The sequence below is a fragment of the Panthera pardus genome, unplaced genomic scaffold (assembly GCF_024362965.1).
Source record: "Panthera pardus isolate Hobbes unplaced genomic scaffold, ASM2436296v1 HiC_scaffold_8, whole genome shotgun sequence".
Lineage (NCBI taxonomy): Eukaryota > Metazoa > Chordata > Mammalia > Carnivora > Felidae > Panthera > Panthera pardus.
The window spans coordinates 6,066,176-6,171,906 of record NW_026527013.1 but is presented as its reverse complement, the minus strand read 5'-3'; the positions used below and the strand labels follow the sequence as shown (position 1 = coordinate 6,171,906).

At 57.4% G+C, this 105,731-nt stretch overlaps 10 protein-coding genes across 15 annotated transcripts; 7 read left to right on the top strand and 3 right to left on the bottom strand.

Moving 5' to 3' along the window:
• Window positions 1-18,179: 18,179 nt before the first annotated feature.
• Window positions 18,180-33,007, top strand: CAMSAP3 (calmodulin regulated spectrin associated protein family member 3). The gene is given in 23 exon segments (XM_053897040.1): window positions 18,180-18,451; window positions 23,905-24,158; window positions 24,493-24,615; window positions 24,695-24,790; window positions 24,958-24,990; window positions 25,878-25,925; window positions 26,177-26,315; window positions 26,921-27,060; window positions 27,145-27,238; window positions 27,311-27,365; window positions 27,507-27,580; window positions 27,832-27,901; window positions 27,998-29,435; window positions 30,699-30,710; window positions 30,712-30,839; window positions 30,920-31,218; window positions 31,695-31,794; window positions 32,052-32,151; window positions 32,153-32,165; window positions 32,256-32,374; window positions 32,474-32,539; window positions 32,541-32,618; window positions 32,620-33,007. Coding segments are annotated over 23 exon segments (3,789 nt in total). The 5' UTR covers window positions 18,180-18,303; the 3' UTR covers window positions 32,782-33,007.
• Window positions 33,008-34,165: 1,158 nt separating this feature from the next.
• Window positions 34,166-48,707, bottom strand: XAB2 (XPA binding protein 2). The gene is made up of 19 exons (XM_019427885.2): window positions 48,590-48,707; window positions 42,448-42,596; window positions 42,013-42,136; window positions 41,578-41,775; window positions 39,994-40,128; window positions 39,732-39,896; window positions 38,741-38,885; window positions 38,312-38,463; window positions 38,110-38,229; window positions 37,825-37,956; window positions 37,598-37,729; window positions 37,388-37,501; window positions 36,303-36,465; window positions 36,022-36,212; window positions 35,754-35,876; window positions 35,493-35,664; window positions 35,110-35,239; window positions 34,349-34,458; window positions 34,166-34,256 (listed from the first exon to the last, which is right to left on the bottom strand). The coding sequence occupies exons 1-19, from the start codon at window positions 48,638-48,640 to the stop codon at window positions 34,195-34,197; spliced, it is 2,568 nt and encodes an 855-aa protein (XP_019283430.1). The 5' UTR covers window positions 48,641-48,707; the 3' UTR covers window positions 34,166-34,194.
• Window positions 44,457-44,934, top strand: LOC109254185 (ATP synthase F(0) complex subunit C2, mitochondrial-like). The gene has a single exon (XM_053897041.1). It carries the CDS (start codon window positions 44,509-44,511, stop codon window positions 44,932-44,934), a length of 426 nt encoding a protein of 141 aa, XP_053753016.1. The 5' UTR covers window positions 44,457-44,508.
• A 164-nt stretch (window positions 48,708-48,871) lies between the features above and the next one.
• On the top strand, window positions 48,872-50,457 carry LOC109254188 (protein PET100 homolog, mitochondrial). Its single transcript, XM_019427892.2, has 4 exons — window positions 48,872-48,977; window positions 49,715-49,801; window positions 49,970-50,002; window positions 50,327-50,457. Exons 1-4 carry the CDS (start codon window positions 48,951-48,953, stop codon window positions 50,408-50,410), a joined length of 231 nt encoding a protein of 76 aa, XP_019283437.1. The 5' UTR covers window positions 48,872-48,950; the 3' UTR covers window positions 50,411-50,457.
• On the bottom strand, window positions 50,449-54,208 carry PCP2 (Purkinje cell protein 2). 4 transcript variants are annotated; one of them, XM_019427887.2, is made up of 6 exons: window positions 53,908-54,208; window positions 52,883-52,986; window positions 52,429-52,451; window positions 52,241-52,355; window positions 51,823-51,947; window positions 50,449-50,641 (listed from the first exon to the last, which is right to left on the bottom strand). In XM_019427887.2, the coding sequence occupies exons 1-6, from the start codon at window positions 54,192-54,194 to the stop codon at window positions 50,522-50,524; spliced, it is 774 nt and encodes a 257-aa protein (XP_019283432.2). In that variant the 5' UTR covers window positions 54,195-54,208; the 3' UTR covers window positions 50,449-50,521. The 4 variants fall into 4 exon arrangements, with proteins under 4 accessions (XP_019283432.2, XP_019283433.1, XP_019283436.1 ...); XM_019427888.2 differs by lacking the exon at window positions 52,429-52,451 and having other exon boundaries at window positions 53,908-54,202; XM_019427891.2 differs by lacking the exon at window positions 52,429-52,451 and having other exon boundaries at window positions 52,241-52,304; window positions 53,908-54,202.
• Window positions 54,209-56,138: 1,930 nt separating this feature from the next.
• Window positions 56,139-64,484, top strand: STXBP2 (syntaxin binding protein 2). 2 transcript variants are annotated; one of them, XM_019427896.2, is made up of 19 exons: window positions 56,139-56,229; window positions 57,462-57,511; window positions 57,779-57,860; window positions 58,368-58,444; window positions 58,595-58,673; window positions 58,756-58,859; window positions 59,261-59,409; window positions 59,599-59,683; window positions 59,773-59,903; window positions 59,991-60,098; window positions 60,414-60,471; window positions 60,610-60,675; window positions 60,787-60,867; window positions 61,203-61,341; window positions 61,866-61,975; window positions 62,904-62,999; window positions 63,660-63,745; window positions 63,860-64,017; window positions 64,342-64,484. In XM_019427896.2, the coding sequence occupies exons 1-19, from the start codon at window positions 56,193-56,195 to the stop codon at window positions 64,425-64,427; spliced, it is 1,782 nt and encodes a 593-aa protein (XP_019283441.2). In that variant the 5' UTR covers window positions 56,139-56,192; the 3' UTR covers window positions 64,428-64,484. The 2 variants fall into 2 exon arrangements, with proteins under 2 accessions (XP_019283441.2, XP_053753230.1); XM_053897255.1 differs by having other exon boundaries at window positions 57,754-57,860.
• Window positions 64,485-76,488: 12,004 nt separating this feature from the next.
• On the top strand, window positions 76,489-78,193 carry RETN (resistin). 2 transcript variants are annotated; one of them, XM_019427897.2, is made up of 4 exons: window positions 76,489-76,658; window positions 76,841-76,965; window positions 77,320-77,397; window positions 77,907-78,193. In XM_019427897.2, the coding sequence occupies exons 1-4, from the start codon at window positions 76,522-76,524 to the stop codon at window positions 78,041-78,043; spliced, it is 477 nt and encodes a 158-aa protein (XP_019283442.2). In that variant the 5' UTR covers window positions 76,489-76,521; the 3' UTR covers window positions 78,044-78,193. The 2 variants fall into 2 exon arrangements, with proteins under 2 accessions (XP_019283442.2, XP_019283443.2); XM_019427898.2 differs by having other exon boundaries at window positions 76,544-76,658; window positions 76,791-76,965.
• Window positions 78,194-83,384: 5,191 nt separating this feature from the next.
• MCEMP1 (mast cell expressed membrane protein 1) lies at window positions 83,385-86,191 on the top strand. Its single transcript, XM_053897708.1, is given in 12 exon segments — window positions 83,385-83,639; window positions 83,944-84,081; window positions 84,616-84,632; window positions 84,634-84,681; window positions 84,683-84,727; window positions 84,729-84,747; window positions 84,975-85,025; window positions 85,104-85,139; window positions 85,142-85,197; window positions 85,199-85,241; window positions 85,522-85,587; window positions 85,708-86,191. Coding segments are annotated over 12 exon segments (645 nt in total). The 5' UTR covers window positions 83,385-83,530; the 3' UTR covers window positions 85,725-86,191.
• A 1,050-nt stretch (window positions 86,192-87,241) lies between these two features.
• On the top strand, window positions 87,242-89,532 carry TRAPPC5 (trafficking protein particle complex subunit 5). The gene is made up of 2 exons (XM_019427906.2): window positions 87,242-87,333; window positions 88,920-89,532. The coding sequence occupies exon 2, from the start codon at window positions 88,932-88,934 to the stop codon at window positions 89,496-89,498; it is 567 nt and encodes a 188-aa protein (XP_019283451.1). The 5' UTR covers window positions 87,242-87,333; window positions 88,920-88,931; the 3' UTR covers window positions 89,499-89,532.
• A 1,997-nt stretch (window positions 89,533-91,529) lies between these two features.
• FCER2 (Fc epsilon receptor II) lies at window positions 91,530-102,249 on the bottom strand. Its single transcript, XM_053897527.1, is given in 12 exon segments — window positions 91,530-94,048; window positions 94,050-94,059; window positions 94,284-94,390; window positions 94,517-94,668; window positions 96,844-96,933; window positions 97,032-97,094; window positions 97,198-97,260; window positions 97,485-97,547; window positions 98,081-98,134; window positions 98,456-98,575; window positions 99,593-99,713; window positions 101,533-102,249. Coding segments are annotated over 11 exon segments (873 nt in total). The 5' UTR covers window positions 99,615-99,713; window positions 101,533-102,249; the 3' UTR covers window positions 91,530-93,919.
• Window positions 102,250-105,731: the final 3,482 nt, after the last annotated feature.

Here is a 105,731-nt window from a genome sequence, read left to right as displayed (position 1 = left end):
TTAGATACTCTGGCTGGGAAATGATACATTTCCACTCACTACTCATTGCTCAGAACAAGTCACATGGCCTTACTCAACCATGAGGGGGCAGGAAAGAACAGCTCTGCTGTGCGCCAAAAAGAGAGAGCATTGGAAATCTTTGGAGAAATCATTCATCACTTAAGAGTTAGTGGGGCTTCCAATGGAGCTTCCTGGGCTGTCCAGACTACTTCTCCCTGGTTCTAGAGATTAAGGCTCAGCTAATGCTAAGAAATCTTGGGGTTCCAGTGAGGGCCTGGGTTCTGGATCAGGAGGTTTACCTGCAGCTCAGGAGCTGACCCAGTGGAGTGGGAGCGGAGGAGACCGATGGAACCAAGCTAACAAGAGGGTTTGCTTTACATGTTTCTGGCCAGCTCTCTGAAAATGGCCACATAGAGGTCAGAACCCCAGGACATCTGGAAAGCTGAGTTAAAGGGTCTCTCCTGTATGGAACGATCTCCTAGGATCTCTCCCTCCCCCAAAATAAAAACAGATGTCTACCACAATCTTGTCCACAGAGGTTCATCTGAGCATTATTCATAATAGCCAATCAGATGCCCACCCACTGATGAACAAATGAACAACCTGTTATACCCACACAATGGAATATTATTTGGCCACAAAAAAGAAGTGAAGTACAGACACATGATACAATGTGGATGAAACCTGGAAACTTCATGCTAAATGAAAGAATGTAGGGGCACCTGGGTGGCTCAGTCGGTTGAGCATCCGACTTGGGCTCAGATCATGATCCACATTTAGCGAGTTCGAGCCCCGCGATGGGCTCACTGCTGTCAGCACAGAGCCCACTTCAGATCCTGTGTCCTCGCTTCTCTCTCTGCCCCTCCCCGACTCGCACCCATGTGCACCTGTGCATGCACACACACACACTCTCTCTCTCAAAAATAAATAAACGTTAAAAAAAGAAAGAATGTATAATGTGATAACTTGATATACCCATACACTGTGAACGGATCCCCCACTGAGTTAATGAACATATCCATCACCTCACATGTTTACCATCCCCCTCTCTGGTGAGTACATTTAAGTTCTACTCTTGGCAAATTTCGGTTGTAAAATACAGTGTTATTAACTATAGTCCTCATATTATATATCAGCTCCTCAGACCTTATTCATCTTAGAACTGAAAATTTGTGCCCTTTTACCAACCTTTCCCTATTTCCCCCCATCTCCCAGCCCTTGGCAACCACTTTTCTCTTCTCTGTTTCTATGAAGTCAACTTCCCCCTCCCCCACCCCAGGTTCCACATGTAAGTGATGCCTTGCAGTATTTGTCTTTCTCTGGCTTATTTTGCTTAGAATAATGCCCTGCCATTTCATTCATGTGGTTACAAATGACAGGATTTCTTTCTTCTTAAAGGACAAATAAAGTGGCTCAGTGGGTTAAGCATCTCACTTCTGTTCAGGTCATGATCTCGCAGTTTGTGAGTTTGAGCTTGAGCCCCGCGTCTGAGCTGACAGCTTGGAGCCTGGAGCCTGCTTCCGATTCTGTGTCTCCCCCTCTCTCTGCTTCTCTCTCTCTCTCTCTCAAAAATAAACATTAAAAAATAAAGGATATATAATATTCCATTGTATATATACACTATATCTTCTTTATCTATTCATCCATCCATGGACACTTGGGTTGTTTCCATACCTTGGACATTGCAAATAATGCTTCAGTGAACATGGGGGGGGGGTGCAGATATCTCTTTGAGATAGTGATTTCATGTTCTTTGGGTAGGTCCCTAGAAGTGGAGTTCCTGGGTCGTAGGGTAGTTTTACTTTTAATTGTTTGAGGCAACTCCATCCTGTTTTCCATAGTGGCTGCATCACTGTACGTTTCCACCAAAGTGCACGAGGATTCCCTCTTCTCCACGTCCTGTGTTGGGAATGTTTTCGCGCTGATAGTGGTGATGGTTGCAGACCTCTATGAATACACTAAAGTCCACTGAATTGCTCACTTTCACCGGGTGAATTGCACGGTGTGTGAATTAGATCCACGGACTCAAGGGAGTGGAAACAGGGACCTGGATTTTCTCGGAGTTGAGGGAGCGTCTGCCCCTTGCCAGCCAGGTAGCTCAGATTTCTCACCTGTGTCTTTTACCTAGTTTTAGTCCCTGACTCAGAGGGTTGCTTTATGATTAGAATAAAATGAAATACAGCTCCACACAAGAGGGGACACATACACACGCACCCTGAACTGTCCTGGATCAGCTTCTTATTTCTCTGCCACCAGGGGGCAATCTTGCTGTGATATTTGGGTGTCGTGCCCCTGGGAGTGAAGACTTCAGGGGCGGGGCTTTCTTCTGCCGGCTGGGGGAGGTTCAGGGTGCAACAGTTGGCTAACTCCTTGCTTCTTTGGCCTTCGTGGTAAACGTTTCCTGGGGAGGGGACGCTTTTTCTCATCATAAAATGACTGCTGGTGTGTTTAAAATAAATTTAAAAAACAAATGAAGCATAAAAATAAAGGTACTATGTGTTCATCAAAATATGAAAGCACATAACCTTTGACCTGGCCACTCTCCATCCGACAAGGGAGCCCATAAACATATGTGCCTAATGATATGTGTGCTCATCACCGCCCAGCTTGCAATGATGCCATTGCCTGTAAAAGTGAAACGTGGCAGACCGTCTCCAAGACTGACCATAGGGGCATAGTTAGGCAAATTAGGGCACGGCATGCTATGGGAACGTTCTGCAGCCATTAAAAAGAATGAGACAGACCTATATTCACCGACATGGAAAAATCCCTGTGTGCCTGCTCCATGGGAAAAGAAAAAGCCACGTAACGTTAACTCTAGGATGATTGCATTGATGTTGGAGAACATGGATGTATACAAGTGTGTCCACGCATTAAACACCCTGAAAATCTCTTCCAAACACTTGACAGTGGCTCCTTCTTATGAAGAAGAGGCAGGGTGAGAGTTTAAGTGGGGGGAGGGTGGATTTCTTTTCTGTTATTTGAGCCTTTTACAGTGAGATTGCGTTGTTTTGTTACTTTTTAAAGCCCCAGAAAATATCTTGTTAAATATTCTTTTAAAGCAGGACCCCCTCCCCCTCTCCCCTGTCCCCCTCCACGGCTGCATAGTTATGTAACCTGGTCTTTCCTGCTGGGCGTTTAGGTTGGTTGCAACTTTTCACACTTTTACAGGAAATTGGGATGAATATCCATGTTGGTTCATCTCTGTGCCTCCGTGATGAACTCTTTATGTCTCTCCCAATTCATCAGTGAAGAAATGAATGAACGAGCACAGATTTATTGTTTCTCTGCTTGTGTTCTTAGAAAAACATCTCAGATGTGGAAATACTTGATCCAAAATATTGGTTTTGTTATAGTTCTTGATGCATTTTGACAAGTTGCCCTGGAGAAAGTAATATACATCCCTGGGAATGGGTGCAAAGTCTTGCCTCCTAGAACACTTGAAAACACCAGGCAGGATTGCAATTTTAGAATATCTATAGATGCAATTGAAAAGAGACTAGCTCACATTCATGTAGTGGTATTATTGTGCCAGGTTCCATTCTAAGTGTTTCACACGGATTTTTTAATTTATTGTGTACAACAATCCTACTTTGCTCTTTGCTTTATTAGTAAACTGAGGCACAGGATGATGGAGTGACTTGGTTGATGGTCTGATTTTTTAAAAAATTTATTTATTTATTCTTGAGAGAGAGAGAGAGAGAGAGCGGGGGTGGGGCGGGGGAGGAGGAGCAGAGAGAGACAGACAGACAGAATCCCAAGCAGGTTCTGTGCTGTCAGGGTGGAGCCTGACATGGGGCTCAAACCCACGAACCTTGAGATGAGCCAAAATCAAAAGTCAGACGCTCAACCGACTGAGCCACCCAGGTGTTCCAATGGTCTTTTAAAAAAATTTTTTTAATGTTTATTTATTTTTGCGACAGAGAGAGACAGAGCATGAGCAGGGGAGGGGCAGAGAGAGAGGGAGACACAGAATCTGAAGCAGGCTCCAGGCTCTGAGCTGTCAGCACAGAGCCTGACACGGGGCTCGAACTCACGAACTGGGAGATCATGACCTGAGCAGAAGTTGGACGCTTAACCGACTGAGCCACCCAGGTGCCCCATTCAATGGTCTGACTTTTTAAATAAGAAGCCCAGGGGCACCTGAGTGGCTCGGTTGGTTAAGTGTCCAACTTTGGCTCAGGTCATGATCTCATGGTTTGTGAGTTCGAGCCCCATGTCGGGCTCTGGGCTGACAGCTCAGAGCCTGGAGCCCGCTTCATATTCTGTGTCTCCCTCTGTCTGCCCCTCTGCTGCTTGCACTGTTTTGTTTTGTTTTGTTTTGAGATTTAAGTAGCCTCTACACTCAACATCTGGCTCGAACTCACATCCCGGAGACTAAGAGTCGCACGCTCCCTCCCCTCCCCCCGTTCCCCTGACTGAGTCAGCCAGGCACCCCTTAACTTTTCTATAAAGGGCCAGTCTTCATTGCTCTGCTCTGCTCTCGTAACTCAAAAGCAGTCAGACAACATGTAAGTCAGTGGGCATGGCTGTGCTCCAGTAGAACTTTATTTATGGACACAGGGAATTTTGAATTGCATATAATTTTCAGGAATTGTCAAATATTCTTCTTTTGATTTTTAAAAATCAATTAAAAGTTTATTGATTTTGAGAGAGAGAGAGAGAGAGAGAGAGACAGTGTGAATGGGGGGGGGGGCACAGAAGGAGAGGAGAGAGAATCCCAAGCAGGCTCCACACTGTCAGCACAGAGCCCAATGTGGGGCTCGGTGTCACAACCCGTGAGATCATGACCTGAGTCAAAATCAAGAGTCGGTCGCTTAATGGACTGAGCCACCCAGGCACCCCGGATTTTAAAAATTATGTTAAAATGTCGGGGGGCGCCTGGGTGGCTCAGTCGGTGAAGCATCCGACTTCAGCGCAGGTCATGATCTCGTGGTTTGTGAGTTCCAGCCCCACATGGGGCCCTCTGCTGTGAACACGGAGCCTGCTTCAGATCCTCTGTCCCCGCCTCTCTCTGCCACTCCCCTGCTCGCATGCGCACTCTCTCCCTCTCTCAAAAATAAACATAAAAAATAATCAAAAAAATAAAAATGATTTTAAAATGTCAAAACCATTCTTAGCTTGCAAGCCATGCAAAAAAAAGCATTGAGTCATACTTTACCACCCCTGTTTTAGATATTTCCTATATACTAAAGATGTTACACCCATCGTCAGTAACACTGCAAATATTTTCATTTATTATTTTAATAAATATTTTAGTAATATTTAATGATAAATTATTTTTAATTTTTAATGTTTATTTTTAAGAGAGAGAAAGAGCATGAGCAGGTGAGGGGCAGAGAGAGAGAGAGAGGGAGACACAGAATCTGAAGCAGGCTCCAGGCTCCGAGCTGTCAGCACAGAGCCTGACGAGGGGCTCGAACTCATGGACCACGAGATTATGACCTGAGCCAAAGTCAGATGCTTAACTAACTGAGACTCCCAGGTGCCCTTATTTTGAGTTACTTTTTATATATGGTGTGAGGTATGGATCTAGGTTTATTTATTTATATATATTTGCATATAGATGCATCGTTGTTTCCATACCATTTGTCAAAAAGACTATCCTTTTCTCATTGAGTTACCTTGACAGCTTTATCAAAATCAATTGATTATATATGTGTGGGTCTATATTTTATGGGCTCTTTATTCCATTGATATATATGTTTACCTTATACCTGTAACTTTATATCTTGATACCAGGTAACTTAAATCCTGCAATTTCATTCTTTTTCTTTTTTTTTTTTATTTTTTAAAAGTTTATTTTGTTCTTAGCAGGCTCTAACTGTCAATGCAGAGCCCTAGTGGGGCTTGAACCCACAAACATGAGATCATGACCTAAGCTGAAGTCAACAGTCTGATGCTTAACCTAGGCGCCCCCTCATTCTTTTTCAAATTGCTTAGGCTGTTCTAGGTCTTTCACAATTCTGTAATTTTAGAATGAGCTCAGTGACCTCTACAAAAAACAAAAACAAAAACAAAACCTTACTGAAATTTTGATTGGGATTGCCTTGAAACTATGGATTATTTTAGGAAGAAATAACATATTACCAGCACTGAATTTTCTAATCCATGAATGTAGTGTATTTCTATGTTTATTTTGGCTTTCTTTGATTTCTCTGAATAATGCTTTCTAGTTTTCAACATAAAGGTCTATGTTAAATTTATCCCTAAGTATTTCATATTTAAATTTCTTTTAATGTTTATTTTTGAGAGAGAGAGAGAGAGAGAGAGACAGAGCATGAGCAGGGGAGGGGCAGAGAGAGAGAGGGAGACACAGAATCTGAAGCAGGCTCCAAGCTGTCAGCACAGAGCCCAATGGGGGACTCAAACTCACAAACTGTGAGATCATGACCTAAGCTGAAGTCAGATGCTTCACTGACTGAGCCACCCAGATGCCACTAAGTATTTCATGTTTTTGATGCTATTGAAAATAGTACTGATTTTTCAAATTTTCATCTTATTATCTATTTTAGTTTGTAGAGATGGAATTCATTTTTTAAATTTTTTTAAACGTTTTTATTATTTTTGAGACAGAGAGAGACAGAGCATGAATGGGGGAGGGTCAGAGGGAGAGGGAGACACAGAATCTGAAACAGGCTCCAGGCTCTGAGCTGTCAGGACAGAGCCCGACGCGGGGCTCGAACTCACAGACCGTGAGATCATGACCTGAGCCGAAGTCGGACGCTTAACCGACTGAGCCACCCAGGCGCCCCTGAGATGGAATTCATTTTTATATATTGACCTTGTATCCTATAACTTTGCTAAACTCACAGTAGGTCTATTCTTTATGATTTTGTCCATTCTTTATGATTTTCTATGTAGATTATTGTATTTTACTTGTTTTCTTTCTTTCTGTTTATGTATCACATTTAACTTTTCTTCCCAATCTGTGCTTTGTTATTTCTTTTCTTGTCTTATTACACTGGCTATGACCTCCAACACAATGTTGAATAGAAGCCATAAGAGCTGACACCTTTGCCTTGTTCCCAGTCTTGGGGCAAAATACCCCAGCATTCACTACTAAATATATTGTTTTGGCTACAAGTTTTCATAGGTACTTTTTAGCCCATAGAGGAAATCTCCTTTTATTCCTGGTTTGCTGAGAGGCGTTTTCAATAGCGGGAATCCGTTTTGATTTTTGTCAAATAAGTTTTCTACATCTGTTAAGATGATGATTCTCATCTGATTTTTTCTTTTCTGATCTCTTGGTATGGCAAATTAGATTGATTTGATTTTCAAATGCTGAATCAACCTTCCATGCCTTAAATAAGCCACCATGTGATCATGATGTGTTTTCCTTTTTATAAGTTGCTGGACTCTATTTGCTAATATTTTGTTAAGGATTGTTTGTGTCAATAGTCATGAAAGATATTGGTCTGTGGTTTTCTTTTATTTTCTTTCTTTCTTTCTTTCTTTCTTTCTTTCTTTCTTTCCTTTTTTCTAAGTAGGCTCCCCACCCAATGTGGAGCCCAATGAAGGGCTTGGGCTCACGATGCTGAGATCAAGACCTGAGTTGAGGTCAGGAGTCAGACACTTAACTGACTGAGCCACTAGGCACCCCATTTTGTTGCTTTCTTTTCTTGTAATGTCCTTATCTGGTTATGGTGCCAAGATAATACTACCCTTCTAGAATGAATTGGGAAATGCACCTTCCTATTTTCTGGAAGAACTTGTGTAGAATCAGTATTATGTCTTTTTTATATTTTTGTAGGATTCACCAATGAAGACATCTGGGCATGGAGTTTTCTTTGTGGGAAGGCTGGTTTTTTTTTAAAGTTTATTTTGAGAGAGAGAGAGAAAGAGAAAATGTGAGCAGGGGAGGGGCAGAGAGAGGGAGAGAATTCCAACCAGGCTCTGCACTCTCAGTGAGGAGCCCGATGTAGGGCTTGATCTCACAAACCATGAGATTGTGACCTGAGCCGAAATCAAGAGCCAAATGCTTAACTGACTGAGCCACCCAGGCACCCCTTCTTTGTAGGAAGGTTTTTAATCATAAATTTTATTTATTTATTTACTTACTTACTTAAAAATCACTCTTCTGACCATCTTTATTATTTTTTTATTTAAAAAATTTTTTGACATTTTTATTTATTTTTGAGAGACAGAGACAGAACATGAGCAGGGGAGGGGCAAAGAGAGAGGGAGACACAGAATCCGAAGCAGGCTCCAGTCTCCGAGCTGTCAGCACAGAGCCTGACACAGAGCTCGAACCCACAAACTGTAAGATCATGACCTGAGCCAAAGTCAGACGCTCAACCGACTGAGCCACCCAGGCGCCCCCCATCTTTATTATTTTTTAATTTTTATGTATTTATTTTTATGGGGAAGGGGCAGAGAGAGAGGGAGATAGAGAATCCCAAGCTCTGCACTGTCAGCGCAGAGCCCCAAGCAGGGCTGGAACTCGAGAACCATGAGATCACGAGCTGAGCGGGAACCAAGAGTTGGACACTTAACCAAGTGAGCCGCCCAGGTGCCCTCCGAATTCCATTTTTAAACAGAGGACTATTTAGGTCATCCATTTCTTCCTAAGTAAGCATCTGCATTTCCAGGAATTTGTCTATGCCATGTAAGTTCTCTGATTTGTTGACATAAAATTGTTCATAAATTTCCTTCACTATCCTTGTAAATGTCTGAGGACCTATAGCAATCTCCCGTCTTTTATTCCACTACATAAGTACTTTTCAAGCCTCTGCTTCTGTCACCTATCCTATCGTCCCATTGGCCAAAATAAGTCACAGGGCTAAGCCCTGACTCAGTGTGGGCGGGGATCCCCTGAATGGGTGGAGACAAGCAGATGTGAACAAATTGGGAGCCATAACTTCAACAGTCTGCCATAGACAAACCTCCTTGCGAAGGTTTTTGCCCCTAAGGAACAGATTTGTTCTTATGACTTGCTTGGCAACTTCGTGTGGCCAGTTTCATGCCCGCACGTTCAACAAGAGTGTTGAACATTCATTAAGACCACCTTGTCGTATGGTGTCCCTGTCTATAATCCAGGCCACATCTCTCTCTCCCAGAGCGCTCACCACAACTGTAATTAAATAATTGTGTCTTTGGCTGTTCTGTGTCTTGTGTTCCCACAGGAACATAAGCTCCATGAGGACAGAGACAGCGTCTGTCTTCATCCAGGATGAATCCCCAGCTCCTGGCACATAGTAGGTGGCTGTATTAATCCACGTATTTGAAATGGAAACCTATCATCTGCAAGTTACCCCGCACATTGGCAATTAGCTTCGTGTCTGGGATATGTAATTTGCTAGGGAGGTTAAGAAAGGAGTCGGGGCCACAGTGACACAGACTCCACAAACAGGAGCTGAGGACCTACTGCGTGCATGATTCTGCCGGAAGAATAGATCTGGAGCCTCTAGTGCTGGAAGGAGCTGTTTTTCTCAGTAGTGAGCTCCCTTCCCACGGAAAGAATCAAAGATAGACTGCACAAGAGGGGACAGAGATGCTGTAGAGGGAGCTTGTTTTAGCATGGGGGGAAGGTTTGGACTAGCCGATGGTTACGGTTCTTTTCCTCTCCAATACCCTGCAATTCCACAGCAGGGATTGACTTGCAGAGAAAGCTAGGCTGTGGCAAAGGCACGCAAAGGGAGGCCTCCCGGAGGGGGAAGGATGGGGTCGTGGGGAAGAATAGCTTTGGGGAGCAGTTGGAGGGTGGTTGGAGACGCAGAGGGGTGGCAGAGGGAAGATTTTAGACGAAGTTTCCACTGCCTCTCATCTTCTTTGACTCTCTCCCTTGTACCTCCCACACACATACCCTTGAATCTGCCTTCCTCAAGGTCGTTGCCGGACTCTCTGTTCCTGTATCTACTGTGAACCCTCCAGCAGGCCCCAAACACCGGGGAACACTCCCACCTTCCAGAAACCCCCACCCTCTGTTTTTCCTCTCCCAGATTCTGTCCTCAGCCTGGGTCTTGTTTTCCACGGGGGTTCAATTTCTGCCTTCCACGCGGACATCCCAGGTCCGGGCCACGATGACTCTTGAGAGCTCCCGAGCCAAAGGGTCTTGGCAGACGGCGGCATCATGGGACCCAAAGTTTATACGTGACTTGTTTTTTTTCCCAGTGTGTCCTTTGCTGTGCCCTCAGGGTTGGCAAGGGCCGGTGGGGCGCAGCAACGAGTTAGGGGGTGCTACGCAAGCTTCATCCGGGTTGAGTCCTCACAGGCTTCACCAATGTCAGAGAAGCAGCCAGAGCCCCCCTTCTGTCTCCACTTCTCCCTCTACCCTCCATCCCCTGCAATCACGTAGGTCTTCATGCTCTATACGTGCAAAGTGATGGCCTCACTCTGCCCAAAGACCGTCTCCTGCCAGAGGGAGAAAAAACAGAGACAAAGCGGACAGAAAATTTCTTCCCATCAACGACGTGCAAAACATAGAAGGCGTTCTAGAGATAATCTGTCTCCCTTGACCTACATCAGTACAGACTGTGTGTGTGTGTGTGTGTGTGTGTGTGTGTGTGTATTATAGACGATTTTAAAAAACAGTTTTGGGGGGAGGGGGGCACCTGGGTGGCTCCGTCGATTAAGCGATCGACTCTTGATTTCGGCTCAGGTCACGATCTCATGGTTTGTGAGGTTGAGCCCCGCATCAGGCTCCTTGCACCGACAGTGTGGAGCCTGCTCAGGACTCTCTCTCTCTCTCCCTCGCTCTCTGCCCCTCCCCCACTCGTGCTGTCTCTGTCTCTCCCTAACTAAAGAAATAAACATAAATGAAAAAATGAATAAAGAAATAAATAAAAATTAAAATCATGTAAAAAAAAAAAAAACAGCTTGAAGTTCATGGCAAAATTGAGCAGAAAATATAGAGTTCCCAGAGAGCCCCTGCCATCACAGAAGCACAGCCTCTCCCAGTATCGACATGAACCTGCACTGAGGTACCGTCATCACCCAGCCTCCATAGTCTATGTCAGGGATCCCTCTTGGTGTCATACATTCTGTGGGTTTTGACAAATGTGTAATGACAGGTGATCGCAATTATAGTCTCCTGGGGAGTATTTTCATTGCCCTGAAACTCCTCTGCGCTCCGGCTTTTCATCCCTCCCGCCCCCACCAACCCCTTGGCAATCACTGATCCTTTTCCTGTCTCCACGGTTTCACCTTTCCCAGAATGCCCTAGAGTTGGGATCAGACCCTCTGGAGCCTTCTCAGATCGGCTTCTTTCACTTAGAACCAAGCATTTAAGACTCTCCCATGGCTTTTTGTGGTGTGAAAGCACATTCTTTTCGAGAGCTGACTGATATTCCAGTGTCCCACTCGAGCGCAGTTTATGTATCTATTTACCCGCTGCGGGACATCTCGGAGCCTCCCAAGTCCCACTGCGTTTTTGTGTGAGAGGAGAGGGGCGGGGAAGGAGCGCAGAGGTTCGTGAACCTGTACACATCATGATGAGCGATGCCCCATGTGCCTAATCAAATGCACAGTGTTCCCCGAGGGGCCACGTCAGAAAAGCAGCCAACGTGATGGTTGCAGGGGATGCAGGTGACGAGAGAGGCGGAGGGAGAAGGGGGCTCTGCTCTTCTGGCCTCACCCCTCGGGGAGCACTGTGCATGGGATTAGGCCCGTGGGGCGTCCCTCATCACGATGTGTACCAGCCCGTGAACTTCCCCTCTCCTCCATGGCCCTCCGGGACCTGAAACTCCACCTGTGCAAGGCGAAACTCCTCACCCTCCCCTCCCTCGCCCAGCCTGGCCCCTCATCTCACGTTCCCATCTCAGCACATGACACCGCCATCTACCCAGTTGCGAAAGGCGGCAGCAATCTGTGCATCTACCCCAAGCCCCTCCCTTCCCCTCTTCGCTTCCAGCCCCCATCGGTCGGCAAGTCCCGTCGCCTCTCTCTCCCAAACACATTCTGAATCTTTCCGTTCTCTCCGGGCCCAGAGCCACACCCTAGGATGGGCCTTCCGAACGAAGCTGCCACAAACCAGCCGGCATCAGCAGGGTTGTTTTGGAGATAGCAGGCCCTTCATGGCAGACCTGGAACTCCCAAACACGCACGGGGCTTTCTGGACCACGTTTCCTGATTTGACTTCGTTGCCTGCGTACGTGCGTGCACGTGCGTGGTTTTCGATGGGAAAGTGATTTGACCTGCTGGGGCAATGTCTGGAGACATTGTTGCTTGTCACGGTCGGAGGGGGCTGCAAGTGACATCCAGTTGTGTAGAGGTCAGGGATGCTGCTGAACACCCTGCAATACACAGGCACCCCCCCCCCCAAGAATAATCTGTCCCCAAAGGTCAACAGCGGTGAGGGTGAGGAACCCCTGTCTAGAACCACTCAAAACCTGCCACAGACCAGGGCCGGTCCCGAGCTGCTGACCACCGTCCAGATGAGAAAGTATAGAAAACAGTAAGTGTAGAGAAGCTTTATAGTAACTTGATAGGGTGATTTTGACCATTGGGTTCATGCTTTGCCTGTCTTTTAAATGTTTTAAAATCAGGCTTTAGAACAGGTTTAAGCAAAATTAAGAAAATAGCACAGTTTCCATAGACGCCCTTCTCCCAGCGCACGTGAGCGCGTGCACACACACACACACACACACACACACACACACGGTTTCCCTTTTTAGTAACATCTTAGACTAGTATGGGACGTTTGTTACAATTAGTGAACGAATTTTGATACATTAGTATCAACTAAAGCACATGCTTTATTCAGATTTCTCCAGCTTTACCAGAATGTACTTTTTGGGGGGTCCAGGATCCCACACGAGATTGAGTTGGCTCTCTTCCTTAGGCTCTTCCTGGCCGGGATGGTCTCTTGAGCTCTCCTCGTCTTTGACGACCTTGACAATCTTGAGGGGTATTGGTCAGGGATCCCAAAGGGTGCCTCTCTGTTGGAATTTTTCCGATCTTTTCCTCACGGTTAGGCTAGGGTTACGGGTTTGGAGAGGGAAGATCACAGAGGCAAAGTGCCATTTTCATTGCATTTTATCACGAGAGGACGTACTGTCCGCCTAATTATGACTGTTGATGGTGGCCTTGATCACCCAGCCAGCAGGTGACGTGGGTGTTTGTCACGAGACTTCTCCACTGAAAACTTACTCTTTTCTCCTCTCTTTCTACAACATCCTTCTTGGAAAGACATCACGCTGTGCAGCTGGACCTCTTTTGGGGGTGCAGCATGTTCATGAACGATTTGGAATTCTGCACATCAAGTTTGCCTCTTGTCCCTCAACCGTTAACGTATTTGATCATTTCTTTGCATCGGTGCGAACTCATGGATATTTACTTTATTCTTGGGGTTATAAGCCAATGTTACATTAATTTCGTTACTCAGATTGCTCCAGCTGTGGCCACTAGGGGCTCTTTCTTTCAGTGGGGCTTCTACGGCCTCTGACATACCCAATCCTTGCAGGTCGTTCCTTGCTTTCTGGCACTATGCATGTGTTTTTCAACGTCATTTTTCTAGAAATTAATTTTCATTGCATTTTATGGATGGGAGGGAGGCGACTCGTTCCTCACTGGAGAGAATTTGAGAAGCACTTCAAAGAAGCTTTCTCTGCACGTCCCCTGCGGTGACCTTCCCTGAGGAGGCCAGGCTTGCACCTGCCCCAGGGCTCTTGCATTTCTCTGAGCCTGGAATGCTTTTCCTACAACTGTTCCTTTTTTTTTTTTTTTACTGTTTATTTATTTTTGAGGGTGGGGGAGGAGCAGAGAAAAAGGGAGACTGAGGATCCAAAGCAGGCTCTGCACTGACGGCAGAGAGCCTGATGCGAGGCTAGAACCCGGATCGGACGCTTAACAGACTAAGCCGCCCACCCACCACAACTATTCCTTTTCATTCTTCCTGTCTCTGTCCATCTGTCCCACCCACAGAGTCGCCTCCCCCTCCCAAGCTGAAGCAGCCCTCACCCCAGCTGCCTTCAGCACTCGCACTCTTGCTTTGTTTTATTATCGTCCCAATATTTTTTCCCCTGCTGAAGTCATCTCTTTGGCGTACTAACAATTGCTTCTAAATGCATGTGTCGGGGGAGCCTGGGTGGCTCAGTCGACTTCGGTTCAGGTCATGATCTCAGTTTGTGAGTTTGAGCCCCGCGTCGGGCTCTGTGCTGACAGCTCAGAGCCTGGAGCCTGTTTCGGATTCTGTGTCTCCCTCTCTCTCTGCCCCCTGCCCTGCTTGCATTCTGCCCCTCTCTCTCTCTTAAAAATAAATAAACTTAGAAAATAATAAAATAAATTATTTATTTATTTATTTATTTATTTATTTATTTATTTATTTTGAGAGACAGAGGAGACAGAACATGAGTTGGGAAGGTGCAGAGAGAGAGGGAGAGAGAGAATTCCAAGCAGGCTACACTGTTAGCACAGAGGTTGACGTGGGGCTCAATCTAATGAACCTCAAGATCATGACCTGAGCCGAAATTAAGAGTCAGTCGCTCAACTGACTGAGCCACCCAGGCGCCCCTGTATTTTTTTTTTTTTTAATTATTTTTAATCTTTATTTTTGAGAGAGAGAGAGACAGAGTGTGAGTGGGGGAGGGGCTCAGAGAGAGGGAGACACAGAATCCGAAGCAGGCTCCAGGCTCTGAGCTGTCAGTACAGAGCCCGACGCGGGGCTCGAACTCATCAGCCGTGAGATCATGACCTGAGCTGAAGTCAGACTCAACCGACTGAGCCCCCCAGGCACCCCTGTTTTGTTTTTGTTTTTGTTTTTTAATGTTATTTTGAAAGACTTCAGAATTGTCTCCCTGAGATCCCTGGATAGGGGGAGTCCGAGAATAATCTCCCTCTACTGAGGCCAAACTTCAGAAAGGCCGCCACGGGACACTGTGTGGGCAGGTAGACAAAATCAGTGGCCACACTTGAATTCCCATCACTATAGTTCACCGTGGGCGAGAGGTACTGAGGGGAGATCCCAACCTTCCTCTGCTCGGAGGCCCCCCAGCCTCGGGCTTCATCCAACCCCATCTGAGGGTGACGAACGATTAGGGAAGGTAGGCCAGCCTCAGAACGGAAAGGCAGCATGGTGGTTCAGTGGGTGAATCCAGGTGCCTTGGGCTCGAAGCCTCCTTCATTCTCGTAGCTGTGTCATTTTGGGGCCCTCGGCCTCAATTTTTCTGTGGGCAAAATGGGTCTAATACTTGTTATGCTCGGGATGTTGTAAGAATTAAATGAGATCGTGCTGGGTATAAAATAGCCTCAAAAACTGTTACCTGTTGACACGATCCCCAAAGTGCACACATATCCAGAATTTTGCGGGTGAGTTTTGGGGGCTTCATACACTTCCCCAAAACCTAGTCCTGAATTCCGACCTATGAACCTTCTAAGTCATCCCCACCTCCAGCTTCATAACCAGAGCCTGTCTGATGAGTTAGGAGGTGTGAGAACCAAAGGAAGCCCCAGGTGAGGGAGGAGGTGGCAGGCAAGGGCTTGGGGAGGGCCGGAGGGGGGTCTGAGGGGAGGAGGCCACCTGCTCACAGGGGAGCCAGTGTGTCTGGAGCTGCGTGGGCCCCAGGAACTGGCCCTCAGGGGCAGGTGGGACCTCGGTTCCAGCCGGCTGTGTGTGGGTGGGGCAGTCTAGCCCAGCCAGGAGTTCCAGTTGGCCCAGTGTGGGGGCTGGGCCTGAGGAGGCCCCTGGCGCCCGAGGGGGGGGCACCGTGCCCAGTTCCTACTCTGACACCAGCAGACTCCCCCAGGCCCTCCAGTCCAGGACAGGCGAGGGCCTGCGGGTTCCCTCCCGGGGCGGGAACCTTGTGCATGTGTGTTTACAGAGCATCCCCAGGAGTGTGTCCCAGCTCGTGTTTGTCCTTGGGGTCCACAGAGGTCATGAGAACCTTCCCAGAAAAGCAAACACGCATGTGAGCCAGCGGGACGTGCCACGCTCATGGGAGTGGCACCCCGTGACGGTGTGCCCTTCCCTTCCCGGGCACCTCCCGCTGCCAGGAGCCCCGGACCCCCCAGCCGTGCCACCGATGGGGAAACCAAGGCGCGGTGGGGAAAGGACGTGTCCAGGTCATTCAGGGGGCTTGGGACAGGAGCTGAGACACGTGCATCGCACATATCAACACCTGCACGAAAACACACACACACTGGCCCCTTTGTGCGCCCACACCCACTCCTGCACGGGCACATCCAGACAGGAGGGCCGACGCCCCAGCTCCCCTCCCTTGGGCACACCCACCCCCTCTCCAGTCACACGCTCTGGACCATGAGACCCATGCCTCAAACACACCTGTGCAATGTATGTTAAGGGGCCCCAGGAATTTCTACAAAGAATAGGCTTTGGGGACCATCTGAGCCTGAGAGGGGGGCTGTCTCAGGAAACTGACTCGCTATTGTGCTTTTTACAGAGTCAAGAGCCCCCCGATTGCTGTGTGTGTATAGGTGTGTGTGTTGAATGAAACTCCCTCTATAGTTGTGAATGCAGAAACTCACATTTACATTCCCTTACATGGGATTCACCCACCCAGCCTCACTTATATATGGCACTCAATTGCATCTAGGTACACACACATACCCTTACACACTCACAGAGCCATTCAAAACCCAACTTCTTGGGGCGCCTGGGTGGCTCAGTCGGTTGAGCGTCTGACTTCAGCTCAGGTCATGATCTCGCGGTCCGTGGGTTCGAGCCCCGCGTCGGGCTCTGTGCTGACGGCTCAGAGCCCGGAGCCCGCTTCGGATTCTGTGTCTCTCCCTCTCTCTGCCCCTCCCATGCTCGTGCTCTCTCAATAATAAATTTTAAAAAATGTGAAAAACCTAACTTATTGCGTGTGCATACCTACACGCACACTACGGTCTTAGATTTGCCACCAGGCGCACATGTACCTGCACGCAAAGAGGGAAGCTCAGATACTCAATTTACGTTCAGAAAACAGATACCCATGTACACTCTGACACACTCATGCTTCCACACAGATCCGTGCAAACGTCCCAAACTTCAAATGTAAACACCAGCTTCACACAAAAACATGCAGAAAGTCATGCGTGTCAACACTCCCGTGAAAAGATAACATACAAACCCAGATACGTATGTGCACTTACTATACACATGTGATCACACCCGGCTATACACACCGCGGATATACAGGTCTGCAGAGACTTAACACACGATTCTGCGTTCAGAATTAGACACAGCTGAGAAGCACGTGGCAGATGTGTTGACACAAAAACACAATGGAATACACAGCAATTAAAAAAATGTTAAATATTTATTTATTTTTGAGAGAGAGAGAGAGAGAGAGACAGAGCACAAGCAGGGGAGGGGCAGAGAGAGAAGGAGACACAGCATCTGAAGCAGGCTCCAGGCTCCGAGCCGTCAGCACAGAGCCCGACGCAGGGCCTGAACTCACAAATCCTGAGATCGTGACCTGAGCCAAAGTCAGAGCTTAACCAACTGAGCCACCCAGGCGCCCTGACACAAGCAAATATTAAACAAATATCCACAAAAAGGGCTCAGACATTTGCAAGTGTCCCCAGTAACTGCCATTAGCCCCATTCATAGATATAAGTAAACACACTCCTGCATAAATACACCTGCTCTCAAACAATTTCTCTCACGTGCTCCTTCATCGACACCGATCACATCCTTATACAAAACATCCTTAGATGCTCACAAACACGTACACTCGCAAATCCACTGACAAAACAAATGCACACGCACACTCACCACCACTATATAATCTGGACACAGACACCTACACCATACGATCCTTGCACACACATGAAAAACACGGACGCACACGCATACACACACACACAGGTGCTGTCACACGCCCACCCAGAGAGCACACGCAGACACCCTCAAATTCGCGCGTTCACCACCCGAATGCGTTCGGAGACGCACACACTGCTACAAACACACACACTCTCTACGCTCCCAACTCGCCATCGGACACAGGTGCAGCCACGCACGGACGCTCACGTTCACATCCAAGCGTACACACTCGGGCCAGCACACACATCCGCAAACAGAGGGTCCCTCGTCCTCCCCAGCGCACGCGCGCACACGCACACGCACACGCACTCCTCCGCAGCCTCCCGCCAACACCGCAGTCCGGGCCCGCCCCACCCGCTGCAGGCGGCCAGGCGAGGCCGGAGGGGGGCGGGGAGGACCGGGTCGGGGTCTGGGCCGGGGGCGGGGCGCACCTGGGCTCCGCCCCGGGGCGGGGCCGACGCTGCGTCGCGAGCGCGAGCGGCCGCACCTGGCTCGGCGGCGGCGGCGGCGGCGGCGGCGGCGGGCCCGGCCCGGGTGCGAGCGCGGCGCAGCCCAGCCCGAGCGAGCGCGGAGCCGGCTCCCGCAGCCCCGGCGCCGCCATGGTGGAGGCGGCGCCCCCCGGGCCCGGGCCGCTGAGGAGGACCTTCCTGGTGCCCGAGATCAAGTCGCTGGACCAGTACGATTTCTCGCGGGCCAAGGCGGCGGCCAGCCTGGCGTGGGTGCTGCGGGCCGCGTTCGGGGGCGCAGGTACCGGGCCGGGGGTGGCAGGGGCGGCAGGTGCGGGGGGCGGGGCGCCGGGCCGCGGAGGCCGGGGCCGTGGGAACAATAGCGCCGGCCGCCGGGTGTGTGTGTGTGTGGGGGGGGGGGCCCGGGCGCGGGCCCCGCCGCGCCGGGCCTCCGGGCTTCCTGCTCGGCCCGGGCGGTGGACTTTGCCCGCCCGGCTGCGGGAGCGCGGTGGGGGTGGGGCCGGCGGCCCAGATCCGCGCCGGGACCCCGGCGTCCGGGAGCCCAGGTGAGCGGGGCGGGGTCTCCCGGGCGGGCCTTGCACGCCCTACCCCCCCTTTACACATTCACATCACGCGCCCCCGAGGACCCCCCCCCCCCCCACCGCCCCGCAGCCGAACCCACACCCCGCGTCAGCCCTCCCTGCGCTGCGGGCGGCGAGGCCAGCTCTGGGAGCCTCTTCTTTCGCCTCCATGGCCCCGGCCAGCGGCTGGCAGCTGTGACTTATTACCCCATTTTGCCTGGGAGCCCAGAAGGGAATTGGCTTGTCCGAGATCGGCGGGGGTGGGGGCGCAGGTGTAAGGCCTTCTCCCACCCGGGGCAGAGCCTCCAGCCCTCCCCTAGGGCCACGTGTGTGGGGAAGTCAGGCCAACCCAAGGGGGAGGGGTGCGGGTGGGTCCCCGGGATTCAAGGGCGCGTGTGGGCAAAGTCAGGGCCCTAGGGCAGCCCCACCACCCAGGCCAGAGCTGGGAGCCAGGGCCTTCTGTGGGGCAGGCGGGGTTAATTAAGGTCTGGGCCTTCCCAGGCGTCCTAAGGGGGACGCCTGCTCTCCCACCCGCCTGGCCACTGGTCTTGGCACCTGCTGAGCACAGCCCATCCCCCCCTCCCCTTCAGTGGCCTTCCCAGATCAACCTGTTCTGGGTGTGGGGCTCGGGGACAGCTGCCCATCTCCTGGGTCCGCCCAAGCCTGTGTCTTTCTCCCAACACCCTCCCATGCAGGGTCCACTCTGGGGCCTGCCTTTCCCTGAGAATCTGCTTGAGGAAGAAAGGGGGCTGGTAGGCAGAGATCTGGGTCTGCCCCAGCCTCTCCTGTCTCGGGTTATGTGGCCTTGGTTAGAAGGCTCGACTTTGGGAATCAGAGTTGGGCTTAAGTCCCAGCTCCACCGGGTTATGGACAAATTATGTCAATTCTCTGAGCGTCTGTTTCCCCTGTGTGTAAGAAGGCATTTATGTTCACTCATTTATCCGTTTCACAAATGTCTGTGGGGCACCCACTAAGTGCCAGGGCAGTGCTCGGGCGGCTGGGATCCCGGCACCTTCCTCACAAGGTTGCTGGACAGCAGACCTCAGATTGGTTCTGGCGCACAGTGCCTGGTAAACAGCTACTCGCTGTCACTGCTGCTGTGACCCGTTGTGGCACTGTTATTAATAACATTAATATTATCATGGAGCAGAAAATGCCGTCCCATTTCATAGAAAGGAAAGGGAGGTCTCCTGAGGAGATGCCCCGACTCACCCAGTCCTGTTCTCCCTGACCCAGCTCCCTGCACTGTGCGATCTCCTCCCCGAGGGTGAGGGTCAGGGTGAGGGTCACATTCAGTCGGCCTCGTACCCACCTTTTCTAAGCAGAGGGGGCTGAGGAAGGTGGGACGCCTGGCCCAGAGGGGGAAGTGGGCCACAGAGCTCTGCTTGATTCACGAACTCTGGGACTTTTTACTGATGCCTGTTGGGTGCCAGGCTGGTGCCGGGACAGAGCGATGGGGGTGGAGTTGGGAAAATGGGGGATGGGACACGAAACCAGATCTCGGCTGCTTAGGGTGATAAGGTCTGTGTTGTAGAGGCGTGCAGTGGGGCTGGGGGAGGAAAGCCCCGAACTCTGCCGGGGAGGGGAGGGGAGGGAAGGGAAAGTTTGAACCTTGAGGGACGCATAGGAGTTTGCCAGGGGGAGACCACATGTGAAAAGGCCTGGGGGTTGGCCCATCAGGGAGTTCTCAGAGAAAAATGTGCGGGGCCCAGTGGTGGGGTGGGGGCCCAGGGAGGGGGGAGATGAGAGAGGCTGGCGGGACAGGGGGCCTCTTGAACTGTGGCCGGGAGGGGGGGGGATGTGAGGGTGCTGGGGAGCCATGGACCGGGTTTGGGGACTGACAAAATGAGATCAGCTATGCAGTTGCCCCCTGGGGAATGGTGGTGGGGGGAGGTGGTTCTGGCAGCCTGGGGCACAGGTGTAAGGAGGCTGGGCACGAGTGCCGGCAGGTGGCCTCTGTGGGACCGAAGCTCAGAGATAAGAAAGGGTGCTATCTCTACCCTAAGAAAGGGTGTCTTAGGGAGACACCACCTAAGTCCCTTACGCCTGAACGTCACTCTGACCCATAGGGAAACTGGGTTCACGTCAGCTCGGATGTTTATTAGCGGTGTGATCCTGGGCGATTTAGCTCTCTGGGCCTTGGTTTTCTCATCTGTGCAGTGGGGATAAGAATAAGCGTCGTGAGGATTACACGAGCGAACGCATACGAGGTGGCCGTGTATGTCAGAGGCGCTGTAGAGCTGTGTGGTCCGGTCTGGTAGCCACGGCCACGCGTGGCCCGTGTTCATCGTGATGTGCTATGAATGTAAAAAACACACAGTGGCTTCTGAAGACTTGATACAAAAAAAAAAAAAAGTGAAATACCTCACTAATAATGTTTTTATGTCAATTGTTGAAATGATAGTATCAGATATATATTGTGTTAAATATATACTAAGGTAATTATCCATTTCTTTTTTTTTTTAGTTTATTTATTTATTTTCGAGAGAGAGAAAGCGCGAGTTGGGGAGGGGCAGAGGGAGAGGGAGAGAATCCCAAGCAGGCCGTGCACTGTGAGCACGGAGCCCGATGCAGGGCTCTTATCCACGAACTGTGAGATCATGATGACCTGAGCCGAAGTCGATCGCTTCATCGACGGAGCCACCCAGATGCCCCCCATTTCTACCTTTTTAATGTGGCTCCTAGAAAGTTTAAAACTACATGTTTGGGTTGGGGCGCCTGGGTGGCTCTGTCGGTTGAGCGTCTGACTTGGGCTCAGGTCATGATCTCGTGGCTCATGAGTTTGAGCATGAGTTTGAGTTGCTGATAGCTCGGAGCCCGGAGCCTGCTTCGGATTCTGTGTCTCCCTCTCTCTCCGCCCCTCCCCTGCTCGTGCTCTGTTTCTCTCTCTCTGTTAAAAATGAATAAACATTAGAAAATAATTTGAAACTACATATGCGGGTCAAATTGTATTTCTGTCGGCCAGCACTATCCGATGGTAAATGATCGATAAACATTTTTAGTAGAGAGCGGTGGCTCTGAACCCCGGGGGTGGTTTTGCCTTCCAGGAGACCTTTGATAGTGTCTAGAGACCTTTTTGGTTGTCACTGCTTGGGAAGGAGGGTGTTACTGGCGTTTTGTGACTAGAGACCAGGGACTCTGCTGACCATCCTGGAGCACCGGACAGCCTACCCCGCCCCCTGTGAGACACAAAGAATTATCCACCTCCAAGTGCCGGCCGTGTTGCGGTATAGAGGCATAGAGGAAGCGCTTGATAAACATGAGCTGTTGGGTAGCCCTAGCTCACGTGTTTTCATCTCGAAGGCCCTGACAAGTCCTGCAGGAAAGAAACTCGTTTAATTTTGCCAGTGGGAGCAGGAAATGAGCAGGGGCTGGGGGGACGGGGAACAGGGTGTGGGTTGGGGAGATGCCAGGAGAATGAAAGCAGAGGACCTTAGGTGTTGGAGGGGAAGGAGGGGGGAGGAGGGATGTTGATTTCTTACCTCCATTTCTCTCCGAGAGAGAAGGAGAAGGTTTGGAGCAAGGTACCGAGCATCATGGGAGATGCCCAGAGGGCAGTGGGACACACGGCCTGGGCTGCAGCAGGTGGCGGTGCTCAGATGGCCACGGAAGCTATCACTGGGCGGGCGGGCTGGCAGGCAGGGGTGGGGGGGTGCACGTATCCACTTACAGGGCTGTTCCGACCGAGCTGTCAGGAACCTGGCATTGAAGGGGCACGAGGGGAAGAGGCCTGGCTTGAGTTGTGGGACAGAGAAAAAGATGGAAAGCGGGGAGATGCCGGGGGAGGAAGGTTTCCGGAACAAGGAGGTGCTGGGCAGAGCGCCCAGGCAAGACACAGCCCACAGCCGTGCGTTGGAGGGCCGCTGCTGGCCTTGGGGAGGCTGGGAGCTGGGAGGGCAGGTTGGGGCGGGGGTCGGGTGGAAGGAGAAGTCTGTTCAGAGAGTGCACACAGCTATCCACAGGGGTGGAGCATTACGTGGGAAGGTCAAGTGTGACTTCAGGGGGCGGGGTGGAGTGAAGGCAAGGAAGCCTGGGTCCTTATAGGTGAGGGCAGGGGGTCTCCGGGGAGCCTGGCTGTGAAGACAGGCGCGTGAGAAAGGCCTGGTGTGTTGTGTGCCGATGTTTTTAAGCGGTAGAAATCTGCCCCCTCCCGTTATTTCAGACACATAGAACCCCAATAGACAAAACAGCTGTTCTGGTTGGAATAAGAGTTAGGGCCTCCCTGAAAGACCCCCACGAGGGCAGGTCCCCTAGGCTGGCCTCAGTCACCTCCTCCTGGACCCTCCCAGAGAATCGTCCTGGTGACTTATTCTGGTCTTTCTGTTCCCCACCCATGGATCCTGCTTGGGGTTCCGTGCCCCCCCCCCATCCCCCCACATGGGGCTTCCTCAAGCCTCTCCCTGCCCTGCCCGTCTCATTCAACGTCTTCAGGGGGTTTGTGGCCGCCTCTGCAAGGTGATCTCACCTCTCTCCAGAGCCCCGGCCCCTCATGCTCCGCTTTTGCTGCCTCACCGCCTGTACCCCCACCTTCCCACTCACACCTGATGGGGCCCTGGACGCTTCCTTGTCCCTGCCCTGCCTCCTCCCTTCAGTCGCCAGGTTCCAACTGTTCACCCCCCTCAGAAGGTCTGCAGTCTGGCCAGCTTTCCGGTTCCCTGGCCCGCCTGCCAGACCCCCGACTCCACAGTTCATCCCACCCCCGCTTCCAAGCTGACAGAGGGTGCGGGGGGGGCTGCTAAAGGCCTGAGTTTGAATCCCAGTGCCGGCACTGGCCAGCTGTGTGGCCTTAGGCAGGTTGCTTTCGTTCTCTGTGCCTCAGTTTCTGGAGTTACCACTTGTGCCCTGGCTGCTGCTTCCTAGGCCTGCAGGGCACCCGGGGAGTTAGGTGGATTAAGGGATCTTGTGGTCGTTGTTGTTCTCCTCGGAGGGCCTGCAAGACCACCGCCCTCCCAACAAGCCCCTGCGCGGGTGGCCTCTCCCCTTCCAGAACTTCCCTTCCCCCACCCCCCAGGCACTGCCTGTCCCACCTCCTGGCCTTTGCCCCTCTGCCTGGAGCCCCTTCCTGTGGCGAACTCCCGCACACCCGCGCCCGGGTCCCCTAGCCTCCCCGTCCTGTGCCGTCCTCTAACGCATGCCTGGGCCCTGACCCGCCGTCACCCCCCTCGCCCCGCAGAGCATGTGCCCTCGGAGCTGTGGGAGCCCTTCTACACCGACCAGTACGCACAGGAGCACGTGAAGCCCCCGGTGACACGGCTGCTGCTCTCGGCCGAGCTCTACTGCCGGGCCTGGCGCCAGGTGCTGCCGCAGCTCGAGACCCCCCCCAGTCCCTCCGCGCTGCTGGCCCTGCTGGCGCGGAGGGGCACGGTGCCCGCGCTGCCCGAGCGTCCCGTGCAGGAGGCCGACTTGAGGCACCAGCCTATCCTCATGGTAGGCCCCGCCCCGGTCCGTCAGGCCCCGCCCACCAGACGCGGCTCCTCCCCCAGGCTCCTCCCACCAGGCCTGGCTCCTCCCCAGAGACGCCACCCTGGTCCTTGAGGACGCGCTTGAGGACAGGGCCCACCAGGAGTGGTTCTTCCCGGACCCCTGTCCTGGCTCCTTCCCCGAAGCCCCACCCACTAACCCCGGCTCATCCCCAAAGCCCCTCCTACTTCAGGCCCCTCCCCACACACCTTGAGGTTCTTCCTCTGGTTCTCCCTCAGAGGCGGCCAGGGGAACCCCCATCCCTCGCTGTGGTCTCACCCTTGAGCCCTTCCCTGCACAGGGAGCCCACCTAGCTGTCATTGACGCCCTCATGGTTGCCTTCGCCTTCGAGTGGACAAAGACACTGCCCGGTCCCTTGGCCCTGGCCAGCTTGGAGCACAAGCTCCTTTTCTGGGTGGACACGGTAGGTGGGGTCAGGCAGGCATGGGCTGGGGGCCGGCATTGCCCAGGGAGCACAGTGCTGACCTCTCCCTGCTCCCCAGACCATCCGGCGGTTGCAGGAGAAGACTGAGCAGGAAGCTGCCCAGAGAGCCTCTCCCGCGGCCCCTGCAGATGGGGTGGCCCCCGCACAGCCCTCGGTGAGACTAGGGCGACGGACGAATGGACGGACACGAGGACGGTCGGAGGGAGGGCTGGGTGGGAGGGGAAGGGCTGCACTGGGGGGGCCGGAGGTGACTCTCTCTCTCTTTCTGCCGTCTCCCCTGTGCCTCTCCCACTGCTCTCCCCTCTGCCTCTCTGGCATCAGTGCCCCACACGCTGGTACTGGAAGCTGGTTCCTGTAAGTGGGGCTGTTCCTCCGCCCCGTCTGCCTGCCTCGCTTGTCGCTTGGTCTGTCTTGTCTGTTCTGCCTGCCTGTCCGCTCCCTCTCCTACCTCCTCCCAGCTGTGAGCAGAGGATATGGGACCCCGGCCCTGGGGGACAGAGGGAACCTCTCCGTAGACCAAGAGAAGAGAAGCGTGTTAACTGAGAAGGCAGATCACTCCCCAGTTACCTGACCGGGGAGGCGGGGGTGGGGGGGGATGGGAGGGAATGAGCCTCTCCTTCCAGTAATCAAGAGGGCAGAGCTTCTGGGCTCGTTCATCTTTGCTGAGGCGGGAGACTTCCGGCACCCCTGAAGGGGGTCCCTAGCCCATCAGGCATGTGGATCCTGACCCCTTAGCCAAGAGGAAGGCCCCCAGACCCAGAAGAAGGTAGAAGAACCTTCCTAAGACTCCACTTTCCCTGCGGACAAGCCCAGCTTGGGTGGGAGGGGGCGTCCATCCCTGAAACACAAGGGGCGAGTGGCCACTGCCAGTGGGGGCTTCGGGTGGACGGAGTCCCACCTCTGCTCACTCTGGAGCCTCCCTCCTTCCACTCTGTGGCCTGGGTTGGGGGCTCCTCTCCTTCTGCCTCCCCGCTTCCTCCGCAACCCCTCCCCGAGCTGGGGCCTGGGTCTTTTGTGGGGGGGGGTGATGATGCCCTGCATGGGAGGCTGGCTGTGTGGGGTCCCTCCAGGCTGGGAGGAGCTGGGGTCCCCAAAGCCGGCCAGAGCGCAGTCAGGGAGCTGGACGGCCAAGGCTCGTGACAGGAGTCAGGGCTCTCTCTCCCCTCCCCTGGAGGTGTGCTTGGGGGCCCAGCAAGTCAGCGCCCCTCCCGCCCCGCTGACGGCTGCTCCTCTCCCCCCAGCACGCAATTGCCTTCTGTTTGAAGGAGTCGGGGAGCAAACCCCCCATGGTAATGTATCCCCCGCCCCGGGGTCCCAGGAGTCCTGCCCCAGCCCTCGCTGCTGGCCTGGCTGCTCGCAGACACTTCCTTTGCCTCTTGCTGCTGCCCTTCCCCTGCTCCAGGCTGGCCCCACTCTGGCTCTGGGACCCCCAGCTTCACGCCCCCTCACGGCGGAAACCCCAGGCCTCCCCACCCAGCCTGCATGACCGCTGCCCCGGGGGCCGGCCTGACCTCTGACCTAACCCGGATCCCACCCACAGATCCGATACCGCAAGGACCGAGCTGTGGCCCGACGCGCCCCCTGCTTTCCAACCGTGACCACCCTCCAGGATCTGGCGAGTGGGGCCGCGCTGGCCGCCACGATCCACTGCTATTGTCCCCAGCTCCTGCGACTCGAGGGTGAGTGAGTGGGCCTGGGCCGCACCTGTCCGTGGGAGCTCGCTCGACACCCAGGCATCTGCCCCAGAGTGCCGCGGTGATTAGGAGTGCAGCTTTCAGAACTTGCGTTTGAACATTTCTTCCCCTCGTTAGCTGTGTGACCTTGCGCAAGTGTCTAAACTTCTCTGTGCTTCATAGAATTCACGCCTGCAGCAGATATTTATAGAATGCAAGCTGTGTGCCAGATCCCGTTTTAGGTGCCGGAGACCCAGGGTGCACAATACGGACATGCTCCTGACCTCAGGCAGCTCACATCCTGGTTGGGAGAGAAAGACAATAACTTCATCCAGAAAAACATTCTGGACGTTAGGTGCTCTGAGGGAGGGCGAGGTAGTTAGGAGAAGCTTTCTGACTTGAGTTCCTGGGGGACGAGTTCTCCCGGCAGCTGGGAATAGTTGCAGAGGCCGAGGAACAGCCCGTTGTAGTATCCGCTTTGTAAAGGGCACCTGGCCTGAGGCCCGGCCCGTAGGAGAGCCTCTGTGCGTGTCGCCTGCTGGGCCCTCGCTTCCCCAGGGCCCCGTCCTCCTCCGCATAGAGCTGGGGACCCAGGTATCCTGTCCCCACAGAGGTGTGCCTCAAGGACCCCATGTCTGTGGCGGACAGCCTCTACAACCTCCAGCTGGTGCAGGATTTCTGTGCCTCCCACCTTCCTCGTGGCTGCCCACTGTCCCTCGAGGACCTGCTGTATGTCCCACCGCCCCTCAAGGTAAGGCCGTCTCGAGGCCTCGTGGGCCGAGGCTGGCGTCCGGGGCCGTGGGTCCCAGTGGCTGACCCCGCCTTCTGCCTCCAGATCAACCTGGTGGTGCTGCTCGCCGAGATGTTCATGTGCTTTGAGGTGCTGAAACCTGATTTCGTGCAGGCTAAGGACCTTCCTGATGGTCATGGTGAGGCCTGGCCCGGGGTGTGGGGCGGGGTAGGGAGGCCAGGCCTGCCTGACCCTCCTCTCTCTGCTGCAGCGGCCTCCCCCCGGGCCACGGAGGCCTCTTCCGCCCAGAACAGCAGTGGCTGCAGGTACGGTTTCCCCATTGGGTGAGTCTCCGTGGCCGTGGCCCTGTGACAGGGCTAGGGGATGCTCTCTGTTCTCGGCTCCTGGGAGAGGTGAGCAGGGGCGGGGCAGGGAGGGGCCCTTGGCTGACGTGCATCTCTTGGCAGTTCTCCTGTCTTCAATTTCCGCCACCCACTCCTGTCACCCGGCGGCTCCCAGTCCCCACTCCGTGGATCCACAGGTGAGGGTAGGGGTACAGCTTGTCACTGGAGACCCCTACGCAGCCACTACCCCGGCTGACTTTGTCTCTCCTCCTGATCCTTCCACTGGGTCCCTCAGGCGCCTGAATGACCCGGTGGTGACACTCACCCCGACAGTGGCCCCCAGCTATCTGTCCACATAATGCCCATCAGTGACACCCCCCGGCAGACCCCACCCAGGGTGCCCAGCGCCGTAGTGGCCACTGAATGACCACTTACCACCCCTCCCCAGGCTCACTGAAGTCCTCCCCGTCCATGTCCCACATGGAGGCCCTCGGCAAGGCCTGGAACCGTCAGCTCAGGTGAGTGCGTCTCAGGGGCCTGGCCGGTGGAGCAGGCTGGGCAGGGGTGGGGCCGGGGCTTGTCCCAGGGGCTGACCCCTCCCTCCTGCCGCCCAGCCGTCCCCTCTCCCAGGCAGTGTCGTTCAGCACCCCCTTTGGCCTGGACAGCGACGTGGATGTCGTCATGGGAGACCCCGTCCTACTCCGCTCGGTCAGCTCAGACAGCCTGGGCCCCCCGCGCCCTGTGCCAGCCCGGACCCCCGTGCAGCCAGCCCCGGAGCCTGGCGACCTGCCTACCATCGAGGAGGCCCTGCAGATCATCCACAGTGCCGAGCCCCGGCTGCTCCCAGATGGGGCTGCCGACGGCAGCTTCTACCTCCACTCCCCCGAGGGGCCCTCCAAACTGCCGCTGGCTTCCTCCTACCCACTCGAGGGGGCCTCCAAAGCACCCGCCTACGTGCCCCACCCCGAGGCCCCCTTGAAACCGTCTCCCTGCACGGTGGCGGAGGTGTCGAAACCGTCGGCCCTATCCGAGGGCTCCCCGAAGGCGGCGGCTTCGTCCCCAGCGGCCAACAACTCCGAAGTGAAGATGACCAGCTTTGCTGAACGCAAGAAGCAGCTGGTGAGGGCTGAGGCCGAGGCAGGGTCCCCGACGGCCACCCCCGCGGCACCAGAGGCCCTGAGCTCCGAGATGAGCGAGCTGGGAGCCCGGCTGGAGGAGAAACGGCGGGCCATAGAGGCTCAGAAGCGACGGATCGAGGCCATCTTTGCCAAGCACCGCCAGCGACTGGGCAAGAGCGCTTTCCTGCAGGTGCAGCCTCGGGAGGCCGGAGGGGAGGCGGAGGCAGAGGCGGAGCCAGGCCCAGTCCCCGGTGGGGAGCGGCCGGCGGGTGAGGGCCAGGGCGAGCCATCCCCGCGGCCCAAGGCAGTGACCTTCTCACCCGAACTGGGCCCAGTGCCCCCCGAGGGGCTGGGGGACTATAACCGGGCGGTCAGCAAGTTAAGCGCCGCGCTGAGCTCACTGCAGCGGGACATGCAGAGGCTCACGGACCAGCAGCAGCGGCTCCTGGCTCCGCCCGAGGCCCCCGGGCCTGCCCCGCCGCCCGCCGCGTGGGTCATCCCTGGTCCCACGGTGGGTCCCAAAGCCGCATCTCCCAGCCCTGCTCGGCGCGCCCCGGCTGCCCGGCGCAGCCCCGGGCCCGGCCCCAGCCCGACACCCCGAAGCCCGAAACACGCACGGCCGGCGGAGCTGCGGCTGGCTCCCCTGACGAGAGTGCTCACGCCTCCCCATGATGTAGACAGCCTCCCCCACCTGCGCAAGTTCTCGCCAAGCCAGGTGCCCGTGCAGACCCGTTCCTCTATCCTCCTGGCGGAGGGGTCGCCTCCAGAGGAGCCCGCGGCCCGGCCTGGCCTCATCGAGATCCCACTGGGCAGCCTGGAAGAGCCCACGGCCGAGGACGAGGGAGACGGGAGCCCCCCTGGTGCTGAGGATTCCTTAGAGGAGGAGGCGTCTTCGGAGGGAGAGCCCCGGGCCGGGCTGGGATTCTTCTACAAGGTGAGTCACCGAAGCAGGTTGGGGAAGGGGCGGGGTGGGTGGGCACAGGGGTGGAGGCGGAGAGCCAGGTGGGAGTGGGCAAGGACAAGGTGGGCGTGGCCAGATGGATAGATGGGTGGGTGGGTGGATAGACAGATGGACTGGGTGGGTGTGGGTGGACAGACGGGTGGGTGACAGACGGACAGGGGCGGGCGGATAAGCAGGGCTGGGGTCTTCCATTTCCTTCTGTCTCCTGCTCTCCTTCACGCTCTGCCCACCTCGGCCCTGCCGGTTCCCCTCCCCGCTCTCCCATGTCTGGTCCCTGTTCCCCATCCTCACGGCACCCCCAGCCTGGCCCGGTGCTCTCACCTGGACACCTGCACCCGCATCTTGAACGGCCTCTGCTGTCCACCCCACCCCTCCATCCTTGGCCATCTTCAACTGAGCAGCCAGAGAGATTTTTTTTTTTTTTTACTATGAACTGGACCTTGTCAATCCCGTTTAAACCCTTCGGTAGCTCCCCTTGCTCTTAGAATAAAAGTCCTTCCGTGGCCTTAGGCTCTGCCCACCTCTGACCCTCCCAGGCCACCCCCCCCACACACACATCCCAGCCACACCGGTCTCCCCATTCCAGGCCTGCTAGGCTTGTTCTAGCCTCAGGGCTTTTGCATTTGCTGTTCCCTCTTGCCTGGGATACTCTCTTTACCTCTCGCCTTCTTGTCATTCTCTCTCCCTGGTCACCTTCTCCAAGAAGCCTTGCTTAGTGTCCCCAGGCTGGGATGGATCCCTCCCTGCCCTGTAGACTGGTAGCTGTTTTGTTTTAATATTTTTTAAGTTTTTCTTTATTTTGAGAGAGAGAAGGGAGAGTGAGGGAGGGGCAGAGAGAGAGAGAGAGAGAGAGAGAGAGAGAATGAATCCCAAGCAGGCTTCCCACTGTCAGTACAAAGCCTGATGCGGGGCTCAAACTCATGAACTGTGAGATCATGACCTGAGCCAGAACCAAGAATCAGATGCTTAACCCCACTGAGCCTCCCAGGTGCCCCAGACTGGTAGCTGCTTCTGATGTATCAGGTCGTCTCCCGCCCTGGGTTAAGTGCTCTGTGCGAACAGCACCCGGGTCCACTCTGGTCCCTGTGCCGCACGTAGAACTCTGCACGAAGCAGGAGCCAAGGGGATGCCCTCAGCCCAATTACAAAATCGGAAGGGTGGGTGAGTGGTTGCCAGGCTGGGTTGATGGACGTACCAGGGGAGGGACGGCCAGCCGGACTCCGAGCCTGCCCCCAGGATGAAGACAAGCCCGGAGGACGAGATGGCCCAAAAGCGGGCCAGCCTGCTGGAACGGCAGCAGCGGCGGGCGGAGGAGGCTCGGCGGCGGAAGCAGTGGCAGGAGGCCGAGAAGGAGCAGCGGAGGGAAGAGGCTGCCCGGTGAGTGGAGTGCTGCCCGGGCCCCCGGCCCCCCGCGAACCCGCGGCCTGTCTGACCGCTTGATAACTCTCGGTCTGCAGGCTGGCCCAGGAGGAGGCGGCCCCGGGCCCTCCAGCCCCCCCAGCTCCTGCAGCGACCCCGGCCCCTGCCGCCAGGGCCCCCGTCGAGGAGGAGGTGGGCCCCAGGAGGGGGGAGTTCACCCGGCTCGAGTATGAACGCCGGGCCCAGCTGAAGCTGATGGACGACCTTGACAAAGTGCTACGGCCACGGGCTGCGGGGACTGGGGGGCCGGGCCGGGGCGGGCGGAGGGGCCCCCGGCCGCGCTCCGGTTGCTGTGACGACTCGGCCCTGGCACGAAGCCCTGCCCGTGGCCTGCTGGGTAAGGAGCCCGTAGGGAGGGGTGGGGCGCAGGGATGGTGCCCGCTCAGTGCCCTTTTCCAGGGCTGTGGAGACCGCCCCCACCCCCGAGTATGTGGCAGAGGGGAGGACTGTGCGTGGGGTGACGGGGGCCTTGCCCATGCCCTTTAGACTTCCAGAGGGGTGTGGGGGCTACAGTGGGGGTAAGGCGTGTTGGGCAGAGCTGGCCCAGAGTTGTCTCCGGGGCTTCGTGGATGAGGCCCCCTCGGGTACGTTCAGGGGCAACAGCTTTCTAGTGGGGGTTTCCCCACAGCCCGCTGGGCACAGCTCCTGCCCCCGTGGGTAGGGGGAGGTCTCAGTTGGAAGGCACAGGGTGAGGGTCTTGGGAAAGGCTGACCCCACGTGCCCTCCACAGCCTACCAGGTAAGGTCCTCCCCCCAGGCATTTGGGGACACCAGGGGCTTTGGGTGGGGATGACTCCGTGCCATCTTCTCCCAGGCTCCCGGCTCAGCAAAGTCTACTCTCAGTCCACCCTGTCACTGTCAACCGTGGCCAACGAGGCCCCCAATAATCTTGGCGTGAAGAGGCCGACGTCTCGGTGAGTTTGGCCAGGGCGGGCAGGTGCCCGCGTCTCAGGTGCCCCAAGTCTGTGTGTTCTCTTCCGCCGAAGGGATTAGAGGACACGTTCGAGGCCGAGTGGGGCTCTGTCCTCTCTGCACTTGAGCAGGGCTCCGGCAGGTGCACCTGCCTCCCGTTGTGCGGTGTTCTGGGCTCGGCCCTTCCCCGGTCCCTCTGTGCGTGGGAAGGCTTCACCCACCACCGAGTGCATCCCCATCCCTTCCTGTCCCCCCACAGGGCTCCATCCCCATCCGGCCTCATGTCCCCGAGCCGCCTGCCTGGTAGCCGGGAACGCGACTGGGAGAACGGGAGCAACGCCTCGTCCCCGGCGTCGGTGCTCCGAGTACACAGGTAGGTGGGGCCGGAGATCGCGAGCGCCCGGCCAGGCCCTGCCTGCCCCCCATCACCCCCGCTGACCACCCTGCCCGCCTCCCACCCCAGGTCCGCGGCTGTACAAGGAGCCCAGCGCCAAGTCCAACAAGTTCATCATCCACAATGCCCTGTCGCACTGCTGCCTCGCGGGCAAGGTAAACGAACCGCAGAAGAACCGCATTCTGGAGGTGAGCCCGTGCCCGGGGCTGGCAGTGGGGGCGGGCGGGCTGGGGCCCTGCCGCCCACCCCCCCCCACCCCCGGTGAACCGCTTCCACCACCCGACCAGGAAATTGAGAAGAGCAAGGCCAATCACTTCCTGATCCTCTTCCGCGATTCGAGCTGCCAGTTCCGGGGCCCTCTACACGTTGTCCGGGGAGACAGAGGAGCTGACGCGGCTGGCCGGCTACGGCCCCCGCACAGTCACGCCCGCCAATGGTCGAGGGCATCTACAAGTACAACTCGGACCGCAAGCGCTTTACCCAGATCCCTGCCAAGACCATGTCCATGAGTGTAGACGCCTTCACCATCCAGGGCCACCTCTGGCAGAGCAAGAAGCCCACCACCCCCAAGAAGGGCAGCAGCACCCCCAAGTAGCCTCGCCCCGCTGGTTCCCAGGGCAGAGGACAGCCTGGAGGACAATCAGTTGGCATTCCTGGGTCTCGTCTGTCCCCAACCTTGTCTGGGTAGGGCTGGAGTCCCTACCCCCTAACTTCTGTCCTGTCCTGCTGTGGGGGCTGAGCTGGGAGGTTCAGGGACTCAGGGCTCAGCTCAGTCCCCTGTCTGTCCTTCCCACCTTCTTGAATAAAATAATTTAGAAAGAGCTCGAGTGCTGGCATCTCCCTGAGGCTGGCTGGGGCGTCCAGTGACCTCTCTGAGGGGGTTTTCCAGCCTCGCCCGCCATGTCCTGCCGCCTCAAGAGCCCTGATGCGGCTCATGCCAAGGCCCCTCGTGGCTGCTTCTTGGCTGCCTCTTGACCAGCCTCTCCCCGTGGCTTCCCCACCCACCGCTCACTGCACTTCCCTCCTCCGTGCAGATGTTACTGGCCTCTTCTGGCACTTGGTCTGTGGCCAGCTGCTAAGCTTGACCTTCTCTCCTCCAGCCGCCTGCCCCCATTTCGGCCTCTGGAAAGGATTCCCGTGTTTCTCTCCTATGAGCCCCACACCCAAGGGTCCAGGTGTGCCCTTGGCATCGCTGGGGATGGCTCGGATGTAGGCCCTAGGCCGTAAGCTCGAGCCTGCCTGAGCTGCTGGTCTGTGTGGCCCAGACACAGGACCGGCTTCCCCAACCCCACCCGACACTGCACAGTTCACCTAATGGCCGCTTCTGTCTCGCTAGCCTCTCTCCATCCCCTTAACTGGCCCCTAGTCCAGGCCACCAACCCGGGCCTCCCCCCCCCCCACCGGTCACCTCCCGCCACCAACCAATCCCCCACAGCCCACATGGCCTGTTCAGAGCACAAATCTGATTATGTCTCTTGATGCTTAAAATCCCTTAATAGTCCAGAGCCCACTAATGGCTTCCCAGAGCTTAGGCCTAAGGACCACGCCCTGGCCCTGGCCCCGGGCTGAGGTCTGGCTCCTGGCTGCTATCCAGGGTGAGAAGTACCTTGACAGGCTCTCAGACCAGTCTTCTGAGGGGAGGTCAGCGCCCTGGCCCAGAATGAAACAATCTGGAGAGGGAAGGCTGTGTATCTCTACCCGCTAATGTGGGAATGGGCCGGGAAGGCCCTCAAGGAGGCCTCAGGCGGCAGAGACGGGCCTCTGAGAACTGGCTCTGCAGCGGGAGGGTGGGGCATGTGCCCTGGCTGGAAGCCCAGCTGCCCCACCTCCCGCACCAGCCAATCTGGGGGCGGGGGGGGGGGGGGGGGTGCCAGGCCCAAGGCCAGGGCACTACCCAGCCGGCAGTCCCCATAGGCACCTGGGCAGCGGGAAGGGTGGGCAGGAAAGAGGCTCAGACCGCGTGTACAAACATAGATTCTATTGGGGGAGGAGGGGTGCAGGGCTGGGGTCAGTCCTCCTTCAGGCTCCCGAACACGGCAGCCGGCACCCTCTGCTGCTCCAACCGCACCTCTGGGAAAGGAGAGAGGCCACGGTCATTCCGGGAGGGGGGGCCCCACCCGCGCCTCCGCGAAAACACCCTGCCCACCTGGCTGGCCCCCTACCGTTGGGTTCCAGATCCATCTCATCCTCGTCCTCGTCCCCCCCTAGCTCGATCTCCTCCGGGTTGGCTTGCTGGGCCAGCTCGGCCAGCTCCTCCCGGGATGCGTCGCTCCTGGGGGTGGGCAGGGGTGAGGGAGGGGGCAGGCAGGGATGAGGGAGGGAGGGAGGGAGGGAGGGACGGGGCAGGCAGGGATGAGGGAGGGAGGGAGGGAGGGACGGGGCAGGCAGGGGGGAGGGAGGGAGGGAGGGACGGGGCAGGCAGGGGGGAGGGAGGGAGGGAGGGAGGGACGGGGCAGGCAGGGGTGAGGGAAGGAGGGACGGGGCAGGCAGGGGTGAGGGAGGGAGGGGGCAGGCAGGGGTGAGGGAGGGAGGGGGCAGCCAGGGGGGAGGGAGGGAGGGAGGGGGCAGCCAGGGGGGAGGGAGGGAGGGAGGGACAGGGCAGGCGGGTGAGGGAGGGAAGGACGGAGGGAAGGACAGAGGGAAGGAGGGACGGGGCAGGCAGGGGTGAGGGAGGGAGGGAGGGGGCAGGCAGGGGGGAGGGAGGCAGGGAGGCGGCAGGCAGGGAGGGGGCAGGCAGGGGGGAGGGAGGGAGGGAGGGACGGGGCAGGCGGGTGAGGGAGGGAAGGAGGGACAGGGCAGGCAGGTGAGGGAGGGAAGGATGGAGGGAAGGACGGAGGGAAGGAGGGACGGGGCAGGCAGGGGTGAGGGAAGGAGGGAGGGGGATGCGTGCCGCTCGGCCTCCCCGCCACCCCTGCCCCCGCACCTCACAAACAGGATCTTGCTCTGGGCCCGCGGGGGCTGGTCCCGCTCGGCCTCGGCCGCCAGCTGCTCTGCCCGCTGCTCTAGCAGCTTCATGTCGTCCATGCCACTCTGCCCGGGGGCGAGGTCGGACACTGGTGGGGGAGCGTGGGGGTCACATACCAGTCAGCCCAGGCCACACCCGCGCCGGCCCCCGCCACAGCCCACAGGCCGCTCTGCTCCTTACCAGGCACCCCACCCCCGTCCGTCCGAGGACCCAGCCCTCGAGGAGTTCCCAGGCTCGGCAGGGGGTGGGGAGGTGGACGCTCAACGCTCTCAGACCAGGAGGTCAAGGGCGGGCAGAGAGCAGGGGCCGGGCCCTTACGGCGGGTGCCCACAGCTGCTCACCGGTGCCCGTGGCGCTGCCCGACACCTTGAGCATCTGCGAGGCCATGAAGTTGACCTGAGTGTTGTACGTGGCCTGCACGCTGCGGCGGATCCGCAGCATCTCCCGGATGGTGTCCTCGTTGCCGTGCCGGACCTCGAAGTCCTTCCACGTCTGCCAGAAAGCCCCGGTGGTCTGCGCGGGGTGGGGCGCACGGGCGTGAGCGGCCGGCTCGGCTGCAGCCTCCGTCACTGCCCGCCTGCCCGCCCGGGCCCACGCCCTACCCGGGGGTCACAGATCTGGGAGCAGAAGCTGTAGATGGCCCGCGCCCGGTCGATCTCGCCGAGCTTGCACTCCATGTCCGCGAACCGCAGGCACATCTCCCGGGCGTGTTCGTCCGACAGCACCTGGGTGGCGGTGGCGAGGAGGGGGCAGGGCATGAGCGGGCTCCCCGTACCCCGGGCCCTCCGGAAGGCTCCCGGAGGTCCCATGCGTGGGGGCACGCTCAGAGCCTCTGGCCACCCCCGTTCCCCGCCCCGCCCCACAGGGCACCTCGATGGCCTTCTGGTAGATGCCGCGGGTGTGGGTGACCCCGTAGATCTCGGCCGCACGCTTGATGTAGATGTTGAACATGTCGTACTGTTGGGCGGGCTCCACGGCCCGGGTGGCGCGCTCGTACACTGCCATGGCGTGCCGGGCCAGGCCCCACTCTTCCTCCAGCTGGGCGTACAGCAGGTACAGTGCTGAGACACGAGGCAGGGGCGGGGGGTGGGGGTCAGAGGCTGGTGCCCGGCCCCAGACAACCCCTCCCCTGCCCGGCCCGGCCGCCTCACTCTTCGCGTATTTGGGAGGGCAGCCGTCCAGCGCCTGTTCGAAGAGGTCCCGCGCCCGCTCCAGCTTGCGGCCCCCGTAGCGGGCAATGAATTTGGTCAGGTAGGTGCTCCAGATGTCAGACACGTTGGGCCACTTGAACAGCGAGATGCCACGCTCGTACGCCTGCCCCGAGAGAGGGTGTCGTGTGTGGGAACCCAGGGCAGGAACACGTGGCGTCCAGCCTGCCAGGAGAGTCCCCACGTCTCCCTCGGGCTGGTCATGGCGGCCCCTTCCCCGTCCACCCTGCCCCACGATCACGGCGCGGTCAAGGGGGCCTGTACGCCTCCCTCAACGGACCAGGACTAGGACCTACCAAGTCACCGGTAGGTAACCTTACGGGTGGGGGAGTCGGGGGGGGGGGGGGGTCCTCAGTTCTGCGGACACTGGAGCCCATGGCCCTGGGAAGAGGTTCCCATGCCCAGGCCAGGGGCAGGGCCGGTGTCACTCAAGCGGGAGGTGGCACACGCGTATGTCATCTGGATACGTGCGGTCTCCGCCTAGAACCGAAACCTCTCAACAGAGAGGCAGGGCCTCCCAACACGTGCACGTGCAGGACCTCACGTACCTACAAGCTGTCACACGAGCAGAGCAGGGACAGCCTGCACACACCCGCAGCCCAGAAACAAGACTCGGTGCCTGTTAAGAGGTGAACTGTGTCCCCCAAATTCCCGTTGAAGCCACAACCCCAGGACCTCAGAATGTAACTGGACTTAGAAACCAGGCCTTTAAAGAGGAAATGAAGGGGAGTCGTCACAGTGGGCCCTAATCCGAGATGACTGGAGTCCCTGTGGGATTAAGACACATACACACACTGGTGGGAAGACAGCCGCCCACTAGCCAAGGACAGAGGCCTTGGGAGAGACCAGCCCCGCCAGCACCACAGTCTGAGATTTCCAGCCCCCAGGACGAGGACGGTACGTCTCTGCTGTCTGAGTTCCCTGCTCTGCGACACCTTGTTAGGGCCACCGGAGCACACGGACACAGCGGCCGGGGCCCCGGGACAGGAGACCCCGCTGTCCGGGACCTCCAGATCAGCCCCCCTCACCTTGAAGCTCTCCTCGAAGTACTTGTGCTCCTCCAAGAACATGGCGTAGTTGATGACAATCTGGGGCGTGGCGATACGCAGATCCAGGATGCGGTCGTAGACGGCCTTGGTGGACTGCGGGGCGGCAGCAGGTCGGGGCACGTCCGGGGCAGAGACCGCGGCCCTGCCCCCGGCCCCACGCCGCCACGGGCCCTCGGCCCCCCGACTCACCTGGAAGGTGCCCAGGCTCTCCTCCAGGTCGGCGAGCATCGACCACACCTTCAGGGACTTGTACACGCGGTTCTGCACGGGCTCCGAGCCGTCGAAGTACTCGGCCCGGCGGGCAGGCAGCGCGGTGGCCTTCTGGAGGGAGCAGGCAGCAGGGCGGGGGCTTGGGGACAGCCGGACACGGCCACACAGCACACCACGCCCCCGCCCTAACGTGGGCTCGCGTTTACCCGCAGCAGCCGCAAAGCCTGGTCGTAGTTCTCGTGCCGGAGCTCCAGCTCGCCACACTCACACCACACGCTGGCCAGGTCGTCCACCTGCTTGAAGCTCACCTTGGTGGCCTTCTCCAGGATGATGCGGGCCTGCAGGGGTGGGCAGAGGACAGGTTGGGACCCTGCCTCTCTGGCCCCTCCCCCACCCCCGGCCCCGCGAGAGTGACTGTGCCTCCTGGGTCCTCTGGCCAAGCACACGCCTCTACTCACACACGCGCAAACCCACACACGCAGAGCACTCACGTCGTCCAGCTGCCCGTTGTCCTCGTAAAACTTGGCAAACGCAACCCACAGTGTGTGGGGCTTGCCTGTAGCCTTGAAAGGGTCCACCGTCTGCACGGCCTCCGTGTACGTGTTGATGATCTGGGTGGGAAGGACGGAGTCAGGCCGGACGGTGGGGGCCCGGCAGGCAGGGGAAGGGGGGTGGGGCGGGGCCGTCACACACCTCCCGGGGGCGGCCCTGGTGCAGGGCCACGCGCTTGTGCCACTCGTGCACGTGGTGTGGGTTCTGGCGCAGCAAGACACTGTTGAGGAGCAGGGGCCGCCGGCCGATGAGCTGCTCGAAGCGGGCCAGGCGCAGCTCCAGGTCCACGTCATCTGCGCTCGAGATGGGGGCGGGGCCTCAGCACAGCGGCCGCGCCCCCACCTCTGCACCACCAGGGCCCGCCGACGACGGTCCGGGGCCTGGCGGACTCACTCCACTGGCCACTCCGGCCAGAGATGCAGCGCTAGTCCCGGCTACTCACCAAAGTTCCACCCACACCCGCCTCCCTCTGTCGTGCAGACGCACCTCCCCCGTCGCTGTCCCTTGGGGCTCTCAGAGCCCTGCCGGCCGGCCCAGCCCTCTCCCCTCACCGGCCCAGGCCTGCCTCACCTTCCTCCTCCCGCCCCAGTTCTGAGGCCGTCTCCATCTTGGCTGCGATCATGCTCTCCTCAAACTGCGCGTAGCTGTCGAACACCTGGGTGAAGTCGCGCACGGTCATCACAGTCCGGATGGCCTCCTCGTACACGTCTCGAGCCTGTGGGCACGGGCGGGGTAAAAGGAAAGTGCTGTCTGGGGGGACGCGAGGGCCTGCCCGCGTGGACGCAGGGGACCTGGCTGCACTGCCCGGAGCACCAACACCCAGCAGAGCCACAGCCTCCCCCTGCCTCCCAGAGTGCAGGCCCCCAGCTCCTCCCCAGTAAACGGTGACGGTCCCCGTGCAGAGTGACTATGAAGCTTGAGGGAGACACGTGTGAAGCGGCCGACGCCCAGTTAAGACTCGAGAGGTGACCGACCCCGACGCCCCCACCGGTCCCCACTGCGGGGACCCCGGACTTGGCCATGGAGGGCCCCACCCCACTTCTGAAGCTCATGTTCTCCCGGTCACTCCCACCCCTAAGCTTGGGCCCCATCCCTCTACCCCTGTTCCTGGCCAGTCATGCTCCACTGTCCGCCCCCCCCCGGCCGGTGGCTCCGCCCGCCTCCTGACCGGTCCCCTGCTGCCAGCCTCAGCCTGTGGTGGCCTGAAGGGCTTCTGTGAAGCGTGCAGCCGGTCCTGCCTCCGTCCTGCTCACGCCTGGCCGGCGGCGCCCCTCAGCAGGGCACGGCCAACCCCTCAGCCCGCAGGGCGCTCCCTCCCGTAGCCCATCAGCAGCCCCTTCTCTGCTCCGGCTCCACTCGCCTCCTCTTCCACGAGGTCCCGACGACCCCAGCCAGCAACTCTGGGGACCCGTCCGCCCCACGCAACCCCCTCCTCCACTGCCTGACAAGCAAGCTAACGTGGACACTGACGAGAACACGGACACCTCGGGAGCGACCGCTGTGTCAGGCCCCCGCGTGGCACCCGCCCCCTCTCCCCTCGTCGCCTCCCGTGCCTGCGCACCTTCTCGAAGTGGCCGCTGCGGATGTAGTAGTCAGCCAGCGAGCACCAGAGCTTGCCCAGCTGGTCGGTGAAGCGGGTGAGGCCCCCGCGGATGATGGCGTCCACATTGAGTGACTGCACCTTGTCTGGGTTCTGGGAGATGAGGTCACAGAGCTCGTGCCACAGCTGCGGACCCAGGAGGAGGAGTCTCAGCCCTGTGCCCCGTGGGGGGGGGGGGGGGGGGGCAAGCCTTCCTGCCAACCCCACCCCCCCACAGGCCCACCTGGTAGTTGGACTTGCCAGCCTTGGACACAAAGCGCTCGTCGTTCACCACGGTGGCCAGGCGCTGCGCAGCTTCATCCAGCCGGTCACTGGACTTGAGGTACTCGATGTACTCCTCTGCACTCTCGGGGCTCAGCTGGGCAGCGGGCGGCCCCACCAGCAGTCAGCGGGGCCGCAGAGCCACCCCGCCGTCCCCCCCCCCCCCCCCCGCTCCCACTCGGCAGCTCCGGGTCAGCCACGCACCGCTGCCCTGACCCGGCGCCAGCCCTGCCGACCCAGCCTTAGCCACACGTGTCCCACCCGGGCCCCACCAGTCCGGCCTCAGCCCCACGGGGGCAGCCTTGACCGGCGGTCCAGCCGAGGCCCCGCCAATCCAGTCTGGGCCCCTCTGGTGCAGCCCCAGCCCTGATCGGTCTGGCTTAGACAACAAAGGCACAGCCGGCACGGTCCGGGCCCGGCCTTTACCCCAAGTCCCCCAGCCAGACAGCGCCGTGCCGAGTTTCACAACGTACAACAGCTGTTAGAAGCGTGAGGGGGCGACACCCCCCCCCCCCATGCTGTTTCCGCCTGGAAACATTCCCACAGCCGTTCGTCTCCCGCTCCCTGCCCTCCCACGGTTGTGGTTTTACTGGTTTAAAAGATGTGACCAGGAGGGGCGCCTGAGTGGCTCAGTCGGTTGAGCGTCCGACTTTGGCTCAGAGTCTGTGAGTTCGAGCCCCACGTCGGGCTCTGTGCTGACAGCTCAGAGCCTGGAGGCTGCTTCGGATTCTGTGGCTCCCCCTCTCTCTGCCCCTCCCCTGCTCACGCTCTGTCTCTGTCTCAAAAATAAATAAAAAACCATTAAAAGAAATTCTGGGCGCCTGGGTGGCTCAGTCGGTTGAGCATCCAACTTCAGCCTAGGTCATGATCTTGCAATTTGTGAGTTTGAGCCCCACGTCGGAGCCTGGAGCCTGCTTCGGACTCTGTGTCTCCCTCTCTCTTTGCCCCTCCCCTGCTCATGCTGTGTCTCTGTCTCAAAAATAAATAAAAACATTTTAAAAAAATTAAAAATAATAAAGAAGCAGAAGGGGGGGATGCTTGGGTGGCTCAGTCAGTTGAGCATCCGACTTCCACTCAGGTCATGATCTCATGGTTCAGTTCGTGAGTTCGAGCCTCGCATCGGGCTCTGGGCTCACAGCTCGGAGCCCGGAGCCCGCTTTGGATCCCGTGTCCCCCTCTGTCTGCCCCTCTGCTGCTTGTGCTCTGTCTCTCGCATTGTCTCAGAAATAAACGTGAAAAAAAAAATTTTTAAAGATGTGACCAGGAGACGTGGTCAGCTCGTGGGCACCTGTCTATCCAGTTAGATCAAAAGCTCTGTGCAGGCAGGGACTGTCTTTGTCACACGCTGTCTCAGCACTCGTCTCAATACGAGACATGCAGCAGGTGCTGGCAAATTATTTGGAGGGAAAACAAATCACCAACGAGAGCCTTTCCCCGCTTCCCGTCTGTCGGGTGACACGCCTCGAGGGGCTAGTGTCCCAGTAAGCCGGCGCTGGGAACCTCGTGAAGCGGCCGCTCGGTCCCCGCCCCACCCCCACAGGCGTACCTTGAGGAAGCGCCGGTAGCCCCGCACGGCCGTCTCAGGTAGTGGGTGTGAGCGCAGGAAGCGCAGGTACAGGGGCCAGATGCGAGAGTGCTGCGTGATGGGCAGTGCCCGGAGAGCGCGGTCGAAAGTGCGGCGGGTGTGTGTGATTCGGCCCTGGTCCATCAGGAACTGGCAATAGTCTAGCCACAGCCGTGGCATCTGGAGGCGTGGGGGACGGGCAGGGTCTGAACCGCTGGCGCCACGGCTCGACCACAGAGACGGCACGTGTCCTATGGCCAAAAATGCAGCAAGACCCGGGACCCTGTCCTCTAGGGCTAATCTAGCTCAACCTCGGGCACACCGAGGCGACAGGACTCCAATCCCCCGGTCCCCGTCCACTTGCACCTCCCCCTCAGCCCTCGCCCGGCCTCTGCCCCCCCCCCCCCACGCTCCCACCTTGTGCATGAACACAAAGGCCCTCTCGTGGCAGTTGTTGACATCTTCGTAGGCCGGGTCGGTCACGCAGCGATGCTTCACCTGTGCCCGGCGCGCCTTCAGGTATCGGTACCAGAGTTTGTAGCTGGGAAACGCGGGAGGGGCAGACAATGACTGGTCAGCCTCACACACCCCCGGAACCCTCTGCCCTGCGCCGGGAAGTGACTGCAGGGCAAAGGGGCCTGGGGAAGGACGGCAAGTCTCAGCACTGGGGGTCACGGGCCAGGACACCAGGGAAGGTGTGCTGAGCCGTCAGGGGACGTACACTTAGTGCCCGAATGACAGCCATCACCTGGGACCTACTGGCCAGTTCCGTTTCGGCAAGATTAGGTGGGGTGGGGTGGGGTGGGGTGGGGTGGGGTGGAGGCCGGGCAGGGAGGCTGGGACCGTTCCCACCTGCAGGGCAGCAGCTTCAGGGCCCGCTCGTACAGCTGATTGAGCCTCGGCTTCGGGGCACCCTGCTTGAACTCAATGTAGCGGAGCCAGCATTTGACGGAGAACTGGTTCCGCATGATTTCCTCCTCATAGGGGAGGTCCTCTTCCTCCTGTGGGAGCCAGGGAACGGGGAAAAGAGAGACCTGAGCTCAGAGCCAGGGTACCAGACAGCCACATACCAGGACTCAGGTTTGGATTTCACTCCTCGAAATCTTACTGCCCACAGTCTGACCCGGGTCATCAGACTCCTCAACCACAGGGTTCCGGGCCAGACTTGAGACTGTCATCTAGACACCACTCTTTTGGCCCTCCCAGTCAAGCCACCTACTCTCTGGCCCAGGTCACCAGATTTCTCAGACTGCCCGTCCACTGCCAGGTCTCTCTGGACCTGGATGCCAAGATTTAACTCCGCACAACATGCCTCTTCCTAAACACCAGGCCTTCAGCATCTCAGGCTCCCACTATCCAGAACTACTCAGCTGTCCCAGAACTCAGAAAGTGAACACGGAAACCTTATTTGACATGAAATCAGGAAGCCCTGAAGGGGGCACTCCCATGCCTACCATCTCTTTGTCAATTGCAGACCCCCCCTGCAGGAAGAAGGGCACCTTGCGTTCCCAACAGAAAGAAGCTTACTTTACTACCCCAGCAAGATTTTCTCCTTGCCCGGCAACAGCCCAGCCAATGAGAAACTGCCACAACTCAGCCAATGAGAAGCCATCACCACCCTGAACTATCACTTTCACCTAACAGATTTTCCTTCAAACCGGCCCCTCCTAGTTTACTCCTTTTTCTTTATAAAGTGACGTTACTTGGGCACCCAGGTGGCTCCGTTAAGCGTCCAACTTCGGCTCAGGTCATAATCTCACGGTTTGTAAGCTGGAATGCTGCATCAGGCTCCGTGCTGACAGCAAAGAGCCTGCTTGGGATTCTTTTCCTCACTTTGCCCCTTCGGCACGTGCACGTGCTCTCTCAAAATAAACAAGTCTTAAAATAAAGTGATGCTCCTCTCCTTTGTTCTCCAGACTTGCCTTCGGTTTTGCCATAGCTTGCATATCCTGAATTAAAATTCCTCTGCCGTTCCTAAATAAGCTCACTCTGCTGATAAAATCACTGGCAGTTTTATCTTCCAAGTCGACAGAAGCTAGACCTTTACATCAGAAGGAGAGGTATGGACCAAACCCCAAGCCTCCCCAGTACGAAACACCAAACACCTGTGAAGATGCTAGGCCTCTATAGACACACCTCACGCACACTGCTGGTTCAGCCCCAGGCCACCACAATAAACATCACCATACAGCAAGTCAAATGAATTTTCTGGTTTCCCGACACACGTAAAAGTTATGTTTACACTGCAGTCTTTTAAATTTGCATTGGCGTTATGTCTAAAAAGTGTTATAACTTGATTAAAAGATACTTCCTTGCAAAAAAAGTGCTAACCACTACTTGAGGTTTCAATGAGTTGTAATCTTTTTTGCTGGTGGAGGGTCTTGCCTCAAGGGTGATGGCTGCTGACTGATCAGGGTGGTGGCTGCTGAAGGTTGGGGTGGCTGTGGCAATTTCTTAAAACAAAACAAAGCCTGCCACATCAACTGAATCCTGCCGCCACGAACAACTTCTCTGTAGTATGTGACTCGGTTTTTGACAGCACTTGAAAAAAATTGTTTTTATGTTTATTTCTGAGAGTGAGAGAGACAGAGCACAAGCGGGGGAGGGGCAGAGGGAGAGGGAGACACAGAATCCGAAGCAGGCTCCAGGCTCCGAGCTGTCAGCACAGAGCCCGACGTGGGGCTCGAACTCAGAACTGAACTGCGAGATCACGACCTGAGCCGAGGTCGGGCGCCCAACGGAGCCACCCAGGTGCCCCATCAGTTTGACAGCATTTTACCTACAGCAGGCCTTCTTTCCAAATTGGAATCCTCTCCAACCCTGCTGCTGCTTTGTCAACTAAATGTGTGTCATATTCCCTGTCTTCTCCGCACTGGGAGCAGCTCTCTGGCCACAGCCCCTCATCCTCTGAAAATGTCCGCCTGTGCAAAGTTCATCTCCGCCCCCTCCTTGGTCAGGAGCACCTGTCAGCTGTTGAGCCGATCACTGTCTGCAGTGGCATTAAAACCCCCAGAGACACTGACAGATGAGAGCCTCAGCAGCTGGGCAGCCCCACGTCCCCTAATCTCACTTATTCTTAGCCGCAGTTTCCAAACCAGTGTTGCTTCAAGGGACATCGACAGAGCAGCCAAGTTCATTGGGACTAGGGCTGCCACAGTTGGGGTGGCTGGCTCTGGGGCTGGAATTGGGACTGTGTCTGGGAGCCTCATCACTGGTTATGCCAGGAAGCCCTCTCTGAAGCAACAGCTCTTCTCCTCCACCATTCTGGGCTTTGCCCTCCCAGAAGCCACGAGGCTCTTCTGCCTGATGGCGGCCTTTTGTATCCTCATTGCCATGTGAAGGAGCCATCTCCACCTCCCATAAGTTTTTCTCCTGTGTTTCGTCTGCCCTGTGTGTTCCTTTTCCTATACTTCCCCAGGCAGCCTGGGGAAAGTGGTTGGCTCAGGGTTTGACAGAGGAAAGACAAATAAATACTGTACTAACAAGAACAAAGTAGTTTATGTCACATTCTAGAAGCTCTGTTGCCATTTCAACAATCTTCACAGCATCATAACCAGTAGATTCCATCTTGAGAAACCCCTTTTTTTTGCTCATCCATAAGAAGCAACTCCTGGCTGGGATGCCTGGGTGGCTCAGTCCGTTGGGCGTCTGACTTCGGCTCAGGTCATGATCTCGCAGTCTGTGAGTTCAAGCCTCGCTTCATGATCTCGCAGTCTGTGAGTTCAAGCCTCGTGTTGGGCTCTGTGCTAACAGCTCAGAGCCTGGAGCCTGTTTTGGATTCTGCATCTCCCTCTCTCTCTGCCCCTCCCCTGCTCACACACTGTTTTTCTCTGTCTCTCAAAAATAAATAAACATTAAGAAAAAAAAAAAAAGCAACTCCTCATCCTCATTTTATAATGAGATTGCAGCAATTCGGTCCTATTTTCAGATTCCACTTCTAATTCTGGTTCTTTTGCTGTTTCCATGTTTCCACCACATCTGTAGTTACTTCCTCCAGTGAAGTCTTGAACCCCTCAAAGTCATACAGGAGAGTTGGAATCAACTTCTTCCAAGATCTTGTTAATGCTGTTATCCTTACCTCTTCTCATGAATCAGAATGTTCTTAATGGCATTTAGAGTGGTGAATCTTTTCCAGGAGGTTTTTAATTTGCTTTTCCCAGATCTATCAGAGTAATTACTATCTAGAACTGTAACTTTATGAAACGTATTTCTCGGAGTGCCTGGGTGGCTCAGTCGGTTGAGCATCCAACTTCGGCTCAGGTCATGATCTCACAGCTTGTGAGTTCAAGCCCCACATCGGGCTCTGTGCTGACAGCTCAGAGCCTGGAGCCTGCTTCGGATTCTGTGTCTCCCTCTCTCTCTGCCCCTAACCCACTCACATTCTGTCTGTGTCTCTCTCAAAAATAAATAAACGTTAAATTTTTTTTAATGAAACATTTTTTTTTATGTTTTTTAAAAATTTATTTACTATTGAGACACACAGAGCATGAGCAGGGGAGGGGCAGAGAGAGGGGGAGACACAGAATCCGAAGCAGACTCCAGGCTCTGAGCCGTCAGCACAGAGCCCGACGTGGGGCTTGAACTCACAAGCTGTGAGATCATGACCTGAGCTGAAGTCGGATGCTTAACTGACTGAGCCACCCAGGCGCCCTGAAACGTATTTCTTAAATAATAAGACTTGAAATGGTAGGGGCACCTGGATGACTCAGTGGGTTAAGCGTCTGATTTCAACCCGGGTCATGATCTTACAGCTCATGGGTTCGAGCCCTGCATCGGGCTCTGTGCTGACAGCTCAAGAGCCTGGAGCCTGCTTCGGATTCTGTGTTTCCCTCTCTCTCTGTCCTTCCCCTGCTCATGCTGTCTCCCTCTCAAAAATACATAAACATTAGGCAAAAATTGTTTTTAAAAAATTGAAATTACCCTCTGATACATGGCCTACAGAAAGGATGTTATGTTAGCAGGCGTGAAAACAACATTAATCTCATTGTACATCTCCATCAGAGCTCTTGGGTGACCAGGTGCATCGTCATGGAGCAGCAACATTTTGAAAGAAATCTTTTTTATGAGCAATAGGCCTCAACACTGGATTTAAAATATCTAGTAAATAGTGTTCTAAACAGACATACCATCATCCAAGCTTTGTTGTTCCACTTACATAGCACGAAGCGGATTTAGCTTAATTCTTTTCTTTTTAATTTTTTTAACGTTTATTTATTATTGAGAGACAGAGAGACAAAGAACATGAGCAGGGGAGGGGCAGAGAGAGGGGGAGACACAGAATCCGAAGCAGGCTCCAGGCTCTGAGTTGTCAGCACAGAGCCCGATGCAGGGCTCGAACTCACGAACTGTGAGATCATGACCTGAGCCGAAGTTGGTCGCCTAACCAACTGAGCCACCCAGGCGCCCCTGATTTAGCTTAATTCTTAAGGGCCCTAGGCTTTTCAGAATGGTAAAGGAGCACTGGCTTCCACTTCAAGCCCCCAGCTGCATTAGCCGGACAACAGAGTCAGCCTGTGCTTTGAAATGCTAAAGCCAGGCAGTGACTCCTCCTCTCCAGCAATGAAAGTCCTAGAAGGTCTCTTCTCCCAACAGAAGGCTTTCCCATTTCTATTAAAAGTCTGTTCGGTCTGTGCCGTCACTTCATTAACTATCTTAATGAGATCTTGCGATCGACTTGCCACAAATGGCTACATCAGTACTCGCTCCTTCATTTGCACTTTTGTTATGGAGACGGCTTCTTTCCAAAAACCTCAAGAGCCAACCTCTGTTAGCTTCCAAGTTGTGTTCTTCAGCTTCCTTACTTCTCTCAGCCTTCGCAGAACCGAAGGGTTAGGCTTTGGCTGAATGAGACTTTGGCTTAAGGGGATGCTGTGGCTGGTGTGATCTTCTATCTAGACCACTGAAACTTTCTTTGTAACAGCAAAGGGCTGTTTCGCTTTTTTTTTTTTTTTTTTTATCATTCATGTGTCCGTCACTTCTAATCTTCTCCAAGAACTTTCCGTTTGCATTCACAATTTGGCTATTGGTGCCAAAGGCCTAGCTTTCAGCCCCTCTCAGCTTGCAACGTGCCTTCCTCATTAAGCTTAATCATTTCTAGCTTCTGATTTCAGGTGAGACGGATGACTCTTCCATTCACTTAAACACTTAGAGGCCACTGTAAGCTTAGTAATTTCAAAGTGGTTATGTCTCAGGGAGTAGGGTGGCCCAAGGAATAGCCTATAAAGCCATCCCAACACACACAACAATTATTAACTTCCCAGTTTTACATGGGTGTGGCTCTTGACGCCCCAAAAGTCATGAAAAAGTATGAAATACTGTGAGATTACCAAAACGTGACACAGAGACATGAAGTGAGCAAACGCTGTCGGAAAATGGTGCCAACACACTTACTTCATGTAGTATTGCCACAAACCTTCAATTTGTGTTTAAGAAAGAAAGAAAAGAAGAAAAAACCCCACAGTAGCTACAAAGTGCAATGAAAGGTCGTATGTCTGTGCTCCAGATACCAAGTCTTGGGACTCTTCAGAATCCCAATGGCCACTGCCTGACCACAGTTGACTCCACAGTTCTCCTAATCCAGACAACAAACCTTCGTTCCACAAACTACAACGCTCAGGACTTGACCTAGGCCGTTACTCCGAGCACCAAGACTTTACCACAGAAACCAGAACCCCGGCCCGATCACTATGCCTTAACTCCAGACTCCGGACTTCTACAAGATTTCGCCATGCGATTCCCCTCCCCCACTCCCGCGCGCTCCTATTTCCACCAAAGGTCCGGTCGCCAGGCCCTGAACCTCAACTGCAACTCTTAACTCAGACCACTTGGACTCCACTGCCAGACTTTTACTCCTGGCCACCCTGGTCCGTAGGTCCTGCCCTCGGGCGGACAGAGCTTTGGCCCAGACACCCCAGGCGGCCAGGCCCCGAACCCCTGAAGTATCTAATTCCAGGTTCTCCCACGCGGGCCACCCCCGGCCCCGCCGCGGACTCACGAAAACAAGGTCCGGCCGCTCCGGCCGGGAAAGACGTGCCATCACCACCATTTTCCTGGCTCTCCAGACGCGGGCAGAAGTCGCGTTATAATGACGTCTCCCGCTTAAGGCCCGCCCTCCAGGGCCAGACCAATTTCCTATTGGTTGAACCTTTTCCGATCGAGCGGACGACGTTTGTTGACTTTCGCGTGGACGGCTCCAGGGACCGGAAGCAGAGAAGAGGCGCCCGAAGATGACGTCATCTTGAAAACTCCTCGACCAATCAGCTTCAGTAGTGGAGCCCGCGAACGCCCAATGAGCTGCTGTCTTGCTAGAGGGTTGACCTTGGGCGGAAGCGGCTTTGTAGCCTAGGAGAAGCGAGATGGGGGTGAAGCTGGAGGTGTTTCGGGTCAGTGATCTTTGGAGCGGATGGGCGGCTGGGTTCTTCCCGGATCTGACGAGGAGGCTCTGAAAAGCGGGGATTCCAAGAGAGAGGGAAATCTGAGGAGACAGCTTCTGAGTTTTGAGAGGGGTCTTTAGGGTCGGAAGCCTAGAGGAGGGGGCGCCGGGTTAGGGGGCTCTGGGAGGGTTGGTGGGAGGAAGGACCTCTGAGAGGAGTGATCTGAGGAAGAGGTTCCAAGAAGGAAGGCTCCAGACACTTGGGAAGCTCATGGGGCTCTGGGTGGCATGTGTGTTTCTGATAGGGAGACGCCTATGTTTAGAGAAATAGATCAAATGTAAATAGTGAGGCCTCCTGGGTTTGGAGGTGTTTCAGAGATCCGACGAACGGGTGGGTAATGAGGCCTCGGGCAGATGCTTTTGATTGTAGTACGAGCTTTTGTATTCTGAGTCGGGTGCGTGTGCGTGTATGTGTCTTTCTCTGAGAAGGAGTCTCCCAGACTCAGAGGGGGCTTTGAGGTCCCTTAAATTATTATTATTATTATTATTATTATTATTATTATTAGGGGCCTAGGCTTTTAGGTGTGAGGCTTCTGTACCCTTGGTGGGAGTTCTGGGGTCCTTGGGAGTCCCGAGGAGGCACTCCTGGCTCTGCGGGAGGATGGTCCTCCAGGCTCTGAGCAGCCTGTGCACACTGCGGAAGGGGTTTAATCCCTGGCTCTGTTCATTTACCCCCTGCCCTTCTAGATGACACTCTACCTCACCTTCCCTGTGGCTATGTTCTGGATTGCCAATCAGGCCGAGTGGTTTGAGGATTATGTCATACAGCGCAAGGTGGGCATGGAGGAGAATATTCATGGCTCATTCCAGGGGGTGGGGGAGAGTGTAGGGCACCAACCTGCTGGGGAGCCATGTTTGCCTTCTACGAACCGACCCTGCCCTGGGTGGGGGGTCTCCGGAAGCTCCTGGCTCCTGCTTCCAGCTGTTACTTTGTCCCCACAGAGGGAGCTGTGGCCACCTGAGAAGGAGGACCAGGTAAGTAACATACTCTTCTGCCTCCTGAAGGGATGGGGGTGCCTGGGTCCCTGTGACCATAATGGGTTTGAGTGAAAATTTTACCCCCAGTCATGAAGAAGGAGAATTGAGAGCAGAGGGGCGTATGGTTTCCTTAGTGCCCTCTTCCTGGATGAAACCGATCCCACTTAGACCCTGGTTGTAGTTGGCACAGGGCTTCCAGTGTAGATGATGAACTCTGAAGCTGTGGCCTAGGGGAGTAGGGGGCAGGCTGGGTGGTGGGATCAGGGTCCAGGCCCCTGAGGTGTGTGCCCTCTTCACCCTTCCTTCCCGTTCCACCCCCAGCGCCGAGAGCTAGAAGAATTCAAAGAGAGGATACGGAAGCAGCGGGAGGAGAAACTCCTTCGTGCCGCCCAGCAGAGCTCCTGAGTCCTAGCCCCTCCACCCACGAAATAACACACACGCGGTTCCTTGTTTCTCGTGGAAGTGTTTTATTGTCTGCTTTTAGGGGCCAAGTAGGGCCCAGGACGTGTCAGGCCCTCAGGGGGCTTGGGTCTGGGGCTGGGGGCTGCTGTTCCGACGGAAGCTGAGAGCAGTCGGGTCTTGAGGGGTGAGGAGGGGTTGGGGGCTGAGCGTCCCGGCTCGTTTCTGCATTCCGTCCTGCGGATGAAGAGGGCTCAGCGAGAGGGAGGAACTTTTCAAGTTTACTTACTTATGTTACAGGAAAGACAGACAGTGCAAGTTGGGGAGGGCAGAGAAGAGGGGTCAGGGAGAGAGAGAATCCCAAGCAGGTTCCACACTGTCTGCGCAGAGGCCGATTCGGGGCACAAACCCATGAACCGCAAGATGATGACCGGAGCCAAAATCAAGAGTCAGATGCCTAACCGACTGAGCCGCCTAGGCGCCCCGTTTTTTAACCTTTAAAAAAAGTGTACATGTGTGCATGCCAGCGAAGGGGGGGCAGAGGGAGAGGGAGAATCTTAATCAGGCTCCCACGCCCAGCGCAGAGCCCAACGGGCTCGATCTCATCACTGTGAGATCATGACCTGAGCTGAAGTCAAGAGTCGGGGGCTTATGGAGGCTCTGAAAAGGGGGGATCCCAAGAGAGAGGGAAATGACCGGCTAAGCATCCGACCTTGGCTCGGGTCATCTCCCAGTTCGTGAGTCACAGCCCCACACCGGGCTCTGTGCCAACAGCTCAGAGTCTGGAGCCTGCTTGGGATTCTGTGTCTCTCTCTCTGCCCCTCCCCCGCTCGTGTTCTGTCTCTCTCCAAAATAAATAAACATTAAAAAAAAAATAGTGAGTCGAGGACTTAAACGACTGAACCACCCAGGCACCCCCATCTCCCAGCCTCTGGGCACCTTAGTTACTCAACACTTAGGATGGTATTTGGGGTTTTGATCGGAACCCAGGCTACTGTGATTTTGTGTGTCATAGACACACAGGAGTGTATGGATGCGTGTGTCCTTGGTATGAGCGCCTGTGCCCTCTTCCTTGGAGGGAACTTCCCCAGGGAGGGGGGCTGTTCATTGTCCTCTCGGACACCCTGAGACATGGAGGCAGGAGTCACGAGTTCCAGCCATGGCTCTGACATTAACGTGCCCCCGGCCTGACCTTGGGCCCCTCCCAGCCCCATCGGGGAGAGCCTTTGTCATCCCACCTGAAGCTGGGTATTGGATTGACCAGGGTCCTGTGACTGGCAGGGACACAGGGTGGCACTCTTACCAGGCACTCATCCCTAGGGGGCAAGTCATGGGTAGGTGAGGGTGAGGCCCCATTTCCTCCTGGCTGGGAGGTGGGAGGCAGGGTCTCGGCTCAGCCCCAGCAGGAGGTCACCTACCTTGGGTCCTATGGGCTGGAAGCCAGGCAGGGTGCTGACTGTTACACGCTGGTCATCCATACGGCGGCCCTGGGTACTGGCCAGCATGTCCATGAGACTGTCCATCTCGGGTGCGGGGCCACTCTCTGTGTTAAGCAGAGGCATGTGGGGATGAACATATGCACAGACTGCAGGGGATGCGGCCCAGCTGAAGCCCCCAACCTGCCTCTTCACCCCCACTCGTGCTCTCTAGGAAACACGCTCGTCTCTCCCCCCCCCCCCCCCCCCGCCCCGTCCCTTGCCCTGGGTTCCCAGGTGCTGTTGCAGATTCTTGCCCACGGGCCCCCTGGATGGCCACTTCCCCGTACTCCTACGGCCTGCCCTGTTCCTGCCCCCCCAGACATCACACCGCTCCCATGCACCCCCTGCCAGCTCTCACGGCTCTCGGAGGCCGGGCCCGGCCCCGCCTGCAGTGAGCACCGCTGCTCCTCCATCCGGTCGCCCTGCACGTGGGTCAGCAGGTTGAAGAAGCCCTCCTGGTCTGGAGAGCCAGCCTGGGGGACAGACACGCTCAGTCCAGCCGGCCTCTCAGCTGGGAACCCCTCCCCTCCCCTCCCCGGCTCTCACCATGGTCCTGCCGACGTGCTGCTCTGCAGAGCTGCTCAGAATGAGACCTGAGCCTCCTTCCCGAGCCCGGCCCCCGCCCCAGGGGCCCGGCCAGCGGGGCCACTTCACGTGGTGCCGCCTCAAGGGAGAGGCTGCGGGTGCCAGCATCCTGACGTCCTAAATTGGGGCCTGACAGCAGGGGAGCCTGGGGGCTGGGACGTGGGCCAGGGAAACATACGAGGGGCTGCCCCCAAATCTGCATCTCCCACCTCACAGGGGTCGGCACTGAGAGCCCCGACCCCTGCCCTGGGGCTGAACTAGGCACGTGGACCCTCGTGCCCACCAGCACTTCCTCGGACCGTGGCAACTGGGTCAGGGGTCTCAGGAGACCTGCCTGCTAATTAGGTGCCCTACAAACTAATTAGTCTTGTCATTCACAGGCCCTTGAGTTGGGGGTGTGTGGGGGTGTGCTTACCTTGACGCAGGGGCCCGAGCTCCCGTCCACCTTCTCTTCCTGGTCCATCACGGTCCCCGCTCCCCTCCCCTGGGTTTCCCTCTCTGCTGGCCTCTAACCCGGCCCTGTGCCAGAGAAGGCTTTTTAAAAGATTGTGACGTGGGGAGAGCGGATACCCAGCCCCAAATCCCCAGCTCACGCCCCATCTGCTCCCACCCAGGCTTAAGCCCCATAAAGATGATCCAGATCATTGTTTTTGCAAAAGGATGCCGGTGCTGCTGTGGGGGTAGGAGGCAGGGGGACCCGGGTTTGGACCTCGCCCAGCAGGATTCACTGGGCCGCAGGGACTCTCAGGTGGGGCTCAACAGCAAGCCAGAGCAGCGTCCCCATGGTGGGGAGCGGGGGCTGGCTGGCCCCATCGGGAGAGCACGGGCCACCAGGGCGGCTCGGGCAGGATGTGGAGCCCCCCAGTGGGAAGCAGTGAAGGATGGCATCAGCCTGCTGGAGGGGCAGTTGTCATCTGCAGGTGCTGGGGGAAGAAGCTGGACCCCAGGACCACTGAGGTGCCGCCAGGCAGACTGGCTCCTTCTGTGTCTCCAGGCCACGCCTCCTGGTCACTGGCCCTGGGTCCGACTGCCCACCACAGGCCCTGAGACGAGAAGGTCTGGGATTTCCTGTCCTGTCGCCAGTGTCAGGTTGAGCTGTCTCCTGTGATCTGTCATCTCAGTGCCTGGGGACCGGAGGCAAGGAGGAAAGTCCCTGCCCCCTCCCCCAAGCAGCTATGGCTTTCTTTCAGTGCCCTGGGAGAGGATGCCACTGGGAGGGTATCACTGGCATCCCATCCCCTCCCCAAGATGTCTTTCTGGAAACCAGTTAAGATTTCTTCTTGGAATAAATGGGCCACACCGTCCCCACGCCTCCCTAAGCGCGAAGCTTGGTCCTCCTCCCCAGGCAGCGACCCCCCCACCCAGGGCCCACGTCTACACCGCCTCCACAGCCCCAAGTCCTCGATGCCAACAGGATGCCCTGCTCCTCCGCGGATGTACTGGTCTCCTGGAGCCGCCTTGACAAAGTCACAAACTGGATGGCCGAGAGCAACAGACATTGTTGTACAGCCTGAAGTTGAGGTGTGGCAGCACCATGCTCTGAAACCTGTGTGTGTGTGTGTGTGTGTGTGTGTGTGTGTGTGTGTGTGTCCTTCCTTTCCTCTCCCCGGGTTCTGGTGGTCGCAGGCAGCCCTTGGTGTTCCCGGGCTGGGAGCTGCAGGACTTCGAAGTCTGCCTCTGTCATCACACGACATTCCTCTGTGTCCTTGTCTGCACAAGGCCGTCATAAGCCAGGACACCAGTCACATTGCATAAAGGCCCACCCCTACTGCAGTGTGGCCTCCTCTTAACCAATTGCATGCGCAACGACTCCATTTCCAAATAAGGTCACAGTCTGAGGAACTAGAGGTTAGGGCTTCAACCTTTTTTGGTGGCGGAGGGTGGACAGGATGCCATGCAGCCCATAAACAGCCGAGCACCCTGGTCACTCTCACAGTGTATAGCAGGGGGTGGTAGGCCCTACAGACTTTCACCCCCAGGGGACAGGCTGAGAGGCTGGGGTGGGGGGTCTCCCGGTCTCCCAACAACTCCCTTTGCCCCTGCAATCCATCCTTCCCCTCCGGAGCTGCAGGGACGCCCTCCTTCCCCTGCTCAGAACTCAACCTTGGCCTCCATTGTCCTCAGGAGACAACTCAAACACCTCCGAGTAATGGAATGTTCCAAAATCGGGGGTGGGTGCGCATCTCTGCGTCTGCTACAAGGCATTGAATTGTCCGGTCTCAGTGAGTGACGTGTGTGGTAGGTGAATGATCGCTCAATAAAGCTTTGAAGGAAAGAAAAAGAGAACAGGGAAGGGAGGAACAGAGGGAGGAAAAAATGAAAGAAAGCCCCAAAGCCCCACGTAGAGTAACCAGCCATCCCGGTTTGCCCGAGACCGTCCCAGTTTTAGGGCTGGAAGTCCTGTGTCCGGGGAACCTCTCAATCCCAGGCAAATCGGACTGGCTTAGTCCTATCTTGTCCCACGACAAGTGACAAGTCGAGCCCTCTGCAGTCCCTCCAAGCTCACCTCCCTCCCTCTGCCCCTCGAGACACACCCCCTGCTTCTCTCTGCCTGGACCGCTGCAGAGCTGCTTCGTGATGTCGTTCAGGTTAAATCTAAAGGCCACACTGTCAGGGTACCCCTCTGGTGGAGAGTTATTTTCTCTCGCCCTTCCATTCAACTTTAAGCGCCACCTGGCAGACCCGAGAGTCATTCACCGCCACCTTTCCCGTGTAAGTGGCAAAGGGCCAGGCGCCAGACCAAGCCTCGAGAAACACGGCCAAATGAAGGACCCAGTTCTGGACTCTGCGTTCACACACGTGCATCACGCTTGACGCCCGGGACCTCTTCTGCACGGGTGCTGCTGCCTGTGCCCTCAGTGTGACAAGGTGGCCGCCCTTTGCTGGCGCGAAATTTCAGGTCACATGTGAATCGCGTGTGTGTGTGTCAGCGTGCAAGGGGTTGAGCGTGCCTCCAAACCCACGAAGTCATCAGCCGATGAATGCGACGAGCAGCCTATGAGGGTGTGAGTGCCCCTGGTGAGGGCCAGGCTATGTGACAGGCAGTCCTCCTGGGACAGAGTCCGGGGTTCAGATCCCAGCGGGCCTGTTCGTCACGTGGCCTTGGGCAAGGGCCCTGCTGAGCCGCAGCTTCACCGTCTATACCGCACTCCCCCCCCTCCCCCCCCCCCCCCCGTCAGGGTTTCTGAGGGGACTGGGTGAGACTCTGGCACGGGCCCTTGGCACACAGTAGGTGCTGGCTGAGCCTCAAGCCTCCCTCCAGGCCTCCTCCTGACTTTATCAAATGCTGTCCAGCCGGCTGCTGCACTCTGGGGGACGGAAGGCAAGTGGGTCACAGGCGTATGGCCCCCGCGGCGCCGGCTGGACATACAGCATCCGTCAACCACGGAGAAACTTCTGGCAGGGTGGTGGCTGTGTCTGGGGAGGATTAAAGCGTTGCTCCCCGGCGATCCCGCGCTCTCGCCGCACACGAGCAGGGAAGGTGCGTCTGAGCTCACGTCGGTGAGCGTCGTCGGGGTGTGCCCCTCGAGGGACTTCACACGCGTCTGCGGCGGACACACCTACCGGCTCGGCGAGGTACACACCTTCCTCCCCGAGGACCGAGGGGGGGCGGGGCCGGGGGGGCGGGGCCGGCCCAGCAGGGCGGGGTCCACGTGGGTGACGCGCGGGGCCACGCCCCCACCTTGGGACAGACCCGGAAGCGGCCGTGGCGCCCCTGGGGGAAGATGGCGCCCTCGGGGCTGAAGGCGGTGGTGGGGGAAAGTGAGTGCGTCTCCCGGGGGGCGGGGGCCAGGGGCGCACGAACCCTGGGACTCGGGCGGCGGGGACCCGGCGGCCGGGCTGGGCGTCGAGCACCCGATCCTCGAGGGGGCGGGCGGGACCTTGGTCCTGCGGGGCGTCTCCGCTCTCCGGTGCCGGAGCGGAACAAAGTTGGGAGGCTGGACTCCGGGGGCTCAAGGGGACCGGGCTAGGGGTGGCCGTAGACAGGCACCAGGGCTCGCACTCCTGGACCCCCTAGGGTGCCGGCAGGGAGAGGGCACAACTGGACGCCCAGACTGCCGCGTCTCTGAGCCTGGCAAAGTCCGGGGGGCTGGACTCTTGGACGGGCCGGGCTGGGTGCGCTGGTCGACGACCCCAGGTGGTGTGAGAGCTCAGGGGACGTGGTCAGGCCGATGCCCAGGCCCAGGGGTGAGGGACCCCGGGTCCCCCACGATCCTCATGCGGCGTGGGGACTCGGGCGACTGGGCCGCGTGGGTCTGGGATCTTGGGAGAGGGGTGGAGGTCGTCCCCTCCCCCACCTCGGGTTGTTCCGGCCTCAGCACCTCCTTCCTGCTCCTTCCGCCCTGTCGGTCCTGATAACAGTGGACATGACCCTGTGGGCAGGCGGGGCCGCCCTGTCCCTTCTCCCTCCTCCCCCCGCTAGGCAGGGCCGACTGTGGCTCAAACCCCAGCACCCCAAGCAACAATCGGAGCCTTCTGCACAGGGGTAATGCGGAGAGGGGAAACCATTGGTTCCATTTTACAGATGAGGGAACTGAGGCTGGAGGTCGGGCGATGGGGTGACCGCAGCTAGGCCCATCTCAGAGCAGGGAGCCAGGGGTTTTTCAGGGAAACCGATGGAGGTGGGGCGGGGGTCTGGCTGCAACGTCCCCACCCAGAGAACGCGAGGTTGTCGATGGGGAGGCGAGATCCCGGCTCTGGAGGGAGGTGGACCGTATGTGAGCGCTGGCTTCTCAGTTATTTGTTCATCTGACAGGTATTTATCGAGTGGCCACTTAGCCACTTGGGGCTGCGGGTGCTTAGACTAGTCACTTGTTCTCTCAACGTGTTTCCCTGCCTGTAAACCGGGGGTGACACCAGGGGTGACCTCACAAGACTGAGGACAGAAGTAAACAGGAGTGGAGGTGGAGGCCCAGCCCCGACGCCCAGAAGGCTCGGGGGCTTGTCGGGGCCAGAGAACCCAGCATCCTGAGCCCACCCTACTTCCCCTGCAGAAATTCTGAGCGGAGTCATCCGGAGTGTCAAAAAGGATGGCGAGTGGAAGGTGCGGGGTTGGCAGAATGCCTTGTCCAGGCCTCTGTGGGGGGCCCTGACTGTGGGACCCACAAGAACTCCGGGAGGAGGCTGCTGGTCCCTGGGGTGGGGGTGGGGGGAGGGTCTGGGACAGGGTGGGGTTGGGTGGGGGGTCCTGGGTCCTCCCATCCAGCCAGCTCGTGTAGCCGCCGGCCCTGCTCACACTACCCCAGCCCCACCGCAGCCTCTCCTGCCCGCTCCTCTGTCCATCAGTCCGTCTGTCCATCCGTCCGGACAGGTACTCATCATGGACCACCCGAGCATGCGTATCCTGTCTTCTTGCTGCAAGATGTCAGACATCCTGGCTGAGGGCATTACTAGTGAGTGGACACCCCCCACCCCAATGCTGCCCAGATGGGACCTAAAGTATTGGATCCCCTAAAATTGTTCAGAACTCCCAAGTGTGCAGCACACTGCATAGACAGCCCTTCCCCCTCCTTGGTGTGGGAGCCTGTGGCAGGCGGACCTCCAGTGCAGGACTCCCCAGCTGCGACTCCTAAGGGGTCAGCCTCCCTGACTCTGCACCCCCTGTGTGTGGAACCCCGTGTAGGACCCCAGGGTGAACTCAGCGTGAGCCTCTTGGTGCGTGTAACTTTCTGTGGGGGATCCCTGGGAGCCTGGCCGTGAACTGAGACGTGCAGAACCCTGCCCAGTAACTCTTAGCTGTGTGACCCACGGGCAGGTACCTCCCCTTTAGGTGCCCAAGGGAGTACAGCATCCCCTGCCCTAGCATCCAGCCCTCTTGCCCATGTGTCCAACTCTCCCGAGTCCAAGACGCTCCGTGAACCCTGGCCCCAATGCCACTGTCCCTTTCTCTGTTCTACTAGTTGTCGAAGACATTAACAAACGGCGAGAACCCGTCCCCAGTTTGGAGGCCATTTATTTGCTCAGCCCCACAGAGAAGGTGCCTATGCGAGCTAGTGTGTGTGTGTGTGTGTGTGTGTGTGTGTGTGCGCGCGCGCATGTGTTGGGGGACAGGCAGTGGCTGGGGGGCCGGGGCAGGGGTCCGGAGGGGGGGCAGGGCCAGGCTTGGACAATGTCCTGCCTTCCCCAGTCAGTGCAGGCCCTGATAGCAGACTTCCGGGGAACCCCGACCTTCACCTACAAAGCAGCACACGTCTTCTTCACTGACAGTGAGTGCCGCGGGCTGGGGGCCGGGGGGGTGTCGGGGCGTAGAGGCTGCTCTGGCCTGATGCCCCCGCTCGCTCACCCCAGCCTGCCCGGAGCCCCTGTTCAGTGAGCTGGGCCGCTCCCGCCTAGCAAAGGTGGTGAAGACACTGAAGGAGATCGACCTGGCCTTCCTCCCCTACGAGGCCCAGGTACAGCCCAAGCTAGTCCAGGGCTGGGAGTGTGGGGAGGGGGGTAGTCCTTGATCAAACATCCTGGGTTCCCTCAGAAACGGACCCTGAAACAAGGAAAGGGGACATCAGGTCACAAAGGAAACCAACTGAGTTCCTACCACCATGGGCTGCCAAGGGGCAGCATAGAGCACACCTCCGAGGGGTCCTGCCCATGGGGGAGGGGGGTGGGTATGTCTCCGCCTCCTGCTGGCTTTAGTTGGAAGCTGCCCCGGGCCTGTCCCCTGCCCCCCCCCCCACCCCCACCAGGGCAGAGCAGAGCAGGGAGAGCAGGGAAGCCGCAGGGGGCGGCAGGTGCTGGAGGCTGCGAGCTGGCCAGGTGTGTGCCCACAGCGGCGGCCCTGGCACCTGTGCCCTCGCAGGTGTTCTCCCTGGACGCCCCCCACAGCACCTACAACCTCTACTGCCCCTTCCGCGCGGGGGAGCGGGCGCGGCAGATCGAGGCCCTGGCCCAGCAGATCGCCACACTGTGCGCCACGCTGCAGGAGTACCCGGCCATCCGCTACCGCAAGTGGGGACCCCAGCCCGAGGCCACCCCCGGCCCTGACCCCATCCCGCATGCAGCCTTGAACCTCACTTTCGACCCCCGTCCCGGTCCTCACCCTCACCCGACTCCCATCCCTAATCCCATCCTTGACCTCCAGCATGTGCCCCGCCCTCCCCAAGCCTAAGCCCCCTTGTCTGCCCACCCCACCCCCAGGGGCCCAGAGGACACAGCTCAGCTGGCCCACGCCGTCCTGGCCAAGCTGAATGCCTTCAAGGCGGACACTCCCAGTCTGGGCGAGGTGAGGGGGCGTGCTGGGGAGGTGGGGGTGAAGCCCCAGCCAAGGGCGACGGGGTCAGTGTCCTTATCCCTGCCAAACCCCCTTCCCAGGGCCCTGAAAAAACCCGCTCACAGCTACTAATCGTGGACCGGGCGGCGGACCCTGTGTCCCCTCTGCTGCATGAGCTGACGTTCCAGGCCATGGCCTATGACCTGCTGGACATCCAACAGGACACGTACAGGTGGGCGGACCCCAGAAACACCGTCTGCCCATCACCACCTGGGTCCCTGGCCCTCAGCGAGCCGCCCTGACCCTCTGTGTCCCGCAGGTACGAGACCACAGGGCTGAGTGAGGCCCGCGAGAAAGCCGTGCTGCTGGACGAGGACGATGACCTGTGGGTAGAGCTTCGGCACATGCACATCGCCGACGTGTCCAAGTGCGTGCACGCGGCAGGCGCCGAGGGTGCGGCCGCTCTGTCCTGTGCTCCCCGCCCATGTCCCCACTCCCGTCCCCTCCTCCCCGTCGTGGGCCAGGTGCGTGGCCTTTGGCTCTGGGTGAGCCCCCCCACTACGAGCCACTGCTCTTAACCGGGCTCCTCAACGTGGGCTGGCACATGGCCTGGTACAGGGACGCGTGTCCCTTGGCTCCCATCCCCCCGGGCTGTGTGACCCCCCCCCCCCCCCCAAACTGCCGTCAAACCACAGCCTTGGCACCAGCCCTCAACCTCATCCCTGCCCGCTGTCACCGCCAGGAGGGTCACGGAGCTCCTGAAGACGTTCTGTGAGAGCAAGAGGCTGACCACCGACAAGGTAGGGGCAGGCCTGCGTCGGGATGGGCAGGACGGTGCCCTGCCCCCACAGAGAGGGGCGGGGCCCCAATCTGTTTGCGGGGTCTGGAGTGGGATCTGGGGTGGGCAGGGCGGGGCCTCACGGCCTCCCTGTCCCCAGGCCAACATCAAAGACCTGTCCCACATCCTGAAAAAGATGCCTCAATACCAGAAGGAGCTGAACAAGGTGAGCGCGGGGGCGGGAGAACCTGGCCCCTCCCCCTCTGCCGCCAGACTCCTGGCTGGGTCTCAGTGCCTGTTACCCCCAACTCCCACATCCCCACCCTCCACCCCGCAGTATTCTACGCACCTGAATTTGGCCGACGACTGCATGAAGCACTTCAAGGGTTCGGTGGAGAAGCTGTGCGCTGTGGAGCAGGTGGGCGTGGGCCTGGGGCAGGGGGCGGGGCCTCGGGGAGGCGGGCCTGTCGTGAGGGGGCCGGGTCTGCAGGGGAGGAGCCTTGTAGGGGTGTGGCCTGCGAGAGGGGTGGATCCCGTGCAGAGGCCGGCCTGGCACATGGGTGTGGGCAGGTGCATAGAGAGGTAGGACCCGGGGTTGGGGCCTGTGGAGAGGTGGGGCCTTGTGAGGGGCGGGACCTGTTGATGGACAGGGATGAAATCTTCGGAGACCCGGTAGTAGGATGAAGCGGGTCCCCAGGGTGCTGCCGAGAACCCTGCGGGTGTCCCAGCCCTGGCCCCGCCCCCGGCCCGCAGGACTTGGCCATGGGCTCAGATGCAGAGGGTGAGAAGATCAAGGACGCCATGAAGCTGATCGTGCCCGTGCTGCTGGACGCGGCGGTGCCAGCCTATGACAAGATCCGGGCCCTGTTGCTCTACATCCTTCTGCGGAACGGTGGGCTGGGGGAGGGCCCCTGGACACCCCCGTCCACTGGGGTCTGTAATGATCCTGGGATTGTCTCTACCCCATAATTTCCTTGACCTTGGGCCGCCTCCACTCCCCAAGCACACTGGACCCCGCAGATACCCCTCTCGACCCTGGGAACCCCCCTCCGTTAACCTAGGGGAACTTTGATCGACACGAGGGCTCCACTGACACAGGGACCCCCACATCTATGACTCCTCCGAACTTAGCCCCCTCAACTAATTCCAGAGGTTCCCCCATCTGTCCTCTCTGGGATCTCCATCCAGAATTCTGGGATCCTCCTAGCACCTGCCCCAGTGGCTCCCTCGGTCCTGAGGACCACCCCCCACCCCACCCCAAATGCAGGATGCCCCCATCACAGTCTGGGGACCTCCTTCCGCCACCACCCAGGAGCCCCATGGCCACCTTCTGTCCCCCCCGCCCTCCCCAAGCCGGCCCCCCTCGTGAGAATCCCATCTACAGGAGCCCCTCCCTCCCCCGTCCTCTTCCGCCAGGTGTGAGTGAGGAGAATCTGGCCAAGCTGATCCAGCATGCCAACGTGCAGGCACACAGCAGCCTCATCCGGAACCTAGAGCTGCTGGGGGGCACGGTCACCAACCCCGGGGTATGCCGGGAGCAGGCTGTGGGTCAGAGACTGGGCAGGAAGCAAATGTGGGTATGGGGAGGGGGGGTGCCCGTGAGAGTCAGAACCTGGGTCCCGGGGGGCGGAGGGCACATCATCGGGGCCAGGGCACAGGGTTTGGTGTGGCTCTTGGAGGACAGAGAGGTCTGTGCAGGATCAGGTCTGGGACCGGCGGGCCCCACAGCTGTCATCAGTCTTGGGTCGCATGATAAGCAGGGCAGCGAGGTGTAGTCAGAACCTTGGCCCCGGTCATGGTGTGGGGTGGGGTGTGTGGCCTGAGGCCCTGGTGGGCGGACAGCAGGGTCTCGAGCATTGGGATCAGGGCACACGGTCGACCCCGGTCTCTTGGAGGTCTTGGACGACCTCCCACCCAAAACACACACTCAGCAGCCTCCTGCACCCAGCTGCCTGCCCAGCCGCTCCTGTCTCCCTCTGGCCCTGTGTGTCCCCACCTCCCTGACCCTGCCTCCACTGCCGGGGAGGCTCTCGTGTCCCCCTCGCCTGTCCCTCATCCCCCTCCCAGCCCCTGTCTGTTGCCCTGTGCCCACCTCCTGGCTCCCGTTTTCTCATCCCCACCTCCTCTCCTTGTCTTTCTCTCTGCCCCATCGCTTGGTCTCATTTCATCCGTATTTCTCTCTCTCTCTCTCTCTCTCTCTCTCTCTCTCTCTCTCTCTCATTTTCTCTCCTCTCCCTCCCTCCCTTTTCCTTCCCTCTTTCTCCCTCTCCCTGCCCCTTTCTCCTTCTCTCTCTTTCTTCCCTGTCTCTCTGCTCCTCTGTTCCATTTCTCCATCTTTTTCTCCAGCCCTTCCCCCAAGCCAGACGAGCCCCAGCCCCATCTGTGACCCGCCTCCTTCTCCCCCATCCTCCCACTGTCCCACCACTCCCCCCTCCATCCCACCACCACCTGTAGGGCTCTGGGACCTCAAGTCGGCTAGAACGGAGGGAGCGCCTGGAGCCCACCTATCAGTTATCCCGCTGGACCCCAGTCATCAAGGATGTGATGGAGGTACCACTGGTGGGGCCTGACCTCCCCCTGTGCCCCCCCACCCCCGCCAAGTCCTGCCCTTGACTAGGTGGGGGCTCAGTCCTCTTCATGTCATGGTGCTAAGCCTCAGGGCTTAAGGGAATATCCCTCATTACGGGCATCCCTCTGGCATCCGATCTGCTCTGCCGGGGGAGTGTCCCAAGCTGACATCCAAGTAATTGGGACCAGATGGGCACCTCGTGGGGGAGCCCCATTTCCTGTCCAACCGCTGGCTCCTTCCTGTGTCCCCCTCTATTCTCTTCCCCTGCTGCCCCCACCAAAAGTCCCCTTGCTCCCCCTTAACCCTCCCCACCACCTGGCCCTGCCCATCCTGGGGGCGCAAAACAGCAACAACAAAAAGGAGCAGGCCAAGGGGCCTGCCTCCTGCCTGCTGTTCCTCTGGAACCTGGTACCTCTCCCCACTCAGGGGCCCAGCAGGCCTCCCCCTCCCATCCCTATGGACTCTGGAGCCTGGACTCCTGGGTCCCCAAGGAACTGCAGATACAGACTTCTGGGTCCCCAAAGGCTAGAGATACAGATGGGGGCTCCTGTCTGCCAGGATCTTGGCCCCTGAACAAACCCGGGGGAGGGGGGCTCCAGACCCCAGGCCCCATCACCTGAGGCTCCCTCTGTGGCCCCCAGGATGTCGTGGAGGACCGGCTGGACAGAAAGCTGTGGCCCTTTGTGTCCGACCCCGCCCCCACCTCCAGCTCCCAGGCTGCAGTCAGGTGAGGGCCCCAGGGGACACCCCCCCACCCCCGCCCATGTTAGCTGAGGGTTGTGAGGGCGGGCGGAGAGTCTCCTGCCCGGAGACTGACCTCTGCCCTCCTCCCCCTGCACAGTGCCCGCTTCGGCCACTGGCACAAGAACAAGGCCGGTTTGGAGGCACGGGCGGGGCCCCGGCTCATCATCTATGTCATGGGCGGCGTGGCCATGTCAGAGATGAGGGCCGCCTATGAGGTGACCAGGGCCACCGATGGCAAGTGGGAGGTGCTCATTGGTGAGCAGCCGGGACTGGGGTCCCTGGGTGCTGGGGCTGGTCTCCTAGGTGCCTTGGAGGAAGGGGGGGGGGGCTGACAGCTGGACTCCCAGCTGGGTCCCCAAAGCCTGGAGCCCACGCAGGGCTTGAATCTGCCTGTATCCTGAGCTTCCCCGGGGGCTGGCGCCGGGGCTGGGCCTCCCAGGGAGGGGGTCACCTGAGGGCCAGACCCCCGTGTTTCTAAGGACCCCTGTGTCCTCAGAATCAGAGGCTGCTTTCCCAAGGACCTCAGCTGGGGGTCCTGAGACTGCCTCCCCCCCACCCCAACCCTCCCTTACTGTCCAGGCTCGTCACACATCCTCACTCCAACCCGCTTCCTGGATGACCTCAAGACGCTGGACCAGAAGCTGGAGGACATTGCCCTGCCCTGACCCGCTCCCCCTCCCCCTCCCCTTCCAGAGAAATAAAATCCTCCCTTCTGTCTGCCAGCCAGTGCCCACCTCGCCTTCTTTCCGAGGGAGCCGTATTGGGCCAGCCTCCCGTGGGCCCACCTCCCTGACCTGTGTCTCAGGACCCAGGACCCAGGACTCATCCCGCCAGATGGCATCTTAAGCCGGGGCCAAGGTTAAGGATTGGGCTCGGTTTGAACACTGGCTCCTTGGCCGACCCGCTGGCTTCTCCGTGCATCCAAAAATCGGGGCCAGTGACGGCAGCAGCTTTGCAGAGGAGATAAGGGATGGTGCCAGAAAGCCGATAGCAAAACAGTGTGACAGCTGCTGTTCCTCCACTGTCACTAGAGTTATCTTGGCGGCCCTGATGGGACTCTTAGTGTTATTAAGCAGAACGGACCCTGCATCCTGCCCCCCCCACCCCCCGCCCCCCGGGAACTGTCTTCCTGAGACCTGGAGCCGTACAAGGCTTGGGGGCTTCTCCAGCTCCTGGGATCAGAGTCGTCTTCGGTGGGAGGACAGGCACACAGCAAACCGTGCCCGCTTCCCACCCCAGAGTTAGAACTCTGCTCATCGTCCTCCCCCCGCCCGGGGTGTTCAGAGGGTACACGAGTGTGACAGGGCCACCATACCCAAGTACCACATTCTGGGTGACTTAAACACCAGAAATGTATTCTCTCGCGGTTCTGGAGGCTGGAAGTCCGAGGTCAAGGTGTCGGCTGAGGCCTCGCACCTTGACAAGTAGACACCTAGATGTCCTCTTCTCCCTGTGTCTTCACATGGTTATTCACCTGCTTGTCTGTGTCCTAATCTCTTATAAGGACACCAGTCATATTGGATTAAGGCCCACCCTAATGACCTCATTTTAACCTAATTATCCCGTAAAAGACTCTGTCTCCAAATGCAGTCACATTCTGAGGTTCTGGGGGTTAGGACTTCAACATGAAGTTTGGGCGGATACAACTCAGCCCGTAACACTCGGCCGAAAGGAGAAACGGGTCTCACAGCGTGAATAGGACACATGGTGACCGTTCTCTCTGGGGCACAGATGCAGAGTCAGGTGGACAGCAAGCAGAGGGGGCTGTGGGAGCCCAGAGGATACCCTAATCCACCCAGTCTGGGGGCAGTCAAGAAGGGCTTCCTGGAGGAAGGGGAAGTCTGAGTTGAGAATGGAAGGAGGAGTCAGGAGCACCTGGGTGGCTCAGTCAGTTCAGCGTCTGACTTCCGCTCAGGTTGTGATCTCGCGGGTCGTGGGTTTGAGCCCTGCATCGGGCTCTCTGCTGTCAGTGCGGAGCCCGCTTGGGATCCTCTGTCCAGCACCCCCCCCCCGCCCCTCCCCTACTCACACTCTCAAAAGTAAACACACACACACACACAAAAGGAGTCAGGGAAGGGAGGGAGGGAGGGCACCTGGACACAAAGGCAAGAGATTGAGACGGAGCAAAAGAGATATTAAGGGGTAATAAAATCTGAGAGCCACACGGGGCCTCTGGGGGCCCAGGGTGAGGATCTGGCCTCTGCTGGTGCAGTGGGAAACCACAGAAGGGATGTGAGCCAGGACAGGTGGGGACCGCATCTAATGCTGGTGAAGAGGTTCCGCTGGGGGGGGGGGGGGGTGCCAGGGGAGGGGGTCTGGATGGGTGGGTACAGCGCCCCCCAGTGGAACGTTGCTTATTTCCACTCTATCACCTCGGGATGTGGCCCGTCCAAGACTGGGACCGGGAAGGCATGGGCAGAGGCAGGACGCACAGGAAGCTTCCTTACCAGTCCTGGAGGACGTGGCCCTGATTTAAGCCCCCTTATCCTTTTGAGAATTCGGGGAAATCTAAGGACTTTTTTTCCCCAGAAAAAAATCGCCCACGCAGTTTTGCAGGTGGGGCCTTGGAGAAGCGCTGAACACTCTGACCCCGCAATTCTACTTCTAGGATTTACACGAAACTCCCAACAGGGCGGGAAGATGCACAGGGTCCGTCGAGGGAGTGGGGTGCGGGGTGGCGGTGAGACGCCCGCCCTGGAGGCCCGGCTCCCCGCCAGGCCTCGGCAGGGAAGCCTTTTAACTGGCCGAGCCGGAGTGGGAGGGAGATAGTTTCACAGTTTAATATTTAAACTCGCTTTCCGGGGGGGGAGGGGGAGTCGCTTAAGCAGGTGAGCGCTGTGAGCACCAGGGGGCGCTGTGGCCCAATTTTTCGGTTTCTTCACACTTTCCAGTCTGCGCCTGGAGTTTGGGTGGCCCTGGCTGGAAACGACAAGAAGTAAGCCAGCGGTGACTCCGTGCTTCCCCGCAGCAACAAAATTGGTGCTTACACCGGCCTCTGCCCGTTATTTGTACCTGGGAGATGTTGTCACGTCTCCGACTTAAGGACATTTTGATTCAAACAAATATTCACAGACCCTTCTGGGCCACAGCAGCCAGCAGTGTCGGGCCCTGACCATGTCGCAGGCATCATGCCAAGCCCTCTGCAGGCATTACTCAGACTTCTCAAAACCTTCCTATGGGAATACGATCCAACCTCCCTCTCTCTGCTTTAACAAGGTCCCTCTGTGACTCCACTGGCTCCCTCAGCCACAGCAAGGCTGGACTTGCTGCTGTCTCTCAAACACACCACGCTCTTCCAGCCACAGGGCCTTTGCACCTGTTCTCTTTGCCTACAATGCTCTTTCCCCCAATCTCCATATCCCTCCCTCCTTCTCGTTTTAGCTCAAATGTCACAGTGCCTTATCTCCTCAGGACATTTATCCCAACTAGGACATTTTGGGGTTGTCTTCCTGTCCTGGGGAATGGCCCCCATTCTGGATTTGGCTGGCTGCTTCTTCGTGACCCTATGCAACTTGTTCCTTAGCGTCTGTCCCCACCATCCCCACCGTGCGGTTTCCTCGGTCAACAGGTGGTTAGCACCATAGCCTAGATCAGCTTAAGCTGTAGATGAGAATCCTCTCTCCCTGGTGGAGTTGGATACTTGTACCTTCTCAGGGGATCCATAATGTCATGATGCTTCAATTGATCTGTGGGTTGGGGGGAGTGGGGCATATGCCCCCTTGTCCCCACCAGTTCTCCCCATAAAGGTGTTAGTTGCTATCAAGTCTCAACGCCTGGACCCATGATTTCTTGAGGCTTATTTCCAACCTTATTAATCCTTCCACTGGAATTAGCTGGGATCCTTCTCAAATGATCTTTCCCTCCGCAACTAGTAGGACATAGAAAGCCACAGAAAGTAACAACCTGATACATTGTCTTCGGTATTCTCCCCAGGAGCCCCAGGAGGCAGCAGGATCTGAGTTTATCAGGGAGGTCTGGGGTGGAGACCATGTGATGGACGGTCACATTGTAAGCAACTAGGAAGAATCCAGGAAACTCTGGCTGTGGTAATGATGATCATCATAATAATGCATTATTGATACAATATTATTATTATTTAACACTCTAATGGGGACCAGCCCTGGGCAGGCTAAGAAGGAGGGCCCCACAAAGGGAGCAAAAAAGGATTTCTCAGGCTAACATCAGCGCTTTGGAGGGTCCGAGAGCCCGCCCCAGAAGAAGTGAGGACTAAGGTTCTCAGCATCAGGAATGCACCGAGTGGGAGTTCTCCACCCTTGCCGTGCCCTGGGGCCTCTTCTAGAATAATACCTCATCCAAGTCATACAAGGAGGGGAAAGGTTTGTGGTCTCGAACTTGCTCAATTTACAGCAAACGTGAGGCTCCAGGGCTCGCTGGAGCTGCCAGCTGGGCAGGAGGGGTGGTGGCCACATGGGGACAGGCAGGACCCCCGCAGAGGAAGGGGCAGAGGAAGGAGTGCCCCACGCCTTCACCTTCCTTGGTAGGAAGGGGCTCCGTGGCCCCAGCACAGGAACGGGAAGTGAGTGTGACTCAGTGAGCCAAGGAAACCTCCAGACAGGGAGGAACATCAAAGGAGAATGTCTGTTCCACGGGAGCCCAGACAGCGAGGAGGCGAGGCGAGCTTCCCTTTTCTGTTGTTCTAAAGTTACTCAAAATCTTAAAACGCAAGTTAACCAACAGCTGCCAAGAATATTGTGAAAAGGCATCGAGAGTGAAGAAATTGTCTTGTGAGTGGGAAGTTTCTGCTCCAGCGGGGGCCAGAGACGGATGGAGTCACCAGGGCTGGGGTGTCGGTGGGGACAGGACAGGACGGGGAGGTCCCGGCTGGGGCTCTGCCCCACCCCCCACCCCCTGCCTCTAGTGACCACAGTGCTTTTTGAGAGCACTCAGAGCCTCAATCCCTGTCTGCGGCTGGGGAAATTCTGGGAAAATAATGGAATAATGGTAAGGGAAGGCAACACGTACGAAGCAGTCACTCTGTGTGGTGCCCCATTCTGGATGGTTCTGCAGATCCATGTGAAGCCTCGTTTAGCGAGTCAGAAGGAGCAAGACAAACACTGTATGGTTTCCCTCGTGTGGACTCTCTCTCCCTCCAACTTTACTGAAATGTAATTGACATATAACACGGTATAAATGTAAGGTGTACAAGGTAGTGATTTGATATATGGATGTATTGCAAAATGACTTCTGTAATAGGTTACTTAACACATCCAACCCCACACATAGTTACCATGTGTGAATGTGTGTGTGTGCGTGTGTGCGCGTGTGTGGTGAGAACTTTTACAAATCTATTCTCTTATAAGGCAGTTTGCAGCACTGAGCCTGCTTGGGATTCTCTCTCTCCCTCTCTCCGCCCCTCCCCCCTCAGAAAAAATAAACAAACTTAAAAGAATACATATACAATACAGTAATGTTAGCTGTAGTCCCCAGAATTCATTCATCTTCTAGATGGACGTTTGGACCTTTTGACAACCTTCACCTTCACCCCTCCCCCCGAACCGCCTTGACAACCACCTATCTGTTCTTTTTTCTATGAGTTTTTTTTTTTTTTTTTTTTTTTTAAGATTGTTGTATGGGGGACACGTGGGTGGCTCAGTCGGTTAAGCATCTGACTTCGGCTCAGGGCATGATCTCACAGGTTCGCGAGTTCGAGTCTCACCCTGGGCTCTCTGCTGTCAGCACAGAGCCCACTCCGGATCCTCTGTTCCCCCTCTCGAAAATAAACAAACATTAAAAAAAAAAAAAAAAAAAAAAAACACCTTCCTAGAGAATGGGACACTATTTACTGCACTTTATTACCCTCCTCTGTTTACTTTGGTAAACTGTCCACCGTCCAGATGAGCGTATGACATTTATGCAAGATAGCGGGAGGCGTTTTCCACAGCCATAGGGTGCCAGGAAAAGGTAAAATGGTTTAGGACTTTCTATGACCTGATTACAGCTGTCAAGGAATTTTCTGTATTTTTAGGACTTTTGGAGGACCTTGCGAAACGATCATCTTTCACAGCCCCAGAGCCGAGTCGATGAGCATAATGAAACTAACATTTCAGTTGCTTTTCCTTATAAGAGCTATTTTAGGGACGCCTGGGCGGTTCAGTCCGTGAAGCGTCTGACTTCAGCTCAGGTCATGATCTTGTGGTTCATGGGTTCAAGCCCCGCATTGGGATCTCAGCTGTCAGCGCTGAGCCTGCTTCAGATCCTCTGTCTCCCTCTTTCTGCCACTCCCCCACTCTCTCTCAGTCTCTGTCTCTCTGTCAAAAATAAATAAGCACTAAAAAAAAAAAAAAAAGATTGAAGGGTGCCTGGGGTGCTCAGTTGGTTAAGCATTCAACTTTGGCTCAGGTCATGATCTCACGGTCTGTGAGTTCGAGCCCCATGTCAGGTTCTGTGCTGACCGCTCAGAGCCTGAAGCCCGCTTCGGATTCTGTGTCTCCCTCTCTCCCTGCCCCTCCCCTGCTCTGTCTCTCTCTCTCTCTCTCTCTCTCAAAAATAAATAAATATTAAAAACAATTAAAAAAAATTAATATGTGAAATCTAAAAAAGCCAGGCTGGATGGAGGCAGTTTCTACAAAACTCTTTCTACCCCCCTGACTTTGCTCTCCATGCACCCCCTCCCTGGTCCATGTACCACGCTCCCCATGGTTGGGGTGGGAACATGCCTTAGTTAAAAGGGAAGATTTTGGCATTGGGCAAATCTGAGCCTGAAATCTCCCCTTTGAAAGTGATCGACTTCACCCAGGTGAGTTTTCCCATTTTGGAAAACTGCACGTGGCTGCTTGGAGAACTGGAAAGGCGGTCGTAGGGAGCGAGGGAGGCCGTGGTGGAGGCGGGGTGTGGAGGCTCTGGCCAGATGAGACCTCCCCTCTATCCCCTTATATTCATATTCCTCAGCTGAAGGTGGGGGGGGTGCAGGTTGCTCTGTAATCGCCCCATTTTTTGATTACTCTGCATGAGTAGGAATATGGGGGACATTTATTTTATAAACTTCTGTATTCTTGGAATTCCTTTTATTTTTTTTAATTTTTTAATTCCAAAAAATTTTTCATTTTTATTTTTGAGACAGGGAGAGACAGAGCATGAGCGGGGGTGGGGCAGAGAGAGAGGGAGACACAGAATCCGAAGCAGGCTCTGGGCTCTGAGCTGTCAGCACAGAGCCCGACGCGGGGCTCAATCTCACGACCCTGAGATCATGACCTGAGCCAAAATCAAGAGTCAGACACTTAACCGACTGAGCCGCCCAGAGGCCCCTACCCTTCTTTTTATTTTTTTAAGGAAAGTGGGGACAACTTGCTGTGTGACCTCAGGCAAATCACTTAGCCTCTCTGAGCCTCAACAACCCCTTTTGTCGAGATAATAACCTCATCTACCTGACAGGATGGTGGTCACATGTGTAAATTTCTCCACAAACAGTAGATGGGATCGCCTCAGAGCTCCCTGAGGAGCCTCCACGATGGAAAATATTCCGCAAGGAGGCAACAGGCCCAAGGAACCGAGCCAGGGACGCTGAGAGGCGGGAGTAGGTCTCTGCAAAGGAAAATCTCAGGGAGTTAACACTGGAAAACTCCATGATCTTTACCACCCGGCCTCCAGACTCTCTCTGTTCCTTGCCCCAGGGGACAGCCTGGCCTGGTCAGCTCCTGCCAGAGCCCACAGCTTATCGTCTCCAAACCTGTGCTGTTTGCTGGCTGCTGCTTAGACTCCCCCTTCTGCCCTGCAGACTCCCCGCCCGCCCCACCCCTCCCCCACCAGGTCAGAAGTGTTTATAAATGAAGCCAGGCTCGCCAGCTCTCGCTTAAAGAAATCGGGCAGCGTTCCGAGGCTTTTACTTTCCTGTCATTCATGCGGGACAGGAAGCAAGTGTCAATGATTCTTTCCTGATTTGGCTCAGCCACCTGTCAGCTCAGCTCTGTCACCAGAACAGCAAGCTGTCTGTTGCCCAGGGAGGCGAGAAACCAACCGGAAGCTCATGTTGCTTCTAGAGGTCAGTTCCCCAGGCTCCGTGCCTGCAAAGCAATCCTTCAAGGGCACATGTACAGTAACCGAGGCGAACACAAGCCGCTAACAGTTGTGAATATTTCCAGGATCTGCTGCACCACACAGGAGAACCAGTTGTACGGGGCACAAAAATCCTCTCTGTCTGCAGTAGACTTCAGGACACAGGTTTCCTTCAGATTGTTGGGAAACTCCTTTTTTTCCAACCATCATTTAAGTTAGAAGACTTTGGTGTTGGGGGCGCCTGGGTGGCTTAGTCGGTTAAGCGTCCGACTTCAGCTCGGGTCATGATCTCATGGCTTGTGAGTTCGAGCCCCACATCGGGCTCTGGGCTGACAGCTCGGAGCCCGGAGCCTGCTTCCGATTCTGTGTCTCCCTCTCTCTCTGCCCCTCCCCTGCTCACGCTCTGTCTCTGTCTCTCTCTCAACAATAAATATTAAAAGAAAAAAGCATTTGGTATTGATAATCACACAGCTCTATGCTTTTGTGGAAACTCATAGACCTCAGTAAAAAGGATGAATTTTACTTCATGTAAATTACACCTTATTTTTCAAAGAGACAATACTTGGGAAAAACAAAACATTCGTGCTGCCTGCAGGTATATATGTTTGTCAAAATGCATCCAACTGAATGCTTAAGATAGATGTGGTTTATTTAACGAAAATCATCCCTCAATAAAGTGTGTGATTGCCATACTATACATTTTAAAGGCCTGGCTCTGGAATTTTATTTGATAGCATTTGATGCAAAATCGAGGCCACTAGAACTCAGTTTCATTGATAGAAATCTGGGGGGCGGGTAAAAAGGGGTGGCTTGGTCGCTTAAGTGTCTGACTCTTGATTTGGGCTCTCTCCTCCTCTCTCTCTGCCCCTCCCCCTCTTGAGTTCTCTCTGTCGCTCCCTATCAAAATAAATAAACTTAAAAAAAAGAAGTCAGGGATAATGAAAACATTTTCTCTTTTTTTAAGATTTTTTTAACGTTTATTTTTGAGAGACAAGAGAGACAGCATGAGTGTTTGTGTGTGGGCGGGGTGGGGGGGGCAGAGAGAGAGGGAGACACAGAATCCGAAGCAGGCTCTGGGCTCTGAGCTGTCAGCCCAGAGCTCGACGCGAGCCTGACACGTGGCTCGAACTCACAGACCCGGAGATCATGACCTGAGCTGAAGTTGGACACTTAACCAACTGAGTCACCCAGGCACTTCTATTTTCTTTCTTTCTTTCTTTTTTAATATTTATTTTGAGAGGGAGAGAGAGAGAGAGAGAGAGAGAAAGAGAGCCCATGCATGAGTGGGGGAGGGGTGGGGAGAGAGGAAGAATCCCAAGCAAGCTCCGTGCTATTAGCATAGGTCCCGTGAGGGACTCATCCCATGAACCTTGAGATCACGACCTGAGCCTAAACCAAGAGTCAGATGCTCAGTCCACCGAGCCACCCAGGTGCCCCTTTTCTTTTTCTTTTTCTTTTTTTTTTAACTTTGCCTTTTTGTAGTAATCTCTACACCCCACGTGGGGCTGGAACTCACAGCCCAGAGATCAGAAGTCGAATGCTCTTCTGACTGAGCCAGCCAAGCATCCCGAAAATATTTTATTTTTCTTTAAAGACAATGAAAAGGCCTGTGGCCCTTTCCTGTTACTTAACTAAGGGTTTTCAAACTAAGATTCCAAGGAATCCTAGGGGTTCCTCATACTCCCCCTGCTTTTCACCCAACCTGAAGTCAGAGCTGCTACTTCTGTGCCCCTCAAAAGCTTTTACCCGAAAAGTTCTGAGACCAAAGGGTTTGAAGAGCCAGAACTCTCAAACAATGACTTTTGCTGCCTCCCGAGTCACCCTTGTGCCCAAGCTGTGTCTGTCCCTTCAAGGAAGGGAGCCTGTGACATTGCTTATCCCAGCCAGGCTCTCTGCCTTCCTGCCCCCCTAGTTTTCTTTCAGTTCCTCAAAGCTGGTGCATCCTGTCCTTTCCCAGGGCCTTGGGACATGCTGTTCCTTCCACCCAGAAAGCCCTCTCTCACGGGTTCTTTTGCTTAACTTGTCTCATCCTCTGATTTCTTCTCAGCCATCTCTTCCTCCACAAACTCTCCCTGGATTCTTCCACTGGGGAAGAATGTTCTTCTTCTTTTTTTTTTAAGTTTATTTATTTTGAAAGGGGGAGAGGAGGGGCAGAGGGAGGGAGAGCGAATCCTGCATTGTCAGTGCCGAGTCCGATGCGGGGATCGAACCCATGAACCGTGGCATCATGACCTGAGCCGATATCAAGAGTCAGACGTTCAACCAGCTGAGCCACCCAGGCGTCCCTTGGGTGGGACATTCTAATGTCAGAAGTTCTCCCAGAACCGGGTTCCTGTCCTTCAGGGCACAAGTGACTGGTGGGGGTTGAGGCTGGCTGAGCACTCTCTTGGTGTCTGTCTTCTTCCGACAGGGCAAAGTGCAGGGCGGGGTGGGGGGGGAGGGGTGTCCCCTTGCTCCCCACCACACACACGTGCATAGCGTCACATCTGGCACATAGTAGGTGCTCAATAAGCATTGCCTATACTTTGGCTCGTGTACACGGCTGTTTTTACACAGGGATTTCACACACACCTATCACTTTCACCAAAATACGACATACAGAAAGACACGGGTGCGGATCTGAGCGTAAGCTCAAATTTTTCACTCCGTTCCCAGAAACCCTCCATCTGCCCTTTTCTCATCAGACTCCCCAGGAAGCTTCCATCCTCCAACAGCATAGATTCGTTGTGCTTTTTTTTTTCCTTTCTTCTTTTTTTGGTCCTTTTGTTTTTTTTTTAATGTATATTTTTCAAATTTATTTTTTTAATTTTTTTAATGTTTATTTATTTCTGAGACAGAGATAGAGCATGAGTGGGGGAGGGGCAGAGACAGAGGGAGGCACAGGATCCGAAGCAGGCTCCAGGCTCCGAGCTGTCAGCACAGAGCCGGGCGCGGGGCTCGAACTCACGAACAGTGAGATCATGCCCTGAGCCTAAGTCGGTCGCTCAACTGGCTGAGCCACCCAGGCGCCCCTCAAATTTATTTTTGAGAGAGATCGTGTGAACAGCGGAGGGACAAAGAGAGAGGGAGACAGAGAATCCCAAGCAGGCTCCATGCTGTTAGCACAGAGCCCCACGCGGGGCTTACACCCACGAACTGTGAAATTTTGACCTGAGCCAAAACCAAGAGTTGGACACTCAACCAACTAAGCCACCCAGGCACCCATTTTTGGTCCTTTTTAGTATATGAATTTGTGTGGTATATTATTTTTTGGATCTGGATTGTTTTTACTTTTTACTTTTTTTTTTAATGTTTATTTTTGAGAGACAGAACATGAGCAGGGGAGGGGCAGAGACAGAGGGAGACACAGAATCTGAAACAGGCTCCAGGCTCTGAGCTGTCAGCACAGAGCAAGGCTCGAACCCATGGGCTGTGAGATCATGACCTGAGCCGAAGTCGAATGCTTACTTAACCAGCTGAGCCACCCAGGCACCCCTGGCCTAGATTCTTTTGCTCACAATTATAATGGTGAGAATCTTCCAGACTATTGCATATAGCTGCAAACGATACAGTGTGATCTCTCATTCATACTCATTTCTGTTGACCGGGGTGGGCAATTTTTTTTTTTTTTTTTTTTCCTGTAAAGGGCCAGATATAGCCAGGTTCACCTCTGTAGGCCATATAGTCAGTCTCTGTCACAACCTCTCAACTCTGCCACTGACCTAGGAAAAGCAGCCTTAGATAATCTATAAAATAGTGGCCATGGCCACGTTCCAAGAATGCTTTATTTATGGGCGCTGGGATTTGAATTTCATATACGTTTCATATGTCACTAAGGATTACATTTTTTTCCCCCCAACGATTTAAAAATGTAAAAACTCTTTGGCAGCTCCCCAAAGAGTTAAACATAGAATTGCCATATGATCCAGCAATCCCACTCCGGGGTATATACCCAAGAAACCTGAAAGCAGGGATTCAGAGATGTTTATACACCGATGATTACAGAGGCATCATTCCCGACACCCAATAGGTGGAAACAATGCACACGACAACTAACAGAAGAATGGATAAACACAAGGTGGCCTGTCCATACAGAGGAATATTAGCCATAAAAAGGAATGAGGTTCTGGGGCGCCTGGGTGGCTCGATCAGTTAAGCGTCCAACTTCAGCTCAGGTTATAATCTCACGGTTCGTGAGTTCGAGCGCCCAGTCGGGCTCTGTGCTGACAGCTCAGAGCCTGGAGCCTGCTTCGAATTCTGCATCTCTCTCTCTTTGCTCCTACGCTCACGCTCTGTCTCTCTCGCCCTGAAAAAATAATAATTAAAAAAAAAAAACGCAAGAAACCCCAAAACGTAAAACCGTGCTTAACTCCTGGGCTGCACAGAAATAGACAGTGGGCCAGATTTGTCCCATGGGCTGTCGTTTGTCACCATCTGTTGTGGATCGTTCCATTGAAGGAAAATAAACCATGAATGTATCCATTCCATTGTTGATGGGCATCCGGGTATGAACCTCCTATGCAGTTCACACATGGGGAGGTTATTTTGGCCTCGCCTGCACTCCCCACCCCTGCATGCAAACTCCCAGCGTCTGGAACCAGGGCTTCTGGAATCATGCCCCAGGCACTACCTCCTGGACCAGCCCCAGCCCGGATGTGACAAGGGGGGGGGCTCTTGAATGGGGAAACTGTGGCAGGGGGGAGGGGGGCAGGGCTTCCCACCCCTAGGCCCCTGGAGTCTGGCCTGGGGGCTTCCTCTTGGCCCTGGATGTGGGATGGGAGGGTCAGGGGGCCAAGAAACTTTGCCAAGACAGGAAGCTCCACATTCAGAAGCTTTAAAGAGGGACATGTGGCAGGGGCACGAAATCAGTGTCCGAGATTTGGCCTGCTGAGTCCATCCAGAGGGTAAGTGACGGCTGCCCAGAGCCCAGCCCTGGCTCAGCCCAGAGCCCCAGCCCGAGGGGGCCATGGTAAAGCGGGGACTCCAGCCGCGTCCCCCACAGGGACCCAGGGTTCCATATCCCTCCTGCTCTGTAGGCCCCATCCTCCCCGGACCCAGCTGTGGGTGTCTTGGTCCCCTCTTGCAGTGCCTGCGGAATGAAGGCTCTTCCCCTCCTCCTCCTCCCTGTCCTGGGGCTGCTGGTGTGTGGCAGGTCTCTGTGTCCAGTGGAGGAAGCCATCAATGAGAAGATCCAGGACGCCACCCGCTCAAGTGAGGACCCTCAGCAGGGGCCTCAGAAACCCCTCTAACTCCTGACATAGAGCCACCGTGAAGCCAGCCCCAACCAGAACCAAACCTCACCCCCAGACCCGACCCAACCGCAGCCCCCATGCAGCTCGGCCTTCAGCAGAAGCCCCAAATCCTCCTTCCTCTAAAACACTCATGGGAGCCTGGGAGGCGGTGAGCTGCCCGCCCACGGCTCTCGCTCTCCACCAGGGCCCCGACCACCTGGGCCCTCCTCCAAAGCGCTTTCCAGACCCCCTGGGCGGGTCTCCAAACCACCCCGGCAGCATGAAAGTGGGGCAGGGGCAGCTTGGTCTCATTCGGTCCCTTCTTCTCCCACAGTCCTTGAGACAATAAGGACCATCGGCCTGAGCTGCCGAACGGTCACCTCCAGGGGTGACTTGGCCACCTGCCCCTTAGGTGAGTACAGAAGTCCTTTGTCCAGGCTCTCAGTTATATTCCCAGTACCCCGAACCCCCTCCCCCTAAGACCAGCCTCTATTTCTTTCCCTTTAAAGGTTTCTTTATTTTGAGAGAGACAGAGGAAGGGAGGGGCAGAGAGAGAGGGAGACAGAGGATCCCAAGCAGGCTCCAGGCTCAGCAGGAGCCCAACGCGAAGCTCGATCCCACAACCCTGGGATCCCGAGCTGAGTCCGAGGTTTAAGCAGCTGAGCCCCCCAGGCGCCCCCAGCCTCGGTTGCTCGAGTCCGCTTCCCTGGAGTCCTGGTCTGCAGCCCCAGCCCTCCCCGCGCCCCCGCTCCGGGACCGCATTTCCTTAGGACACTGGAGAGTCCAGGCCCCCCAGCCGCCGGCCTCCCTGCCGCAAGCACTGCGGCCCCCATTCCCAGGTGTTGGAGCCTCCAGCCCCCTCCGACCCCCAGGCCCGTAGCCTCCGGCTCGGGGCCAAGCTCCCTCCCCTCTCGCCCGCAGGCTTCGCCGTCACCGCCTGCACTTGTGGCTCCGCCTGCGGCTCGTGGGACGTGCGCGCCGAGACCACCTGCCACTGCCAGTGCGCGGGCATGGACTGGACGGGGGCTCGCTGCTGTCGCGTGCAGGCCCCCGCCTGAGGTCGCCCGAGCGTGGCTCGGGCTGGGGGGCGTGGCCAGGCCTCAGAGGGGCGGGGACGGGCCTCAGATGGGGCGAGGCCAGGCCTCGGAGGGGCGGGGCTGGAAATAAACCCTGAGAAGACGACGGCGAGGGTCTGGGCGCCGCGCTGTCTTGCTGGGGTTTGGGGGAGAGAGCTGGCCGTCTCCGAAAAGAGCGGGACACGTAGACGCTGGAGGGAGGCGGTGGCCGGGGGGCGGCGCCCGTGGCTTTCTTCTGGCCATCCCCCTCTTGCCATGTTTGCCCCCACCTCTGCCTCGGAGAAGAGGGCCTCAACTTCCTCTAAGGACACTCACACCCAAGGAGCATCGCCTCCTTCAGGAGGGGAAGTGGGTGTTACCTTTGAGGCCACTTTGACGATCACCCTCGGGTCTCTGGCCTTCCAGGAAGGCGCTGGTTCATTCTGCCCCAGCCCCCACAACGAGGCTTCATCAGGGGTCTAGGTCTGGACGGCACGGGGACCCCCGCCCCCCCCCCATCCCTCATACACTCCAGGCCCCCCAAGCCCCCAGTAGCCCCAGGGTCAAGGTGGACCCCTGAATCACCTCTCAGCCCAGAGTCCTGAGCCCCCGTCCCTCACTCCCCAACCTCACTGAGAGTCCCTCAAGGCACAGGCAAAGCCAGGCCGTGGACAGGGAGGACTCTCCACCGGAGCCGGCGGAGGACGCTTACCTGAGGCCACGAACCGCGAGTTCACGTTTTCACACTTGCAGGCGCCGTTTCGAGGAGTTAACAACCCGCGGCAGATACACCCTCACGGACACTTGAATATGAAAACAGAGTGCAGGGTAGTTGTCCGCTCTTTGGTGTATCCCTGGCGCTTCAAAGAGAGCATGTCACATAGTAGGCACTCAGGAAATGTCTGTTAAATAAATAACCGCATACGCACGTGGATACCCCACGCAGGTGCACACCCTCCATGTCCGGACACAGTTACACACGGCCATGTGCACACAGTACACAACCTAGTTACTATGGTCACACAGGGATACACCATGCCTACACACGCATACACACACACACACACACACACACACACACACACGTAGGCACAAGGAGGCACCCCTGAATCACAAAGGTGTGCCCGTGGAAAGAGGAGCATAGACACATAGACATATTTAAGCCCTGGACAGAGTCCCCATCCCAGCCTGGAATGACCGCGATCTCAGTCTGAATTCTGACCCAGAAGATGAGTCACGTGCGACCCCTGCACAGCTTCCTGGGGGCACAAATCTGGTGATTCAGAGTCCAGTTCCCTGGGACTCCTAATCCTAATTTATTATTATTATTATTGTTATTATTATCAAATAATAATCCTATTAGTTAAGATAGTTTTAAATTATCTTAAAACCCAGTCCCTTGAAAGACACAGACTCAGACTTCAGAACACTTGGTGCCCAGTCTTGAAAGGGACCCCAGCCTCAAATGTCACAGTCCCCAGCAGCACGTTCCAGGGACTTGGGAATGGGCAATGGGGTGGGATCCTGGTTTTCAAGATGTTTTGGACTCTCCTTCCACCGCCACCCACCTCCTACGATGCCACAGCCTCCTGTCTGCTCCTGGTGGCCATAAGCTGACATCACAAACACTCCTGTTGCCCCTGGAGCCCACCCAGACCCCAATCCAGAGGTTCCTCTCCTAGGTCCTCCCTCCTAACCCCACGGCGGCCATGGGGTTGAGGTGGGACCACTGAGTCAGAAGTGTGTTGAGGAGGAGAGAAGTTGAGTCTAGTACCTGGCCTGTCCCGCCCCCTCACTGATGTGGAGGAGGGTGCCCTCCTTTGTCCCCAGATTCTGATCAGAATGTGTCTTTACCTCCAAGTCCCACTCAATTGTCCCCCTGTATCTGGACCCCAAGAAGGTACTCTTCAGAGCCTTCACTTCCAACACAGTCATTCTCTGTCCCACAGTGCACACTTGGACAGGCAAGCTCCTTTCTTAAGCCTCCATTTCCTCATTTGCCAACTGCCCAGCCCCCTGAGGCAGCAAAGACTGGTCTAGGTGCAAGTGCCACAAATGCCACTGCAAACTAGTGTGAGCAAAAGTAAAAGGAAATTTCTGGGTTATGTAACTGAGAGGCTCAGGGTAGAATAATGTCAGGTATGGCTGGATCCAGGTATCAAATGATGCGTCCAGGACCCGACTGCCTCTCCGGTCTGCTTTCCTCAGTGCTGGCTTCTCTCTCAGCAGGTCCTTCCCCATCACAGCTCCAGGCTTACATCTTCCCAGTCTCTGAGAGTCCCAGTGGAGAGGAAAAAAAGACGAAATGCCTTTTTTTCCTGGTAAATGCAACAAAAGTCCCGGGCCTGAGCTTCATTGGCTGACTCTGGCTCATTTGCCCACCCCTGTGTCGAATCTTAGACTCTGATTGGCTGGGCCTGGATCGTGTGCCCACTCTAAACCAACCTCTGGTTTACGGTCGGTTGGACTTGAGACACATATTCTTTCTTAAGAGAAAACTGAGACCATTACTCCATGGCAGGGGCTGGTCAGGGAACCCCACAGAGCCCTCTCATGACTGCTTGTGGGCCTCCATTTTCACAGCTACCATTTTGCCAGAGGGCTGGAGTCTGGTCTTGGCTTCAACTGACCTTCCGTAATGTGCGGTGCTGCGGCCCCACCCCCTGCACCTGTCCATCACAGCAGAGCCAGCTGCCCATTGGTCCGGCTCCTCCGCGGCTGTTACATCAGGAAAGGGAGTTGAATTCCTCAGTTGCTGACTTCTTTCTAAGGTCAGAGGGAGGAGCTCCCATCTAATCACTATTATTTTAATTTTTTTTTAACGTCTATGTATTTTTTGAGAGACAGAGCATGAGCTGGGAAGGGGACAGAGAGAGAGGGGGAGTCGCAGATTCCGAAGCAGGCTCCAGGCTCCGAGCTCTCAGCACAGAACCCGACGCGGGGCTCGAACCCATGAACCATGAGATCATGACCTGAGCCGAAGTTGGCCGGCCCAACCGACTGAGGCACCCAGGCGCCCCTGCCATCGAATCACTATTAAACCAATCTCTGAGCAGACAAGGTTGGCAATAGTTTAGAGAACAGTTTAATCGCACATTTAAGAGCTAAAACATACTTCTCCCACATAAAAGTCTTTTAAATTCTCTTTTACTTATTTTTCCAAAGGGAGGAAACTAGGATAGCTGATGAGGGAGGCCGAGGCAGGCTGAGCACAAACTAGCACCCCACCCTACCCCACCCCCCTCGCCTGGGTGGGATCTGTGTAATATTCCTTGGACACTCCCAGCTACCCAAGAACAAAGGAAAGGGGTTTAAGTAGTTGCCATGGTGATGTGGGAAACTAAGGCAAAAGAAAAATCAAATCTGCTTACTGCCTACAGCCCATTGGCTTACTGCCTACAGCCCATTGACAAGTCCTTGTGACCAGCAGAGTGACGTCCCTCTAGGAGCTCAGCTGCCTTAAGGATGACACTTTCCTGGGGGCAAAAAAACCTTAGCTTAACACGATCCCTACCTCAAGGATCCTGTAAATCAACTTCCTTTATCTCAACTGCCCCAAGATATATGCTGGCAACCATCCTCCCAGCTTCTGGCCCCTCCCCCATATACATCTGAAGGGTCTCGTGACTGAGGTTTTATCAAACAGCAATAAATGGTGTTTCCCTAGCAACAGCCAACCCCGCAAGGTCCTGGAACCCCTGCTTCCAAAATTCCTTAGAGACTTACTCTACCCCTGATCCCCTCCCAAATGAGGGCATATTTGAGTTACCTGTCACAACTCCAGCACAGCTCTTTTTGCGCAGGCGTCCTGTCCCCATGCTTTAATAAAATCACCTTTTTTGCACCAAGACATCTTTAAGAATTCTTTCTTGGCCGTTGGCTCTGGACCCATCACCCCAAAACTTCATCAATAGTCTAGACCAGCGCTGTCCAGTAGGGCAGCCATCAAATACTTGAAATGTGCCTTAAGTGTAAACACAAGACACGTTTGTTTTCAAGGATTTAGTACCAAAAAAGGTCTCAAAGCCAAAACCGAAAGGTCTCAAAACCAAAAACCAAAAGCATCTCAATAATTTTTTAGTCTCGTCTACATGCTGAAGTGATAATTGTACTATGCTAAGTACAACACATTATGTTATCTTTTTAATGCGGCTGCTAGAAAATTTTAAGATGATTTAAAAAAAATTTTTTTAACGTTTATTTATTTTTGAGACAGAGACAGAGCATGAATGGGGGAGGGAGGGAGAGAGAGGGAGACACAGAATCTGAAGCAGGCTCCAGGCTCCAGAGCCCAATGCGGGGCTCGAACTCACGGACCGCGAGATCGTGACCTGAGTTGAAGTCGGACGCTCAACCGACTGAGCCACCCAGGCGCCCCCAGAAAATTTTAAACTGGAGATGTGGTTTACATTACATTTCTACCAGAAGGCACTGTTCTAAAGTTAAAGAGAAAATTCCCTGTACACGTTGTCTCATTTTTATCTCCAGTCTTCAAGGTCACAGACAAAGAGAGCTCTAAGACATCTAGACAGAGTGCCACAGAGTGAAGGCATGAATATGGATATTTCTCTAGGGCAAGCACATGTAGAGGCATGCCAGTGAGCAAGCCATGTGACTATGTGAGCAGATGTGTAAGGGTATTTGGGAGTGTGTGTGAGTGTGGGTAGGTGAGCAGATGTGTGGATGAGAGTGAGTGTTTCCAGTTAGTCTCTGTCTGGGGACCCGGGGAGAGGGGACACCACATCCAGGGTTAGGTCAAGGCGTGGGTCTGGCCTCAGTCCCAGATGTGGGTGGGGCTCCAGTAATTGGTCCTCTTGCCTACATCCGTTCCTTTCCTCCCATGGGGCCTTAAAGAAGCAGAATTCTTGGGGTGGAGCTGAGGGGTGGGACTGGGGCCGCGGGGGGGGGGGGGGGGGGGGGGGAGGGGGGGGGGGGAGAGAAAGACAGGGCAGGCTCAGGAATCCTGCTTCCAAGCCCGGCTGCCTCAAACCTGAAAGGTGGGGATCCCAGGTGCCCCAGGTTTTCTCCCGAGAGGGGCAGGGGACAAAGTTCATTTGGGGAGACACACACACAGCTTCCTGTAAAGTTCCTGATCATCCTTTAAATTCTTTTGAATTTATTTACATTGAGCATAATTGCCATGTGACATTGTGTAAGTCTGATGTATACAAGTGTTGATTCAATACATTTGTATATTGCAACAGGATGACCGCCACGGGTTCCTGACTGTTCTGTCCTGTCTCTGGGTCCATGGGCTTCTCTGCTTGACCCTCCGTGAGACCTCTGGACTCCTAAGACTGGGAGGGATCTCCCAGTCTTAGGAGGGATCTGGGAGGGAGGAGAGGATGCCCCAGGGTCGGAGGGTCCCAGATCACTGAAAAGAGGAGGCTGACCTCTCCTCCCCCCACCCTCAACCCAGAGATTTCCTCATCTGCCGTGACACCTTCCGGTGGGTGGGGTGTGTGTGGGCAAATTGGCAGACTGGGAACCATGGGGTCTGAGGAAATCTGCATGAATCAAGAGGTCAAGATGCAAGCAGCAGCCTTCAAAGACAAGAAACAGAGGGCCCCAGCCCATAAGGAAGGTTAGGTACCTCAAGGTGGGGAGGGGAGATGGCAGGAGGGAGAGGTTGGGATGGGAGAGGTAAGGGGCTGAAAGCTGGGTCACAGGGCTCCCTCCCCTACCCCAAAAGGCACGTGTGTACGTGTACCCCCCAAACACTCACGCACGCCCTCTCCACCTAAGCAAGAAGCAGATCTTGTTTCCCCATTCCTTCTCTTTTATCCCCAGAAATCTGTTATCTGCAGGGGTTTGGTTGAGCCAAGATCTCTGAGCCCCCCTCCGACTCCCACCCCAGCCCCAGAGCTCCAGGCAGGTTTCCAGTCTCACTGACCCACCCACAGGTGCAGACCCTGACTATGAGAATATCACCTTGACCTTCAGAAACCAGGAGCAACCAAGGGGCAGCCATTCACCACCCAAGAATAGAGGCAAGCAGCCACCTGCCAGCCCGAACCTCACAGCCTCGGGAGGGGCCCCTGGTAGGACATCACGGGAACAAGGGCACTGTGAGGAGGCCTGGGGCAATGGTGTGGGGCGTGGTGGCCTCAGGGCTTGTGAGTTACAGTCGAGGGGGTAGCTCCGCAGGTGGCGATGATGACGCGAGTGGTGCTGGTGTTGGTGGGAGTGTTGGTGACAGTGTGGGTAATGTTGATGGTGAGGTGATCGTGCAGTGGATCAGGAAGGAACCACCTAGACAAGAGCTGATGAGACTTGTTGCTGGGGACAGTGCTGATAACGACAGGCACTGAGGTGGATGGGCGTCAGTGACAGCTGCTGCTGATGTTGTGGGTGCTGGTAACGGGGATGGCAAGGGGGAGACCTGACGGTGACAGCGTTACGGACAACTACTGGTGGCTGTGGGCAGGGTGCATGCTGGTGTCGCAGTGGCTGTATCGGCAGGAGTGGGAGCAGGTGAGACAGCTCTGAGTCAGAGCTCAGTGTAGAGTCAGTGGCCGACGGTCTAAGCGGCAGTGTTGGGCCCTGGAGGGTCACCTCTCCTGCCTCTGCTCCAGTCCCAGCCTGGTCGAGGGCCGGCCCCAGACTCTGCCCAGGTCCCTCGTTGGCTGCACAGAGCCACCCCTGAGCCTGTACATCCTCCTTGCCCTGTTCTGCATCGTTCTCTTAGGCCTTGGTCCTGGTGAAGAGTGAGTAGGGTCTTCGGTTTCACTTCCTTTTTGTCGTTCTTTGGTGGTGGGAGGGGGCTGGGGCGGCGTAAAGGGGGGCCTCGGGAGGTGGGGGGAGGCCCCGTGTTCCACCCTGTCTCCCTTCTCCCTCGTTGCTCTCCCTTCCCCCACCCTTGTTCCCAGGACAGCCCAACTGGGGGCGCTTCAAGGGTTTTCCTGCCCCCTCCCTCGCCCCTCCTCCTGAACAGATTCTGAGGTGTCCCAGGAGCTGCTGGTCGTGAAAAGGGAGCTCCAGAATGGTAAGGGTGGGACCTGGGGGAGGCCCATGGGGTCGGGGTGGGCAGCGGTGATTCAGACGTGTCTGTTTCTTGCCTCAGTCTCCATCTCGGGACAACAGTGTCAGGAGGAGCAGAAACGGGCTGGAGCAGCATCCAGCAGCTCGTCAGGCAGGTCATTGGCATGATCGACAACGAATGTCCACATCGGGAATGAGAAAGTGAAGACGCTGTCAACAGGTGCCCTTGCAGACCCCTACTGGCGGGCTTTGTCTCATGCTGGGCACCGGGGGATTGGGGGAGGCGACAGTAGGGGTCTGCCCTCCCAGTGCTCAGGGTTTAGGGGGTGATGGATCTCACCCTCTGGGCGGGGATACTTAAAAAGGGAAGGCCAAGTACATGGCTCTGCAACACCCAGGCTGGGGGGGGGGGGCGGGGGGGCAGGGAAGAGGCTTCCAGTAAAGGTGAGGGCCTTGTCTGAGGCCCAGACCAGCTTTCTCCCTGTCCCCCCTGCCCCCAGACTTAAGCCAAATCAAGACTAAATTACATGAAATCTCCAAGGTACTAGAGAAGAAGCTGCAGCCACGTAAGTTGGGCTAGGGAGGTGGAGGAGGAGGGAGCCACATCTCTGGCCCTGGTTTCTCGTTGGGGGGGGGGGGGGGCGGGGAAGGGATTCTGCCTGACCTTGGGTCTTCATCCTGCTCAGAGCCCACAGCTCAATAAATGAGAAGACATTGACACCCCCCGGCTGCAGCTTGGAGGACGGGGCTGCACTTCCCCGTGAAGACGGCCGCATGTGTGCCTCATGGTGTCATGGGAGCGATAACACATGACACAGTGGGCGGCTGTGTCAGCAAGGACCGCAGAAGTGTGTCAGCCTGAGCGCGGGTGTTGGTAACACGTGTTGCACTGTGAACACGTGTGAATGTCCTGTGGTATGTTGTGTGTGAATGTCATGGAGCTGTGTGTGTGTGTGTGTGTGTGTGTGTGTGTGTGTGTGGAGCACCCCGTACATCACTGTAACTGCGGGTGTTGAGTGTGTACCCTGTCACTACCTGTGTTGTGTGAACAGGTGGGTGTCAGTGTGTGACTGATTATGTCACCGAGGGTGTGCAGAGCGGGTACATTTGTGCGTTCACTTGTTTCTGCACTCACGTTTTGTGATTTGTGACGATAAAGGCCAATGGAAAGAATGTGGCTTTCAGATCTGTTCCTGGAGCATCTGGGGGTGGGGGGTGGGGACCCGGTGGCGAAGGGTCTGCAAGTATTAAGGGATGAGGAAAGTCACACAGCAAGCACGCGGACGTGATAACCAGGAGCCCTGGGGGCACGAGCGTGTGTGAGCACGAATGCCCTAAATGGGTCCTTTTGTGCCCATGAACTTGTACCCAGTGAGTAACAGTCTCGGTGCCTGAGACTGTGTGCCCAGTAGGGTTTGTGGCCCGAGATATACACTGTTTCCCTAAGTGGGGCGCCTGGGTGGCTCAGTCGGTTAAGCGTCCGACTTCGGCTCAGGTCATGATTTCCCAGTTCGTGGGTTCGAGCCCCGCGTCCGGCTCTGTGCTGACAGCTCGGAGCCTGGAACCTGCTTCGGATTCTGTGTCTCCCTCTCTCTCTCTGCCCCTCCCCCACTCGCGTTCTCTCTCTCTCTCTCTCTCTCTCTCTCCTCAAAAATAAACATTAAGAAAAAATTTAACAATGTCTCCCTAAGTGTAGGGGGACCCACAGATACATCTGAACCCTTAAGCATGTCCCCACGGGTATAACTATTTCTGAGTGTATATGCCCACTGAGCATGTATTCATGAGTGCGCATGCCCCTAAGTGCCCCTGGCTCGTGGACGTAGGTCCCCTAAGAGAACATGTGTCCACAGGCAAACGTCTGTCCCTGAGACAAATGGACATGTGCACACGGGCAGACGTGTGTCCCTGAGAGAACATGTGCCCAAGGATATACACGTGTCCCTAAGACCAGAGACTGTGTCCCCAAGGCATAGGTGTGCTCCCAGGCCAAATAGACGTATGCCCAAGGGCACACATGTGCCCCTGAGACCGAGACATGGGCCCATCGTCAACTGTGTGCCCTTGAGCCGGTAGCCATCCGTGCAGTTTGCCTGAGCGCTTGGCACCCCACGCCAGCCCGGCCCTTGGCCTCAGGGCCACACCCCTCCGTCGGGTGCCCCGGACACGCGCGCCCCCAGGCGGCCGCTCTCTGGAATCTCCGTGAGCGCGCGCGCCCCGCCCACGAGCCCGTCCGCCGCAGCGCCTGCGCACTTAAGGCCTTTTACGGCGCCGTAAAGCTGCTCGGCCGAACCGAAGGCCTCAGTACCCTGGTGAGACCCCGCCCGCCCGCGACCCCTACCCGCGTCGGGTCTCGCCCGTTCTCGGACCCTGCCGCGCCCGGTGGGCCTGGGGATCACGGGCTAAGGTCTCGGCGCCCGCGATCCCCGGTCCGTCCGCTTCGGCCCACGCAAGGGGGGGGTCCTTGAGGAGGGTGGGCTCCCTCCCCGGCCCTCTGCCCGGTTCACGCCGGCGTGGGGGGCTTGGGGCCCCCGCCTCTCCGGGGCTTAGCTTACTGGCCCCCATCACAGCCCGGTGGAGGGGTCTCAACCCTCCCCCCCCCCCCCCCCCCCGTCTCACGCTCTGGGCCCTCCTGTAGTCGGCTGCGCACCTGGGGGGCGTCTTGGAGCCCCTGGACCCCCTCCCCCGCTGGCCTTCCCCCCCCCTCCCCCCACAGACTTCGTTGGGGCAGGCCCACCCTCCCCAGACCCCGCCGGCCTCTGGCTCCTTCCCTGGTAGTGGGAAGGGGGTTCTCCGCTTCTCCTCTCGACCCCACCCTTGGTAGAGGCTTCACACTTGAATGGGCGAGGACTGGGGGCCTGGAGGGAGGGTGTCTCCGCGCCCTTGGGATTCCCCCCAGCAGCTCCTGTCCCCCACACCCCCACCGTAGATCCGCTCCGCGGAGATCTTAGCGCCCCCTCTGGGCTTTTCCGGGTCTCTTCCCCCACTGACCACTGGCTTGGGGCGCTAGGATGGGAGGATCACAGCGCCCCCTCCTGGCCCCCCAAACTTCGGGTCTCACAGTCGGCCTCGGCCTCCTCCACCTTGTCCTCCACTGTCCAGCTACATTTCTGAGGGCGCGGAGATGGAGGGGTTCCCAACGCCTTCTGTGCTCCCCCCCTGCAGTCTTCCTTACAAACGCAGGCCCGCCCACGTCTCAAGGAGGCGTGCGTCGTGCCTGACACATGGGCGCTGCCAGAGCCGGTTCCTCCTAGCTTGCCCCTCGCATCTCCTCTGTTCGTCCCCCAAACCGCAGCCCCCTCCCCCCCCCACCCCCGCATGGGTCTTGACGCACCCTACTGCCTTCTCCCGTTTCTCTGGCTTTCCGCAGGGGAGAGGCGGGGATGTTCTCTTCATCTGCAGAAGTCAGCGCTGTTTTTGCTGGAGCGCTTGCAGGGGACAGTACCCGGGTCTTCTCACGGCTCCCCATCCTTGTCCCCTCCCTGCCCTATTCTGACGCGGCCCTCCCCTCCCCCCATGCTCTAGTTCTCTAGTCGCTCCCACAGGTGGCAGAGGGGGCACGGCACAGAGGGCCTTTCCACGTAGGAAACTTAAGGCGTAGGAATCGCCTGGAACTTAAGAGTGGTTTCCAGCGCCCCCTTCCCCTCCCCCTCTTGTGTCTTCCCACCTCCCCCCTGCCCCCAAAGGTGCAAACCTGCCTCTTTCCCCGTCTTCCTTCACGGGCTTAGGCTTCATGGAGGGGGCGTGCTTTACGCGCAGGCGGACGCCCCCCTTTCTTTCCCCCTCTTCTTTTCCTACACGGGAGGTCAGCAGTGGAGCACACGGACCGGGTGGCGCGTTCCCCGCACCCCCTCCCCGCCCTCCGCCGCCCCACACACGTTTCCTTGTGTCCCCGCAGGGCGGCGGCAGGATGGAGGCGCGCTTCACGCGCGGGAAGTCGGCGCTGCTGGAGCGCGCGCTGGTGCGGCCGCGCACCGAGGTGAGCCTGAGCGCCTTCGCGCTGCTCTTCTCCGAGCTGGTACAGCACTGCCAGAGCCGCGTCTTCTCCGTGGCCGAGCTGCAGGCGCGCCTGGCCGCGCTGGGCCGCCAGGTGGGCGCGCGCGTTCTGGACGCCCTGGTGGCCCGCGAAAAGGGTGCCCGGCGCGAGACCAAGGTGCTGGGCGCCCTGCTCTTCGTCAAGGGCGCCGTGTGGAAGGCGCTCTTCGGCAAGGAGGCCGACAAGCTGGAGCAGGCCAACGACGACGCGCGAACCTTCTACATCATAGAGCGGGAGCCGCTCATCAACACCTACATCTCCGTGCCCAAGGAGAACAGCACGCTCAACTGCGCCAGCTTCACGGCGGGCATCGTGGAGGCGGTGCTCACGCACAGCGGCTTTCCTGCTAAGGTCACGGCGCACTGGCACAAGGGCACCACGCTCATGATCAAGTTTGAGGAGGCCGTCATAGCCCGAGACCGGGCGCTGGAGGGCCGCTGACCCCGCGGGAGATAAAGATGCAGAGAGCCCCCTTCCCAAGTGTGTCTTGTGTCTTGTGGGGGGGCCTCAGAGATCTGCTCAACGCCTCGACCCAGGTCCCTGCCTCAGGCTGGTGAGGGAGGCCGGGACCCAAGCCTGTTTGGGATGTCGTGGGGCTGCGGTGGGGGTGGGCTTCCAGACGGGGCCGGGGGGAAGGCTGGGGTGGGGAGGGCAGTGTGGAGAGAAGTCTGCAGAAGGAGCTGCTGGCGTGGCTGGAGGCAGGAGGATGCTGACCCTCTCTGGAATCACGATTGGAGGCCAGGCCGGAGAGGTGGGGGGTGGAGGGATCAGGTGGAGAGAGGCTCCATCAGGCGGGCACACTTCTTCTGTAAAGGACCAGATAGGATTTTATGCTTAGAAGTCTCTGTCCAGCCACTCTGCTCTGCGGTGTAGACAGCAAGGATTGGGTGCGGCTGTGTGTCTAGAAAACAGGCGGAGGGGGATCCTTTGCTGACCCCTGCTTTAGAGCCTTGCCTCTCAAAGTGTGGTCCACGACAGGCAGCCTCCATTTCTCCTGGGAGGTTGTCAGAAATGCGGACTCTTGGGCCCCCCCGAAGGCCCACTAACAGCGTGTCATTCGGCAAGATCCCCAGGGGATTCCTGTGTACCCTATTTTGAGAAGCGGTGCTCTAGGGCACAGAGTATGTTCCAACTGGGGTGGCCGGGCCCCACCCCCAGAGTTTCCGATTCTGCAGATCTGAGTGGGCTGAGCATTTGCATTTCTGGAAGTTCCCAGGAACTGGCTGATGCTCCGGGGGGGGGGGGGGGCGCATTTTAAGAATTACCCCCCCGGAGACCTGGGGAAATGGATGGGCTCACTTCCGAAATCTCGGGGTGCCTACCGTATTTTGAAGTTGATATCGATGATACATGAACATATCCTTGCTGTGTTTTTTTACGATTTTACTTTTAAGTAACGTCTACACCCAACACGGGGCTCGAGCTCACAACCCTGATCAGGATCAAGAGTTGCATACCGTACCTACTGAGCTAGCCAGGTGCCCCGTGTGAGCCTTGTTTAAAAAGTAAAATCTGACGCCTAAGGCAACCCTGCCTTTCCCTTCTGCCCACCACCCTCGCAGGGTTCCTGAGAGCTCCTCCTCCCCAGGGTCCATCCTGCCAGACTTTTGGGGGGAAACTTTTCAAATGTCTCTTCCTCCCTCCCCCTCCTCCTCCCCCTGGATTTCAATGAGCCTGATGTGAAGGAGAAATTGGCGGTGCCCTGGGCTAGGTCCCTTCACCATTGATGGAGGGTTTAAGGCCAGGACGGATGCAGCTTTTCCATTGCATTTTTGGGGTGTATGGTGGAGGCGGGCATGAGGTGGGGAGACCCGAGGCTCCGGGTTTGGTCAGGGGGCAGTTTCGGGAATTCCAACCAGGGTGATGGGGGGGGGGGAGGCGTCGGCACATCTCGAAGATACGTGGTCTATAAATGGAACTTGGGGGCGCCTCCCGTGTATAGCACAGGGATGGCCATGGTCAGGAAATAGCTGTTGCCTGGGGAAGGGGGTGGTCACAGTGGCAGTCTGAATCGGGGGCAAGGGGTCAATGTCTAGGAAGCCAAGGAGGATTGGAGGTCTGGAGTCCAGGAGGCAGGTCCAGGAGTCAGCACAGTGGCGGGAGCCGCCCGTCTGGGTGGAGTGGGCAGGGCACCTGGTGCCTGGGAAGCCGGATTTTCAGGGGGAGCTGCGGGAGGCTTTGGGCTTAGCAGCCTCAGGTCCCCCGGGGACCCTGGTGAGCTTGGCCTGCAAGGCCTGCTGGGTGAGGGGCAGGTTGCGGGAGGCAGGGATGGCCCAGCCTGCTGCATCCAGAGGCCTGGCAGTGAAGTTTGCCAGAGAGAAAGGGCAGGGGGAGGAAGAGATGGGCTGGTCCCCGAGGGCGGGATGCGGGGGCGGGGGGTTGTGAGCTGCAAATAAAGTCCCTGCTGAAGTCCTGAAGCCCCCAGACAGGTTGGCGGGGGCCCGGGGGTAGGGGGGTGAGGAGGAGGAACCCAGCACCAGCCCTCGGCGAGCCAGCCAGACATGAGGCTCCCCCTCGTTGAACAGACCACAAAGTGGGTTCTGCGAGAAGAGGTCATTTGCCCATGGACACACATTGATTATCCAACAGCTATTTATTGAACACCTACTCTGTGTCAGCTGCTGGGGTCACAGCTGAGAGCAAGACCAATGCTCCTGCCCTCCTGAAGCTCACATGCTAGCCCTGGGCGTGGGGGGGGGGGGGGGGGGCAGCGAGCACACACAGATCCGTGAGTGACAAGTTTGGTTGGAAGGGGAAATGTTCTGTGGTGAGAAAGATCCAAGGTAAAAGGGAGCCGGAGTCAGGAGCGTCATTTTAAACAGGAAGGATGGGGAGCCCAGGATAGCCCTCACTGAAGAGCTAGCAGGGGAGGGGGCACATGCAAAGGTCCTGAGGCAAAGAGCAAGCCTGTATGTGTAAGGGCCAGTGAGGAGGCTGGTGTAGGTGCTGGGGTTGGGGGAGGGCAGAGAGGAGGTGAAGCTGGGGAGACAAGGCAAGCTGCAGGGATTCTGCAATTGCAAAGCACCCTGTAAGATTGTGGGGTTTTTTTTCCTCTGAGCCAGAAGGAAACTTCTGGAAGGTCTGGGACAGTGAAGAAGAGATTGAGGCAAGCTAGGGCAGGGGCTATACCAAGGCAGTTGCTGGAGGGGTGAGAAGTGGACAGATTCTGCACATGGCTTTCCCTGAGGATTTGGAGGGTTCAGTGAGGGAAACCAGTGATGACTGTCATCCCAACGTTGGCCTGGGTGACCTGCAGAGTGGGGCTGGGAGTCCCCTTTGCCGAGCTCAGGTAGGTAGTTGTGCTCTGGCCTGGGGGCTGGGAGGGGTCTGGAGGAGGCAGAAATTGGTGGTGGGGGGGGTGGGTGGGAGGGACAATGGCTTGGTAACAGGTGACCTAGGACGAGCTCTATCCCTGCCCTTTCCTGGCCCCAGGTCTCCTGGGTGCCACTGAAGGGCCCTCCCCAGCCGCCTAGGCCCGGGCCCCTGACTCCCAGGTCCAAGGTGGTCCAGTGTGGTCCTCCCCCCACGGATTCCCCTCCAGGAGGCTTGAGAATCACGTGAGCCATCTGGTTCTTCCTTTTCTTTTTTTAATGTTGATTTATTTTTAGAAAGAGAGAGAGAGTGTAAGCAGGGGAGGGGCAGAGAGAGACAGAGACAGAGACAGAATCGGAAGCAGGTTCCAGGCTCCGCCCTCAGCACAAACCGATGCGGGGCTTGAACCTGCGAACTGTGAGGTCATGACCTGAGCCGAAGCCAGACCCTTCACCAAGTGAGCCACCCAGGCACCCCTGGTTCTTTCTTCCTAGGCCGGGAGCTGGGGGTGGGGTGAGTAGGCGAGGAGTTTAACGAGGGGTGTCCTGTGATCCTGGCCCGCCTCCCTCCTCAGCCTCTGGTGCAGGGCTGGTGCCACCTGTTTCTTTCAAAACCTGTGTCAGAGTCATACCAGCACCTTTGGACCTGGGTGGCCAGGCCACCCTGGGCCTGCTAGCATTTACTGAGTGCCTTCTGTATACCAGGTCCATTCAGCACTTCCCATGCGTGAGCTTGTGCCCTCCAGCCAGCAGCCTAGGCGGGGGGACCAGCCCACTGCCCTGCCCTGTGGTATTTTTAGGCATCTAGGGTGTTCTCTGCTCCATTAGATCCCAGAGTCTTTGTCTCCAGCCCTGCCTAGTACATGCTGCTTGTAATAAAGTAGAGGGGAAACGGTGGAGAGATACAATTGCTGCTTCAGCTGTTCTGGATACTCAGAGACGGACTCAGGCACCAGGTTCTGGAACTCCCGGCTTCCACACCTGGAGGCTTCTGAGATGGGGCCATCTTCACCCCCATTTTATTGACATGGGCTGGGGGCAAGGGGACTGGCTGCCTGAGCCGGGGACCTCTCCCTGGGGTGCTAAGACACGGGGGCTGCTTCTGGGGAGGCCAGGGGTGGGGTGGGGGTGTGGTCCTGACTCCAGCAGACTGCGGGGCGGCCCGACAGAGGAAGCTCACAGGGGTCTGAGGCTCTCTGGAGAGTTCTCGAGGTGGGTACTCTGAGCCCTTGAAGGCAGGGACATGGTGACAGCCTGCTGGGCTGAGGAGTAAGGGACAGGCCCTCAGGGGCATTGGCAGGAGCCGGGGAGGGGTCAACAGCCCTTCTTCCTCTTGGGCAGGAGAAAGGTATGCTGGGGCCTTAGCCACAAAACAGGCATCCAGGCCGCGGCTGCGGGCCCCGCCGTGGGCCCAGCTGCTCCTGTGTCTGAGCTGGGGGAGCAACGCAGGGGTGCACCTGGCAGGTGGGCAGGGGGGCCATCAGGGTCTGCATCTCCCAGGACCTCCCGGGGAACCCCAGGGAGGGGGCCGAGGTGGCCGGGGAGGGGCGGTCAGCATGTGGCCAGCCGGTCACACACCCAGCCGTCCAGCCGGCTGCCACAGAAGGCATCGTTCCACTGCCCGGAGCCCTGCATCATCACGCAGTCCTCGCCCTGGCCCTGGTTGTTGGGTTCCCCCGGGCCGCCAGTTGCTGGAGCAGAAGACTTCAGGTCAGAGGATGGGATCCGGGGCAGGAGCCCTACTGCCTTCGGCCAGATGCATCCCTCAGGGTCTGGGCCCCTCCCCGCATCCCTGGATCCCCACTCCCCACGCCCTGCAGCCCAGGGACACCGGCTGCCCACATCCCCTCCCCTCAACCCGACCACTGCGGACAGGCACCCCCTCCCCACCCCCCCGTCGGAGTCTGGGCCTCACCTGTAGTTCAGGGGGTTCTCATCCATCCAGATAAACTCCCCCTCTATGTCCAGGTCCCGAAGGCCAATCCAGGTGCCCTTCCTGTTGGCGCGTTTGGCCAGGAAGTCCTGGGGAGCAGGACGGGGCTGGAGGGGCTGCGGGGTTGTGCCTGGGGTCCCCACCCCCACCGCACAAGAGATCGCGGTGGGATCCCCGCCCCCTGCTGGCCACGACCTCTGCAGAGCCCCGCCCACCTGCTCCTCTTGGCTGTGGATGCTGACCAGCCGCCCTTGCAGTTTGCTGCAGGCAAACCGGGCCTGGATCCACTTCTTGGCGCCCTCGCCGAAGTAGTAGCACTTCCTCTGGAAGTTGACCCAGTTCTCGGGGCACGTGTTACACGTGGAGCCTGGGGCGGAGGAGAGGCTCAGGGGTGCGGCCGTGGTGGGCACCGTGGAGGGCGCCGTGGCGGGCGCTGTGGCCGGCGCCGTGGCGGACGTGGCCAGCACCGTGGCGGGTGCTGTGGCCGGCGCGGTGGCGGACGTTGTGGCCGGTGCCGTGGCGGGCTCTGTGGCCGGCGCCGTGGCGGGCTCTGTGGCCGGCACCGTGGCGGGCGCTGTGGCCGGCGCAGTGGCGGACGTTGTGGCCGGTGCCGTGGCGGGCGCTGTGGCCGGCGCCGTGGCCGGCACCGTGGGGACAATAGGCAGGGTGGGTGGCAGCGTCTCTCCTGGGGTCACTCTTGGGGTCCGGGCTGAAAGCAGACCAACTTGCAGGTTGCCCCTCTTCCCGGCCAGACCAGCCGCCCGGCGGGAACACCTCGGCTGCCGGCACCGTTGCCACAAATATCGCCCCTCCACCCACCCCCCCCCCAATGCCTGTCACCGACACCGTCATCGTAGACACCTCTTGGCCAGCAACTCTTTGGCCTCTGCCAGCATCAGCCCCACAAAGAGACCCGCGGCATCACCACGTCACCAGCTCTGTGGCCCGTGGCCCCTCGACCACTGACGCCATCACCACAAACACGTTCGCGGTCAGAAGCGTGTCAACCACCAGCACCATGGCCACCAACCCCACCGCTCTCAGCGGCACCTTCAGTCCCACCGCCATCCCCGGGGGGACCCAGGATCGCCAGCAACCTCTCTCCACTGCCACCAGCACGGCCAACACCGTCTTCACACCAGCCACGGCTTAATCACCAGGGCCGACCTGGCGAGGCCACGGTTGCCAGCATCATGGTCCCCTTGTATTGTCCCCACCAACAGCTCCAGTGACAACCCTGGTGGCCATTGCTACCGGCACCCCCAAAACCAGCCTTGTTGACCAGATTTGGGGAAAATGCGATGATTTCTGTCTAGTTGGAGGGACCGAGCAGGAGAGCTTAGGGAGGGCTGGGTCCTCATGGCCTTGACCTGGGGCCACCTTGGTCTCTGTCTCCTCTTGTCCACATCCCGGAGAAACTCTTAGGCACTGTCACCACACCTCCCACCCAGGACTCCCAGATGGGGGGTTAAACCCACTGTTACTGGGTTGACTCACTCTTGATTGAAAACAGCTTTTCTTGGAATGACATGTAGAGAGGGCTCCAGAGCTTTGGAGGAATTTTTAAAAGAGACCTGGGGTCCCCAACCTCTGGGGGATCAAAGCTGGATGTGTTTCTCACACATGGGCCAGTAACCAGTATGTGGCCACTGGTGCAGGGGGATGGGGAACATTAAAACCGGAAGGGGGTATCCCTGGGCACTTGAAGAAAACCTGGAGGGAGGTACCCTGCCTGTGTCCCCATCAAGAGACAGCCCTGGAGCCGGCCTCAGCCCCCAGGTCACCCCAGGGACCGGGTAGGAACTGGGAGGTCATCCATCCACATGAACGTGGCCCAGAGCCCTCCCCAGAGGGACCACTTCCGGGTTTCTGGCTGGGATTCCCACAGCCACGGCATGTCCCGGGGGGCTGCACTCCACACCAAGCACAGAACCTTCCTCTTCTCTTCGCCAACTAGAGCAGCAGGGGCTTCCCAGGGGTGGAAAGTCAAAAATCAAGGGTGGGGGTGGGGAGCGCCCGGGTTCCTGTCCCAGGTTGAAGGCACGCTGACGGGACTTCTGCTCTTCCTGAAGCCTGCCGGGGCCACCCCTCACCCCAAGCCTTGTCACCACCAGCATTGCCCCGTCTCTGCAGAGGGGACCCACCCCCTTGAGCCCCGTGGCTGGTCAGACAATCTTCTGGGAGGGCTGTGGCTGAGGGCGTCCTACTGATGACCCTCTTCTGAGCCACGAGGGGCAGAGGAAGGAGAAGCAAAGTGAACCCAGAGATGGTGACACACAGGGAAGCTTCGACCTGAAGGAGGGAAAAAAGCGTGCGAGCTCCCCCCCCGCCCCCCCCCCCCCCCCCCCGCTCCAGTTCCGTGGAGAGAGGCGGCTGGACTCAGAGAGAAACTGCCGCGTGTCCCCCATGGACCCTGCCGCACACATAAGCCCACATCCGTCCACGCTGTCACGTGCAGCCCTCTAGCACACATCCCCCCACACCCGTCCCGTCGCTCGCACGCCCCGGCACACCACAGGCCCAGACCCACAAGCGCACTCACCGTTGGACACGTGGAGCTCAATCCACAGCTTTACCACCTCCTGCTGGAGCCTTTCCAATGAGTGCAAGGCTGTGCGCCTCTCGTTCAAGCCTCGGGTGATCCGGTAGGGGACGGTGGTCAGAGACGAGCTTGGAGCGCGCCCCCCGCCCCCCCCTCCACCCTCTACCCCGTCCCCTCCCAAGGCTCACTCTGGGACTTGAGGTTGCTCAGGTCCGAACGAAGTCCATCCAGGTTCCGGGAGAGCTCAGAGTCTGACGGGGCCGGGCTGGGGTCAGGGCTGGGAGTCCCCGAGCCCGGCCCCCAGCCTCACGGTCCCTCCCAGCTCTAGGACCCCTGTCCCCAGCAGCCTCTCACCCTGAGCTTTCATTCTTTTCTGTTCAGCTTGGATTTCCTCCATGTTCTGTGACACCTGGGCAGCTGGGTGCAGGGGAGGGGGCTCAGTGGTAAGCAGGTCCTCAGGGCCGCCCCTGCCCCCCCCTCAGCTCCCCCGCTGGCCCCTTTGTCCTTCTCGCCTCTGTCTTCGGGGTCCCCTGCTCACTTTGCCATTCACAGGTGGCCTAGAGCACTCTGTCCACATGTTAATCCAGGCTCCCCCACCCCCACCCCACTCCTCCTCCTCGACCTGAGCTGACATCACTCACCCTGGGATTTCTGGGCCATCTCATCCCCTCTGTGTCTTTCCAAGTCCTTGGCAACCTGAGAGACTGGGACCGCAGGAAAGACGATGTGTCCTCAGGAACCAGGAAGGCACGTCCTCAAATCCTTCCCCTCCCTGGCCCCGAGTGCAGGGTCCCCTCACATTTTCATTTTGGGGACAAGGTACCGAGGAAGACGCAGGCAAGAATAGGATGAACACGTGTACCCTCCCCCCACCCAGAACGCAACGTAAAAGCAGCCGGCGTTTCCTGAAAGCTCACTGGAGGCAGGTCTAAATGCTTCACCAAGTCTCAGCTCGTTTCTGCCTCGATACCCTGAAATGATGCCCACTTTACAGGTGAGGGAACCGAGGCCTGGAGCCATTAACGTAATAGCCCATCAGACACCTCGTAGAGCCCCCGTCTCTCCCAGAGGCTCCGGGTTTTCACCCCAAGGGGAGGGGGCAATGCAGGCTGACCCCCACTTCCTGGCAGGGGATACTGGAGCCCAGTCCTTCTCCCACGTCCCACAGTGGCCAGTGGCCGAAGCAGGACGAGAACCCCCCTCCCTGCCTCCTCTCCCCCCGCCCCTCCCCCCCTACCGTTCTGGGCAGCGGTTTCTTCCAGCTGTTTCAGATTCTGTACAGCGTCCCAGTCTGGGAGGGGAGAAGAGGAGGGGCGAAGACGTTTTCAAGAACCCCGACCACACCCTCCCCCCCACCTGTCAGCTGGGGAGGGAGGCCTTGGGTATATACCACTCGGGAGGCACAGAAAGGATGGGAAACAGAGACGCTGGACGGGGTGGGGAGCTCTCGGGTGGGGGGGGACAGAGGGCCTCGGGAGGGGGCCGCTGGGGACAAGGTGGGAGGCACGATGGGGAAATTGGACTCGGAGAGGCGTGACGTCCCAGCATCTAAAAGTGGGGTTCTGGGAGAGAGCACAAGAGAGGGGCCGCATGGGGCTGGGGGTGTCCTCACGCCAGAAGAGAAGCAGGGTCAGCAGCCCGGCCCACAGCATGACGGTCACCAGGCCCAACAGTGCCATCTGGGTCCCTTGCCCACAGCACCGCCGCCGCCTTCCGGGAAGGTTTGGGAACTCTGCCGGGCGTTGAGGGGGGAGCGCCAGGGGGTGCAGTGTGAGACAGGGCTTGGCTCTGCCTGTCTCCCCGTCACCCACAGCCCCTAAGTCCTGGGAGACTGTCCAGAGCCCACACTAAAGCCGTGGGTCTCAGTGGACCCCCAGCCTGCTCCGCACATCTTCCCCACATGCCGCCTTCATGCCCCACCGGTGCCCCCCCACCCCGACTCCATCCATCTCTGCTTCTGTGCATCTCTGAATCTGTCCCTCCGCCCGTCCAGCCCTTCCGCCCACACGCCAGTGGTCAGCAAGCCTGACTTGGGGCCAGGGCACCGTCCAGAAAGGCAGCCCGGGGTGGGGGGCCGGGAGCTGAGACCCTCCCTCCGTGGTCCCCCATCAGGTGGCCGACTGCCACCCAGCTCTCGCTGTGACCCTCTTCCCTTATGCCCTCACACACCAACGCTCGAGCTCCAGCCTCATGCCCAGGAAGCTGGGTCCTCCTTCCGCTTGGACCTCCTGCCCTCACCCTGTGGCTGTCCTCCACCCCGCACCCCTTCTCTAAACCCAGGACGCTGGGTCTGTGTTCTTCCTCCATATCCAAGCCCTTCCCCAGCCTTTTCCCCGGATGTCAGACCCCCCGGAGCCTCACCACAATCCCTGGGGCCCCCAGGACTCTACCTTGACTCCCCACCGTGGGTCCGGGCCCCCTGCCCTCACCCTGACCGTGAGGATTCATCGTGCTGGATTCTGCTTGCTCTGAGTCCCCGTCCTACTTCCAAATCTATCGGGCTCCCAGCACCCGAGCTAGAGCCGATTTTTTTTGTTGGAGGGCGTTGAGTCAGGGCAGGGAGGGGCCTGCGGCTTCCCCCTCCTGCTTGGCTCTGTGCCCAGAAGGCCAGTCGGGGCTCACCTCCCCCTCACCCCTTGCTGGGCCTTCTCCCCAGAGAGAGACCCAGGAACCCCTCTCCTCTCCTGGGTGGAAGGCAGGAGGCCGGGTGCTCTGTTTTGCCAGGGTCAGCTCCAGAGAGCCCTCTCACCTGAGTAGACATGTTCCTCCATGGCCGCCCTTCTTGGATTCTCCCAGTGACAGGCTGCTCACCACCTCCCAAGGCAGCCCACTTAGCGGGTGTAGTCGTGGTTCTGGCCGGGATCCGGGTTCTGAGGAGCATTAAGGTTAGACGTCAGGCTCTGGTTACGGGCGCGGGACAGCGTCTGGGACTCGAGGAGCTCGGTGACCATTGGCTGATTTTGTTTCGTCCGTGACCAGGAGTCAGCGCGGCATTTCACTGGGAGACACAGGCCTGAGACCAGAGGTGGGCGCCCCAGAGCCGACGCGGGCCGGGTACACGGCAGGTGCCTCATAAATGCAGCGAGTGACCGAACCTCAAAACCAACCGCCTCATCCATAAAACGCCAATAACACCCGCACCACAGGGTGGTGACGTGCCCTTCACGGATGTGTCAGGTGCTTCGATCAAGGGCTGGTCCGTCGCCCCACAAATATCATCATCAGCTTGCTGCTGTCACCGCCGGTTGCCAACGTGGCTTGGGACTCAACCTTCCCGAGTGTCAGTGTCCCCTCTATAGAATGGGAGGGATGCTCGTACCCAACTCAAGAGGTCGAGGTAGGATCAAATGAGATGACAACGTAGGTGAGTGTCTCGGCAAGATGCCGTGCGCGCACAGTGGGTCTTCAGATCCTAAACACTTATCAGGCACCTGCTGTGTGCCAGGCCTTGCTGGGCGGTGCAGAAACTCCGTCACCAGACCTCAGCTTCCTCTTCTGCAATGTGCCCAAGGCATCTTTAAAGTCTCTTGACTTTTTAAAAAAAATGTTTTTAAGTTTATTTGTTTATTTTGAGAGAGAGAGAGGGAGTGAGCAGGGAGGGGCAGAGAGAGAGAGGGAGAGAGGGAGAGAGAGAATCCCCAGCAGGCTCCACACTGCCAGCGCAGAGCCTGACGCGGGGCTCGAGCCCATGAACCGTGAGATCATGACCTGAGCCGAAATCAGGAGTCAGAGGCTTAACCGAGGGAGCCACCCAGGCGCCCCAAAGTCTTTCGAGCATCTATTTTGTGCCAAAGAGGGCGGGTTTGGTTACAGGCTGCCTCTCTTGCCGTAGGACCATGGGCAATATGCTTCCCCTCTCTGAGCCCCGGGGAGGTGGATGTGGGGAGTGACCAGGCTCTGATTAACGGCAGCTCCAACTGGCCCTTGTGCCACCATGGGAGAGGCCAGAGGCGTGACCATCCTGCAGCCAAACATGCCTGAGCCCAAGCTGGACAGACTGGGGGCTGAGTCCCGGCTTCTCCCAGGACGAGCGACTTAAGTTTGCTCATCTGTCAACGAGGGGTGACCGTGCCAAGCCCACTGGATGAAGCACGATGGGCGTGGCACGCAGCAGGCGCTCGGTTAACCTGCTGGTGGGGAGCTGGGGAAACTGAGGCCCCGAGGAGGTAAGTAATTTGTCCATGCCACACGATGGTAGAATGGGGACTTGAACCCAGGACAGGTGACATCGGAGCCTATTCGCTCAACCACCTGGGGACACGGCCTCCTGATGAGTGTCTGCCAGTAAGTGCCAGGGGGCAGGGTCCTGATGCCGGGCCGTCTTTCTGACTTAGGAGCTCCCAGCCCTGCGGACGGCTTTCCGCGGCCCTCCGGGGTTTGCACGATCAGCCCCCGGTGCACCCACCAAGCTCATCTGTTTTTCTCGGTCATGCCAGGCGCTGGCTTCAACTGCCCCAACCCAGGATCCCTCGCGACTGCCGATTCTGTCCACGCTGCCCGCTGCCCACCGCCCTTCTGTCCCTTGAGACCCAGCCCCGAGGCCGCTGCTTCCAAGGAACCTTCAACGTCCACGTCCCACTGCCGGCCCCAACGCACACGCACACGCACAGAGGGTCACACGCGTGCTCCCACATTCACACGCAGACACGCAGTCGCACGCCCACCCACTCACACGTATCTCGCACTCACATTCGCTGCGAACGGCGTCGCTGTCCTGGTCCGCTGGGGCGGGTTGGAGGGGCCGGCGGGGCCGCGGGCGGTGGTGAGGACCTTGGCCTGGGGAGACAGTTTTCTTCTGAAAGCAGGCCCACCCACGGCTTCTATTTTCACAGGCCTAATTATGGGCTTGCCACCTGGTTACCCATATTACACGCATGGCCGCCCCTGAGGCTCCCCACCACCCGGTAAAGTCCGTCCTATTATTATCTCCATTAGGCAGGTGAGCAAAACTGAGGTCCAGAGAGGCTAAGCCACATTCCCAGAGTGCCGGAGGAAGGAAGTGGGAGAGCCAGGACTGAACTAACGTGGCTAAGTCATTATACCACTGTGGCAGCGAAGAGGGAAGAAAAGGAGAGAGAAAGAGAGAGGGATGAGCCAGGAGGGAGCCCGGAGGTAGGGGAGAAACAGAAAGATCCATGAGATAACATTCTGGTCAAATAGTAACAATTTTGTTACAGGGTTGAATTTAATACCAGTGTGGGCCAGGGAGTTGGGGGGGGGGGACAGTTCCCGGTGTCCCAGGTGCATCGAAACATTTAACGTTCGCTCGTTATGAGGTAGATGCTTTTGTTCCTAATGCTGCCTTCTTGGTGAAGAATGTGGGGGCGCAGAGAGGTTAGGTAACTTGTCCAAAGTTGCACAGCTCATAAGTGGCAATGCCGGGATTTGAACCCAGGCAGCACAGGCCCCAAGTCAGCAGCCCTAACCCCCGTGCCCCTAGCCTTGGATTTATGGGGACTTCTTCTTTTTTTTTAATATTTTTATTTTATTTTTGAGAGACAGAGAGAGACAGCAGGAGTGGGGGAGGAGCAGAGAGAGAGGGAGACACAGAATCGGAAGCAGGCTCCAGGCTCCGAGCTGTCAGCACAGAGCCCGACGTGGGGCTTGAACCCACGAACCGTGGGATCATGACCTGAGCCAAAGTCGGACGCCTGACCGACTGAGCCACTTCTTATGGGGACTTCTGCACACCTCACACCCTGCCCTTCCTCCCTAAACTGTGTCCTCTGATCCTTAACCCTCTTCCCATTCTTGATTGGGGGACACCCCAGGCCAATCCCCACGCCGGGAAGGGCTGCCTCCGTCCTCCAGGCTTGATGCTCTGCCTCTCACTCTGGAAGATGCCCACTTGGGCCCCTGTGTCCCACTTTCCCACCGGGACCCATCTGGGCCAACCACCAGATGGGGAGGGGCCTGGCCTGACATGTCCCCTGGACTTTGCACTCCAGGACAGCAGGCACGAAGCTGCCTCATGTGTCACACTGTGTTTCCAGCATGGAGGGGTGGCCCTCAGTACATGTGTACTGCCTGAATGACTGTTGGGTTGAGGCTGTTCATTCAGGGCCCCGACTGTCCCTCTCAACTCGATCTGGGCTACTTGCGGGGACTTGAACACACGGCGTGTTTTGCCAAGGGACAGGGGATGGTCATTGTAGGGAAGAGAGTGGTCAGGTGGGCACCAGAGAGAGGTCACTGGGGCTGCTGGGTGGACAGAAGGCAGCAGGAGCCCTGGCAGCGGGAGGGGGGGGGACCCTGAGTGTCATCATGGGGCCAGGTGGGGGTGGGGACACTGGGGAGCTGTCACCAGGTCCAGGCACCAGAGGAGGTGTCTGGGGCAGTGGCTGTGGGAATGACCGGACGGGTTTGAGAAGAGACGGGCTTTGGTGATGGGTGAGGATGGAGTGGGGGGGGGGGCACCCGGAAGATGCCGTAACAATTGACTGGGCCTCAGTCGCAGTCTCTGGTAGACAGCGGGGCTGTCCTAGTGCTGAGGACACAGGAAGGAAGAGGAGAAAGTTTGGGAAGAAGCCTCGCTGGGTGGCAGTGAAGACACAGGACGGGGTAGGAGGTGTCGAATCGAGGATGGGGTGGGGATGCGGTTTGGTGTTCCTGAGCCTCTGAGAGCTCTGCAGCCCAGGTGCCCAGCCCCCGTCCACACTGGTGCCCACCGTCTCCACCGTGTCCTTCCGGAGGGTTCCACGGCTCCTGCGAAGCTGGGTCCCTGCCAAGACTGAACTTAGACAAGAGGATGCTTTGGGGGTGAAATCTCAACCCCCCCTACTCAGGGCTGCAGTAAACCCTGTCACGCGACTGACCCCTCCCTCTTCCCTTCTGCGGTATCGACCCAGGGCTCTGTTCACTTCAAGGGAAAAACAGGAAACCGTGCGGATGTGGGCCCCCATCGAGGGTGTCAGTTCTTCTTTCACGTTTGGGATCCTTGAGCCCGGGGCAGCCCCCCCCCTCGTCCCCCCTGCCCCGGTCCCTGCTCGGCACAGACCTGGATCTGGACGCAGGAGGAACGAGTCAGGGGTCCTGCAACAACCACAAACGATCCCCGGGCGGGTCCCCCCCCCCGGCCCCGGCCCGACGCTATTCAACCCCAACTCACCCCCAAGGGTGTTCGGATCCCCAACCCTCTCACCTGTGCTCTGTGCGGAGAGGAGCCTCAACCTCTAAATTTAGAACCTCAGCACCTAGGACAGGGCCCCGCGTTCTATTCCAATGTGATGAAGGAACATCCACGCTGACCCCAACCCCACCCTGGTGGCCCAGCCCCCGGCTCTCCCCACCTGATCGGTCCCTCCTGGTGTTGCAAAAGGGAGAAAGGAAGGAGGGGGTGTGTGGGGCGGGAGGGAAGTGGGTGTGTCAAATCCCAAAGGGCTTGCAGGAGGAGGTGGCTTTAAAGCCGGGTTTCTCATTCTCAGTTCTGTTGGCACTGGGGCCGGATGATTCCTTGTTGTTGGGGTGGGGGGCTGTCCTGTAGATTGCAGGGTCTTTGGCAACATCCCCGGCCTCTAGCCTCTGGCTGCCAGTAGTAGTCCCCCCTTCTACCTAGTCACGACCGCCAAAAATGTCTCCAGACATCGCCGAATGCCTCCTGAGGGGCAGAATCACCCCCAGTTGAGAACCACTGCTTTGAAGCATGATTTACAGACAAAGAGAAGGTGCTGGCTTCGGTCTTGAACACGCTTTCTCTGTGTCTCTGTCTGTCCCTCCATCTGCTGGGGACAGATGACCTCTCCTCTTTCATTTACTCAACAACCATTATTTGGGCACCTACTGAGTGCCAGGTTCGGAGAACAAAGGCCCAGTTCTTGCGAGGGAGGTTTTGGTTTTTCATCGTGATAAAATATACAGAACACAAAATTTACCATTTGAATCATTTGCAGTGGCGTTAAGCACACTCACATCGCGCCACCATCCCTACCCTCAGTCTCTAGAACTTTCCATCTTGCCAAACTGAGACTCCGTCCCCCCGAAACACCAACTCGCCCTGCCCTCGCCCAGCCCCTGGCTCCCGCCATCTACTTCCTGTCTCTGGGGAGGGGACTCCTCTAGGGACGGCATCTAACTGGGATCCTACAGGGTCTGTGCTTTGGTGTTTAGTCCCTTTCACTTAGCATGACACCCTCACGGTTCGTCCACGATGCAGCATAAAAACCAAGTTTAAAATTCACAAATCCGCAGGACAGTCTTAGGTGCTGGAAAAGCAGGGTCTTGGGGGTGGGGTGGGGGAGAAGGGCTAGTTTAGACTGGAGGGTTCTGAACCTGAGGGACGTGAAGTGAGGTCTGAGCAGACCCCTCGGGAAGGCTGGATTTTCCTTCTGTTTCACGCTGGCGGCCGGAGGCCCTCTCCCGGGGCTTTGCAACCTCAAAGCCTTGAGCTGGTGCCCTGCCCCCTCCCAGACAGGGGAAATCCATTCAGTCTTTTCCCAGAGGCCCCAGGTCCCAGAGAGGGGCTTGCCCTGCGGCCTCCCACAGCTTGGCCACGTGGCTTCCACAGCCTCTGCCCTCTTTGGGTCTCAGTTTCCCCGACGGAGGAGGGCACCGGGCTTTGGGTCCTGGCCCGCACCTCCCTGACAGGCACGGAAGCCTTATCACCTCCTGCAGGAAGGACCCCAGTGTTCTGGGAAAGTGGAAATTCTGCAGGACCGGGGTCGGGCTCACGTGAGAGCCGAGTGAGGGGTACAGGTGGGGGCCCCCAACACGCAGGCACACAGAGGCACGCACACACACGGGGTGACGTGACACCGTCATCGGCAGAGGCACGCAGGTACAGAGAGACTGACGGTCCCTACGCGGCTTAACCGCAGACACACGCACGACGAATCGCAGGAGGCGTACGCACAGGTAGGCGCGGGGGTACGGATACACACACAGGTCCGAAT

Excerpts from the sequence above, each read along its gene's own strand:
- PCP2 (XM_019427887.2), bottom strand. The coding sequence starts at position 54,194 with ATGACGGCCTTGTGCAGACAAGGACACAGAGGAATGTCGTGTGATGAC. Across the intron at positions 52,987-53,907 it reads AAGGCGGCTCCAGGAGACCA|GGCCGGGTTAGAGGCCAGCA; the intron begins GTACATCCGCGG and ends TCTCTGGCACAG. Across the intron at positions 52,452-52,882 it reads GCTCGGGCCCCTGCGTCAAG|AGCAGCACGTCGGCAGGACC; the intron begins GTAAGCACACCC and ends GCAGCTCTGCAG.
- XAB2 (XM_019427885.2), bottom strand. The coding sequence starts at position 48,640 with ATGGTGGTGATGGCACGTCTTTCCCGGCCGGAGCGGCCGGACCTTGTT. Across the intron at positions 37,502-37,597 it reads AGAGCCTGGGCACCTTCCAG|TCCACCAAGGCCGTCTACGA; the intron begins GTGAGTCGGGGG and ends GCCGCCCCGCAG. Across the intron at positions 36,466-37,387 it reads ACTTCGAGGAGAGCTTCAAG|GCGTACGAGCGTGGCATCTC; the intron begins GTGAGGGGGGCT and ends CTCTCGGGGCAG.
- LOC109254185 (XM_053897041.1), top strand. The coding sequence starts at position 44,509 with ATGTCCGCCTGTGCAAAGTTCATCTCCGCCCCCTCCTTGGTCAGGAGC.
- TRAPPC5 (XM_019427906.2), top strand. The coding sequence starts at position 88,932 with ATGGAGGCGCGCTTCACGCGCGGGAAGTCGGCGCTGCTGGAGCGCGCG.
- RETN (XM_019427897.2), top strand. The coding sequence starts at position 76,522 with ATGTGGGATGGGAGGGTCAGGGGGCCAAGAAACTTTGCCAAGACAGGA. Across the intron at positions 76,966-77,319 it reads CCAGGACGCCACCCGCTCAA|TCCTTGAGACAATAAGGACC; the intron begins GTGAGGACCCTC and ends CTTCTCCCACAG. Across the intron at positions 77,398-77,906 it reads CTTGGCCACCTGCCCCTTAG|GCTTCGCCGTCACCGCCTGC; the intron begins GTGAGTACAGAA and ends TCTCGCCCGCAG.
- LOC109254188 (XM_019427892.2), top strand. The coding sequence starts at position 48,951 with ATGGGGGTGAAGCTGGAGGTGTTTCGG. Across the intron at positions 48,978-49,714 it reads TGAAGCTGGAGGTGTTTCGG|ATGACACTCTACCTCACCTT; the intron begins GTCAGTGATCTT and ends CTGCCCTTCTAG. Across the intron at positions 50,003-50,326 it reads CACCTGAGAAGGAGGACCAG|CGCCGAGAGCTAGAAGAATT; the intron begins GTAAGTAACATA and ends TTCCACCCCCAG.
- STXBP2 (XM_019427896.2), top strand. The coding sequence starts at position 56,193 with ATGGCGCCCTCGGGGCTGAAGGCGGTGGTGGGGGAAA. Across the intron at positions 58,860-59,260 it reads TCCTCCCCTACGAGGCCCAG|GTGTTCTCCCTGGACGCCCC; the intron begins GTACAGCCCAAG and ends GTGCCCTCGCAG. Across the intron at positions 60,472-60,609 it reads AGAGGCTGACCACCGACAAG|GCCAACATCAAAGACCTGTC; the intron begins GTAGGGGCAGGC and ends CCCTGTCCCCAG.